The sequence below is a fragment of the Struthio camelus genome, chromosome 1 (genome assembly GCF_040807025.1).
Source record: "Struthio camelus isolate bStrCam1 chromosome 1, bStrCam1.hap1, whole genome shotgun sequence".
NCBI classification, from domain to species: Eukaryota; Metazoa; Chordata; class Aves; order Struthioniformes; family Struthionidae; genus Struthio; species Struthio camelus.
In genome coordinates this window covers 35,189,961-35,334,139 of record NC_090942.1, presented here as the reverse complement: position 1 = coordinate 35,334,139, position 144,179 = coordinate 35,189,961, and the positions used below count along the sequence as shown (strand labels likewise).

The 144,179-nt window shown below is 40.7% G+C and overlaps 1 protein-coding gene and 2 long non-coding RNA genes across 8 annotated transcripts in view; 2 read left to right on the top strand and 1 right to left on the bottom strand.

Moving 5' to 3' along the window:
* Positions 1–8,298, top strand: part of LOC104153324 (uncharacterized) — a 41,593-nt gene extending 33,295 nt beyond the window's left edge. For all 3 annotated transcript variants that reach the window (XR_011139466.1, XR_011139463.1, XR_011139465.1), the window contains one exon: positions 1–8,298. This exon is cut by the window's left edge. This is a non-coding gene — a long non-coding RNA (uncharacterized lncRNA).
* A 47,196-nt stretch (positions 8,299–55,494) lies between these two features.
* Positions 55,495–59,081, top strand: LOC138066237 (uncharacterized). Of its 2 annotated transcripts, none has more exons than XR_011139468.1 (4): positions 55,495–55,576; positions 55,708–55,815; positions 55,927–55,974; positions 56,744–59,081. It is a non-coding gene; the product is annotated as an uncharacterized lncRNA (long non-coding RNA). The 2 variants fall into 2 exon arrangements; XR_011139470.1 differs by having other exon boundaries at positions 55,495–55,616.
* A 1,217-nt stretch (positions 59,082–60,298) lies between these two features.
* On the bottom strand, positions 60,299–141,211 carry ANO6 (anoctamin 6). Of its 3 annotated transcripts, XM_068933858.1 has the most exons (21): positions 141,043–141,166; positions 140,537–140,722; positions 108,020–108,096; positions 98,375–98,503; positions 88,806–88,871; positions 86,796–87,074; positions 86,316–86,429; positions 84,263–84,378; positions 83,687–83,821; positions 82,261–82,366; positions 80,974–81,034; positions 77,792–77,937; positions 76,505–76,582; positions 74,760–74,988; positions 73,721–73,890; positions 73,017–73,114; positions 71,317–71,447; positions 70,241–70,446; positions 65,866–66,065; positions 65,301–65,406; positions 60,299–64,323 (listed from the first exon to the last, which is right to left on the bottom strand). In XM_068933858.1, exons 2-21 carry the CDS (start codon positions 140,634–140,636, stop codon positions 64,117–64,119), a joined length of 2,754 nt encoding a protein of 917 aa, XP_068789959.1. In that variant the 5' UTR covers positions 140,637–140,722; positions 141,043–141,166; the 3' UTR covers positions 60,299–64,116. The 3 variants fall into 3 exon arrangements, with proteins under 3 accessions (XP_068789959.1, XP_068789968.1, XP_068789975.1); XM_068933867.1 differs by lacking the exon at positions 140,537–140,722 and having other exon boundaries at positions 141,043–141,201; XM_068933874.1 differs by lacking the exons at positions 108,020–108,096; positions 140,537–140,722 and having other exon boundaries at positions 141,043–141,211.
* Positions 141,212–144,179: the final 2,968 nt, after the last annotated feature.

Sequence of the window (144,179 nt, the reverse complement as noted above, 5' to 3'; positions counted from 1 at the left end):
GTCAAATAACAGTCGGTGGCAGAGCTTAGAATTTAGATGTCCTAATTAAAAAAATCTTGTGGTATAAATACATTAATGAAATGCACCCTGAGAAATGTTTGCGTTTAAGATGGCTCCAATTTTAAACTATTAGTTCGTTTCTTTTAATTACTGTATTTCATATAAGTCATGTCAAAATGTGAAGAACTCTTTCTCAGTTATATGATCGTTTCTTATAGGTGTTTAGTTCTTGTTTCTTTTTTTAATTCACAATTATTTGAGCATGATTAGATTAGAAAGTGTAACAGTCACAGAACAGAGAACATGTCTAGTAAGATTTCTGTCATATTGGACTCTGAAAATTACACATAAACCGAATGAATGAGTACATCAGTTATTTCTGTGATATATGACTTCATTAAAAACAAGAGGAAGTGCACAGTCAAACTGAAAGTAGCACTTGAATCTTTTAACCAGAGCAGCCAGTCTATTTAAATTAAAATCATTAAAATAAAAATTTTAAAATAAATATCATTCCTCTTCCTAAGATTTTTATCCTTGATCTTTTCTTATTAAACCTTTATTTTTCCAGCAGCAAGTTACATTTGCTATGTTATCAACGATAATAACAGAAAATCAATTATTTTGTAACTTTCATTTGTTTGATATCCTTCTCTACTATCTCACTATTTTTATTTAAATTCTGTCTTTTCCGTTCCATATGTTAAAACTGTAAAGTCAGGTTGCCAAATATTGTGGATTTTGATGGGAGAAGTCCTTCACCTTACAGCTAAAGAGATTTTTCGTTATTGTGCTCCCTCTGCTGGATAGTATCTATTAATTTTTTATTCCCTGAGCTGCACTAGTGTCAATGTTCTATAAACAAAGCAATCATGCTGTCTTAATGAAAGAGGTATAAAAAGTGGGAATGCCTCATTTTGGTCTCAGATGACATGAAAGGTGACAGTTGTAGGCTAGGAAAAATCCTGGTATCTAGCGGCTAAGAGCAATCAAAACCCCATTGTGAACATTTGAAGAACAACTATCTGTTGAACAAAAAACAGATGGACGCTAAATAACCTTCTTTCATTTGTGTAACTTAGAGAGGGTGATGTTGATTCTCATGGTCTGGTAAGTACTACGGTATCCTCAGATGTCCACATAATGTTATTAGAGTCTCAATCTTAGTAGGGCGGTGCTCATAACTCATTTTATCCTTTGTTGAATCTTACAAAGTCACTGCTCACAGCGTTTGCTCAATGGAGAAAGCAAACAATATTCTCGTTCTCAGTGCAAACCTCATGGCAAGGCAGGCAAACGTCAGTCTTGTCCCTTCTCCACTGCGGCGACACAAAGAAGAGAAACAGCAGTACTCCAATTTTCTTTCTAGAGGTAATTTTGATCTTTCGCTTTGTGTCCTTCCATTTTTCGTGGTGCTTTGGGCTTACTCTCCTGCTTGCTTTTCTCCCACTGCTTTCACTCAGTGAACTCGGCTCCCTTTTGCCTTCTTTCTGTCCCTTCCCATGGGGACGTGGCTGTGGTAGGTGCACCTATTGTAACTGCTCAGCTCCGACAGCTCTCCCCAGGTGCCCTCACTGCAGTGCCACCCAGCTCTCCTTTATGCCCTGGGTCCAGCAGCATCCCTGCCGTTCTCTCTGCGTTGACTGACCTGATCAATTATGTGAAGAGGGGATGGGAATCAAATGTCCACCTCAGTTTCTCTGCAGGTGATCTGCCTATCTGAACTGCTGCTTCTGATTTTGCGCTGTGGTTTTGTCAGGGAAGCTGGATCTGTGCTATGTTACCTTTGTATTTCCCTGAAATTAAATATGATATTACAGGTTTCATTGCGTATCAATGAAATTAAGCTGGGATTTATTCTCAACTTCAGTTTGCTTGCACTGATAAATTAACACTCCAGTATTTCAATATAGATCACACTGCAGTATATTGCTGAAAATAAATAGGAAATTACCAGTTATAGGGGACAATAACTTCTTTATAAAAATGGCAACTATTTGATTACTGCGTTAAGGAGGAGACTCATTTTTGGAAAAAACATTAAAGATATATTCTAGTTAAGAAAGTTTTTCTGTGGTCATAAAATAATATCCAAAGTCTTTGGTTTTCCCAAACAGTCCTAAAGTAATCTGCAGGATTATCTTTTCTAAGAATAGCTCTAATAAATAAAAACTACTTCTATGTGCGTGTACATTTTCCTTTCCAAAGAAGTTGCTTTTTCAAACCCTTTCTAAGAGAACAAAACAGTTAAAAGAATAAACATCACATTTCTAAAACCTTCATTTTTTCCTGTTCAGATGGAAAGTTAGATGTTTAATACATTTGGCTTTTGTTAAAATAATAAAAGCATGTGCCATCACAGAAATATTCTGTCTGCATTTATTTGGGCCCAAGCAAAACCAGCGTAGCCGTTTGCAGAACTACTTGGCCTAGGATTAATCGTTTCAGCAGACCAAAGTCGGAGCGGTGACTGCCCTGCTGCTGGCGTGGCTGGGGCTGGACACCCTGTCGGGGGCGGAGGGCTGCTTCGCTTGGGGGGCTGCAGGGAAGGACTTCTGCCAGGGGGGCTTCTCTGTGGAGGAGCTTCGAGGATCATTTTGAAGGCCATTTGCCTCAGATGTTGGGGCCTATGGAGTTGTAGCGACCAAAACGCTTACCAGCGCTTGTCTTGGCAAGAAGACACACCATATTGGGAACATTGTGGAACTAATCTAAAGGCTCTGGAAGTCAAGGAAGAGATTCATCTTTTCTTTCATGTGCTTTGAGTTAAAACTTAGATGAAGTTCGCATAATTTTAGTCATACGGATTGAATTATTTTCTAAAGTTGTAAATGTTAGTTTATTTGCTGGTTTCTTTATTCCAAGCTCTCAGTTTTCCTTGATTTCATGAAAAGCAGTGATATGAAATGGAAAAAAGAATTTATTTTTATAAAATGAGTGAAAAGTACCCTTCATGAAATGTACCCATTACTGCAATTTTTCTAATTTTTTTCTGAAGAATGGCTGGAATTACCTTATGTTGGCATTGCTGTATAATACTAATTCAAATGCAAATTCATAGGTTGATCAAGCCTTTTCTCCAAATATGTTATCAATTCTTGGGAAAAATTCTGGAAATTTTGAAGTTGATATGGATAAAGGAAGCTATTGTAGTTCTCAGTCAGTTCCAATCATTCTTTATTGCTTTCTGGTCACACAACGGATTTAATAGAAAAAATAATTTGTAAAATAACTTATTATATTTAAGAGAAGAAGAATTGGGCTTTGCCCAAAGCCCTCCCTCAGATCCCAGTATTTTCCAGAGAATATTTTTTTATATGATGGCAAAATTTCTTTTCCCTCCCATTCCTTTTAACATCAGACTTTTTCTTTCAGAAAAAAAATAGAGTAGGATATGTGGGGAGTGAGAAAGAATAAATCTACAAATGAAACAGACAAAAGATGCTATTTCAAATGAATATATTTCTGGTAGAGGGAGGGAAACAGACAAAAAAAAAGATGGGAAAAGATCTATGGATTACGCTGATGTGATAACAGCTGTTATTACAGTATCTAGCGTTTTGAATTAAATGTTGATAGAAATAAATGAATAAATGACTGAGTAAACTGAGCTGTGTGTTCTGCCTTCCTAAGGCTTTTTTTCAGCATCTTCAGCATCAACACCCTTTTATACAATTAATAGTATTAAATAACTGCATCAGCTGACAGGGAATAAGAAAGTTCCTATGGCAACTAAAAATAAGCACAGGAGGAAAAATGCAGCGAATGATATAGCGACAACATAAAAGGTGAATGTATGCAGATAACAGAACGGAAAAAATACACAGAAATCTTACCTGTAAACATATACATTTCAGTAGCTTTCACTGTTAGTTCTTTTGTTTGTTTTGTTGTTTTTGCAACAAAACAAGAATCCAGTAACTTGGTAACAGCTTCCACTTGCCAGTATCTCCAATTGTTTTGCGAGATAGACTCCAGGTTTACAGCCTGTGAGTGCCGGGACAGAACCCCACAGCTTTAGGAATGCAAATGCATCCTCCCCCTGCCTCCCGATTCTTACACCATTGAGAAAAACTACAGCTTTTGGGTACTTCAGATCTTGTGAAGGTCTGACACTTTCTCTCAAGGATACTATTTGGTACCTGCATCTGAACTGCTCAAGAGAAGTTTTTTATAGGAATAGAAGTGCAGAGTGTCTGGAAGAAATGTAATTTCTGGAAGAAATAAAACTTTAAATCTTGTAGATACTACTTAAACATGAAACTGTGTTTATCTAAAGCTATACCAAGTTCGAGAAGATGTAGATGATAAAATCCCTGTTGGAGAGGATGCCTGAATCTACAGCTGCACTGGTAAAGCTGCAGCTGGGCCATGTGTGAACTGCTCCTTTCATCTCAGTAGGAGAACTAGTTTTGAAGACAATTTAATTGTTGAAATTCCTGGATTATCTGCTTTTCCTGTCTATCTGATCTTCCTGTCTTCATCTCCCTCATAAAAAGCAAAACCCTGAATCCCCAGACCTCTGCAGGGCGGAGAGTGCTGAACTGTCTTCCCTTTGCTCTCTGGGCTCTAAAGTTTCAGTTGCCCCTGAAGACGCTACCAGCCCCCCTGCCGCAATACGATTATGGTCATAAGATGCCTCCGTGGACACAAAATAATTTCTCTGGGAGGAGATGTTGTCATTTTCACAGAACAACCTCTTCTGTTGGCCAGTGCTACGTCTCCACGAGGCGACTTTGCCCGCGTAGCTCTGCTCAGCAGGTAGACAGACCCCCCCATCAGGGGCCTGGCCTTCTCAGGAAACTTGGTTTCTGAGTAGGAGAGCATTCATCACTGTGAACAGCAACAACATTGAATTTCTATCCTGTTAAGTGATAAAAATGATCTTATGATGTAGAACTATGAGTTAACTGGCGCACGCACCTTCATACCAGAATTACAGACTTACTCGAAAGATGGCATGGAAGCATGCTAAAACAGGACCAAAATCAAGGCTTGGAAGCAGTGTTATCAGGCTGCACTGATGCCCACAGAGACTTTTAGCTTTACTCAGGACTGTTATAATTTCTGATTTTTTATGTGTTTGTGCTCATTGTTGATCCAAGTTTTGAATCCACTACTGCAGCTGTAAAAAGCATCTAACTGTTCCTTCTGTCCCTGGATCCTTCAGCTCTTTTGAAGTAGCTGGTGCATTTTCTCTCTCTTAAACTCATTTTATCTCCTATAGGTTGTAATGAATGAGCTTTGTACAGTTACTAAGGCAGCTCCCTTGTTCCAAAGGAAACTGAATTTTCAGTCCTAAGAATATATGGCTGAGAGGATCTCCTGGGGCAAGAAGCTCACTTCTCAGTTACGGTGGGCAACTATATCTTCCATAAAATTCCTTGTAATGTGTACCTATATTTTTACCCTTACCACTGTTGTGCCATGCTTATATGATAGCGTATCACAGATGTAACCCATCATTATGTGATTCATGCTGCAAGTCAATGCATGTAATCACTGGCATGTGAAATAATGAATAAATATCAAGCACTGATACTATTATAGCTTACTCTGCAGTTTGGTTATATACAGACAGGAATAAACAATACCCTGCCCCTCTGTGGAGGATACATGTGCTATCTGCAAGTAACCACATGCACAACTCTACAGAAATTTAGGAACTGATCATTAGGTAGTCCACAGCAAAACATCAGAAACTAGGTGGTATAGTCAGTCAAAGGGAACTACTTTCTTAAACTGGCTAACAAGAACAAGCATAAACATATTATATTTTGTGCTGACATAATTGACAAAGCAAAGAAATTAGCTGTTTTCTGATTGAGTAAAGGTGTATACAACACATACATACTCTAGCAGACGAATGGTTCTGAAATTATCTAAACGGGGATGTCACTGCAAAGAGAAATTGCACATTATATTCTGCAGAAATTCAGGGAATGGCAGTTGAGTGTTGGCAATTACCTCTCAATTCATAACAAACTCATTCTTAGTCTTGTCTTTGCTAACAAAGCACTGGAAGCCAGGAGAGCAGCTTACGCTCATAATGGCTGTAGATCCTGCATTACAGAGCATTTGGTTTCTGTGCCTTGAGTTCCTGGTAGCAGTGTCACGCAGGTACAGCCAGAAGCATGAAGCAAAACGTATGGCACAACTGGTGCCATCCTTACCTTATGTCAGAGAGTCTGCTGTTTTTTTTAACAGCCAAGGGAGCTTGTTGACCAGTTCCCCAATACTGCTCTAGAGCTAGATAATTACAGTGATTACAATGATTAGATTGCAATGCAATTTTTCTTACTCTGACTGTGAAACGGTGTGGCTCATCCCGCCTTCTGGTCATGGTAGATGGCAGATTTACAGTCTGTATGAGTGGTGCAGCAGGAGTAATCCATTTTTTCCCCCACAATTAGGATATATTCTTCAGCTTGTGAGAACTAGCAAGACAGTAAGACAGACAGCACATTTGATATGATCAACTAACTTGTCTAAGTCATTCTTAACAGATTTTATTTACTCTCTCATATTCAATAACCTTCTCTGATAACTGAATTGAAAAAAAAAGACCAATGACCAATGATAAGCAAACAGAGCACCAGTGACCTAGTAATTTTTGTTCCTGGGTCAATAGGTATTCTTGATTTGATGAAGAATTTTAAGACATGGATTAAGAAAGAAACAGAAATACAGGGAACTAAATATATAGTTTGAATGTCTGTGCTAAACATGGTCTCGAAGAAGATATTGGAATTAAAAGTTTAAGAAAAACAATTTTTTAATATAAACTTTTTTTTTAGAAAATGTTTGTCATTGTTATCTCTTAAAAGAAAAAGAGTTTAGTTATAACACAGAGTGAGTTAAGGTATTGTGTATAGCACAAGGGAGACCTGTACCAAAGCCTGCTTTTAACGGCTCAGCATGACTGCTGAAACGCTGACTGTTCAAGATGCCAAATTGTAGAGGGACTTACAGATTTAAAAAATATCTGGAGAGCACAGAAAACTGTTTTCATATGAAAATGCTTTGAACAATACAAATTCTCAAAGAATTCCAGAAGTCTTGTTTGCAGAAGGGATAAATAAAGGTCATTCTTCTCTCCTATGACGTTTGTAACTTTTTGCTCATATAAAATCCAGCCCCATTGAATCTGAACTTTTGACAAAATATTTGGTTTACCCACTCTGATACAGAGATTTGCGCTCTAGCAATAATGACACCTGAATACTTTCTTCCCTTACTGCTGATGTCTTCTTCCTTACACTATTTCAGCAAGTGCAACTCAGCACTGAGGTTGGTTGGTCCAATGCTGGCCACTAGTCAGACCCAGAAGCTGACAGGGGCAAGGTGTTAATTATCACTATTTCAGAAAATGCAGTTGTTGAAACTATGTTTCTTGTAGAACTGAGGAGACAGTGGCACTCGCAGCAGGGCAGAGGTGTATAAATTAGGTAACCCATGCTGATCAAGTATGTAGACAAACTTGCAGAAGAAAACACTTTTCAGCTGGAGTTAGAAAGCCAAAGAAAACAAATACCTTTGCTATTAATATGTAGCGTTATTTTTTTTTCCTTCCTAGAGTGACTAGAATTCTACTAAGAACTTAACGTATAACAGATCTTTTTTAACATATTACTTCAGGATTATGCTTAACAATTCTCTTTAGTTCACTGATAAATATGTCAATGAATGCATATAGAGTAGAATTACATTAGTTGGTTGGTATAGTATCTTGCAACAATATACTTTACAGTAATGTGGTAGGGGCTCAGAAAAGGAAACTTAAGAAACAAAAGAAAATTGGAAAGTGTAAAACAAGTGAGTCTATCTCTGAATGGGAAATTTCTCAGAAACTGAAAGAAGTTCTCGAATCAGTGGGCCAAATGCTCTGTTGGCATAGCTGCTTGATTTCTGTTGGAAATAACTTTTCTAATTAAAAACAAATGTAAAATTTAACATGTAGCTGTTTCTCAGCTAGTTTAGAGCTTTCTTTTTCATGTGCTTATTCTTAAGGGATGCAAAATGTTCTTGTCTTCCACTGAAATGAAAATGAAATTGTTTAGTACCTTGCGGGACTGAGCCTTCAGTAAGTAATCCAGGCCGACTGCACGTTCTTGGGGCCTCAGGCATTGCAGTAGTACAGTCTACTGAGTAACTTGCTATACTTAATAAATATAGCAATCTCTTTGAAAACTAATTGCATATATTTAACCTGAAAATAATCAAAAAGAATTTATTTTATTAGCAAATTCAAAATAGTAATTCACTGACACTTCAAAATTTAGAGTGCGTTTCTTGCCATCGACCTGTACATAATTTGGTTTCTTTTTCAGCATATTTCTGTTTCTTCAGTAAATGTTACCTGGAAGAGGAGGCGAAAGATGCGATTGCTCTAATGCAATCAATTATGATGAGAAATTTAATATCTAAAAAGTTCTTTGAAGATCTTGGAAAAAAAAAAGTGATGTAAAAATGTAGTGTGATGGTTAAGGCTCATTTTCTATTTTAAAGTCAGAAATACACTGTAGCCTAATTTGCTTCATGATAATAATTGTCTGTTAACCCTGCTGGCAAGGCCAAACTATACTACAGTTTTTGAGATAACCAGGTTATCTTGCACATGCCGCTTAAAATCCGCATAGTAGAAGGGTTTATGAAGTGCATAAGGCATTGTCCGGAGCCCAGTGTAGTGCATGAATATCATCCACATGGCACAGAACTTATTTAGAACTTTATGGTAATGGATGATAAGGAAAATTTTCAAAGAGTCTGACAGAAGTGTATGAAATCTTCTTATCTCAAGTCACAGGATTAATTTCTCAAGTGTGGGTTTCAGATCCCTGTTCTAAGAACAGGCCTTCAAGGACAGACACGTTGGGGTGCATAGTGTCCTAGGAATCTTCTGATTACTTGGAACTCAAGACAGGTAAAGTTATCAGAAACCTCCTTTTTGTTGAAGGCTGTGGTGGCAAGAAGGATGAAATTCTTCAAGGCTTGTATCCAGAATCAATTATTGACAGTTTGAGCTGAGGAGAAGGCAGGATCTGAGCCTCCAATGGTGTCAGCTTGCTGAGTAAGAGTGATGGACTAGAGGAGAGGAACTGGAAAGCTTTCAGCAAAGTAGTTTGGTCCCTTGTATGGGACAAGTTCGTTGGGCTACATCTGTGCTGCTAAACAAAACGAGACCAGAGAGACCCCTGGGCCCTGCGGCCATGGGACACAGGCTGCCCATGTCCATCCTGCAAAGCCTTTGGCCCTGGGTCTCTCCTGAACTCCATGCGTTATCCCGACAGTCTTAACCCAAAGCTGTTCTGCATTCGCTTTTTTGAGGTCAAAGTGTCTGAAATGATGTGAGGGCTGCGCCGCAGCCTATTAGAGAAGTGATTCTGTAGTGTGAGGCTGAAGGTATGTCTCGTGTCCCCTGGGCTGTGGCATGGGGCATGGGGGGGAGGCCTGAGGGGGCAAAACCTGCTGATACAGCTTTGGGGGGGCTGTGCAGGGTGGAGGCAGAGCTTACCTTGTCCCTGCTCTCTGCTGAGAATTGTCCTAGGCACATGCTGGCCTCCAAAAGGTGCATTTCTTGGAAGAGGACTAACTGGCACCGGCCAAAACTACTCTGGAAAACACTGGAACAATTAAATAGTATGGATCATCTCATGTCATCTTATTTACCAGGCTAGACAAACCAAAGTGACGACCTAAAGAGAGGCATAGCATGAGCTTCTTTCTGTCGTCACCCTGCCTTCATGGAGCATGTGATTAAGGAGAAAGACTGGGCTGTGAAGTTGCATCAAAGAGGGATTTGCACTGTTTGTCGTTGGATTTTTTTCCAGCCCTAAAGCACATCAACCCCAGAAAGTTGTCAGGAAAAAATTAAAAATAAGTCACTGCTGTCATCCCAAGTTTTGTTTACATTTCTTTACATTAAAGTCCTGATTTCAGTAGGAGTTGTGAAGTTGATCTTGTTCTTGTCTCTTCTAGGTTTCAAGAGTAAATGCATGATGTTTACATATTGTAAAATCATATAGTCTAAATGACGTTCTTTACTCGGGAAAGTATATGAGCATTTAAAGCCGTAAATTTATAGTTTTCAGCATAGCCATCCTGCATTTTGCTATTATTTGCAGATGTTCACATTATGTGTTGAAAGAAATGTTAAAAAAAACACAAAGCTTTGAAATTCAAGCAGTTAACTTTAATTCTGGTATTTCTTGATTTTAACCTGTACAATTTTAACTTGCTTCCTTTGGGTTTGTGCGTTGTGATCAGTCTTTAATTATGAGAACATAGCCGATCTTCTGTCCTTGCTGATGGACCTCCTCTGCTGACACTCTTTAAAGTCAGATGCCTAGCACAGAAATGTGCTTCATATAGATGGTCCATGAATTAATTCAATATTTGATTTTATCCTTACGTTCAGTGAGTGTCCAATGCCTTATTTATTTCACATTGTGCAAGCCTGCTCTAATGCAGAGTTATTTATTTCCTTATGACCATTTCTTCCATTTTCATCATTAGACTATCTGAACACTTCAAAAAGAGTATTGAACTTATTGTTCACAGTGCAGCCTCATTGATGTGAGTGTGAGTGCTCAGCAATCCTGCAGGACAAATGCTTGGTCTTGATTCAAGAACCTAGAAAATGAAGAAAGCCTAAGAGCTGAAAATCTGGGAAGTTTTGTTAAGTGACCCGCCCAGCCTAACATCGCAGCTCTGTTAGTCAGTGGCAGAATTCAGTTCTCCAGGGCAGCATTCAGCTGTCTTAACTTTGAAATCAATCTTTATTTCCCTGCAGTTCTTTTTCTCGAGTATTATGTGCATTCCACCTGGAGTTAGATAGGAAATTGTTTTCTAGTGCCTTGATCATTTTCAGGATTTTAGTAATGGGCTTCACAATAGGCCACTTGCTGAAAACCTTCAAGGATTTCCATGGGAAAAACAGAGAAGCTCAGACCAGCTTATGGCACTGCGTCGTTTGCCTTCTGAAGCTGGACCTCTGTTGTGCTTGTGAATTCCCTACTAATGCATCCATCAGTAAAGAGTAATAGTTTGGTGGGGGGAGGTGGTTTTGTGAGGTTAGCTACTTAAATTGTCTTGAAAGGAGGTTGATTTCTCCCTCCTTGCCTTTTGTGCCCGCATGGGGTGGTTAGATCTGCCCAGCCATCTTCTGTAACCTCAGTCTTGCCTTCGTCTGGGGTTCCCACGTCAGCGCATCTGGGAACAGCAATTACAGGAAACGCCTTGCTTTAGCCTCTTTTTTCCTAGGGTCAGAAAGAAAATATGCTTGGCATGGACAGAATCCTTGGAAATACTTTTTATCAACCTCTGCCATGCATATGCAATCAGATATTTTTCTCAATAATTTATAACTTGGCTACATTTGAGCTTTATACTCCTCCACACACGTAGATGCACAACAAAAGGCATATCCATCACACACGGACTATACAATGCCGAATTTCCCTTCCTTGCCTCACGTCATCATCCTGCCAGAGATTATTGACAAAACTGTTGTAGTGATCACTGGTACGATTGGCAAATAATGTATTTTCTGCTGACTTTATTATTGGAAACAACTGGACAGTTTATGCTGACGTTCTTTTGGAAACCAGGCGTGGAAAATTTCAGCCCCAACAGTTAAATTCTGGAAGAGTTATGAATGACTGAAATGAAGAGTTTCTAATGGGAAGTGTTTGGCAGCATTGACTGCAAAAAGCCTTAACCATTCAGTTTGTAATTGCTTTTCTCAATTTGGAAGTGCAGCTCACCTCCACCCTTAATTCCCCCAAGAGTCCCAGTCCTGGTGTGACCTGGGAATTTTTATCTTTTGAAATGAAACGTGGAGATAAAGAGGTTGAACAGCTTTAGTTTGTCGCATGTGTACAAAACCCACACAACTGAAAACATATACAGAAACATATGGTAATAAAACAAGTATAAGTGCATTTTATGTACAATGTACATAGTGAATGTTATGAAATCTTTCAGCTTATTTATATCTCTTGAATGAATGGGAATAGCAAATAAAGTTATTTTTCTTACTTCTCCATCATATGTAACTGGTATAGTTGACAACTTCTAGTTATAGAATCAGTGTAAGGTATTTACAGTAAAACACAGTTGTTTGTTTGGTTTTTTTAATTATGTGAGTCTGATGTGAGAAAGATGCAGACTGTAATATCATATTAACATCAGCCCTATCCTCAAATAAAATTATGTTAGGGCAAATAATTTATAGAAAGAGTATAGGAGGAGTATTAGGTAATTATGGTACAAATGCTGTTTCTTTGGCTCTGTTCAAAGAAATCCCACGTGCAACAATACCACAACTTATTTTATAAGCTTCTAATTCTGGTAGAATGTGTTAAAAAACCCAAAGGGCCCAGTCTTTTGAAGTGTTTCTTCAGCTTCAGGTAAAGACAATACTTTGTAGAATCAGTCCAGGAAATCTTTTAACAGCATGAGGTTAAAAATGTACGTATTTTTGCATCTTTGGGAATTGTCAGTCATTTTGTACCTGTTTATTTCACAGTCAGATTCCAATTACAACCTGCTGTTAGGAAACCTGGCAATAGAAGCTGGAAAATACGGCATGGAAGACATTATTGTATACTGAGGTATTATCAGAATAGTTGTTGTGTGTATTTGGGAGGGAGTGGGGGAAAGCGGCAGCAAATAGATCTTTTCCTTTGCACTTTGTAGGGATGACCCAGTGAACTCCTTGTGACTGAGAAGATTGCACCAGTATGTTGCAGAAAACAGATTTTTTGCTATGAGCACATTCGTGCTTTGACTATATGCGTTATGGTAAAATAAAAAAGTCAGTTTGTTATGATAACACGGAATTGACTGGACATGACAAACCTACAACAGTCCACGTCCTGGGGGATGTTTTACTAACTAGCAACCCCAAATCAAGTGATAACAAGGTTCTTATGACAGGATGCAAAAAAGTAACTTGCATGTTAAAAAAAAATCTCCTTTCTTTCTCTTTTTCTCCTTCTGTTCCCATTTTTAAGCCTTTTAGAGGACTTTTCACTGCATTTCAGTAATCTTTGTCTTTAAGAATTCAAACAACTTTTTTAGCCCAAAAGAGCAACTTTTAAGGTAGCTATTTTTCATAGCAAGACCACTCCAAATAGCAACAGATTACCTAGAATTTATAATGTAATATTCTTTCTCTGAGTCATCATAATGAATCCACAGGAGTTTATTATCACTTATGTTCAGCCCCAACACATTATCTAAATGATATTAAGTAGCTTGTGTATCTGGATGTTAAAGTCTTAAAAATGTTAGCTGCTCCTCTGATTCAGAACTTGAATGGACAAAATGGTCCTTATAATGAGTATTTGTTTATGAAAAGAGTGATAAAAATCTTAGGCGAGACATTTAAAAAAACTTAGGACAGTAAAAGCACACTGAAAAATTGTAAAATCCAAATACATTTCAAGTTGTGTTGGAGCACCTATGACAGTACTGACTCCGGTCTGCTCAGATTCGCGCACTCCTTGTTAACACCGCGGCCTCACCCGCAGAAGAAGGAGAAATGGGCTGAAGGCCTGGACCAGTGTTTGAAGGTGGTGGGGTGCCCACCCCTTCTGCTCGTCCCACTGCCTTCATAAAACCCAACAGCCCTGAGACTGCACTCCATCTTCTGCGTTTTCACCTGCAGAGCTGACGGGCAGCTAGCTGTCTACAGCTCTTGCTGCACCAAGCTAAATAAAAGATACGCGCTCCCTCACCATCACTAATGTTCAGTCACTGAGCATTTTGCTTCCTTCTGTAGTAGTCTAAGCAGCTGCCTCTGTTGTCATGTCCTTTATTGCTTGAGATAATAAGAGCTGGTGTTGAAGGATTATTGCTACTGTGACTATCCATGTATCTATAACTACATTACTGGGGTCTGGTGCATAATATCATATACTCAGGATGACGTATCACTGGATATGTTCCAGATTGGTGGACATTAGCACATATGATCAAAAGGTTTTTCCAAGATTGCACTCAAGACAGAGCAAATAAATTGCTCAGATTTTACGTTGGTGTTTGCCAACTTTAAAAAGCCATCCTTTTTTCTTTAAATTGGGATTTGATTAAATTTGATTTAAAATTAGTATACTTTGCTATAAAAATATTATTTAAATTTTAAGCAGTGATAGCCAATTATAAGGCCTATATTTACTATGATTAGTAAAATAAAAAAATATGCTACAGGAATGAGCTTTTCTCAGATATTCATGAGTTGAAAAGTGCTTTTTTTTTCAATGGGAAAAGCATCTTCTGTATCACTATGATCAACCTGAGTGAAATCATTTTATTCTGATACTATATATTGCTTTGTATAAGTCTTTACAATGGAACAAGTGCTTTTTCTTGTTTAACTTATGAGAATTTTCTGTTTCTTCTGTACAGAAGACTTTTTCCTGAAGTACTTTTGGTGGAAGTTTTAGCAGTGACATGCAAACAGTGTATTTTCTTCACTTGGGTTACTTCACCTAGAGCTGAGAAAATGAGTTGAAACAGCAGAAAAAAATTCTTTATCTTTCAATTTATGAACAAAACCCCAAATGGACAAGAACAACATCAGCTGAATCTGAAATCTAAAAAATATCTGGTCATGTTTACAAAGATATTCTTCTATGGGTGGATGCAGGAAAGTGCTTTTCAGAAGTACCTAGGCATCTTATTCCTGCTCCTTTCAATGGAAAGGAAGCAGCTGGCCTCCTGCAGTATTTCTGAATTCCCAGAAGGTAAATAACTGCATTATTAGGCACCAAATACCTTTGAAAATCAGGCCCATGATGACCAGGAACAATCTGTCAGTTCACTAACTCCAATTAATATTGTACAGTAAATAATTCTGAAAGAAAGCATAGTTTAACAACTTAACATTTTCCCTATGTAGATAGCAGATAAAAGATCATTTTGTTTACCAGAGGGAACAATTTTAACAAGCAATTTTTGTGCCTTTTTAAAATTCTAGTTCATCTGAACAGTGGTCAAAAATAGTCCAAGACAAAAATTATCACAAAAAAACATGTCCATCACTACTTTCTGACTTAAATATATAAAACCCAAGAATCTCAATAAAGATACAAGGAATGGTCAGAAAAAAAAAATGGGATAGCTATTATAAAAATACTAAATCGAGAATAAATCTTGCAAATGATCATATCAACCAATCAGGAAATTTGTTCAGGAAATAAATAACTACCGAGTCTAACATAACTGTGCCCTTAGGCAGAGGGAGTTCAGCCTTTGGGGTGTTACAGAAAGCAGAACAAGCAGCATTTTGAGCCCGGAGGTGCATGGACCAAGTCAGTAGGCAACGGCAAACCCAGCATAGTTTCTAAGCTCCTGCTCCTTCCCACCATGTGGCCTCTATCCTGCACCCAGTGGCCAGGGAAGGGCTGAATCACAGATTTTACGATGCGAGTAGGAGGGGCAGAGCTCACATTTTCAGTAAAAACATGCTGCAATAAGTGACCTGTAGCACAGCAAGGTGGAGGTGAGGGTTTCGGGGTCTTCCTCGTCTTTTATGCTGCACCATTTTTTAAAGGGACAGTGTGGAAAGGAGTTGATATTCTGCCTGAGCGCCCGAAAGGCTGTAAAGGATTATTCTCATCACCACATCAAGCCCTGATTTCACTCAGTCTTAAAATCTACCTTTATGCCTCTTTCCCTTTATTAACTCTGCTCCACTTTGAAAAAAAAGATGACTTGCTCTCTTGATTTTAGTAAGTTCTTGCTCTGTCATAGCACAGGCTGTTTCGCCCCCTATGCAAAACTGCTTCCATTAATGTAACATAATTTGTATATAGATAACCTATAGTATCTACAGGCCTGTTAAATACTGGGCCAGTTTTCACTTTTTAGCTTCAAAATGGAAATTTTTTTGGTAAACACACATGGATTTTTTTTTCAGTAATTTATTCTCAGTAGCATCTCTTTTAAGGGCACAGAAAAGAAAATGAGTTCAGTAAAAATCAACAGACATTTACTGTTTGGAAAAATGCTCTCTCCTTATTGCTCATAAGGAACCATTTCAAATGACAAATCACTATTCGCTAAGTCAGTTACGAACAGACAACCTACTGGACTCCTTCCAAGAAACACTGAGACATGCACCAAAATATCAGAGTGTGATGACTTTTGTTATGCATTCCAATTAATCTGAAAACAATTGAGACAATAAAGATCCCATCCTGCTAATTTTTACTGACATAAAACTCAATATTATTTATAGAATTGGTTGTCCTCTGTTTACCTGATTAAACTATGGACTAATCAGGCATTGCTCTTCTAGAAATAGTTTTTGAGTATGGTAATTTACCATCTCTTAAAGTTTTCTTTATTTGTCAAAATGCAAGTGCATATTTTAATTCATGTCAATATTTTAAACTTATGTCTGTTTTAGAACAAATGACTTAATTGAAGAATTTCCAAAAATAACCTTTTTTAATGAATGTGTATTGAAAATTTATAATCCTTGCTTGAACGGAAGTTCAACTTTTGATATTCCCAAGGTGTCTTGTTTTGACCGCAGCCATTTTCCAGTAAGCATAAGCAATACTTTTAAGGTGAAAAGGATTTTGAGAATGGACTCATCTTCACCTTTCACATTGCTTTGAGGGGGAAAGAATGTCTGCAGTTGCAGGCTTGTGCCTGTCATTCTGACTGTCATTCTATATTATCAACTAACCTAGACATCCTTCTTTGTCTTAAAACATAGTAATTTGTCTATCTCCATTATTTGTTTCAAAACTTGCTTCCTTCTTTCTGAGTTTTTTTGATAGAGATTCATTTTTGCATGTCTATATTTCTCCATAAAGGGAAAAGCATTGGAATGAATCTTAAAATGTAAGACGTTAAAAACAGGAGGACTAGCTTTGCTGTAGTGAATCAAATAGTCTTACGGAGCACACTGTAAAAAAACCTTTAGCTTTCACAAAGGAGTGGGAAGTTAAAAGAAAGCAATTCCATCATAGCTTCCTAGACAGACAACCTATTTTGTGAATGGATTGAAGAGATTTCTACTGCAGAAGCAGGGCTGTGGGAGTTGAAGCCCTGTAAGTGCCTTGCTGGCCAACAGAGTCCCCTGCCAAGGCTCGAGGGGTCCTGGGGTACCAAGAAGGGCTTTTTTTTTTTACTTCCCTTACTTCCTTCCTTGGACAACAAGCTATGTTTGTAGATTAATTAAAGAGATAATGATTGATCCATGCAGGAGGTGAACTTACATGGATGCAGAGTCCTGAGTTTCTTTCCTACTCTAGCTACTTTATTGGTCTCCAGTTTGATTTGCGTTGCGAGGGGGCACCCCTGCTTTGCCCTCAGTTTTTTGTCTCTGAATGCTGTGTTCTGAATGCTGGGCAAGTCAGGTCATTTCCTTCGTTTATCAAAAAGGTGTTCTAGGAATCAGGCGTCCCATTTTTTTTTAAGACTTTGGGCAGACCACCATGTGTCATTGTACTATTCAAAGTTTCAAAATAGCGCCAATACCAGTTTCCTGTATGTCTTTGCTTTATGTATTAGTGAGCTTAAATTATATTTTTCACACGGTGACACTTTAGATGATTCTTTAACCTTTTGTTGTTGTTGTTGTTGCTAACTTAAGCATTATCAAAGCAGAGGTGGCATGTTAGAGACAGAATTAGGAGCTCCTGCTCTCCTGCCTGTGTGGGATGAGTGTAATATTTTATTAGACCACAAATGGTTCTTCCCAATTAGGGTGGATCAGAAGATGCAGACTTGCGTGAAAGTAGAAGACACTGTGGCCACATGATGGCCCTGATTTTGTGTCTGAGTTCTTCCTTAACAACTAGTATCTGCACATAGAAGACCATTGAAGACAATGAGGTTTTACTGCTGTGGGCCAGTTTGCAGGAGCAGGCCTAAGAGTTCTTCTCGGGAGAGGGGAAGGATACTGTGCTCACCTTCTCTTAATCTCACAGCTTCCCGAACACTAAATTCATTATGTTTGTAATCATCTCTTTCTTCAACTGGTTAAGTCTTCCCTTCTCCTGACCTCTTTCTTCCCTCTTGGCCCGTTCCTCATGGGCACCGTGCTCCTCCATTCACTGCTTAATTACTGCACTGCACTTTGTGTTCCTGACTTTGAAGATGCTACTTTTTGCTTTGTCATTTTCTGGTAATGCAAATAATCCTCTTCCTTTAAAGGTATTTATATTTCGTGATCTTGTTTCCCCTGAGCCTTCTCTTTGGCAGACCATGGAAACTGAGTTTGTTCCGTCTAACCTAACTAACTAGATACCTTTTAATTTTTTTCATGTGTGTGTGTTTTCTGTAGTTTCACTGCACTTTCAGCCTGTGGGGAGTAGAGAGGATCTGACCTGAGGTCACAGTGCACTTACCCAGCTAAAGCATTCTGTAGCCCGTATTACTTTTATAAAATAATAGCATGCAATCAAATCATCCCTCATGAACTTTTTCTCCAACTCTTAACATGAAGCAAACTATAAAGGAAAAAGAATATCCATTAACCTATCAACAACTTTTCAGTTGAAAACCTGTGTCCAATCTAAAACCAATATGGCTATGATTCATCAGGCATACTGAGACTCGAATATTAGGAATTTTTTTGGGCTGAGCTTTATCTAAACTACCCTGGCTGAATACATGGCTCTAATGAAGTTAGTCATGGCTTAACACTGGCATGAAAGCTGATTTAAGACCTTTGTCTTTCATATGTAAATCTGTTATTCCTGATGTAAGGTAGGTGAAAAGTCTTGTGACTAGCTGTGGTGAGGCTACATTAGGGAACATAACAATGCTGCAAGTACTGCAGCTCCCTCAGGTCATGGATCCTTTCAGCAAGGAATTGTGTAACAATTTACAGAATGACTTAATTGAAAAAGATAAGGATGAACACTAATCAGAAAATTTATAGCAGTTTCTGATGTACAAAGCTACTGCCAGCAAGTGCCAATGCCTCAGCTGGTTTTCTTCCATCATGTTGTCTATATTATTTATTTTTAGACCTGACGATTTAATCAGTGCCATGTGGGCTACAGGATCTGTGTACCTGGCACTCATGCAGGACTGGAATTGCAGCTTGTACGAGTCTCATGGCAGTGGCTACCATTATGTGCCCTGTGCACTGCTGGACATATTATCTAGTTTTATTAGAAGTTATTTGTTAAAGGAAGATCTCTTGAATCTTCCAACATTTTAAATCTCTCTTGGTCCAAGATATCTCATATTTGCTAGTCATGTCTCCAAAAGAAAGAATAAAACCTCTGTAGAAAGATAACCTCACATTATCTAGTGAGTATCTCTGGTAAGAAAAAAAAAGTAAATTTAAAGCAATTACTTTTCTAGAATCCTTGTTGATCTCGGCATACTTTTGCTACAACACCTTCTATTTTTATTTTAATATAGTAAGTGATAATTGTATCCCTTGGGTACTTCTTGACTGATGCCTAAAACACATCTAAAGTTGCTTTCATATTACTATGAAAAACTGTTTGAAATGAGAGGCTACAAGCACTTTAATATCAGGAGCACAAAAGGAGCCATGAATAAACCTCTATCTTTTTAAAAAGCTAAGTGACGCTGAGTTTTATTAGATACCGAAGATAATTGGATTGGTGTCCAAAATACCATAGCCCCATTTCATTGCATTAAAAAGCAAAGGAAAAAATATAAAAATTATGGATTTTATGTATTTAGAAATCTCATACAGCACAGATCATAATACTGGTCTTGGTAGTGTACAAAAGATCTATCCTGTGGTGCAGAAAAGGAAGTGATACAGAATTTCCCCAAAACTCACTTAATAATGCTTAATAACTTCAGCTGGATTAGAATCTCTCCCTAAGAAAGTTGCTTTCTCCTGCAGTTACCATCAAGGAAGACCAAACCAAGTAATATAATTAAAATTACTTTGTGCTTTCTAGCACAATATTACCATGTTTGGGCATTTGTAGACTTGTCCATAAGAGGTAAGCAGTGTGAATCCTGTCTAGCACTTGGATGAGACACCACCTGGAAATCCTACAGACTATTAGTACAATACAAGAAGTCATGGCTAGGCATTCGACAAGCAGGAAGCCACAGAAAATAAACAAACATCAAAAGAGCTGAGGTGACAGGGAGGGAAAAGGTGAAGGGAACACAGTGGGCAAATTCATGTCTGTAAAATGATCCTTTTCCAAGTTTGGATCTCATTTCAGAAACTCGTGCCACAGTACAGACTGTCCGCAAGCGTCCCGCAGGCTTTGTGCAATCTGCTGTATGGGGATGAACTGCGTTCACTGTGAGGAAGGTACTGTAAAGTACAGGTAGCAGTAATCGCCTTAAGTCTTTCTCTTCTAAAATGCAAGAAACTGAGCAGAGCTGTAATTTTCTTTATATGCTAGCCTAAATAAATTCAGATTTTCTATGGAAAAATGTACAGTAGCTTCTCCTTATTTATAAGACCCCCATGGATCCAAAGACAATGGGATTAAATTCCACAGCAAAAGTCTTTTAATGTCAAGACAATTTATTAAGACATCTTGCAATATTCTTCCTTCCTATCCTCCCTCTGGCCCAAAAAGAGTCACATACAAGCAAAGTTCACGGTTAAATATATTTGCTGTCATGACATTTGTTAATGATTTTCTGCCATTCTTCTCTTTGAAGATAGCTTTTTGTTAAGATTTCTGTAAAGCCTGGCTGCACTTAGTAAGCCTAGTCTTCTGGTGTTCAGGAGATGACTTTAGTGTCACTAAGCTGGGCAGCTCTGTCAAACCATACCCAGCAGTGTGGAAAAGTGAAGAGCTGCGGGTCTGGGGGGGCTGCAATGGAGAAGAACAGAGGATCGCAGCTCTACAAAACACTTCTCCAGGCTATCTGGGGACAAAATGCTTGTTCATGCTGCCCACGGAAGAGCAGAACAGAGGTCCTTGAGCTTTTGCCTCAACAAGACAAAAAGTCCATGCAGAAGGAGGATTCGCAGGGTTACTGGCTCAGGCCTGTGGGGAGCAGGTTGTATTTTCGCTGCAGTGCTGAGCCACTGGGGACCACTTCCAGGCTGTGCACGGGCTTGCACGCGACCAGGCACAGGGATGCTGTCCCGCGCTGCCCTGTGGTCCTGGCTTGGGGAGCATCATGCCTGCAGGGAGAAAACTTAATGGTCCCAAACCATTATATTAAAAAAAACGAATCTAAAACACGATTAAAATTTGAAATGCAATTTCACAGCAAGCATTAGTTCTTGGTGCACTGAATGATCAGGAAATTCTTGTGTCCTTGCAGCTTATTTCTTATGCAAGTAGATGCAGACTTCCATGTATCTGATTTCATCAAATTGCTTGGTGTAACAGGAAATCATCATCAAAAGTGAACCTAGTCACAAACCTCATGAATTCAAAGAACAATGTTAACAATCTGCATCAGTGATGCAACAGCCCATTATCTGTTTGCCAAATAATTATGTTTTAGAAACTAATCCCATGCACACGGCAGTAAGACTATGAAAGGAAGAAAGTATAGCAAGTACTGTACGAAATGTGTGCTGCACTGCCTTCTGAGAAGTGGGAAACAATGTAAAGAGAACACACTATTTTGCATACTGTGAATTCCAGTTCTTAAAGGCTGTCTGATAAAAACATGTTGTTAGTTGCCCTATAAAGAATGGGAAATGGGCAGCTGAAATAAATGAAATGAACAATAGTCTAAAAGGTAATTGCTGTTATTTTCATATAATTCAAGCAGATCAGCATGACAGGAAAAGGAATTTACTCTCAGCCTATGAATAACCTATGGCTGACATGGTTCTGTATTGGAGGGAAATGTGTACAGAAGTTGAAACATAACATATGTATGCATTTCTTCCAGGGTGAGTTTTGCCAACTCACTAAGGACAGCATAGCTCGCGAGCTCGAGCAGGGAAAGCTCTCACTGGAGAAGTATCCTTCCCCTGCACAGGGCACAGGACCCTCGCCAGAGCTGGAAAGTCAGCACACACTCCCAATCTGTATTAACAAAAGTTCTGCAGTCCCAAAGGCCTCCTGAAAAGGGTCTTTATGGTAGGTAGTCCCTGATTATGTGTCTTCCTGCGGAACTGGAAAAGCCAACAATAGTTGCAAGGGGTGTCTACAAGCAGCAGGTTCACACTGCTGGAGCAGTATTCAGTGCTGGGCCTGGAGCTTCAATTGCTGGATCTCTGCCTTGTCTTACAAAAGCAGAGGACAGTGCCTCCTACCTAAGCCAGTGGACTTCAGCAACAGGGACCACTACTGTACCTGGACACAGCAATTCAACTTGATATTGGCAGTACTACATAGCAAGGCTTCAAGATTGCTAGCTCAAAAGTTAGGACAGTAAAAGTAATCACCATTCAGACAAAGATACACATCAAAATATGTTACCTTGAAAAACTACAGTGATTAGTCTAAAGTCAGGAGGACAGAAAAAAATAATGAAATCCATGCCACTGAGGGAAAGGAGGTGTTGTCACTATTAGCGTAGAATCATAATTTCATAGAATCACAGGATAATTCAGGCTGAAAGAGACCTCAGGAGGTTTCTAGTCCAACCTCCTGTTCAAAGCATGGTCACCTCTGAGGTCAGACCAGGTTGTTCAGGGCTTTACCCAGTTGGATCTTGAAAACCTGCAAGAATGGAGACTGCACAACCTCGCTGGGACACCTGCTCCACTACCTGACTGTTCACATAGGAAAAAAGTATTTCTTTATATTGAATGTGAATCTCTCTTGTTTCAATTAGTACCCATTGTCTCTCGTTCTGCCACCATCTACCACTGAAGAGCCTGGCTCTGTCTTTTTGCTAATATCTCTGTTGATACAGGCAGGCTCCTGCTAGGTCCCCTCAGAAACTGCCTTTTCTCAGGCTGAACAAGCTCCAGTCTCTCAGCCTCTCCTTCAGGTCAAGTGCTCCAGCCCCTGACTATCGTGGTAGCCCTCCACTGAACTCGTTTCCATTTCTCAGAATCCCAGAATGGTTGAGGTTGGAAGGGACCTCAGCAGATCATCTAGTCCAACCCCCCTGCTCAAGCAGGGACCTCTAGAGCACATTGCCCAGGATCGCATGCGGACGGGTTTTGAATATCTCCAGCGAAGGAGACTCCACTACCTCTCTGGGCAACCTGTTCCAGTGCTCTGTCACCCTCACAGTGAAGAAGTTTTTCCTCAGGTTTAAGGTGGAACTTCCTGTGTTTCAGTTTCTGCCCGTTGCCTCTTGTCCTGTCACTGGGCACCACGGAGAAGAGACTGGCCTCATCCTCTTGACACTCCCCCTTCAGATACTTGTACACGTTTATGAGATCGCCTCTCAATCTTCTCTTCTCCAGGCTGAACAGGCCCAGCTCTTGCAGTCTTTCTTCATAGGAGAGGTGCTCCAGCCCTCTAATCATCTTGGTAGCCCTCTGCTGGACTCGCTCCAGGAGCTCCATGTCTCTCTTGTACTGGGGAGCCCAGAACTGGACACAGGACTCCAGGTGAGGCCTGCCCAGGGCTGAGGAGAGGGGCAGGATCACCTCCCTCCACCTGCTGGCAACACTCTGCCTCATGCACCCCAGGAGACCATGGGCCTTCTTGGCCACAAGGGCACATTGCTGCCTCATGCTTCACTTGTTGCCCACCAGCACTCCCAGGGCCTTCTTGGCAGAGCTGCTTTCCAGCAGGTCAACCCCCAGCCTGTACTGGTGCCTGGGGTTATTTCTCCCTCGGTGCAGGACCCTGCACTTGCCTCTTCTTGAACTTCAGGAGGTTCCTCTCCGCCCAACTCTCCAGCCTGTCCAGGTCCCTCTGGATGGCAGCACAGCCTTCTGGTGTGTCAGCCACTCCCCTCAGTTTTGTATCATCAGCAAACTTGCTGAGAGTGCAGTCTGTCCCTTCCTCCAGGTCATTGATGAATAAGTTCAACAAGACGGGACCCAGGACTGACCCCTGGGGGACACCGCTAGCTACAGGCCTCCAACTAGACTCTGTGCCACTGACCACAACCCTCTGAGCTCTGCCATTCAGCCAGTTCTCAATCCAACTCACTGTCCTCTCATCCAACCCACACTTCCTGAGTTTACCTACAAGGATGTGATGGGAGACAGTGTCAAAAGCCTCGCTGAAGTTCAGGTAGACAGCATCCACTGCTCTCTCTTTATCTATCCAGCCAGTTGTCCCATCAGAGAAGGCTCTCAGGTTGGTCAAGCATGATTCCCCTTTGGTGAATGCATGCTGACTACTCCTGATCACCTTCTTGTCCTTCAGATGCTTAGTGAGGACCTCCAGGATGAGCTGTTCCATCACCTTTCCAGGGATGGAGGGGAGGCTGACAGGCCTGTAATTTCCTGGCTCCTCCTTGTGGCCCTTTTGGAAGACTGGGGTGACAATGGCTTTCTTCCAGTCCTCAGGCACCTCTCCTGTTCTCCAGGACCTTTCCAAGGTGATGGAGAGTGGCCTAGCGATAACATCCGCCAGCTCCCTCAGCACTCGTGGGTGCATCCCATCGGGGCCCATGGATTTGTGGATGTCAAGTTTGGACAACAGATCTCTAACCTGATCCTCCTCGGCCAAGGGAGAGTCTTCCTTTCTCCAGCCTTCCTCTCTTGTCCCCAGGGTCTGGGAGTCCTGAGGGCTGGCCTTAGCAGTGAAGACTGAAGCAAAGAAGGCATTCAGCAACTCTGGCTTCTCTGTATCCTTTGTCACCAGGGCACCCACCCCATTCAACAGCGGGCCCACGTTTTCCCTAGTCTTCCTGAGACTTTTGGAGCTCCACGATCTCTGAGAAACCCTGTCTATCTCTTGCTCATTTTCTCAGATGCTATGCAGCCTACTGACTTCCTCCCGTTAACTCCTTTACCTGGCCAACAGCACACCCTCTGCAGGAGGGCTGACTATCAGCCCAGGCCTCACGGAGAGGTCCCAGGCACTCCCTGCAGCCTGACGGCTGTACAGCTGCATGTGTTGTCAGAGAGTCTATCTGGGTTGAAGATTCAGACACAGGTGGTGTAGCACCTCCAACAGCCACTGGGCAATGTGCTCTGCAAGCGTGTCATGACCATACCTGGGGAAGCACACACTACTACAAGAAATGGCAGTGCCTTCCGGCACCCTTCTGCACAGACTGTTGCCTCTATTCACTGCACTCTGGGAGCTGTGCTCAAGGCCTGGCTCCTATATAGGCCTCTGCTAAGCAGTGACTCACAGGGTGTTTGGCCTACCCTAACCAAGGGCCACCTGGATCAAAGGCCCCGCCTCTCTCTCTGATCAGGGGCAAGCAAGAGAGCTCATTATCAGCAGACACACCTAGCTAGAACTTCCCAGGAGAAGTTTATTGATGTCTTTCTTTTATTGTGGGACCGTAACTGGACACCATATCTAGATGTGGTCTAGCAAGTGCTGAGAAATGGGAGATAATCATATCCCACGTTCTCCTGACTGTACCCCTGCTAATGCAGCCCAGGACGCTGTGGGCTTTCCTTGAGGCCAGGGTGCTCTACCTGCTCACGCTCAGCTCCTTGCCTCTGGGGCCCCCAGAGCCTTTTCTGCAGAGCTGCTCCCCAGCTGTTCATCCCCAGGCTGTGCTGCTGAAGGAGGCTATTCTTTCCCAGGGGCAGCACTATGCTTTTCCTCTTGCATTTCACAAAGTTACTGTTGGCCCATTCCTCCAGCCTATCTAGGTCCACCTGGATGGCAACTCTGCCGTCCTGCATAGCAAGTGATCCCCTCAGTTTAGTTTCATCAGCAAACTCGATGAGAGTGCCCTTCATCACCTCCTCCAGGTCATTGATAAAGATATTACAAAGGACATTTTTTACCAGGTAGAGTACAACCCACTAACCACTATTCTCCAAGCTCAAACACCCAATCAGTTTTTTGACCCATCTGGTTGTACATCCATCCAGATCGTAATGTCCTAACTTGAATATGAGAATACTGCAGGAGATGGTGTCGAAAGCCTTGATGAAGTCAAGGTAAATGACATTCACTGCTCTTACCTCATCTACAAATCATAAAAAGCATGGTCACATGTGATTTACCCTTGGTAAAACCATGCTGACTGTTTTCCTTTATGTGCCAATAAATGTGCCCCAAGAGGACTTGCTCCATGATTTCCCCAGGGACCAACATGAGGCTGACAGGTCTGAAGTTCTCTGGGTTGACCTTTTTGCTTTTTTGAAGACAGGTAAAACTTTTGATGTGCCCCAGCTCTTGGGGACCCCCAATGGTCTCCCTGACCTCCCAAGGACTAGCCTTGCAAGGATGTCTGAAAGTTCTTTCAGCACTCTTGGATGCAGCTGATTTGGTCTCAGGGACATCATGGGTCAAGCTTGTGCAAGTTATCCCTGCTGACTCGATCCTTGCCCCCGCTGGCTGTTCTCCCTCTTGAACCCTGGGAGACCTTGTCAGTGAAGACTGAGGCAAAGAAGGCACCGAGCACCTCTCCTTTATCTGTGTCCACTGTCACAGTTGACCTATCTCATTCATCAACAGGCCCTTGTTTTCCTTGTTTAGCCTTTTGTCATTGATGTAATGCCTGAAGCTCTTCTTGCTGTCCTTGACATCCCTTGTAAGTCTCAATTCCAGCTGAGCTTTGGCTTTCCTGATATCATTGCCTGGGCAATGTTTCCTTTGTAGCCTGTCCCTGCTTTCTCCTCCTGTATACTGCCTTTTTGCACTGGAGCTCTGCCATGAGTTTCCTGCTTAGCCAAGCTGGTCTCCTGATATGTCCACCTGTCTTCCTGAATATTAAGATGGACCATTCTTGCATTTGGAGGATGCTGTCCTTAAAGGCTTGCCAGCTTTCCTGAGTTCCTTTACCCTTTCAGAGCTGCTCCACAGGATCTCATCTACCAATTAAACCCGGAATAAGCCCCAGTTTACTCACCTGGAGCCCAGGGTCTGTGCTCTGCTGCGCTCCTTCCTCACTCTGCTTGGGATCTTGAACCCCGCTGTTGTGCAGTCACTGTGGCCAAGGCTGCCACTGACTCTCATGCCCCCAACCAGTTCTTCCTTGTCAGTGAACAGCAGATCCTGGAAAGCATCACTGTGGATGGCCCACCCAGTACCTGTATCAAGAAGTTACCCCTTACTGCATGGCAAAACATCAAAAATAGGGATTGAACTGATAAAATACAAGAATGGTTTACAAATTAGCATTCAATAAACCATTCTTTATACTTCAAGCCATCTCTGAGTTTGACCACAAGCCTGTTCTATAAATATATGGGGAAGAAAGAAAAAAGAAACTTTTTACTTTCTTTAAAAGGAAGTAAAATGTGAGGGCTAGAGGAACAGAGCACTTTAAACTCTAGCTTATTGTACGCGATTTATAGCTAATGGAAGGTCAGAAAGAACCCAGAAAGATCCATTTATTGTATTCTGGAATATCAGAACAAACAAATTAGGTCAAATCAAGTCTGTCACATAAGGCTGAATTTTACAGTGACTAATAAAGGATGCCTATGGTTCTAGTATTAGAAAGAGGACAGGTTAAGGATGGTCTGTCTGGACCAGCGGTTAGTGATTTTGGACTGATGGCTGCAGATTGCACCTAGACCATTGTGCTAAATAGTCCTGATGATGCCATCCTTTACAAACTCATCTGATTTCTTTTGCAGTTCATTTATAGCTTTGGCATCCTCTAACATTAAATTACACGATCAAATTATGTGTTATGTGGGAAGTATACTTCCTTTTGATTGTTTCCAACATACTGTCTAGTAACATCACTGGCTGTCCCCTAGTTCCTGTGTAATGGAAAACAATGAATGATAATTCCCTATTCATCTTCTTTCTAGCATACATGGTTCTCATAGACCTCCATCAAAGCAGTTCTCAGGACTTTTCTTTCCTTCTGAAGTTTCTTCACGATACATTTCATATGCCTATCTGTCCTTTATCCCCTTCCCATGTGTCTTCCCCACAAACAAGGGTATGAGAACTGTTTACAAGACAGTCCACAGATCTGGCAGACTCTGAAGCAAAACGCAATCTCTAGCCAAAGTCTGTGTTTTGGAAAACAGATTTCTTTAGTAAGTACAGTTTTATTTTTATGTTATTATCTCCATTTGCTAAATGCTGTTAACTAGCACTTTACAACAGTTATATTTCATCAGCTGGAAAGAAAGGAGGGAGTCTGATGCTGCTTTTGGAAATGAGACTGGGGGAAATGTCAGGATTTGCGTTAAGCTTTAAATATCCAGAGGGCTCTCTGTAACCCATGTCAAGGTGACTGTCCTGTGGAGGTCATCCCTGCAACTCAGCAGTTCGGGTGGGAGGCTCTGGAGGAGGAAATGAAAGTTTGGGGGTGAGAGGCAGCAAGGGCATGCTGAAAGGGAAGGTCTCGCTGCTTGTATATTCCGCCAGCCCTGCTCACCCCTGCTAGCCTGGGCATCAGAAAACTCCTGGTCTGCTTAACCCTAGGGCAAAATGCACGCTGGCATTTGCCATGACAGGGCATCATACTGCAGCAATACTGTGCTCTGCCATCAGGAACTGGATTTGTGCCCTTCATGCCTCAGCCTTTGGCCTCAGCATGCAACATGAGGCAGGGAGCAGGGCCTTCACCCTACTGGGGTCAGACTGTGACGTTTCCTCTGAGTTAGGTCTCCTGCACAGCATAAGTGTGACATAAAATATTATCCTTGATCTTTGTCAATGGAATTTTAAGCATGTTTCCGTACCAGCCTTAGGAGCAGTACTCTTACAAATGAGTGCCAGGAAATTATTTCTTACTGTTAAAGGCGGAGTTTCAGCCCAGAGCAGATGACATAGGTGAAGAAGTAGCATGTCACAGACCAAACTTCTTCTGTATTGGTGTGTGAGGCTTTACACTTTGATACGTGGCAGAGTACCTCCTTTCCAATTTTTCCTTTATGGAGCTGTTCAAACTACAGTTTACCTTCTGTTAGCAAACCAGGACCACTAATATTTTTTGCTTCTAGGGAAATGGCTTGCTTCAGAAGTAACTCTGCTCATTCGGTTCAGATCCATACTTGTTGCCCTTACCAAATGAACTACTTCCCCTGTCTCTCCTCCTCTCTCCTGCAAACACAAAATCCACCAACCAAAGACATTGTTTTAAATACAGCTGGCATAGCCATGTCTTTTCTCTTCCTTCTGGTGGTCCGTAATGCCAGTCAGGAGTAAAATAGAAAGGGAAAACAGAAAAGGGCTATTGTTTATTTTCTTGGTGAAGTATGACTTTAATCTAGGTTTTGGAAGATCTAGAGATGTTTCCTCATGTCCATCACATTTTATATCTAATGAAATTTGTCCTCAGTTGTGAATTTGAGTGGAAGTCTTGGCTGCTGGGTATGCACTTGCAGTTTGTGAATCGAGAGAACTGTTGGGGAACTTGCCCAGAGTCAGCATCTGAACGTTCGGATTAAAAAAATCACACATTTAAGTTTAAACTTTTTTCAAAGTAACTTAGTAAAGTAAGCTAACGCTCATCTTTTCTCTGCCATGAGTAAAGCCTTTTGTCTTCTAGCAGCTCAGTTGCTATAACACCATGTAGATATATAGCTTTTTTTCCTAATTATTTTCAGATCACAGTAAAAGGAGTAGCCTGAAGGTACTTTTCAAAGTTGATGAGAATTTCCTCTGGCAGTAGTGTCAATATTCTGGATACTTTTCACTTTCCTTTGGTTTAGCTATTTAGCACATTTGTTTCAGTTTTATTTAGTACCATAGTGTGCTAGACTTTCTTCTCTTATCTATCCAGATTTCTCTGCTATTAGCTGCAGGCCTTGCTATGTGTAAAGTTGAAAGGAGAAAAGCATAAAGGATGAGTTTTACCAATGCAGACAACATAAAGGAGATAATAATGGCATTTACCTATGACTTTCTTCAGTAAAATCTCTTACAGAGCATACTGAAAATATGCAGACAGGCAAGCTGTGTAGGGTTTGTGTGAATGCTCTGGAAAATACTTCTGACTAGCTCCTCAGCTCATTCAAGCTGGCATTGGGGTATAGAGTACACTTTAAAATGATTTCAGTTATGTGCACCAAAGTCATGTTTACCTCAACTTTAAACAAAGTTTAAAGATGAGTGAAGATCACAAGCTCTTCTCGGCAAGAGACCATTTATTTCTGCTCGAGTGACAGAAGTGTCAAACGTGGTTAAAGCATGACACAGCTGTATGCTTTTCAGCAGATAAACTGAAGATACCACTTCAGAAACGCTTCCAGCATACGTGCAGTAGCTCAGTCTGTTTGACACTCTAGGTAGAGATAATAGAGAAAAACTCCAGAATTTTTCAGGAAAAAAAAAGTCCCTATTACTTCCGGGGGATTCATGTGGAAAAGATTAGAAATTCTGGGGAAAAGATTTAAACTAAATTTTTTTGTGAAACTTTAAATTGCAAAGTTAACAGTGAAAGAATTTTTAAAGAAATATTTAAAATGCCCCTTGCGTAGCCAGTATTTCAGATGCCAATACTTCATTTCAGAACTTATCAGTAAGTAGTTACAATTCCCATGTATCATGAGCACATTTAGCTCTTAGTCTTATGTGATGCTATTTTAACTACACTGTAATGAATGCTTATAGGAATACCATGTGTATTTTGAAACTTTTTCTCTATAAGCATATGTTTCTTCCATATTTGTATTATAACTTAAGGTCTTTATTTACATTCTGTTTCAGAACCCAACAGATTATCTTATTTTTTATGATTCAAGAATATTGATGATTTCTGTTTTCAAAATTTTTATTTTAGAATAAGATCAATCAAATTATTTAACTCATATGTCTTAGTTTGTACATCCTCATTTCTAATACTAACTTAAAAAATCATTAATCAGAAGTAAATAATGTACACATTTCTTTCATATATTATCTAATTATACTTACTTTACTTTATACTATCCAAATTGAATGTGTTACCTTTTTTGTTCTTCAAGACACACATAGCATTTAGTTTCAACTTCATTTAGTTTTAGTTAGCAAGTAACTATTAAAAATATTATTTCTTCCCTCTTCTATCTTTTGAGTAGAGTTTTTCTCTCAAAAGACATCCAGCTATTTTCCCATGTGTAACTGTAGATGGACCTCTGTTACTGGAGAAATAGGAAAAGCTGTGATGTTCTCCTTTATTGGCTATCTTGGTGGACATATTGTATTTTTATAGGACTTGTAGGAAATGTGGGTATAGTTTAATAAGAAACATTCAGTTTAGGATTTAGAATTTCAGTTAGACCTTGAAAAGAGTTTGAGAAAACTACAGTACTTCATCAAAGTGCTTGAAGATCTTATTTCCTAAAGCTTGAGGGGAAAAAAATCAATATTTTATTAAATAAGCTGTTAAACATAAAGGTTTAGATCATCCAGCATGAGTTTTGAATAAGGATGCAGAGATGTCATGCTTTAGGTCCTCACGGAGCGGCCGGACAAATTCCCATCTACATGCTGGAACGTTTCAATGTCAGCCACAGTGGTGGGACCTAGGGACAACGGAGGTGGACGTGGCCTGGGCACCTGCTGCAGCTGCCCTCGTCTCTCCTGCCCCCACAACGAACACCAACACATGTAGGGGGACGTCTATGAGGAATATTGAGCATGTGCCTCTTCCCAGCAAGACAGATGACTGCCTCTGCTTTTCTCCAAAGTCTGTGGAGTTTGTGGTTTAAACACTGTTTAACCCCAAATCAGTACTGGCTTGTTGATTGTAGTGTCAGCTCTTTTATTTCTCTTTAAGCAGCATAGAATATTGTTTTCTGCATTTCTAAACAGTTAATAATGTTGCAATTCCTGGAAAAACTTCTGCCTTTTTTTTTCCTGCACTGGGCTGCTGTGTATCCATTGTGAAGGACACAGAGGAAGATTTATATATTTTTTAATTTTTCTTCTGCCATTTCTCATAGTCTTATCTCCATGCTTGGAAATTCTCCAAGACAGAAACTGGAAATTCACAATTTTCTGTTGCACATTATTGGATTTGCAGTTTGGCAGCTCTTAAGAATCGATCTTTGATCAGTAAGTTAGACATGTTCCCAAATGCCTGTATTCAGACAATTTTAAGATATTGTATAGTTACATAGTGCGTATTATATACCAAGTATAAATATATATAATTCAATCTTGAAAGGTTTTTCTGAGGTCATTTGTTCGAAAAACTCACAGTTCTAATGAATCTGTTAGATCTCCTACTTTATACCACAGTGCTTCAATGCTTCCTGTCCTCTGTCACAATTTTCCCTTTCATTGTGTATGAATAGGACCTTTTTAAACTTTGTCAGTTAAGTGAAGCCCCAGGAGATTGCTCACTGGCCTTATGCTAGAGAAAACTCTTGGTAATCAAACTAAAGTGACAGAATATACTTTCCTGTGATTCACTGTTGACATCCTGGTGAATATGCTGTCTTTCTACTTAGACACTATGCTGTCAGAGGATTAAGAAAGGTTTAAGAAACCAAAAGTTGATTTGAATTGTTTGCCATTGTTCAGGCGGTTTCGTCAAGCTTTATGTTTCCCTGAGCTCTCCAAACCCCTCATGGCCTACACCACCTCTCGGCAGTTCCCTGCTGCCCCAGCAGCATGGTCCCTCGAACTGGATGGACCCACTTTTGGCTTTTTGTTCATTCTTTCATCTGAAGTTTCTCTTCAAGACTTCCCTTCAAGAGTCATCTTCTGCTGTTCCCACCCGTTGCTGCCAGGGAGCTGGCTGCAGTGCAGTACAGTGTTTCACTAGTTTCCCTACCTTAAGTTCAGACCAATGGTGTTGTCAAAATATCTGTAATAATAAGGCAGTTCTGAGACTTGGAATTTTTCATCCTTCCATTTAAGTTGGGAGAATTACAACAAACCGTAACTGTGTGCCCTGTTCATCAACTTCATGCCATTCATGATTTTATTGACTTTAGACATCTCTTTTCCACATCAATGTGTCCTGTCAATTTAATCTTTCCCCATTTAGAAGGTGTTCCAGTCTTTGGACCATCCTCCTTGTCCTTCTCCTATACCTTTACCTTTTCTGCTATGATTTGTGAAGTGGTGGGACCAGAACAGTCCACAGTAAGAGAGGAAAATGCCCCACCGTCTATACAATGGAATCATTCATTTATGTTTTGTTTTCATATCTCTTCACTAGTCATTTCACCAAACCATGTGCCTTTCTGATTGCTGTTGAATAGTGAACCAAGGTTTTCATAGACCTATCAGCAGTGACTCTTAGTTCTCTTTTCTGAATGGTAATAGCCAATTTAAAATTCATTAAATTATATATGGATAGTTAAGGTTGTTTCCCTCCATATTCATTATTTTACATTTATAGACATTGAATTTCATTTCCTATTTTACTGCCTACATTCTCAGAGCAGGTTCATCAGACTAAATGTAGATAAACGGAGTCTGAGCTAGTCACTATGTGTTCCCTTTATAGTCAGCAGAGAGAAAGAGGCATTTCTAGGCTTGTGAGTCATCAAATTCTAATGTAGATTATCTAAAACAGATCAGAGGAATCAAGCCTTAAAAGTGCCTGTTTCTCTCCACCGAGTACAAAAGGAGCCTCCAGCGACTCTCAGCTTCTCCAACAGCTGTGCTGTAGATGTCCATAGTTAGGTAAGATGAATCCCATGTGTCATATTGTGATATGTTTCTGTGACGCTTTGCAGCCAGCTCCTGTTTATATCCCCCTAAACTATTTTGTATCATCAACGAACTCTGCCACGCTGCTATTCCCTCTTCTCCAGATGATTTATGGGTAAATGGAGCACATATAGCTCCATGCAGATGCTGGTGGGACTCCACTGGAAATCTCCCTTTACTTTGAAAAATGATTTTTTATCTCTACCCTTTTTTTTTTTGACTGGCTATGAGAGCTGTATTAATTTAAAAACCTTTGGGAAGGACCCTTGTCAAAACCTTCTTGGAAGCAGAAGTACACTGCATCAACAACATCACCACTATCTATATTCTCACTGACTCCTTCAAAGGAGTTTAATGGATTTACAAGGCAAGATTTTCTCCCTACAGAAGCCATAATAATATTTTCCTATTGTATCATATTTATCTATATGTCTCTTAGTTCTATGCTTTATTACAAATTTCCCAGTTTACCTGGAATAAAGTCAGAATTGCTTGCCTGTAGATCTCTGCACCCTTTCTAATTTTCTTCTCCAAAACTGGGATCACATTTGCCTTTTCTTTCCCTTAGCACCTTTTAAATGGGAAGTTGTCCACTACAGTTAGCAGTTCTTTGACGACCCTGGAAAAATACTATATGGTCCTGCCAATTCATCTCTACCTCTTTTATTGATCTGTCCTAAATCTGCTACTAAATTTGAGACATTCCCTCTATTTTCTTCTCACGAGGAAAGCCCGTGATGTGGGAATCTTCCAGATACCCTTTTTAGTGAATCCTATGTCTGTTCAGCTTTTCTCGTTTTGAAAGTCCCCTAGGCCTTATCGATTATCTGGCAAGCTTCCTGCTTCCGGTGTGTTTGAGGAAGGTTTGGCTAACGTTAGCCAGTTTTTATACCTTTAGCCAGTTGTCTCTCAAAATGTTTTTCTGACCAGCCTCCTTATGGTTTTACTTTTAACTTACCAGAGCTTATTCTTTACCAGCCTCCTAGCAGTTTGTCCTGTATGTTGTTTATATTGAGCAAATAGTTTTCTTTCTTTTTTGTATAATAAAAGATATTCTGTTTATAACAATATTCTGTTTATAACAGATTAGATTAAGTGAACCAATGACCTACATTAGACAGTTATTCTTCCCTGATTATTATGGAGAAGGGATAGTTCACCCATTTCTGCTCACAAATCTATACTTTCAGTAATGAAAATAATTTCCATTAGTCAGAAATGGCTGCGTGCATGCAGCACATATATTTGTGCTCTGATAGTATTCCTTTCTATGCCATTTTTAGAATGTTCTCTGTTCCATGAAAAAAAAAAAAAGTACCTTCCATTTTTAAATTAATTGAGTTAATACTGTTCTCACAAGAGAGGAACTTCCTCGGAGGAAGGTCAATAACACAATTAGCAAGACATAATTAAGAAAGTGGTGCTGAAGAAACATGTTGCAGGCCAAATGCTTCCCTCAGTAGCAGTGGTAGAACTGTGGGGCTGTAGATGATGTGTGTGTATCCCTGATATTAAAGACAGCAAGGTCCAGGCGGGTAGGGAGGCAGGGTCTGTCCACTGGCTTGGCTTGCAGAAAAGTGAATTAGAACAGAATTTGGCCAAGAAGTCTTTCAGGGCTGAATATAAGGCATTTGAAGCTGAACACATATTACAGTTTAGTTTTATAAGCATTTGATTTTTTAACTACTTTGTTTCACAGGTGTGCACAAAAGACATAAATTATGTTCCACTTTGTTTCAAAAGTTAGTTTTTCATCATATGTTCATTTATAATATTCAGTATTTTCAACTTGTACTTTGATATTTATTTGCAGATATGAAACTGCCTGGAGCCTGAAGTAGTATATAGCCTACTAATGCAGTGCACATTATCAAATTTTTGATCTTAATGGACACTCTAATATTTGTGAGTTTTTTGTAGAGGAAATCAGAAGTAATTTGACATAGTAGCCATATTTGAAAGTTTGGACCTTTGTTAGCAGCAGATCATAAAGGGAAAAAAATCAACAGTTATCTAGTAAATTATTGGTGATGAATTTTCCTACCTATATTAAATGTCACAGTAACAGAAGAACTGCCATTTTTTAACTGACTGCTAGTCTGATGAGTCCATTACCATGTCTTGCACAGTGGCCAGTACCATATGTTTCAAAGAAAGGTTCGACAAATCCTGTGAAAAACATTACGTAGTAACTCACCCACAGGAATCGTTCTTCTTAACTTCTGGCAGTTGATGCCTGATTTATGCCCTCAAGCATGGCAACAAAAATCCCAAATGGTCTCACATGTCTTCTCCCACAATGACCCCATTGAGTAACTACAAGACTATAGACCAACATCTGGATTCCACCCGCATGCTGTGTTTTTGTTTTGTTTTTTAAAGAAGAGTTAATGGCATTCCAGGTATTTACTTGCTAGCTTCAGAAAATGAAAGCCTGTATTTATCTGTATAACAGATACTGGAAAAGGAGTGGAAAAGGGAACTAACTTCCCCACGCTGTTCTACAAGGACAGTTTAACCATAGCCTTAACAGAGCGAATGAAGTCTATATTACCTCCTCACTTCAGCTTCTCAGACTCCAGCCCCTCTTCCCTCAGCCCAGAGCACAATAAGTTTTAATAATACAACTACCTTCTCACTGCTAACTGGATTAAGAAGAACAATTGCACATACAGGAATGTTACCTGCCAATTGCTAAGCGCTATTATCTTTCAGTCACTACTATGCTGAATCATTTCCATTAACTTGTTAAATTCTTCAGGGATTTTTTTATTGCTCATGACCTTTTTTCCTGAGGTGATTCAATTCTTCCCTTGGTATTTAATACCGGTAGCAATGTGAAGTCTAACAATTTGGTCATGCAGGGTGCATCTTTAGGTGTTTGAATACTCTAAGCATGGCGTTCCTGATGATCTTGGACTAACATGTGATTCCAGATTTTTTTTAGTGGCCTGTGATTGCTTCTATAAATACATGTTTGGGCATGGGTTGAATTCATTTGGCAACACTACTTAGGCATGGATGACTGATGGACCATTACAAGTCATTGACTATGGAGGAGGTTAATCAGACAAATGTTCTCATTAACCTGAATCTGATTCTCTTCTATATTATTGAAAGCCACATCATTTTCATTTGCACTGTGAAGTTAAGGAATGAGTTATCTTAATATAAAGCATGTTTATATGCATATTAAGTATGTATGTGTGTGCATGCGTGTAGTTGCTAAGAGAGCTTTTACAAAATGAGTTTCATATTCTGCAAAAGCATTTTATAGTGCTCTGCAATTAGAAAAAAAAGTACATGTAAATGAACAGAATACTGCTCATTTCTAGAGCACATACGCATGAACATACATTTCAGAGACTTTTTTCTTCAGTTGATGACCTTGATGACTCTTCTCCTTTCCTATAATTTTTGTTTCCTGTGTTCCTGATTTTTTTTTATTCTGCCTATTTTTTCTTCATTGTTTCATGTTGATGTTTCATTGTTCTTTGGCTGTTTCCCTGCTTAAAATGCATGATTTTCCATTCCCTTCAGTGGTGGCCCTCATATTATTTTGTCTTGCCTCTTTTCAGTCTCACATACGACCTTAATTAATAACCTCACAGATGGCACACTCTTGTCTCCTAGTAGTATATTTGTATTTTTTAAATAGGTCTGTTCATTGTGAGCTTTATTTCTCAGACCGCCAGGTAAAGCCATATTTATTTATTTTATCTGGCAAACGTGCCAGTATTCTATGGTGAGCAGTATGTAGATAGCAAGCCAACTCATTTCTTTAGTCATCGAAAAATTACATAGGTGTTTGTATAATTCAGAATTATTAGTGGCAGTGGGCTACACATATGCCTCCATTTGCATGTGGGGGAGGGAACAAGACTAAATGAGTCTAAGATGTCCTCTTTCTTTGCAGTCTCTGAAGTCCCCCATAAGATTCATGTTGTAGGGAGAGCCAGAAGCAGCAGTTTCTCTAGCATATCCTACATGCATATGGGGACGTTAGATCACTATTTAAATACTTAAAATCTTTTTTCTGCTGCTATCTGTCCCTGGCAGGATATTAAGTGTCTAGTTACCTATGTTTCTTCCAGGAAAGTCCTCAGTTTCTTGAACGATAGGTTGTGAACATGACCGACACCAGCTCATTGCTGTGACTAACAACTCATTCTCAGATCTTCCCTAACCACGACTGTTTTGTTGGCTAAATAAAGGTTCTAATTTCATCTCTGGTTAATGTTTCATATCAAATACCTTAATGATCATGGCAGCAAAAACTGGGATGCAGTCTTGCTCCACTCCTACTCCAAGTGACTAGGTTAGAGAGTAATTTTCTGGCTCGCTAGCCCAGCAGACACTTGACTGTTTCATAAAAACTGGCACAATTTCACCAGGAGAAACTGAGAGAGCTCCACCCGCGTATGTTCTGGTGGCCACAAGAAGGTCTAGGTTAAAATTGCCTTGGGTAGAGAAGAGAGTGGAGTCAAGGGCCCATAGACCTGGACTGGTATCCTTGTTGCTGCTAAACAGCAAGGAAAGCAAGAAGATAACATCAGCAGCTTCCTGGATCTCAGGGAGAAGAGGCTTTCATGCACCAGCTCCTGAGTGCTGGCTACCTGAGGTGTTCCCCATGCCTTCTGGTGGTGTTTTTATACCCCATTCAGAGGCACCTAGATGGCTCCATGTATTCAATAGGGAGCCTACAAGCATAACTCAGGGCTGCGCATTTCAGCAGGTGCCAAGATCTTGTAACATTGCATGTACATTACGTGACATCCCCTGTAACAGCCAGCCTAAATTATTCTCTGGAATTTTCCGTTGACTTTACAGGAGACTAGCAAGATTATGTTCGCAGCTAAGGTTCCTAAAGTTAGTGGGATGAAGCTGGACAGACGTGCCAAAAATTCAGAACTGCAGCACTCGCTGTTGCGACATCTAAAGCCTTCTGTGCACTCATTTTCTGATGGGGAAATTCTGCCTAGGTAACTGCAGTGGAGTTTTACAATTGACTCCAATGGCCCTAGAATTCATTTAAAGAATTCTGTACAAAAGCTAGTGCTGCTACTCTAGAAGCAGGTATTAACTGTCTTTGCTCAGATAATACTGAGGGATCAAAGCCATTCCTCCTATATCTTGCTGTAACGAAAGATGGGTTTTAGCCATTCTTTAAAAGCAGTGAATCTTTTCAGTTCTTTTTCTCCTAAAAGAGAGAGAGAAATATCTCTTTCTATCAAATGTATTTCTACAGAGTTAAAATCATGTCCCTGTTTTCCCACTAAAAGCTCCTATTAATATGATAAAAAACTGGCAGGTTTGCAAGTGCTGAAAAAAAGTTCAAGGGGACAGAATTTTTGCATGGAATTGGATTTAAAGTGAGAATTCATGAATATCCCTTTCTTTCAATATGGCTGCAAATCTTACTGATATTTATGGCACGATCCTATTCAGCATCATCCAGCTGGCAATCAGCAGGTTGCTTCTGAGCAGCCCTTGCTTTCACCCCTGGCAGGGAAGGAGCACAGCCCTCTGAGCAGTAACCAAGGGTCCAGCCCACCCCAGCCCTATGGTCAGGAAGGGTGACCGTGTACCGGCAGTGGGTGATGGAGATAGGAGAGGGAGTGGGTGCTTGCCTGGTCCTGAGTAAGGCTGATGCTGTAGTTAGAGAGTTAGACTGTCTACAGGGGTTGTGAAACCTGGATCTGTTCCACAAGACTGGGTTACCCTGAACTTTTTGTTTGGTTCTTAATGAAGAGATTCCAGATTGTAGAACCCTCTTTGAGCTCATCACTAACACACATATCACTAGCTGTCTGTTTCACCTTTTGGTAGTAATTCCTCTATTAATATTGACTCTATAGATGTCTTCAAAATACAAATTGCCGTATTGTACAATACATACTAATAATAATCACCCTGAAATAGAAAATATCTGTCTGAGGGAAGCTCTTGCAGGCCTGCAGCACCTGAAGGTGCTACTGTAAGTTAGGCTGCTGAAGAGTGATTCCACCACTGTCCCCCTACGTAGCTCTGCTCAGCTCACTCCATCTGATTGTTCTTACTTCTTTTCTACAGTGTTCTTAAACAAAAGGATGAAAAGCATCCCAGGATCTGAGCAGGGCTACAATAGCTACTGTCAGCTGCCATGGGATTAAATCAAACACTGCAAGGGCTACAGGGTGGTGGGTAGGATGGACCATTCAAGATACCGGTTCAGATTGATATGGCTGATTGAAAGTCACTAAAGCCCAAGAATTTACACAAAGATAAGTCATTGTTATACTTGAATGGAGGCAGGTTGTATGGCATCAGGTTTCTTTTACGTTACAGAGTAGCTGGACAAAGGGGAATCTTGCCACACCAACAGACACCATCTAAAAGCCTGGAAATACTTCTATATATAGAGAGATGGAGGGACCACAGCTGCTTAATTCAGAAAGCAGACAAAAAAGTAAGTGTATGAATAGAGTGAATATGGAGTGGTAGAGGCAGAAAATAATAAATGTTATAGAAAATCAAGGCCTCTTATTTATTCTTGTGCATAATACAAAAATAAGGGAATATTAAATGAAGGTGAAAAGCAACATATCCTGAATGGTATATTGTTAATTTCTGGTATTGACTGATGCATCAAAATGAAGGATTTAGTGAAGTAAAAATAAGGAAATATCTTTGAATAGAGAATGAGAACATTTGAACGCTGTTTGACAGCACTGTATCATACACGCTGTAGGGACAAAATGCAGGCCCCCAATTATTTGGTAGTAGGTTTTTCATCACTGCATTTAGGAGTGAGCAAATCAGAAGTCTGAGATAGCCAGATCTTTTCTCTGGTCAGGTGTTGCAAACCTGTACAAAAGGGTTTAGTCATGATTTTACTAAAATGTTCAGCATAGCTTGTACATAGGTATCCTTCCAGCTGAACTGTGTCTGACATTATTTCAGTTTCACCCGCTATGGACAACCCATTTTCAGCAACAGCTATTTTTCACAGCCTAAGCAGTATGAAAGAAACTGAATTTGGCTGGAAACTTAACTGAAGGGGAGTACGTTCATTCTTGAGGTTACTCCATTGACCTTGCTGGAGTTGCTCCAGAGTTCAGGTTAGCCTTGACCTGTTTTTCTGCAGTTTGTAAGTTGTGCCGCTGGAGAACGGCTTCTGCTTCTGCTATTCCATCCATCTTTGTTCAAAGTAATAACACAAGAATTAAAGAGGGTTCAGGAAAGGGTGACAAACATGATTGGAGCAGAGGAAAACTCTCATATCAAGGGAGATTGATAAGGTTGGAGTTGTTTCCTTTAAAAATGAGACAAATAAAAAGGAGACATAAAAAAGGAGACAAAATAATAAGCAGTCTAGAAGGGCTCATGCATGCACTGCTTGCGATTCTCTAAAGGAGCTTTGGAGGTCCAAGACAACGCAATCAAATTAACCTCATGATACATGCCTCTCTCTCCTCATGCTGACCACACAGGTTTGTTTCTCCCTTGTACCACCTTTACATTTTGGGGTACAAAAGGCGGAAAACCATTAGTATAGAGAAGGCAGGGCAGGAACAGCAGTTGTCCTACCCATGAATATAGGGATGGTCACAGAAAGTGGAAGGACACAAATTCCAAGCCAGCCAGTGGAAAATGAGATATTTTTCCACATAATACACAAACGTACAATGGCAGTCATCACCACGGAGGCAAGAAATGAATAATACTTGAAGAGGCAGTACTTTGTAACCAGAGTCTCCTGAGTTACAAGAGTTGCTGGATGCTGGATGCAGCTCTTCAGGGTGAGGAGGGGAGAGGAGGAGGCTGCACAGCTGTTTCTCCATCGTGTGAGCCAGACGGGGCAGCCCACAGGGTGGTGGTGATCAGAGAGCTACTGCTCTCCCAGCCGGTTCCAGTAAATCTATTCCTGGTTATTGCTAACGGATATGTTAGCATGTTTTCAACAGCTTGTAGCAATTGGGGCTGAGGAGGAGTCCTAACGTGGCACATCGCACCACCCCTGCTTAATGCAGAGGAACCCCATAACACCCAACATTGTCCTGGTGCCCGCAGTCGGGGGCAGGGGTGGACACAGTGGGATGGCCCCTGCAGCTCCTGCGCTCTGTGGCTCCATATGGCTACCCTGGCTCCCTCATTAGTACTTTCTCTCCCGGTAGGGAAATAGCTCCTAGCCTGAATCCAAAAAAACAGCAATGCGTTGTCTGGAAGGGAAGCTTTTGCAAATCATTTTGTTTTAGAGAGGGTTCTATATTTTTAGAATGAGTCTTCCTGTGCTCTTTTGAACTCCATCTTTTCTTCGTTACATCTCTGGCCATCCATCTCAATGGCAGAGAAAGCCATGAGGTACATTCTCCAGTCAGTTAAGGGCTACACTAGCACTAAGTTCATCACGGTTTGAAAGCCATAAAAGGAAATAAGCTAAAGTGACATGATATGTCTCGAACTGATCTAGCAGCTTGTTGCTTTCAGAAAACGAAGGTGTACTCTGCATCCTGCCATTCCCTTCTGCCTTCCTCTGGTGTTTGCCTTGGGCTCTGTTGAGCTTATTTGACTCACTGCGTGGGCAAAACACCATCATGGCAAAAAAAAAGGAATGGTAATCTGCTGGGATGGCAACTAGAACTGGCTGGCTGTAGGTGCAGCAAGTGACCATTGGGTGCTACTTTCACCCGCCAGATACCCAGCTTCATTTTTTACCTTCTGCCTGAGATAATTTCACAGAATCACGGAATCGTTTAGGTTGGAAGGGACCTCAGCAGATCATCTAGTCCAACCCCCCTGCTCAAGCAGGGTCCTCTAGAGCACATTGCCCAGGATCGCATGCGGACGGGTTTTGAATATCTCCAGCGAAGGAGACTCCACTACCTCTCTGGGCAACCTGTTCCAGTGCTCTGTCACCCTCACTGGAAAGAAGTTTTTCCTCAGGTTTAGGATGGAACTTCCTGTGGTTCAGTTTCTGCCCATTGCCTCTTGTCCTGTCACTGGGCACCACGGAGAAGAGACTGGCCCCATCTTCTCAACACCCCCCCTTCAGATACTTGTGGACATTGATGAGATCGCCTCTCAATCTTCTCTTGTCCAGACTGAACAGGCCCAGCTCTTTCAGCCTTTCTTCATAGCAGAGATGCTCTAGTGCCCTCATCATCTTTGTAGCCCTCCGCTGGACTCTCTCCAGTAGTGCCCTGTCTCTCTTGTACTGGGGAGCCCAGAACTGGACACAGGACTCCAGGTGAGGCCTCCCCAGGGCTGAGTAGAGGGGCAGGATCACCTCCAATCTATCTCCAAATCTATCTATCTTCCACATACCTGTCTTCCATGTATCTGTCTTCTGCAAGTGCTCTGCTAAGCAGGCAGGTGATGAAACACTATGAGATGCATGCAGCTTTCCCAGTTGAAATTTGTCCAGTTTCGTCATTGCAGCTTGCATCGGTCCCAAAAGAGCACGTACAACGCAGAGCTGGCTGACTGCAGCCCACTGGCTAGGGCACTCACCTTGGCTGATAGAGGCCTAGGGTGACTGTGACTTGGATAACTCATTTATTGATTAAGAATCTCATGCTAAATGGGCACTGCTTTCGTTCCAAGAACTGTGCTAGGACTCACTCTTTTATCGTTAGACAAGGAGTATCCTGCTTCATACAATATGATTATAACACTCTGCTGGAAAACTGGAGACCTGGGTGTAGCTGCTTTCGTTGCTGAAGGAAAAGCTCACTTCCCTTAACTGCCTCTCGCTTACCAGGAAGGTGTGTAATCACCCAGCAGAGGCTGCGTCAGTGCGTGGGAGCATGCCTCACTCGTCCTGCTGAGCTCGAGATTCCCCAGGCTGGAGGGAGAAAGCGCAAGAGGGAATGGTTAAGGCGCTTCCCCGGGAAAGAAGAGGTTTGGGTAGCTAAGGTTTCAGACACACCAGCAGGCTGCATGATTCAAGCAGTTATCCTGCATCATCTGAGCCACCATAACTAACCTAGCGTGCGTATTTAACCAGTGGTCAGTATGAAGAACAGTATCTTATAAAGGGATGAAAGTGGGTCAGAGCAAACACATTTTATCAGAAATTTGCAGCAGGCCAGCAGCATACAGTTACCACAGTTCAACTGGTATTTGGTAACCTTGTGGGCGACGGTAAGATATCACGAGCCCAAGTCCTAAAAACATGCCACCTCATGCTGCTGTATTTTATGTGAAATAAGCACAGCAAGACTCTCTCGAACGGGCTATGGTGGCTTATGGTGGTGTACTTTCCCAGGGAATTCAATTTACTTTCAATTTCTATGGATTTCCTATTTTTTTGCAGCAGGGCTGTGACAGGAGGGGTGGCGCGTGCCACCTCCAGGCCCTGGGGCCAGGAGGTAGCTCACTGGATATGGAGATTTGCAGCCGGTCAAGGCTCAGAAAGCAGTAAAAATGCCCCTGTGGCATCTGGGGTGGACACTCCAGCTATTACCTTGCCGTACAGCAGTCGCCCTCAGGGAGGGCTCTGGGCAGCAACAGGGCAATCTGGTAAATGAGAAGGTCCAAAGGGTAGGTGCCACCTTGGCTCCGCCTCGCAGGGGCCCAGCATGGGACGGCGGCGGAGCTTTCTCGCTTGCCACTGGCCTTCAGTTTAAGCTGGGAGGTCTGATTCTGCGGGTAGTTTTTCTTTATAACGTCTCCTTTTGCCTTAGAGAGTCTTTGAATTTCATAAGTTTGTTCTTGTCTTAGTAGGAAGGGATTTACATAGATAATTCCTGTTAACAGCTGCTAATGGGAAATTTATTCTAAAATCTCTTGTGTGTTGAAGCACTGTTTAGTTTTTAAAAGCAAACCCAAATTTATAAGCACTCAGAGGAAGGAAAACTACCAAACTAGCCCCTGCACTGCCTAGCTGAGGTTACTGGTTAGCTTTTAAAAATTATATCTGGCTTAAGTATGCAGCATGGAGCCCTAGCCACAGAGCTTATCACTTCAAACAAAATATCAGCAACCTCCCCAAAAATGAACAGCTTGTAGGTGTATAAGGGACTCCCTGTTTTCCTCCTGCAGAGCGTCTTTATTTTTAATATCAAAAAGCTCTGCTGCAAAGACTCCCCAGCTCTCTCAGCCTGGCTCTGGTGCGGTGTGAGGCTTGCAGGTGAGCTCCTTGCACAAACTGGGACATTTTCCTGAAGTTCAAAGAGAAGCAGCTGGAGCTGGATGGGAACGTGTTTCCCGGCGTTATTTTTTTAATTCCCTTTACTATGTTTTTTACTATTTATTCGATTTTTTTTCCTCACTTTTCTGATCCAATTAATGTCATTTCGCTGGAAGTGGTTTGCGCAGTGGTTCAGTGGGATTTGGGGAGAGATGTCAGTAATGTCATTTCGCTGGAAGTGGTTTGCGCAGTGGTTCAGTGGGATTTGGGGAGAGATGCCAGTTGTAAAGTAGGAGCTGGGATGGTTTTTATCCACTAGCCCTCTGTGACGACTTCCCTGTGTGTTCTCTGAGGCCCTTGTGCATCCCAGCTGGGTTTAGGCGACTTCATGTAAGGAATTTAGGCAGTCATACCTATCCCAGTTTGCGGGGGTGGGGGGATGATGTGTTTTGGGATGCTTATCTGAAAAACTAGCATCTATGTGGAAACAAATAATAGTAAAATAGAAGACTATGTAAAGGAAACACATCATTTGAATATCCAAACAAAAATAGCTGGTTGCATGTAAGATGACCTTTCTAGTGAATGAGTGCAGGAAAGCTTATTTAGGCCCCAAATATCAATTTACCAGTTCTCTAAATTTTGATATATATGAGGAAGTGAAATATCATTTGCAAAGTCAAGTGTAGCAGTAATAGCGCCATGCAACAACTATAATATTTTTTGAGGCAGACTTTCAAAATATAGCCTTGTGTATGTATATATATGTATATTTAATCTGTAATTAAGAATTTATCATCCTAACCTTTGGCTCTTATCTATTAGGTAGTTACCTTCCATGTTTGTTCAACTGCAGTATAAAATAACTTGCTTTTAGGCTGAGCAAAACTGTTTCAAGTGATCTTGAGCAGGAAAATGATAGAAAACATGGCATAATCCTCTTCATATCTTATAGGATTTTCCCAACTCGAAAGACTCTTAAGCCACCCTTCAGAATATGGATGCAAAGGTTAATGTATAGAGATATGTGGCAAATTATTTTCATAATAGCATTAGAAAACTGCCCTGCCTTGCCGGAACTGAGGAATGACAGTTATTTAACACTCTTGTGAAACCAGCCAATCTCTAGAAATGAATCCAGCCAAAACAAAAGAATGAAGAGAGGTATAACAATATGTATTTGTATTTTATTAACATTCAAAGCAGTTTGCCTTTTCATGTTAATGGGCTTTTAGTGAGTTTGCATGGGAGAATGTTCTGTTTAAAGAAAGAAGGAGCAGCTGATAGGTTAAATATAGAAAAAATAATTTAATATAACTCATGCAGCATGGCAGCATATTGCAATGTATAATGTAACTTGTGCTGCCTCAGCTGGGGAATACTCTTGTCTTTAACTGTACTGCAGTACTGCAGTACTCAGCTGAAAGGCTGTTACTAATAACTGTTTAATAAGTTCACTAATTGCCCCCCATTTTCAGGACATGCTGCATTTTACAACCAGACCCTGTTGATCCTGCAGTTAGGATGACGTCCTAACTGCATATATCCAAATGGGCAGAATGAAAGCTGCTTAAATAACTTCATTATTGCCTTTGTGAATGCTTGTCTGTGCAACTGTAAGACTACCTTCTTGGAGCTTTTCGGACTACGAGACTGCTGCGACTGCTGCAGTGCGGGTAGACTGTTGCGCCTGCTTGCTAGCAATAGTAGCAGGGAGGCCCTTGGCGTTGAATATTTTCCTTGCTTACTCTGTGCAACCAAGAGCAAAATCTGGGCTGCTGTCATTAGCACCGGGTTATTCTGGAAAGTGTTGATGGTTGACAGCAGGTTTGCCTCTGATGTATAGGCAGTTTTGAACTTTATTAAAGCTGCTTTTCACTTGAGCTAAAGGGAAGAAGAAATGAGATGAGGTGAGGGCTAAATTCACTAAGACACATAGGTGAAAAGGGAGCACCTAAAATCAGAAGTGCAATAGATAAACAGATGAGCACAGGAAAAACAATTTAGTTGCGGCTTGGCTCCTGTTCACCCTGTCTATTGCAAATGCAGTGAAACGCCATCCTGCACCTTTAAATGAGCAGCTGGCTGGTGTGTGACTTGCGGGCTTTGAGTTACGCAAAGAGGAATTGCTCGCCCAAACCATCAGACAGGTGAATTGTATTGCATTTAGCCAGTAAAAGGTGGATATTGGAGGAAACAGCCCATTAAATTACCATTTACTAGTCCTGGGGAGATGTTTCAGAAGAAATGTATCACAAAGGTGGAAGAGAACAGCCCAGTCTCTTATCGTTCCTGATTTTCAATTTGGAAAAAGGATGGCAGCGCTTGCAAAAATCAGAATACATCCCTGTAAAATCCTTGTAAAATCTTCTTATTCATTAGTACATAGACCGTACAGGTGTGCTACACATATCACTTTATTATATACAAATGACACCTTGGCTGCGGTAGTGGCTTTTTCCACAACTGAACCTCAGAAAAGCATACTGGTAAGTGGGTTTAAACCCAAAGCAAAGCCTGCCTTCACGTCAGGACAGCCTGCAGCAACGGAGAGCGCTTGTGCTCTCGGCCACCCCCATCTGCAAGCCCAAGGGCTGGGCTGTCGCTGACACGACACGCTGCATGGTACAGCCGTGGGCGGACAAGCTGAACACCTTTGCTTTTCTGCAGGCTTAGTGAGTTAAATGAGCTCAGGGAAGACTCCAGGAGCCCCCGGCCGCTGCCAGGGGGCGGCTGCGGCTGCTGGGCCAGGAGCAGCGGGGTCCGAAGGTGAGCGGCCCGGGTGCTGCCGGCTCGGCAGAGGTCTCCCACGGCTAGTCCTCATGGCCTCCTGTTTCAGAGCATCCTTCATAGTGCGAGCGGATGCTGGTGTTTCCAGACTGATGGCATCAGTAATATGAGAATACCTGTGAAACCTTCCATTTCTTACAGCCAAAGTGTCTGTACAGTGCAATTTTTACATGCTATCATTAAAAAAAAAAATCTTCTGAAATGATTACTGAAAATAAGCTCTTGGAAGCAGTTAATTTCCCCATGATAATCACTTCCAGCATATTTATACAGGAGAAACTTTGGAGCAAGGGAAAACCTTGCAACTTTGCAATGGCAGTTTAAAGCCAGGAATCCAGACATGTTTTGGCAAACCTGCAGCGCTGAGCCTAGTGGTATAGCTAGCCACTGCAGTGGTGTTAGCTCGTTACCTGGCTGTCAAAAATTAAGACCTAATTTGGATTCTGTCCGCCCGGGGGACTCAGCCTCAGGCCGGGTCTTCCGGATGAATTTCACAGCTGTGGAGCTGATGGTTATTGCAGGTGAAAGTCTTGGGGGGGGGGGGGTCCAGGTCTCTCTGGACTTCACCAGCAATTCCATCTTTTCCAGGGAAAAAAAGGGTGTTTTCTTTGTGCCATTTCTTCCTCTCTCTTCCACTCTGCTCCACCGGGTGCATTTCTGCTGAAGGTTTCCCCTTTGATGAATTGTTTGGGGCTTCTTTTTTTTTTTGGAAGAAAAAGAGGTGTTGTTGAAAAATTCCCAGTCAGCTGTATGCAGGATGGTTTAAAGGCTTCCCAGAGCGCTCATCCTGCTAGCGGTAGAGCATGTGGTTAGAAAATGGGCTTGCAGACCCCGCCGCCCAGGAGCGCGACGTGCCCTCAGCCACAGCTCAGCAGCAGCTTTACAGGCAGCGCGAACGCCGCAGCGCAGGGGAGGGGAAACCAAAACGGGGGCGCCCGCGGCGGGCATCGGCGCCTCTCGTCCTGCCGGGGAAAACGGGCGGTTTCCAAGGATGTGGCCGACGGCAGGAGGCCGGGAGTTGGGGCTCTGGTCTTGTAGGCGGTCCCGTGTTGGCTGTAAGCTGGCGATGAGTTCGGAGGGCGATTTTAATTGCAGGATGGGAGCTTTTTGTGCAAAGGGGAGGGGAAAAAAAAAAGTATAAGATTGTCTTAGGATGGCCAGTACCTCACGGAGAAAAAGACACCATGCTCCTGCTCTGCTTTCCCTCGCTTTCAAATGAGCGGGGTCGGGCCAGAAGCCCTTGCCGGCACACGCACACCTTCCTGCCGCCGCAGGGGGCTTAGCGCCGGCCTCGCGAGGCCGCTCGCCGCACTCACTCTAGTGTTATTAAACTTAATCTGGTCCTACCATGAATGAAGTAGTTTTAAAAGCAAACCCAGGCTCTAAAAAGCGCTGCAACCTTGTGCTTCGCTCAGTGCAGTTATCTCACGCCCCATTTCGTTCCCAACTTACAAAAGGCCCCGGTAAGAAATGTCAAGCAAACAGCAGAAAATATCACGGAAGTCTGTAAAGGTAGCAAGCACTCAAGTTTCTGGAACAATAGCAAGGTTATTTTTCTACAGTGTTTTTTTCCTCATTTATAATCCTGAAAATGTGTTTAGCCACATCTGGTACACAGTGAAGATACAGATCCCAAAGCACTTGGATGTCTTCAGCACAAAGTTATCTAAACACTGAAGTTTACAGGTGTGAATCTCAAAAGCCTGTAAGCAGCTTTCTTACTGATTCCTACAAAGCTGATGGTACTTTTCCCACCCTTTATATATATATATATTTATATATATGTATACACATACATGCATATATATGTGTGCATGTGTGTGTGTGTGTGTGTGTGTGTGTGCGCGTGTGTGAAAAATAAAGTACTGCATAGGCTCTCCTCAAACCTCACAGCAAGAATAAAACCTCAAAACACTTCTCGGCAGATAGAAAGCCCAGAAAATCAGCTTAAAGGGAAATGAAAACAGTCTTAAAATAGAGTCTCTTTGACACTTACAACCCTCAGTCCTAGCCGGTATACCATCATTCACACTATAAATGATCTCAAACCGTACGTTAACATCACTAATGAGAAAGAGTCACATAAAATCTGTATTTTTACTATAGATTTCAGTCACATCGTGTGATAAAGCTATGAAGAGCCACACTTTGGGGGTCACCCGGTGTATATTATAGATTTATATTCATTTTAGCAGCAATACTTTAGTCTTAGAACTTTCTAGAATTATATCAATTTTTCACTTCTCACTGTAAGAAAGATCTGTAAATGAATATATAGAAATCAATTAGCTGATTAATCTGAATCGAATCTTTCCATGCAAAATATATGAGTTTTTTGTTTTCTATTAAAACACACAAGCCCTTGCAAAAAGATGCTTGGCTAAAGGAGGGAGTTTCTGGTGCTGGCTGGGAGGCAGAGGAGGAGGAGGAGGAGGGCGGTGAGGGGCAGGGGAGGACCTTTCCTCGCTCCCCTCCGCTGCGGTGGGGAGTGTCTGGGTGCACCTCTGGGTGCTCAAAGCCTTGATTCAAACCGGAGCCTGGCGGGCTCCAAACCTCACTGGAGGAGGCCCAAAAAATTGCGCAGGGGCTATTTGGGATAGGGGTGGAGTTGGGAAGGAGTGTCTGAATATCTTTTGATGAAATCATTTTAGCGAAATTACTCACTGGCATGAGGACCTCAATCTGCTTTCCCCCAATCCCAGGCGAAAATCCTTTACTCCTATTCCAGACTTCTAAATCTGCATGTGAAAAACTTTCCAAGATCTTGGATTTGTCTAGTTATGGAATCTAAAACACTCTGGCATCATAAAAATTCTCTGGAGGAGGAAAATGTTCCCTATTCAGCTCTATTAAAAAAAAGCTGTTTTTTTTTTCTTTTTTCACTTGAGCTTAAAGGTAGCTGAGAGATTGATAATTCATTCCTGAAAGTTGCCTTTTCACAGAGTAATTGATGTACAAATGTTAGGAGATTAAACAAGCTGGTCTTGCTGTATTGGAAAGCGCTGCAGACAGCAGGCACTGTAAATAGACTGAAAAGAAAAAAATGCTGGGAAATGCCTGCCATGAAATTAATTATGTGTTTAAATAGGAGGAACTGATTTCTGTAATACCAAGAGTGCTTTTTAATCTTCCAGAGTGGTTCAGAGATTCAGTCCTCAAGTGGGAGAAGTCCTAGAGGGCAGGTCTAATGTGTCAGTAAGCAAAGAACACGAACCAGAGAATAAGAAGGCAATATCTGTTTTATAAATACATAGAGACAGCTCCACTCTGTAATATATTCATTGTGCAGCAGTAAAAGCACTTTGGCCCCGTGTCTTGAAGAATATTCAAGTTTTATGGGTATTCCAGTACGTTGCACATCCTGATTTGTGTTACTGCACACTTGACATATTTTTTGGGTTTGTAATTGCTTGGGGGTTCATCTCTTTACATTTAAATAAGCCCAGGCCAGATTTTCAAGGGGTGTCAAAATGTTTGGCTACATATAAGTCAGTGGAGCCACATTTCCTCACATCAGCTAAGGATTCAGTCCTGTATGTTTAAAAATAGACTAATGAGGGAAGGACCCGTCTACCTACTGCGAGGCTTTTGTGACCTACTTCTGCAGCCCTCCTCCTCGCTGTTCGGGAAGATCGTGGGTTTTTGCTTCTTAATCTCCTTGGTCTCCCCTAGATCGCTCACAAAAGCAGATTCCACCAGAGAAAGAGACAGCTGCTTCTGCATATATTAATAATACGCAGCTCCATAAATGATTAATAAAAGATACCACTGACTTTGAGTTACGATGTAGTAATTCACACTTAGCTGTTTAGACGGCTCTCGGCCTCCATCCTGGTGTTGCACAATGCACCCGGGATAAATTATTAGCCTGTAATTCACACTGTTGTTTCTAATTGCTTAAATTTAGTGCTGGGTACATCAGAATGGATCGTACAGGTGACCATGGCATGCCACTGAGACTTTGCACGCCGCTTGAATGGTCAAAGTCAAAAGAGTCCATTTTTCAAATTGGTTAATGATACAACTCTGGAAATGCTGTCAGCTGTAGACTGTAAGGGCTCAGTCCTTCTGCGGGCTGGGGATACGGAGCTGATCCAAAGAGGCGTTTAAACTTGTGATCATGTTTAAACACATGTGCAGGCATTTTGCTGGATCCTGTGAAGTGCCTAGCACACAGTGAGCTCCTGACCCCACCGCTGCGGTGACGGACGCTCGCTCTAAGGGGAGTGACCAGCCTTTCTGCTGGGCCACCCCCGTTGTTCTTGTGACATTTGTGTGTTTTCCTGAGACCTGCCCTCCAAAGGGAATGCCTCATTTCTGAGAAACTTTGCAAAGATGCGATTGTGTTTTTGAAAAAAAAAGGCTAATAAGCTGAAGGCTCAATAGATTAAATTGCCTGTGTGTGATAGACTGGAGCTGAACTACAACCTCATCCGGTCACATGCTGACAAGTGAGGTAGTGCCTCTTTGCCTCCAGGTGTGGTTGACTGACCACATTCCGATGTGGATTAAAATGGACCAGATGGATCACACCTGAAAAGTGCCTGTTTTTTCTCTGTTACTTACCAAGGGATCCCAGGGTCACTTGCTCAGATATCAATGTCTATGCTCCAGAGGTCTAAAACTTGGGGAGGTGAGGCCAGCCTTTAACTCCCCAGTTTTCCCATCCTCTATCACCTGGTGCTGGTGTGACTGTACCTAGGAGATGTTGTATATGTTCTCTTCTTATCATAGGTAATTAAAAGGCCAAAGTCATCATTAACTTTCTACTCATCAAATAATATTCGGTGTTCTCAAGTCAAAGTTAAAAGTGACTCTGCTGCATCGATGTGGAGGAGCTTGTAGGGGAGTAAAGTCCAAACAGAAAACCTGTTCCTGGTGATAGTCTACAAATGGGAGGTGGAAAATCAAGCTGAGCTTTCCTAGGTGGATGGATAAACCCCAGAGTGTTTAGCTTTGCAATGGCTTTGAGAGGCGAAGCTGAGCTCCTCTTCAGAGGAGAAAAGGGAGCCTCAGGAAAGCGCCTGGTGCCTTTGTGCTGGTTGAGGAAAGCGAGAGTGAAACAAACCTTCCAGGGGAAACAATGCTAATAGAGTCATCGCTTTGGCACATGAGCCCTGCTGCAAAGAAAGTCTGTTAATCCCCTCTATAGTCTCTCTATTTATACCCTTAGGCTGCACATAAACTGGCCAAGTACATGAACAAAAGCTGACTAGAAATATCTCCTGTGACTGTTGTTCTCATCAGCTATTATCCTCTTTATTAAGGATCAGGCTAAGAACAACCTCTGTTAAGGATAATGTTCTACAGAGAAATGTGATTATCATGCTGATTTAGGTGAAACTTGGCCCTCTGGCTTGCCTCTCCTTCTGCCCTCACTGCCCATTTTTTCTCATTGTGCTTTTAAGTAGTTGCACTATCTGCCGGGCTCAAGGAATGCCCAAAAGGCAAGGGGCGGGCACAAAACACGAGCAGCGTGCCAGCATCTGCAGCATGGCTCAGGGAGGCAGCATCATGTTTGGTCCATGTTCGGTTTGGCTTCCACATGCACCAAGATATGTATTAGTCTGGAAGAAAAGTTTGTTTTCCCAGCCATTAGTTTAAGACATTTAGTAACATAATTTTTACAAGAGAAGTGAAAAACAAAAACCTCAAAAACCTTGGACTACATATTTCTGTGTTACTTTGGAGAGAAGGTCCTTAACGATTGAAGGCTAAGGCATACAACTGTTTACCACTCACCAGATCATTGGTGTGTTTTGTTGTGAAACAACTGTTTTTCTCTAGTTATGATTAGTTTAGAAATGCATGTAAATGGTGTTTTGTTTATATTTTTAATATAGCTTCAGGTCATTAATAATTGGGATTATCTTCCCTGTTCAGAAAGTTGAGTGCAGCTTTTCTCTCACGAAAACAAAAATCCAGGCCAATGTCCTGTTCCAGCATGGCTTAATAGCGCTGTAACCTTTTGACCTGGAAGGCAGCACAGTCCCGTTTTCTTTGCGTCTATTAAATCCAAAACTATCCGTGGCATTAACTGACACTTGGAGAAGAGGAAAGCAAAGATAGCTTTTTGGCTGTTCTGCAAAATACATTTCCAGAGACTCTTGGAGAACTTTGCCCTTCATGGAAATGCCCCATTGATTAGGAAGTTGCTTTAGAAATGCAGAGCGCAAATAACTGCTGTGTTTCTGCTAGAAAAAAAAGTGTATGTGTCGGGGGGTGGGCCTTAATACTTGGCTATACTGACCATGAGATATTCTCTTCGGAAAGCTATTTGTCTGTATCAAGAAAGCAGTGATGTACCTTAAACTGCTGTAGTTGGAGTTGCCAAATAGATTTGATTAGTCTTAGCTCAGCTTTAACAGTTTTACAAACTGCAACCATATGTAATGTTTTTCACTCAAACATTGGAAACATGGCTCAGGACAAATGATTCGGTAACCTGGATTTAAGGAGTTGCATGAACTGAGTGCTTAAGATTCTTGAGACGTATATAACTTCTTCAAACTATGTGGATGCAAATTTCTAACCCTTCCAGTACTGAATAATCCAAAAAGCCTATACACTGGGCACTCTGACCTTTCAAGTCAAAATCCTATTTAAGGCTAGACAACAGTTATAAGTGAAGCAAGTTCATGGAGTGATGCATTAATTTGTGGAATTTTGTACTTGTTGAATTATGAGTTTGATTTGTGAAATGAAAGCAAACTAATCATGGTTAATTATGGATGGACCAAATGGGGATGTTTGCATTTAGAGAATATTGAATGTATTGAAACTCCTGTCACAGTGGAAAGAGAAAGCAAACAAGGTGCATGAGCTGAAAACCAGTAAGTGTTTAGGCTTATGGCTAAGGCTGGCGGGGCCTAATGTGGGATTGAGATTTGGTGGTGGTGGATTTTTATGCATGTGCTGCTGCTTTGGGATGTCATGAGAGCCCACCAGCGTGGGGCCGAGGAGATGAGCTGCCCTGGTGCCATTGTGGCTACCAGATACAAGCTGCAAATATAGGTGGCCTCTTGCTTAGCAAGACGAGGTGAAAACCAGAAACACCAGGAGCAAGCAAAGATTCAGAAATTTTTGCCAAGTCTAACCCATTCTGGGATTTGGAAGTGGGTGAAATGTGTGGTCCTGATTTTTTTAAAAACAAGACAAATTAAAATATGCTTATTAGGTCATGTGTACAAATCTGACAATCCTGAATCTGAAGAGGGGACAAGAAATCCACTTCAGGGTTAAAGCGAGCTTTCAACTGTGCTTGTCTGGCAATCTCCTGAATGGAGACGATGGAGGTCGGTATTGCCCCTCGTGCTGAAGACTGTCTCTTTGGGTTCACTTGTCTGAGCCCACAGTCTATCCCTTGCCCTCCAGAACAGCAATTATTCTTTAGGAGGAGTCAGTGATGTCCATGGCTGGGAGCTACAGTAACAAAAATGGAAGGAGAACCACTGGAAATAGCCGCCTAGTAATTGTAAGATTTTCTTTCTTTATTAAAAAAGTCTATTTAAATATTTAGCAGATTTTTCTTAGCTTGAGCATTTAGCTTGAACTGAAGGGGGAAACTGAGAAATGGAAGCACTGACCCTGGGCCGATTGTTTGCCAGTGGGGAGGAGGAAAGCCTTGTTAGCACCTCTCCGTAAAGCCCTTCCCAGACCTGAAGCCTCGCTCCTTAGCGGATGCCCAGACCGTGGTAGTGCTCAGTTTCCTCTGGGGACCTGAATCTTGCCCCTTTTCCCTCTCCTCCTGGTCCCACCGGGGCGCTTCGAAGGTGCATGCTCCCAAGTGAAGACATCGCATGTGGCTCTGCTCCAGCTCTAGCAAAGACAGGGTTTAATATTTATCTTTGTTTGCCCAATGATAAATGTAGTATTTAATCTGAGCTCTGTTAAATTTAATACTGATAAATCCACCACTTTCTTAATGTATGTTTGCGTTTTGCCTTGTCAGTCCGTTATGTATTGGTGTCGCACAGAAGTGATGCATGGGCTTGTAAACACACAGATAAACAAAAGCGATAACGTCTTCCTTCCAGAGAGAAAAAGCACAGGCAAGGCAGGACACATCTCGGCGAGGCAGCGGCGTTGCGAGAGCTGCGGCTCGTCCTGGGTGAGGGTGAGGATGGCTTGCACCGTGCTGCTGCTGCAACGGGAAGGTCTGGCCAGTGGGAGTCAGTTGGACTCACTGATCCAGAACAAAATTGAGGAGGTAAAAAAGTGTGTACTTTCCTGCTTTCTTCACAACAGGCCTGATGGATGCCGTGATCTGTGGCTCAGCTCAGTTTAAACTGTGGGCTGCTGCTCTACAGCACGTCTGTTGTCTGCGTCGCCCTGTTGCTTGGAAGAATTTGAGAGGTAGGGTTGCATTTTATATCTGACTGATTTTCAGCTGTACAATGTCATATACATACAATGGGCCTAATTCTGATATCTGTCTGGTTTGCAACGGTATCTCCTTATCCCCAGGACACTGAGCGGAGCCTGCGTGAAGAAGTATCTACTTACAGAACAAAGGTACATTAATAATTTTAATAAGATCTTACGCAATCACGAAAAACAACCCCCAATTCACTATCTCGGTTCAGTCCTCAAAAATGCCTGCAGCTGGTCCACTTGATTTGAGAAGGCAGAATTATGGGACAAAAATTAGCGAATAACTTACAAACTCATATAAGGCTAAAACGGGGTGTAAGGAACAGACGGATTTGTATTCTCAGGCCCATCCATATGTCGTGTACAGTCACGAGAAAAAGTGGCAGCACAGCTCCCATATGTGCTGCAGATCTCACTTAACTGCTTTCCACCTTGGGCATCCTTCTTGTAGTGAGGTCCCCGTGTTTGGTTTCGTTCGTACTGCGCGTGAGACCGCAGTGAGCCGTGTACCGCTTCTGCGGCTCTGGGACTGCTAAGGGCCGTCGGAGAGCCAGCGCAGCCCTTGTCTTTGATTTAGTAGCAAAACCTGTTTTCATTACTTGGTCTCAAGTCCCCAGGACAGCCCAAATCCTCCAGCACTGAGGCTTTTAATAAGACATTGTTTATTCTGCTGTGCTGTCAATAAGATGTCATTACTTTAGCTGCAAGATAAGAAAGGCTTTGTTAATGGCTCCTCTTGGGGGATGGTGACATTTTTTTTTCCTCATAGATCATTGGGGAAAAAATATGGGGGCAGACTGGCAGGGAAAGAAATCTGCTCAGGTTATTTTTCTGGATTTATGCCTCTTGGTTAAAGCTTTAAGTTACAAAGAGCACAAAAGTAGCATTTTATTTATTTGTCTATTTGCAGCGGCGTGTGGGAACAGCGACACATTACGCAATGTGTTTTCCTGCGTGTACCTGTTTAAGAGAAGGAAAAGCTACATCAGCGTCTCTAAAGGAAAGTTGTTGTGCGCTGCAATAGGTCGACAACCTGCCGCTAATCCGGAAGTACCGCGCTCCAGGAGAGGCAAAGCCGTGTTTGCCTTTCCCAGGTCGAAATAAGCAGTTACTAATTAACAGCAGATACGGACAGAATTTTTCAGCTGCGGCTTTGCAATAGGTGTCAGCGCTGTAAAGCCGGGGCTCGGCGACAGACAAGGGAGCAGCTCTCCCCCTCACCCCGCGACCTCTGCCTCTTCCCAAAACCTCCTGCAAAAAAATCCCCTTTGCCGTCCCTTGTGTCCGAACGGCGCAACGGACCGCTGCCAGCTACAGCCGCCGAACTTCCACCGCCTCCGGTTGCTGTCAGACACCGGCTTATGTTTTGCACTGGTTGACTCGGCAAAAACTGTGCCATATTTTTTTTTCAAACCTACATTTAGAAATAGAGTTCAGGGCCCAGTTCTGCCAATTTTGCCCAATCTAATACGATTTTCCATGCCGTTAAAGGCAGAGAACAGCCAGAGGGCTTGCCTAAACCTGCCAGTATGCCTGGATTAGGGTGCAGGGTGAGCTCCAGGCTCAAGAGCTCTCCCCAAACAGGGCTATTCAGCAGCCCAAGAGCAGGTGCCCAGACAAGCCCTGAGACTGAGACCTCTTGAAGGCGCAGCAGGGCCCCTCGGTGGCGCTGTCAGCTCGGACAGCCGGGGAATTCTCCTTGTGTTTAACTCCGTAAAAAAATACTATGGCGTAAGAACATACTTGGCTGTGTTTTGGTAGATTTTGTGGGTCAGGGAGGTGAAGCAAAGCAAGATTTGCCCCTCTTTGGCTGGGGTTATGCAGTTGCAGCCAAAGGCGGCTATTGCCGCTCCCTGCCCGGCTTCCTGCCGGCACAATCCTGCCGGTTGCGCTGGTACAGCTGCCACGCGGCTCCCCGCTCCGCACGCAGCTGCGCAAACAGACACGGTGGCGCGAGGCTGCCCAAGGGTGGCTGGGAGGAGGTGGAGGGGCCGGGCCTGCTTAGGCTAGCGCTGCCACCTGCATATTTTCAGGAGACAAATAACCTTAAGCCCTGGCTCACCCCGTGGTGGCCAGGCTGCTTCACAAGCCGTAAAGGCCAAGAACCCGGCAAACCCTGAACGTCATCGAGCCTCGGTGGTGTGGATGGACATGCAAGCTGCACGCTGTTTGTCGCTACTTGTCCCTGACTTTCCAGCCTCCAGCAGGGAACAGAGTAAAAGCAAACAAAGCTCTTGCAGCAGCTCGGTCGTAGGGGCTCACACGTACTTCTTTTGGCTCAGAGCAGCTGGACTGGTTCAGAGAATGACTGAGCGAATGAGCACAATGCGGCTGTAACAGGAGCTTGGTTCCCGGGAGCTGACCTGGGTCCCGGAGACCGGGGAGGTAACGCGAGAGCCGGCAGGTGGCTGCGGCCACGGCAGCGGCAGCGCCTGTTTATTGGCCGTGTCCGCTCGGGAGGCTTACAAGGGTGCTGAATGGGTTTTTTAAAAACAAAAGACTGTATTCACAGTTATCACAGTTGACTGCAAGTTCCCTAATCTTGTACAGTTTAGCAATTTGAGTCTGATCTCTATTTTTTCTATAAGCTCTCGCTGTTTTGGTGGCCAGGCCTGTGCTCGCTGCACCATGGGACTTGGCGAGATATTGCCCAGGGTTTGTGTGTTGTGTGCTTTCTCTTTCACGTCAGCGTTCAGGAGATTGACATATCCTATGTGTTTATACAGAATGATACATCTTGATACAACTGGATGGAAGACTTTCTTCTTTACTGGAAAAGAGCATCTTGCATTATGAGACATCACGAGTTACGTTCTTCATACTTGGCAGAGCACACATGCACACGCATATGTGTGTGTATGTATGTGTGTGTGTTGGAAAGATGATACAGGATATGTGTTCACACATACACTTCTGTAACCCTGAGATTAGCATTGCTTTTAAAGGATAATTGTGTCAGAGAATGTAATAACCATTGCAGAAAAAACTTGTAAAAGGTTCTTGTTTTGATGCACTTCCAGCTTGTAAATAAAACCCTATTTCTTCAAACTTCCTGAAAAGAATGCAATACTATTATCAGGCTATTAAGATTTATTTTTTTCTTTTGAGGCAAATATTGCCCCCAAGCATGTGGAATTTACGCATACCCCTCTTTTCAATGCTTTGTGTACCTGTTACTTATCCATGGTTGAGGTCCATACAAATGCAAATAAAAATAAAGCTTGCAGCCACCAGCCCTGCTTCCCTGTATAAGAAATGCCCATTTATTTACTGGATTGGAAACAACAGGTTGGCATAACAAAGAAAAATACAGACTTGGTGTAAATGGTGATACTTTCTTAGGGACACCTTTGCTGAACTCTCCTATGAGGTACAGGCAGAGTAAAATGAATGGGTGGGGTGTACCACAGGTGACGCAAGGTAGCTTGCTTTGATCTGGCACAGACTGGTCATCCAAAAAAAGAGCAATTCTTCCACTTTGGCAGAAAGAATTAAAAATAAGCAGGCAACAACAGAAGAAGTAATATGCTACTTTGGTTATTTGTATATTGACTAGTAAAATATTAAAACCTGTTCTAAGAGGGGTTTTAAAGATACGAGTTAATAAGGATTTAAAATCACATCCTGCTTCATACAGATGTGGCCTATACTATATCCTCCTACTTGCAGGAAAACAACTCCTGTTATCATCATGAAGTTGTAGTTATTCTCACTCCAACTAAAGCCAAATCAATGCGAGCGTGTCACTGCAGGAAGTCTCTCTGCAAAGGCAGTAGTATAGATTCGATCCTGGCACTTTTTTAACACATAGACCTAAGCAAGTGGAAAACGTAGAGCAAGTGGTGACATTATCTCTCTGCTGGTAAAACTACCATAGAGTTACACTTAAAACAAATCTTGGGAATCCCAGAGGAATAAAGCCAATGCAAAGAAGGTCTCTGCTTAAAATGCCTTTCAAATCTCCCTTTTCTCTAAGCCTTGGAAAGGGGATTCCTCAAAGTAGAGAGGAAGAATCAGAGTAGAAATGGAAGAGAATTGATGACTGTTTGGATGGGTGCTAGGGCAAGACAGAGAGAGTGATAAATGGAGTGAGATTTGAAAACAGATTTGGTTGCTTTCTGCCAGTCATCACTTTTAAGTCAAAATGAAGCCCTTAACCTTCCCCAGTGGAGGACAGGCACACAATATGTGCTTGCTGATTGGGCTGTGTTCCTTGAGAAGGAACACAAAAGCTAGACTGCCTGGAGGTGGGAGCATCTTACAGACTGGATCCGGATCAAGAAATAAATCATGACTCTGAAATATAATGCAGGCCTTATCATGATAGGAGTGGAAGGGTATAAAAATCTAAACTGTTTATTTGTAGGAGAATGTAACGCTCCCTCTTGTCTTTGTCATTGACTTGGTGTTGAAAGGAATGAGTTCTATCGAGAGGATACAGAAAAGAAACAGAAGAGGAGATAAATTTGAGTAACAGTAACACAGTTTAATGGCAAAAAACTGAAAAAGAGGAGGAATACTGAAATTAGACAGTCCCGATATAAAAATTTACATGTGGCATTTGGCAGCAGCAGTATCATTCATCTAAAAACAAACAATGCTAATCAACATCAAATGTATTATTACTTTAAAATAAACTTTATTTAATGACAATAAATATAAAAAAAATTCAGAAACTAATAGCAAACATTCTTAGAAGAAAATACAAACCATACATTCTTACATGCTGATTTTTATCAACATACACAATCTAAAACAGTGGCAATGATGTTCTGTAATTTACGTTGCTCTTATCTTACTCTAAGGCAATGAAACAATGACTAGCCCTAATTCACTCTTGACTTAACAGACATGTACACATACATGTTTGGCCCACATATGAAGTCTAAAACGTGTAAAACTGATTCATATTTTCAAACAAATGTTAATTTTCCCTTCAGGCAGATTTTTAAATGTTCTTAAAGTGACCTAGTAGCAAAAAAAAAGTTACAAATATTCTTATGTTGGCTTCTGCCCCCCAAGCATTTTATCCTGATGAACCTGAGGAGAACTCACTGTGTACAAGCAGTGCACATCTTAGCAGATGGAGGTAGAGCCTACATAAATTGCACAGTTTAAGAGATCAAACTGCTAAAAATGCAGTCACGAGGCACTCTGGTAGTTTTCCTCTTCTCTCTCTCTCATTCTGTGAATAACACTGGGCCTATGGCAAAATGAACTGAGTCCCTGATATAATGCTTTCTGAAACTAAAGGTTACAGTTACATTAGCAACTAACATGGCATATCAGAATCAAATCATTAGAGCAAAAAGTTGATGTTAAAGAGCTGATGGCCACTCAGTAGTCACTGCTCTCTTCAGACTAGCTCTAGTTTAGACCTGCGGACTAAATGCCTGTTGACTGTCAGAGACAATTATAAGCACATCTGAAATGTATCTTCTGGTCTAGTTTCAGCTGAAAGGAACGCGTTCCTGTGCTCTAACACCAGGCTGTGATGTGAACCATGGCCCAGCAAGTGCAGCAAGCGGGATAAGTGGAAGGCTAGTTTCAAAAACACGCTCTGGATCTGAACAAAAATGCTAATGCAGACACACACCTAAAGATGACTAGGTTTTTATTACAGGAGGATCCCAGTTCACACAGATTCGTGCTTTGGTGATGTAGCAATTTTTTAAATCACTATTTTAAAGTTAAGAACATAAATTGTCCATGACCAACACCCTCTTCAGGACATGCTGCCAAGTGATGTAGAAAGAGACAAAGAGAGAGGCTGTAGGAACCAAAAAAGGTGCAGAAAATCAGGCGCTCCTTAAAATCAGTCTTAAGCTTTGTCACTGTTCACAGTGTGACCCCAAGCAAGGCACTTAATTCCTTTGTTTCCTAGTCTCTTTACCTGTTAAAGAGAGCACTAAGTGTTTCTTTAAGACCAAAGAATTACCTGAGATGGTCCATTCTCTGCTGTTGTTGTTAGGGTTTTTTTTTTTTTTTTTTGCCTTTATCATACTATACCTGCTGGCCTGCCCCAGCCCTTCACACTGCACCTGAAAGGACATGTAAGGCACTTTGGCATTGTGATCACTGATAGGAAAATGAAATCTCTTAGCTGAATACTACTGCAGCAGGAGAAGTGGCAGTACAAAGCTAAAATCAAATGCTCCAAGTTTGCATGGAGCTGACTGGACTTTCTAGCATAACTCATTTTGCACAAGAAAATCCTGATGGCTTAAATAGAATTGTTCCATGAGATGGTCTTTCTGACAACATTTTGTTTTAAAAAGAAGTTTGGCATTTTGTTCTGAAAAGGTCAAATCAGTACTGAGGTGATATACTTTGATAAGAAATTACGTCCTGTTTAGAAAGTTAGGAGTGTTTGTCTGTCCATCTGCCAAATTTATATTTGATTCTTGGGAATTTTAAAGTCTTGTGATTCTCACTGGAAACCAAAACAACTGGCAAAGAGTAAAATTTTCTGTGAAAAGAAGAGCTGGTTCTAGCACTGCTCTGGTTGACAATCATTTACAGTCAGTCTATGTTGGTTTTTTATTTTGCCTCTAAGATAAGCTTTCTCCTGAACCTATGAGTTTCTTTTTTTTCATCTTACATCCTTAGTTTCATTTTTGAACCTAGATTTCCTCTCATGTTCTTCCATGTAATTGCTTTGCAAAGCCTTGCTGAATGAGAGCTTGTGTATCATGAATACAGAGAGAACTCTTGCCATGTGCTACCTATTCAGGTCTGAACATCATTTCAAAGGACAGGCTTAAGGCACACAGCATTATTTTAAACTTTTTCTAAAATTCAAATGTTTGATTCCTTCTGATTACTGAGGGAATAAAATACACCTTATCAATGCTACTTAGTTTCTGCAAACTTCATAATATGCAAATAGCTATATGAATAATCTGCCTAGGAATTCTGTATATGAGTTACATTTAAGAGTACAAAATTACAAACCCTTCAGTAATCACCAGGTTTACAGAATACAGACACACTTTTCTTTTTTTAACAAGATTTCTGTTTTCAGAATTTGTAGGAATTGGTCCCTTAGAACCACTAGAAGACAAACAAGTTAATAATCTGGAAGATCACTGCTGTATACTCAAAGTTGAGCTCTATATACATGCTTAATCTGGAATGCACAAAATCACCAAGCAGTTATGCAGCCTAATTTGAAGATGACCAATGGCTCAGCAAATTTATCTGCCTCTCTAGCCCCCTCCTAGTTATGTGAAGTTTCATAACACAGTTAAGGCATGTTAAATTGTTTATTTCAATCTGCAGTTTCAATAGATTCATGGTCATGTCCAAATTCAATTCATCATATGATATTGTACCACGACAGGTCCAGCTGCGTGTCCTTTGCACGGTGAAATCTACCAGGGAAGTGAATGGTGCCTCTTGTGTGGGAGAAATGCAAAAGAGAGCCCTCTACAAATATTGATTTAGTACATGGAAAGAATTTTAACACTTACTACTGTTACAGGTTAGAGACCTTCATGTCTACACTCATTCAGAACAGAACGGCCAAGTGAACTAATGAAACTACATTGACTAGGGAAAGACAAAATGCCCGATTTTCTACTTGCTCAGTGCTGTAAAGTCATTTTGTTGGCATTGATTTCAAAGACAATTCTCCTGTTCACACAGAGATTGATGAACAGGATGGGCTTCCAGTCTTGCTGCTTCTTGTGATCCAAGTCCATGATTAATTGAAATATCTTGCTATCCATTTAAGTTCCAGTTTGCATATCTAATTCAGTGCAGAACACAACAGCGCTTAGTGTATCAATTGCAATAGCTTAGCAACATGATTTTGAGTTGTATTTTCCTTCTCTTTCCTTCATATTTTGGCTTTTCCTCTTCACTTTATACTTGGTGTTTACACGTGTGATCAAAACTCTTCGGCGTTAGTCTTACAGAAAACAATTCTGGTTCTTCAAGTTTTAGTCTAGTTGAACAACAGATCAAATAGCCAATGCCTAAATGAAGTGGAAAGCACTCTATGCATTTCAAAATTAATCTGCATCTTCTTATGCTGATAAATAATATTTATCATTTTATGTTAGAAAAGTATGTCACACTAAAGCTGTTTAAAAAACTTGTTAATTCTTCACTGAGTCTCAGTGGTTGTATTTGCCTATGGGAAACAGGGAAATGTGCAGGGTATTGTTGCAAGAAACAGTGTTTAATAATGGAAATTAATCCAAAGAGTTTGATTAGCTGTGGCGAACATGTGGACAAGTATAAGCTGGCTAAATACTTTTATTCCAGATAAAAAAGTACTTATTCAGCTTTAGGTCGGAAAGGGCTATCCACTCCTTTGAAAATTTTGTCGGCTATCTTCCCCATGTTTTTTTTCACAACCTTGAGATCATTCTCATGCAAGAGTTTCTGTGTTAGGTATCTCTCTCGTTTGACCTTGCTCTTGGTCTTTTCTGATACATCTGGTATTGCATATGAAATAATAAACTTCACAAAGTATATGACATGCTGGGGAAGGTGAAAATGAAAAAACGTCAGTCAGCATGAAAAGGACATTATTATTATTACAGATGAAATGTCACATTATCTCTTAAGACTCAAAGTCTGTTTTTGTACCAGTATCTAGCTATTATAGTAGAACAGTATTTTAAAAAGCAGCAATGACTAATGAATAGAATAATTGCAAGAATTAATGGAATAGACTAATATGCAAGAATTTCTAATTTTCTAATCCTGATTTTAACGCTGACTTCTCTGCTTGATTTGGGAGAACCCTAGTACTTAGTGCTTTCCTTTTCCCTCACATTATGGGAGTATGTTTTCTACATACAGTTTCTTCTAAAACTGTTTCAGGTTTGTTCAAATGACCCCGGGTCTACAGACATTCTCTGCTATCAGAACTCTGCTCTAAAAATTTAGGTGTTTCTGATGACTTCAGTAACCCCTGGATTAGGTCCTAAATACATTTGATAATTCAGTATTTACCTAGTATTCCTCTCCCTTGACCTTGGACTGACTCCTCTCTTTCCATAAGCCCAGACTCCAGCTGCACAGAAAGGAGTAATTGCTTTTTAACCAAAGAGGCTCATCTAAAGACTCACTTCTCTCAGTGATTGTCTTTACACAGTTCACTCTGTCAGTGCACATGTATTATGCATGTCTGTTTGTGAGGCTGTGCACAAACTTCCCCTAAGAACACGTAAAAATACTTTTGGTATGACTCTATTTCTGATACTCAAAATCATTTTACAATTCTTGAGCAAAAAAGTTGCAAATATGTGAGGCAATCCTCAGCTCATGTCATGACTTCAAACACTTTTTTTTCTAACAATGCTACACTTAATTTACACCTCCTGAGATCCTGTCCCTGCTAGCTGACATTGCTAACTAAAAGCTCGGACAGAGCTTTTAGGTCTGCCTGGACAGAATGTCTTTGAAGGATTTCCTGAATGAAGAGGAATCTAAATAAAACTCCATACACTTACCTCCATGACAATGATGAAAGCCAGCTTGGCTGCAATGACATGCCAGTAATATATGTTATGCTCATACTGATGCTGGTGACCAGGAGGGTAGCGGAAATCACGGTATCTGAAGGCAAAGTAGGAAAGTCAGGAACTACTTTTGGGAATTTCTGCAGTAATGCACTATGGCCAGAGGATGGAGCAAGACACGTCCCTGCTTAACGCATGCTGGAACTGTTAGCTGCATCTAACTTCAGTGATGGGTAAACTTTTTATCTGCAGAATGAGCTATATTTGGCTCAAATGCCTTTTATTGCCACTGCGTTAAAAATGGCTTAAATCACTTTTAAAGTGTTTTTTTGAAGACTGTATCAATTATGGGGAAAACAAAATTAAGTAAATATTTTCTGACTAACACAGACTTATGGGCAAAGACTGCTACTCAGTTCTGCCATTCAAATTACGCTGCCTTTTACTGTGTTTTAACATTTCTTATTGGCTACTTTAACAAAATTAGGTTATTTGGATAGTACTGAATGGTATTTATTGCTCTTATCATTAGAAAAAATGGTTATTCCACACTTGCCTGCATGTCGTTTGGTTCACAAACAAAGGGGGAAATGGCTTGCTTTCACTCTTGAAGTCGGATATATTGAAGATAGAGAGTGTATTGTTTATATAGCCTTTCATAGTGTAACTGCTGTGATTCCCGTAAGGAGGGACTGAAAAGGACCAGTAATAAACCAGACGAGGAATCATGTCAGATGTAAAAGCAATTATCATGGCCTGCATTTCAGAAAAAGAAGACAAAAGCAGAGAACCATTTAAGAAACAAGCCTTAATATGCAAAGCTTTTCCATACTATTTCAAAATTTCCCATAAATAGAAAAATAGAAATATATGCTTTTCCAGTCAGTGATTCCCTCTGTAAATGAGCATACTCAGAGGCATAAAACAGTCTCTTTCTGGAATGTGCACTCTGTATAGCTTTTAAATTACACTACCTCTGATGGATGCCTTTAAAAAGTTGCACCGTAATAAGCTTTCTTCCTCATGAACATGCTATGCAGGTCAGCAACCAAACTCAGCTTATGCTACTGTAAGGTAACCTTCAGCAAACATGCTGGCTATCAGATGTACTTGTGATATGCTTAGGGAAATCCTGCCTGATGAATCTTATGGAAAATGATAGAAGAGTTCTCTAGTAATAGTAAACCAATTTTCACCAGGAATCCTGAAGTTTGAGTAAAAGAATAAGATAAATTATATGTAAATATAGCTGATTCATCTCTGACTCTAGAAACATTCCACTCTTTCTGAGGTGAGAGCCAGCCCAAATTCATCTTGGCAGCTGCTGCCTCATAAGTTTCAGTGTCAGTACATGTGGAAACTGTTCTTGATGCCAAGAACATTTTTCTATCATCTCAGTAGCACTGCATAGGGCTGTTCTACATACGACATGACCACTTGTTGTTATCTTGCTCCCAAGAGAGTCCCTGTCCTACTCACTCTGCTTGTCACAAACTAGGTAGGAAATCCAGTCGGTGGTTTTACTGTGATAAGTCTTTTTTAAACTCACGAACAGCCCAAAACATCCTATTCTGGAGGACAAGCTAATTATATTTAATCCACTATCCTCCTTGGCTATTGCATATTTGGAAGACTTCCCTGTGGGGAAGGCTTTCCACTGGTAAGATCTGCAGCTGAGCGCCTAGCAAGAGGCTGCCCAGCCAATTCAGCTCCACAGGCTTCTTTAGCACCTAGCATCTAGGACTTAGTGATTATTTGTACTCCATGGCTCCAAGAGCAGTATTTTGTCCTATGGCAAAAAAATACTTCAAAATGTGAACGGAAAGAACCAATACAGAGAAATGGAAGAGAAAGATGTGAAGCGCGGAGCTGATGGGATGACAGAGAGGGAGGGAGAGATATATAAAAAGGGGCAAAAAAGCCATAGGATAGGTGTGGGACAGAGGAAGGGGCGAAGTTAAGAATCAGTAATGGGATGTACAAGAACTTAAGAGTTGGTGATTATCTGCATTTTATCCCCAGTCATGCCAGCCTGCAATTCCTGCAGGCTATATTCCCTTATGTTCATGGGATGAGGCAAAAATTGTCCACACTGGTGCACCATTTCCAGCAGGAGAGCCCCAACCTGAAGAGGTATTTGTAAGGGCTGTAAAAAAGGGGAGGGGAGAGAGGATAAAGGGTGAAGAAATCTGCAGACACCTCTCTGCTGTTCCTCAAACAACACTTTGGTAGCAGTGTCAGCCTAAATAGCTACCATCCCTCCTGCCTTTTACCCACAGCCATTCACTTATGCCCTGTGCTGGCTCAAGTGTTCATGCAGCTGTGCAGGGGATCAGATCATGGCACCGATCTGGCTGGGAAACTTGGCTGGATCTCTTCCCCAGTCTGGTTCACCATGCTTTTGTAAAAGTGCTTGTGCCAGCACAAACCAAGAGAGATCAGCAAGGGGAAAAGAAAGAAAGGAAGGGGGAAAGATGTTGAAAAGGGGGCAAGACACACTCCTCCTCAAGTAGCACTGCTGCCAAATGTTGAACAATACTCTAACGTCTTATCTTTCAAGTTGGCTTACTTTGAAGTACCTGACAAGCAAAATCCTAGGTACTATAAGACAGAAGTTGCAGAAACAATGCTTAAGCATGAGACTGTGGTCTAAAATCTTCATCTGGCTCCACAGAAGATTGTTAGGTTTCAGTTCAATTGAGAGAACATTAATTCGGCTGGTGAGAAAGAAAAGAGAGGCAGCCTAAGGCTACAATAAACATGTTTAAAATTTTCAAGGATAAGTACTTGAATAAGGATTTTTTTTGTAGTGTACCTTGGCTTAATTGAAATGTAGGTGGCACGCACTTTTGAAAACTGTTTTTAAGCATTACACATCAGTGTGCAATGAAGTTAAAAGTGTGTGTTGCTTATATTTACATGCAGAGTAGGTGGTTTTGGCTGAAAAGAAACATACGCTCTTACCGTGTCTTGCAGTTGCAAGGAAAATATGTCACACTTAAATTACTCTATTTTTAACTTAAGTAAAAGAACAAAAAGTTTTAGTTAATTATAATTTCCGACTGTTCATTAGCACATAAAGTTTTACATCCAGGCAGATCACAAATTAACCAATATCAACTAAACAGTAAGGCAAAAACAAAACCCTCTCCCTTTGAACCAAATGAGTTTGCTGCTTTTTCTATGTATTGTTTAAAAAAGAGGCTGGAATACAGTATTTACACAACTTAACAGTTGTTCTTACTGGATTTTTTGCAAGGCCCCGGATCTCTCATAAGCATAACTCTGAACTCTGTCTCCTTCTCCCTCTTTCGGAATGATCTCCAGATGTGCTCCAGAGAGGTACAAAGGCAGAAATGCGAAAGCTAATTCTACAGCATCCTTTTAAAGGAAAAACTCCTGAATTGTGGGCTGCATTTTAGAATCCAGTACAGAAGTACAAACAAATAGAGCATTCTCTCCTTCCCAACCTATATCCAGCGCAGTTTTTCATGTATACTATAACAAATTAAAATTAATCTTCAGATCCAAAACAGATGCTCTGGCACCATGCAATAGCAGGTCCAGTGCCTGAGTGGCAAGTCTCAAAACTGATAGTTTAAGGCAAAAGTTACTAGCAACCTAGCAGGTGTTACAAAGATAATATACCAAGGGGAAGAGGATACAAGATATAAAGGTGTAATTGCTAATCAGCTGTAACAGTTACAAAGAGAACAACAGATACAGTTTCTGTGTACTAAGAAAAGAATCAATCATCAAGTATAAGGCAGGGATGGTAAAGCAAAGACAGCCTATAGTAGATCCTGGATACCAAACAAGAAAAAAAACATATTTAAAGGTAAAGAAAGAAAACATGACCATCTCTCATCCTGTGCATCCTTTATGCTAATAACGTCACTGATGTTACTGGCAAATGCACTACATTTATACCAAGATTAACTGTATCTAGCATGTGAGATCTCCAAAAAAGGCTGCACTAGAAGAAACATGCCTGCTGTAAACAGTCATACAAACATGGGGATGGAGTTCTTGTCAGGGACAGAGAGAGACTAAAACCAAGATGTAAAACTACTTTTCCAAATCAAGAAATCCATGTGTTCAGAGATGTCACCTGAGGGGTGTAAGTATGTAATCATGTAGGGAGGAATATGAGTTTGGAGTCGGTTAGTCTTCTTAAAGTTGTAAATCTCCAGTTAGCCTCAGCTGGGCTGTCAATGGATAGTGATAGATAACCTGAAACTACTGTTGGGTCGTTATTCTGCAGAATCCAAAGCAGGGGCATAAATACCCTCCTAACAGAGAAGCCTACACATGTCAGAGTCACCTTTAGGCCACCAAAGCAACTTTAACTCTGCCCTGAATGTCACTGAAACTATGACTCAGCATACATTGTATTTTTAATACATAGGAAAGAAGTTGAACTGCTGCTTTGAATGCAAAGTTGCTTAAAGCCAAACTTAACTAAGAAGACATGACCATAATAATTGTAACAATTAGAAAAAACTACCATTAATAACTTAGCTTAATTACAACTTTTTTTTAAAATTCATGCATTTACTTGTAGACTCTCCAAATATCTCTCTCTATTATGTGCTATAATTTTAGAAAAGATACTCTTTAGTCTTCATTTGTAACACAGATTTTTCTGAAGACTCTGGTAATTCTAAATAACATTTCTTTTATTTAGATATAATGTTTTAGACAGTAACTATGTTCTGTTTCCAAAACATCCGAAAAGTAAGTAAGAGCCTAATTCACAGGGGCTAAAGTTTTAAGGGACTTAAGATCATAATTTATTTAGGACAGCTTAAGTGCTTCACCTGTAGTCACTTTGGCATGATACGCACTGACACACATGGCATTCCCATGTTTGGATGTAACACTTGCAGTGAAGGTATTTTATCTTTTGGAATTGCTGACACAGTACTTACATTGGTAACCACAGCCAAAATGGCTATTCCTTGCATGATTGGCTGCCATGCTCCTATGTCTTGTGCTTTCTGTGGAACTATGCGTCTGAACTGGGTTGTCATCTTCCACGCATCCAATCGGATTTCCAACATATTGTTAATAAGAGCCAGAAGAGGAGCCAGTGGGAACGATGCCACAAACAGAGTGACAAATCCAAACTGTATAACTGTCAAAGGGAGACGTTACACATGTTGATGAGGTTTTAATTTAATGGAGATAAGCAGATATGAAAATATATACATTAAACTATGAGAAAGGGCAACAAGAATGAGTGGTTAAGTTCCTAGCAAATCTTATGTTCAGACAATCTATGTTGTGAGGACATATGAGCAGAACACAGTAACGTTTGGAAAGATAGTGAAAGGTACTGAGAATGAAAAGACTGAAAAAAACTGCCAGATGGAGGGATAGGAAAATGTGAAAAGCTAGAACTCATCAGAAGGAACTCTTCCGAGTATTTAAATATCCATTTCTTTCTTATGGTTTTTCATCATTTAGACTTGAAAATTTAATGACTATCTCAGTGCTATGTTGGAAAGCCTAAACCAAGAATCAGGTGCTCACACTGCAACAAGTGTGCTTACAATTCTATTATAGAATGGCTAGTGGCAACGACACTGAGTTTTGCCAGCTCCCTAGAAAAGAGCAACAAGTAAGTGCCTGTAAATCTCCAACAGCCTGACAGAGGAATCTGCTGCTGCAGTATTAGATGGTTTAGAAGATGGTAGTGTTCTGGCTTCTAGATACGTTTTCCAAATGATGGGGTAAAAGAAGCAAGAATACAACCCCTTGTACAATGACTTGCTGTGTCTTTTAGTTACAAATTGAGTTGAGGCTTAGTTGCTTAATAAAAGCTAGCCAAACTAACTAGCAGAGCTGTCTATAATGGCTCATCAAAACTTGTCTTAGATTGCTAAAACATTCTTGTCTCCTCTGTCTATAAACCTATTAAGCATTGCTTGTATGAGTATTTTCTTTAAAGCAAGCTTGTATCCAGTACAGATTGTAGAATAAGCAGAATTAAACTGCTACTTACCCATTTCAAGGTACTCATAAAACAATCCAAGTTTTCCAATGGGCTGCAGGTGGTAGTCATGTTCCCAGCGTGGAACAATTTTTTCTGATCTAGCAGCTGCACAATATCTTCCGATTAGATTCTTAACCCAACTATCAGTCAGGGAGAAAAAGACCACTAACATTGGTAAAATAACCTTAAAAGTTCAGTAAATGAAAAAGATCTGACTGTTGTGCCATTACAGTTTTGAACAGTGGCTTTTGAGTTCTTGAATTAATGAAAACTTCCTTCAAACATGAGTATGATTTTCTGTTGCTTTATCCTGAATGCAGTTATTTATAACCATAAATAAGGGTGCAAAAGGACAGCATATTGGAATGGCAGTAATTTATACTCATGTTGTACAGGTGCGTGACCACATACAGTTTAAGAAAATCAAATCAAATGTAGGCCTGTGGTGAGAAAGATTAATTCCTTCCGATCTGAAAGGCTTGCATGAGAATTTAAGAAAACACATGAATTGGGTGTAGCTATTTCCCGCAGTCAAAGAATCACATTCAAATAGAAAAAAAAAGGGGTGAGGGGAGAAATGTCCATCAAAAAAGACAAGACTAAAATGCTTCTACTCGTAGTTACAGAAATGTAGCATGAGAGATTAGTCAAGAACTAGATCCGGAAGTGATACTTCGCATTTCAGCACCTAAATGTTATTTGCCATCTCAGGAAGGCAATTCTGAATGCCAGTTAGGTGAATGTATTTCTTGTACGCAGAATGGGGGGAGTCAGTTGTCTATGGCTGATGCAAGAATGCTAAGTTCTGGGAAGCCTCCTCCAGCTAATGGATGTTGACTAGAGGGAGAGGTTCACAGTTCTCTCCTGTAACCAGTTGCGTATACAGAGTATTTGGGTGTGCAGGAACTCGTATCTCAGCAAAGAACCCGAGCCTCAATGCTCTACAGTATCTGGGACACACCTTGAAGTGGGGTCACTGTCAGCAAAGGGGCATAATTCATGGGCTCAGAAGAACCGCAGCCGGAGGGAATGTGATGTTGTTGCCTGGTGTTTAGGTCGTTCAGCAGGGGGTAAGCAAACTGGGAGATCTCTCCTCCATGTGATAACTAGTCACTGATCAGCATAAAATAAAGAAAAAGTCCTGGGAGTAGGAACAGAGTACTGGCTAGTATCTTCATCTAAACTACATGGAGGGTATTCATTGTTAGCACTTTCCTTATTGCTTACAAGAAAACAAGATCTTCCTGAGATCTGCATCACTAAAAGAGAATATATGGGGACTATGAATGTCAATATTATTGTAAAACTAAATGAGTTAAATAAGTAAATTATGCATGATTTTAAAAAGGCCAATGTATAACAAGTCATTCCATTTGGTATTAAGCAACAGTATTTAGTTCAACATTTTCAGAGTTTTTATTGCCTTATGTTTTAAGTATCCAGCCTGAAACACATTGAGCCTGATTTGCAGAGGAGGGAAGCGCTTCTGTTTAGAACCAAAATCAATGGAACGACAGAGACAGGAGCTCAGAACTATCAGACTGCAGATATCCAAATTGTCTAAAAAGGCCCTGAAAGACTGGTCTTATTCTTTTGGAATACAACATGCTCCTATCAGATTTAATGACCTAATGCCTGCATACATTAAGCAAAAGCAGCATCTCACCCTTCAAATATGAAAAGGAGAATACTTAATAATGTGAACTTACGGAAGAAGCACTTCTTGAATGTTATTCCAGATTGCTTTACCTCCTACTATGATGGCAAGCTGAGTTGTGAGTTCAAGGAGACATCCACCTGGATCACACTAAAGGTTGGGAGAGACAGGAAACCTGGAAGCTGGGGAACTTTTCAGGCATGACAGGAGCATTTAAAGTAATGAATTCCTGGTATATTATGATAACATTTCTTTAAGCAATACAAGAAGACTACTTAGGCAAACCTTTTTAATAATTTACACAAAAGCCAATTCCAGGCCATAAATGATTGCCATGCAAGCTGACAGGACACCACTAAAGGACTGAAATACTAGGCAAAGTTACGTAGCTTTGTACTGTACTGTCATCAAACAAGGAACACTCAGCAGAACAGGGAGGCTTTGCAAGAGGAGAACTGATATTGATGATGTTCTCCCATTCCCCTCTATGCTATTTACAGATGGTTGGGCCATGGGAAAGTAAGATTGTCTGGGTCTTCAAAATACATTTCTTAATCCAACTGGTCTCGTGTAAATCCCATTTTTGCTAGGGGCTGCTATATAAGGCATGTGGCCTGGGAGGTAGTCACTTTTTGAACCCTTACATTAGATATGTACAACTATATTATACATTTGCATTACACCCTCATAACTACAGCAGAAGACCTGAACTAATGTCTCCTGATTTTAAAAACAAATACTTTGACACATTCTTACCTCCTCATTGCGATACTTTCCTAGCCAATAAACTGGATTTCCAGGGTAACCTACAAATTTACCCTTAAAGAAGGCTATGTAGAAGCATGAAGAGTAGTAGTTGACAAACTGGAATAAGAACATCTTTGTGGTCAGACTGTTTTCATAATCGGTCTGTGTCCTCGGAAGCTCTGTAATTAAAAAAAAAGAATTTTTTTAAAACCCCCAACCTACAAGTGACCTATAAGCTGCTTTGGAGCCTCAGCCAGAAAAGTATGTGTATGCCTTGTATTCCTTAATATGCTTGAAAGCATTATAAATTAGATTGTACAAAATGTGCATGTATACTGCAGCCATTATGCTAATTTTAAAACTATACGGGTTATAAAAAGGAAAGAACTTATTCTTTGACACTAAAGAAAAAGAGCAAGCAGAAATTCTGATAACTCAGGGGAAAAAAAATCTCTCAAATCCAGCACACTCAGGAAAGAAGTAAATGTAACACTTTGAACCGATGAAAATGAAACAATATTAAAACACCACACTACTTTATACATCTGAAGTAAAATAGCTACTTTAATGTTGATAGCCTGGATATAAAGAATAATAATATTTGTGACTGTTTATCTATTTAATAACAAGGGGATAGTATCTAACTTTGGAACAATGATCTTATTTCATTTATTTACAAGAAAATAGCTATTCTCCCATAAACAAAAGCTAATGTAATTGAATGTGTTATGTGTTACTGATCATAAAGCTTGGTTATTACAGTAATTCTCTTTGCTTTGCCTGCTTCACAAGCACAAAACTGTAAACAATTGATTTTTCATGCTGGCTATACAAGGAGTTTTCAGGCAAAGAGCTGAATATCATATTTCTTTGGTACTGGGAAAATCTGTATTTGAAAAATTCTAGATGGCATCACATGATTTGGTTGGAAAACTCTGAAGTATGTGGTACAGGTATTCATTTATTGGAATTCTTATTATACGTGTAAATGCTATTTTTTCTTACTATTTTACATAAGGTTTCTGTTTGAGGTACAACAGAGGCATACCAAAGTCAGTAATCATGATTGCCACTTTCTCATAGATGATGTTCAGAGTCATAATGACTATAAAGCTGATGATTGAAGCAGTTATTGAAGTAGCTGTTTGTGGAGTTAGGTACTTGCGAATTGCGGATTGCGTCCCAGTAATGTGCTGTGACAATGTTGCAGAAAACACCAGGAAAACTGAGAGTCTGTAGACAATGACTCCAATAACGGAAGCAATAATCAAAAGAATCTGCCAAGAGAATATAAGAAATGTGTTAATGTTGAGCCATTGGCTTTGGGAAAGGCAGCGAATTTGAAACACATTTCACAACAGACCAAAGGAAATAGATCATGGGCCTTTTATTCCATCACATGAGTGCAAAAGGATGCTCAAATAAGATAGAAGGCAGTAAATTTAGAATCCATAAAAGTATTTTTTGTGCAGCATAGTCAATCTGTAGAAAAGAAAAGAGATGGTCTGTTTTATGATTAATAACAAGGTTTGCAGCTATGCTAGCTAAGATAATGAGATGGGTAAACAGGTCTTATGCCTCAAGGCATGTGATGTATCCGGTAGTTAGGAAGGAATCTCCCTCTTTTGACACTGGGCTATTGGCAGGATGACAAATGTACTAGCAGGTCTGCACTGATGATGAAGGCTGTATCTTCTCTTTCACGTGATAATATTACAGAATATGGGCCCCTCAAAGAAATGGGCAAGTTTTAAGCCAAATCATGTGATCTGCAAGAGTTGTAATAATGTTCCACGCATCCCATTTTGCTTGTCATCTTTGCTTCTCTTTCTGATTTTATTTGTTGCTAGTGTTTAGCTATTGTTCAGATTAAATTTCTCAGGGCCAGGATTTTTTTTTTCTTTTTTTTTTACTGTCTCTGTAAACTGCCATGAATTCACCACCCTCCACACACTATGCATAGTAATGCTATGCACACTATGCTCTTCCCTTCAGCCTGAAGTTCTGATTAGTTCAATACAGCAGCCAGCCAGTACTCTTTTGGTTGTGCTTCAGACGCTTAACTTCAAACCCCTCCCGGGCTGCCAGCTACCACTCTATCTCACTTCTGTCATTGTCTCCTATTATCTAGGATGAGTTCTTTTCCAGCTCCTGTTTGTGCTACAGGCTAGGAGAACATGCCGCTTAGTAAAACACTGAGCTTTTCAAGGTTTCTCTGGGCCTGCTCACCATGTTACATATTGTTTCATGGATGACTGGACTTCTTTCAAGTTTTAGTTTTAATTAAAACAGCAGCACTGGAAGATTAAAGAGCTCCCAGCTTTGCTCTTTTAAGTGAAACAAAAGACCTGAAAGATGCCCAGTAGTGTGAGACACAATATTGAACCAAATGGCTGGCACAAGTAGGAGAGAAACTAGCAGTGAGGAGAGCGTGTAAAAAAAAATCTGTCCCCTACTCCTCCTAGAAGCAAAGGCATCGATCTTAAAATAATGAGGGAGAAGCTAATGAACTACATTTTCGAGCGTTGCTTACAGGCTACAGCTACAGGATATTTTGCTACCTATTTTCTATAGACTAGCGTCTCCCTTGTGTATTGTAATGAGTATCTGGTGACTGTGACTACCTTGTCCATGTGGATGCTGACTTTATGGGCTTGGATTAAGCATCAGATTGAAATCCAGCTAAACCCATTCCTTTCCTTTGTTATCTTTAGTAAAGTTCAGGAGAAGCTTTTTTAGACATCTACTAGAGAACTGAATTCATAAGGTGAAAGAATAAGAGGAGAACTTTACCCAGAATAAGACTGCACTTGTACAAAAAGTCATACGCATGCATTTGCCACAGGCAGTGTATGGCACATGTTCTTCTTGCTGCAAAAGATTTAGAAAGAGATTAAGCCTGCATCCAGTCTTTTTTTTCATATTTTTTGTGTGTGATCCAAGTAACACGTTATGAGACTGAGAGCAACTCCCTGCTTCTGTTTCCTTTCCTGCTTTGTCATCCTGGAAACTCACATTGATCCATGATTTTAAAAAATTATTCCCTGATTCAGGGTGTCTTTTTTGGTGCCCGTTCTAAGATAAAAATGATTTCCAGAGAGGCTGAGTGTCCTCATCTCTTAGTGACTTCACTTATGATAGGGTGCACAGTCCTTTGGAATGGACTCATCCTTCTTGGCTGGCCATGGCGTCCAAGATGGCCTTGGCTTTCACATCCCATCAGTAAAAATTAGCAGGCACTAAAATTCTGGGACTTAGCCTCTGCATTTCTTAGTTTACCCCCTTGGGACAACTGGGACAAATCTCCCTGGAAAAATGCCTCCCTCTATTTCGACAGTACCAGATATAGGATAGTTTCAACTATGCCAGTTAATTTTGAAACTTTTCAAGTGGCCTCTAATAAACACTAGTATCATGTGGATGGAATGTGGATGCAATGCAAATGATCAAATAAATGCTAGAGTTAACACAGAATAATAAAAAAGTGAAGCTGAGCTGGAGTGCGCCACAGAAGCTAAAGCTACACAAAAGTGTATAATAAACAGAGATCTAAACTAAGATCCTCATAAATATGAATCCTCTTTCATTGAAATGAGGATTATCCCTGTCCCTGTGAGTTTGCTGTTATTAATCATAATTGCATCCACATGCACTTGGCAACAGTACCTATTTATACATCTTTCAAACAGAAACGCCTTTGGTTAAAAAAAAAAGTCTTGGCATTATGTTTAATGCAACATCTTTTCCTCCCTTTCACCTTGTTTTTCTGATGCATTCTTAGGCAAAGATAGCACATGCTCTGTGATCTTGGCTTCTGGAAGTAACACAGAATAATTACTTGGTGGATTTAGTAAGGTAGAGCTAGTCTCCTAAGTCAGGTACGATGCCTGGTTTTGTTCACTTATGCCAGAGGAGCCTCAAGGAGCCTCCAAGAAGTTCAATATTTTCAGGACAGCTTTTCAGCTCTCTTTGAAGCACGGTTGATTTAAACAAATCCAATGCAAATTCACAATTTTTACAGTGTCCTTTCAAAACATGTCTATTGCAGTAGCTATGACCAGTTATCAAAATATTCCTTACCTGTGTGATTTCATTCATTACTACACGAGTGCATCGTGCTTCGTATTCTGGGCGAATTTGTTCTTCCTGCTCTAAGTATTCAACTGTGTCCCATTCGTACTCCAGTTCTGCCTGCCTTCGCTTCCAAAACTCCAAAAACAAGGTAACTATACAAAAGATAAAGTCAGCACTATTGTCTGAGTGTCAGATATTGCTTGATCCCCTGCGCTACGTGGCTCACTAGTTTAAGGCTAGAGTATGAACAGTTTAGATTTTACGTTACAGACTGTTTTTGAAAAAGTTAATCATGGGATGCATAAGAAAGCAATTTGTTTGGATGGTTAAAGATAAAATGCTGGAGAGTGCAGTATGTCTAGAAAACAAAAACTCTGCATGTTGAAAATTGCCACAGGAGAAGCTCATGTGTAGAGCTGCTTAAACACAGCTGTTTTTCCTCCTCTGCTAGCATTAATCTGAAGGGACTGCAGCTCTTTTTCCATGGCATGGTGCAGGGGCTAAGAAACCCTGGTTTCTGGGCTAGGCCAGCAGTTTCCCTGGGTTGTGCTCCTAGAACTGAGAGCACTAGGAAACCAGGTGTGCAGATGCCTGAGTGATGCTGGATAGACATCAATCCAGTCAAACTCATTAGCTTGGCCTGGTACATGACACAGGTAGACCTGGCAGCAGAGGTACTGATATACGCACCTGAGAAGACTGGCAGAAGCTGAGGACCGTGGTGTCAGTACTATGTTCCCCAGTGTGCTGTGACGCTTTACTGCTGAAGTTAGTGCACCTACAGATTAAATGAGTGGTGTGGCTCTGCAGGACTGCCTCCAGGAGGAGTTAGTATCTCTTCACTGCACTCCCCATTACTCCCATCATCTGGGAGTAATTGACTCTGAAAGCGGCTTTTTTATTAGTTCAGCCCCTCATCCTGAATGATGGAACATTGATGGCATGCATTTACAGGTCCAAATATTAAAGTTTATTTCCAAAATCAGGTGTGGTCAACAAATCCCAAACCAAAGCATTTAAAAACCAGAAAACACCATGGGCTGTGAGGTGACCTTGGCATCTGTATATAGGCAAAACCTCAGGAAATCCTTCTGCTCCGGTTCCAGAGTCTCTTTCACAGGCATTTCTCTGCTGCTTCATGCTGGGAAACACAAACACCATTCCAAGCAGCGGGCCAGAGGATCACAACTGCCTCTGCCTGCAGAGCAAGGAGATTAGGCTCTTGCATGAACCTCTAACTGCTGGTTGGGGCCCCAGCACAAATCACAGGAAACAGTATTATACTGATCTGTTCCCAGAGCCTTTTGCAGCTGGGAGTCCTAAAGTGCAGGGCCTCCTTCTGTGATAGCCTCTACGCTAACAGCAGAAGAAGGGCACATAACATTCGGACAGCCCCATGACACAGAAAACCGCTCCTGCTAGCTAAAACAACCTAGCAGCTGTATTGCATCTTTCAGAATAGGGAAGGAGATGCTGCTGCATTTAACATTCTCCTTTTATTTTGAAAAGCCTTTTTTTTTTAGCAGAGGAAAACAAATGAAGTTCCAGAATCAGGAGATTCAAGTGCTAATTTCATCTCACATAGGAATTGCAGTGCTCCCTTCAGCATGTCTCTCAACCTTGCCACCCAGATATGGCCTAGGCAGCTCTGCCTCCTAAGCTGTGTTATCAAAGACTGCAAAATAAATCCCTCTACTAGAGAAATTTCTTTGTTTAACTGATCTTGTGTGGGGAGGGGATCCAGAGATGGCAGCAAGTGAAGTGGAAGCTGCTTCTTGTCCAGGAGCTCTGCTAATCTAGCCATGCCATCACAGCAGCATTGGCAGAGGCTCTGATCTAGAGCGTTAATTCCTGAGGAAAAATTCACAGATATTTTATAATGCTTCAAAATATTTGAAGGGAATATAGAAAAAAAACATAATTAGTAAGTCTACAAAAGTATTAGAGCTGGATGAAAATTACAGTTGAAATTGTACCAGGATCACGGGTCATTTGGATTCAGTACAATTTTGACTGAAGTAGTGAAATACAATTCACCTCTTTATATACTGGACTTATGATGAGGTTACTAATAGACCTTGCAGCCATCGCTATAACTATGCAGTTTAACTTTGCAAATAATCCTCTTGGAATCGTTCTTCAAAACAGGAAACACCATTTTTAATTAAAAAGCAAATTACAAAAAAATTAACTATTCAGATGACAGAAAAAGATTACATTAGAAGACTACATTACAAGCTGTCCTAATTTTTTTAGAGAATTTCCTGCTGGTATGTTGATTTTAGTATATATTTTGAAAGAACCTTTTAGAAATTATATCTTTCATCTAATAATTCTTTAAAGATATAGGTACTTTAAAGCATGTTAAGTCATTATAGGAAGATCAAAATACAATGTGTTTTACAAAAAAAAGTAATTTAAATACTCTTAGCCTACATGCAAACTCAAAATTTTGTATCAGTTATTTTCTCTACAGTATCCTGTATACAGACCTAACATACAACTTATTTTTGGAAATTTCTGGATGAGACAGTGCAATAAAAGCCATTTAACAAAGTTCCTAATACGAACAAATGAAACTGTTTCTGCAAAAATAAACTTTGCATAATCCCTTGAATCCAGTTCTAAGTGGTTTCACCCAGAGGAAATATCCTGGTTTCATATACATTTTTCTTCTACAAGACATCTCTAGTGCTTGCAATTACTGCATTTTTACCAAATCAGTTTCTTAAATGAAGACAGGAGCAAAAGATTACTGGAAAATATAATAAATGACTGTATTTTTCCACTGCCTTGCACAGTCACACAGCTGTTAGTAGGCACAAACAACTCCAAGACTCTCTGGAGCAAAACAGCTCCTTTGCCAGAGATACTTAAGTGTGTGGATCCTGCTGGATGAACATGAGGAAGCTCTAATCACTTCTCTCTTACTTTTCTCCAAGTCGGATGAAACTGAAGAGCAACATTCTCACCTGTTCCTTTAAGTTCTACATTTTTTGTTTTCTTATGATGCTAAAAAGAGTTTACTGTGAATGCATATGTTTCCTACTATTGCTACTATTCTACTATTCTACTATTGCTGACTATTAGAAAATGAAGTAGTTGTAAATTTGTCCATGTTTTCTTGGCTGATGCTTTAGGCTTGGCCAAAATTAGATGACAAACCGCAGTTGTTGAAATTGACTTACCCCATATTCCCATAAATACTGCAAACACCAATGTTCCAAAGCTATCAAATATACAGAGTTTCTGGAAAAAATTGAAAAGAAAAAAAGTCTTAAAATAAGTCCCAGCTTAAACTGACCAAGAATAGAAGTTTCTTACTGAACATCTTGAGTTTTAGCTCTCTTGTAGTTTAATAAACACTCTTTACTGATAGTGTTCCCCCAATTTCACTCTGTGTACCTTTCAGTAAATTATGGAAATTAACTGCAAAAACTGGCATCAACTGTATAAGGCAAATATGCAGAAAAAGGATAGTAAAACAGTATAGCACCAAAATTCCTTCCATCCGTTGCATAGGAAGAGGAAAAACTAGCGCTTCTAGTCTTGGAACTCGGTACTCGACAGTTACATATTTTTAATACAGCCACAAAAAGGCAATGAACACATCTGGTTCTCATGAGTCAGATGACAACAAATCAAGCTATTTAGTAAGAACATATTTTGATGAGATAGCTCTGTGATCACAATTTGCATTTTCTTTCCACCATATCCTTTTCCCTATATTCTCTTTTTTTCCTACCCTTTATCTTAAGTGGGCTGAAGTAATATAATTCATTAAAGCTGGGCAAAATATTTTTCATGAATAGCTGAAAAATTGCAATTTTGGAGTGACTGAATCTATGGAAAGGAATGACCAAAGGCTAACATCAGCCTAGTGAGGCAAGTTAATGGAGAAAGACAGATAGGTTCTGCTAGACAGGAATTCAGAGCAGGAACCCAGCACGCCTTCTGTCATGGCTAACATCAGCCTCCCCATGTATCTACCTTCTTCTTGACAACTCAGGCCAAATTCAAGGTACAGATTCAGCTAATTTGTTTGGGGAGGGAGGCACGAGAGCTCAGAAATATTAAAACTTTTAAAAATGTTTCTTAAGTAAAATTGTTTAACTTTCAATCAAGACTTTCGTAACTGAACTTTTTTCAAAAAGGAAAGAAGTACCCCAAAATGAAGACAAAATATTTCATTTTGGATCAAACAAAATTTCTGTTTAGCCCAGTATCAAATATTTGGGGGCAATCTGAAATAAAAAAAACCTCTTTTTCTTTTAATTTTAGATCAAAGTGAAGCAATTATTATTAGTGCTGTTTTTACTTTTCAACCTTCAGCCCTTGAACCAAAAAGCCCAACTATTTTCACAGTTTTACAGTAGGACACTACTGGAGGAACAACACTGTTTTATACGTAGTAGGTACTAAACAAAGTGCAAGTGAAGTTCAATAGCAGGTCTATAAGCTGTAAATTTAGTTACCTTGGACGATTCACAAGTGATGGTGAGGTTCCAGTAGGTACATACTTTATCACATTGAGGACACATTATGATATTACCTCCTATGTTGGGATCACATACTTCTTGGCTAAAAAGAAAACTAGTCAGTCACTCACCAACACTAACCCCTGAAGTCCTTTTTCACATGTGAAGACAGTGCAATAATCTCAAGGAACTGAGAAACAATTTACCAGTGATCTACTCTCAAGAATTTTCCCCACTCCCTCAACACTCCCCATTTCCATTCTTATCCCTCATCTCAAAAATGGATGACATGGAGGGAAAATAATTTCTGCCCATATACTTCATAGTAATTCTCAAAACTGCTTGCACTAAAAATAAAACAGCTCTTCCAAGGTCTTAGTTCATCTGGCACTCCTCAACAGGAAACCCACACCTGCATGCTCACACCAGCTACAACAGCAGGTCCCAGGGGAAGGGAGAGGAACACTGCCTACCAGAATGCAGAACAGCAGCAGATCTAAAACAGCTACATAGTCTCTGTGGTCTTCTAAAGAGGATCAACATGGAAAGGGAGGGCTAGTAGGGTGATAAGAGGTATGGCAAAACTGTCTCCTAAGAGAAGGCAAAACAGTTGGGCTTATTTAACCCAGCACAGTAGAGGTTGAAAGGTGATGTACTTGCTGTCTATAAATACATCAGCTAGGTAAACACTAGGAAGAAAGATGAATTATTTATCTGAAAGATAATTCTGGCATCAGACTAAATGGCTATAAATTGGTCATGAATCAGCTTGGGTCCAGCCAACACAGGAGTGGAGCTCTGGAACAGCCCTTCATCATGTTTAATAAGGATAAACACCCTTCTGGAAGGGGACTTTAAAACGTGATAGCCTGTAGAGAACATTGCTCAATGACTCAGGTGTTTTTAATTTGAATTCTGTCATGCTCTAATAAGGGAATCCGTGTCATGACTTTGCCAGTTTCTCTTTCCAACATATCCTGGGCAGCTGGAGCCCACTATGCTGTTGCTCTTCATGTTCACTTCTCTTGAACTACAGAAAACCAAGTTTGGTGGTTTTATCAGGCTCTCTGGATACATCCCTTCAGGTTACGATACTGAAAAGGATGTGTTACACCAATTTGTACTGAAAGCTGATTTTCGCTCTTTTCTTTGTTTTTCTACACTAGGTGTGGTGAACTTAGCGCAAAGGATGAAGAAAATGATTAAACAGCAAACTCTTAAATGTCTATTATTGTAATGGTTCCTGGATATTTATTACTCTTTTATCCCATATGTTATGCCTTTACCTTCAAATTAATGACTGTTGTTGTTCTCAGGCTCTTTCATTTTGCCTCTGACTTTATTATGCAATGTCTTGCAAACTCTGTACATTAGGGGACTGATCAAAATTGAGTGCAATATTAAAGTAGGCATGACCAGATACCTCCATGTGCAGTTGTCCTTTGTCAGACATCCATACAGAAAACAGCCAACTCCTACAACTGCAGCCACGATCAGCATATTAGTGTAAAACCCCAGCCAAGCAAAATAGATTCCAATTTTCTCTCCATAATATTTCCTGTGGAGGGGAAAGGTTTCTTTTGAAATGCACATACATTCACATTTCTGTTTCAAATGGCTCTTCATTTCACACATTTTGCACCAGCCCTCATTGTCATATTCCTCTGGTTTGAGCTTAGGATTGCAGAAATGTTACTGCTGATTATTTCTAGGTACTGCTATTGCCACTTTTATGCTTGTATGAGAGGATAGGAACAGAAAAAAAAAGAAAGGAAAAAGAGAGGAAGATGATTCTTTGCAACGAAAAATTTTAACTGATTGCCTTTTCATGAATCGGTTTGTCATAAAATCAAGCTCAAAGGATGCTCCCATGCATGGTCTGATATGGGTGTACATATCTGCCCTTGGAATTGAGCTGTGTCTCTCATATCCTCAAAACCAGACCTGTTATGTAAGTTCCTAGGTTCCTCTGCATTAGTCCAGCCCTAGTTACACCAACCTGATAAAATCCAAGGGCTGCAGTTTGAAAATGTTTTTAGGGTGAGCCCATTCTTTGTAGAGAAGATATCGTTCACTTGGACAGTCAGGATCAGTTGACAGGTGCCTGAAACTAGACTGCAAAAGAAAAAAAGAGCAAGAAAATGCAAGAAAGAGCATGGGAAGAAGATAAATTAATCTAACCAGCATAGATCAACTGTCATCTCCCCAGACCCTAAGTCACGAAACCGTGGAATAGCCTTTTTACCCAGTCTCACTGCAAGCCAGAGAAAGGAGCAGGAGGGCAACTCTGAAAGCGTGTCAGGATTCAGGGCAGAAGGTTGTCAGAAAGGCAATGAATACTAAAGCGAGCACTTAATTTAACGTATGTGAGCCAAAAATAATAGACACTAATCATACACTTAAATCTAAGTACATGTCAGTGCCTTGACACTTAAGAATAGAAATAGAAAAGGATCCATTCTAACTAAAGAACAGGACTAAATTAAAATGGATTTTAAGTAGCTGTAACACGCAAAAATGCTTTGCTTCAGGACTATATTGTACTGGAATGAAGAGTGGAAAGTCTGGAGGATAAATACAGGGCTTCTAGTCTCTGTTTTAAATTTAAGAGAGCTCACATTGAGATAATGCATGTGTTTTTTACTAGGTTGTTTGAAAACCTATTTCAATAAAACCTATTTTATTTGATGGAATTTTCCATTCTCAATCTGTGGTGCAACAAGACAAGTGACATCTGTAGAAATCTACTGGCTCTTCTTGATTTTCAGAGAAGGGGTGATAAAGATTTTTAATTGTATGAAGAGACAGTCGTTAATTATCAGGCATACTGAGTTCAAATTCCCCGTGCCATGACAGAAATAGCCTGCAAGGCAGGTTTTAAATCTTTAAAAGAAAACCGCTTACCCACTTATAACAGACAGTCATGAATTTTATTTATTCTGTCCTGTAAAGCTTGGGGTTACTCACAAGAAGCATAATTTGTCTTGATTCTGACTTAAACATTTTATTGAAATCTTTGGAGGCCTCCTGAATATTTTAAGTAGTAGAGTCCAAATATCTCAAGTAGTTACCCATTTTCTTAATCTCCCATTTTCTTAATCATTTTTCAACAGAACACACCTTAGATACAAAACAGTGGTTTTGATGGGGTTGAAGGTGTGCGGGTGTAGATATAATACAGAAAATCAGATCACAGTCTCTGCTTACTGTATCCCATTTGCAGCCTCACCCTGGGTTTTTTCCTTAGTCAAATACTCTGAAATCTGTTTTTTTTTTCTTCTTCATTTTCTTTTTCTGTGCTATTACTAGCCTTTATACGGAAAACAATTCTAATATAGTTTTCTTCCTTAAATGATATAACTTAAAAATAAAAAGATTATCTCAGAAATGTAACTACAAAAGCTGCATTTTATTATTTTAAGGTTCAATTCGCCCCTGTTAAGTATATTTCCATATGACTCTGACATCATCTGCTAAAGTGTTGTACTGGCCCTACAGAGCCTTCCTGCAAAAGAGTTTTACTGCAGATAGATACTGCGACAATGTTTGGAAACTTTGAAAACGTATCTCATTCTGTAAGACTGTAACACAGCCTAAAATGAGATTTGCATTCTACACCTCTATTGAAAATTTTGATAATTGATAGGAATTTTAATACTGAAAATTTGAATACTAATAAAAGGAACTATGCTAAAACTCTGATTTAGAAATTATGACAGAGTGTGTCATGGGAACTACTACTACTCAGGTACCCTCAGTTTCCTCTACTGGCCAGGCACTTTACTGAACTACATCTCCCAGGGAATACAAGATTAACATCTCCTAAATGAAATACATTGTTTTTCAGTTGTGGAGCATCCTTTTTTTGACAAAGATCTACATTTTCTTGAAAAAAACAAATGCGTTTGGGGAAAAAAATCTCCTTGCCTAAGCAGGCAAGGAGAAGGACAACCAATAGTGCTTGTATCTTCCGCTCTAAAAAAACACACACGTTCTCTTAAGCTCCATACATCTACTTCTAATTAGATAACTATTATAAGCACTGGACTTACATCATGAAGGGGAAAAGCTGCTTTGTAGATTCCAGCATCCAGTAATTTGTTAATGCCAAACTTTTTCACATTGTTTTTAGTTGCATATTCCACACGGGATAGGATAAAATGAACCTGAAACACACAAAATGCTTTGTGTCTCTTGCAACCTGCAAGTAATCATACAGAACGATATCTGTTTCAACATATAATTGAGTTAGAAAAGGGCTAGCCGTGTAGGCAAAATTATATGGTACAAGGCGTATGAACCACTCAAATCTTCCCTTTAAATCTGAGCTTGTATTCAGGTGGAATGATAGGATAAAGTTATGGAATGCCTTCCTTCTAGATTGTCCAGTCTGTTTCACAAATGGCACAGAACTATTGCCTCCCAAATATTTCTAATATTTCAGTATGCTTTCATAAAGGTAATTGCACTGATCTAATTATAATAACCTTTTCTTTCTAAGATTAAAGGCTAGAAATATTCTATGTACTTACAATTCGGCTTCTAGTTGCAGGATTGAAAAATGTATCTTTGTCTTGAATATAAAAGTTGGACAAATGTTCCTTTTCAAAAGGGGCAGTGAAAAACTCCTGCTCGGGTTTAATGATATTTTCATCCACTCTGAACAGTCTACTAAACCAGTTGAAAGCTGAATCTCGGGTTTTCAGGTCATTGGGCTGCAGAGGCAATTTGATGTGCATAACCTCAGCATATGTGCACAGCACTTCCCAAGGTGCATGCACTTTTACAAAAATAAGTTTTTCATCCAAAACCTAAAATGAGAGAATATTAAAAATAAATATGTGTAAGAAAATGAAAGTAAAGCATTTTTCATAACACTTTTTAAACTACATAGATTTCTTTTTCTCTTTAAAGCTCAGATGACCCATTGAAGGCTGCATTCTTTGTCCATCTTAGTAAGTATATCATTAGCTTCTGTAAAGGTACTGACATAAGGTGAAAACACTCAGGAGAGAATAGTATGAAAAAAAAAGACTGCTAAATGTTTCTTTACTGCTAACATCTCTGCAGACTACTTTAGAAAGCAAGTTAAGTTTAACAAAGCTTACCCTTTATGGATTAATTAGGAGCATATCTAGACTGGCTGGCCAAACTGTGGCTTTGGAGCTGTAAGCGACTCTCCCCAGCAGTTCAAGTACCACTCCAGGGTTATGTTACTTGACAGAAGCCTGCAGTGGATGATTCTGGGTAATCTGAATTCCCAGTTTTGCATGGAGAATAGGGAGAGAGAAAGGGAACGATGTGCAGTCTCAGCCACATGAAATCTGTCAGATATTGCTCATATAAACTTAAGAAATTTCCAGTTTCAAAAGCTTTTCAGTCATAAGCACTACAGAATTATTGAAAACTGAAAAATGTAAGTATAGCAACAGTTCCATGTTAGACTTCCAGCTTTGTTATGAATCTGAGATATATTCCTGAGCCAGTGAGCTGCATAATGTAATTTCATGTGGCTGAGGCTCACAGATTCAGGGAGTCAATGGGAGAAGGAGATCTACAGCTGCTATGCAGGCTAGAGACAGCAGCTCCAGCTCTCAGGGTTCTCTCTACATGCTGCTGCTAGATTGCGCATACAGCTGGGAACAAATGTGCCCAGTGCTGTCTTTCTCGGTAGTCTTTGCCGGTTTCCCTTTCATTTGTTATGAATCTGAAGAGCCAGACTGCATCCTTGGATGTGCAATGAGAGCTCTCACTGCAGAAATCTAATAAATGTTGTGAGGTCATGGATTCCAAGTCCAATCCGGGAGAAAGGGGCAAAATGACTCTTGTTCCAGAGCCCATTAAATTACCGAATAATAACAAATATACACTGGAACAGATTGTCTTGTACATCTCCCAGGAGACCCAGCCCTAAAGCTGCAGTCCTGCAGGAAAGGAAGGAAAAGTGGCTTTATGCCATTTTTGTTCTGCCTGGATTCTGAACTACTGTGGGGGCTGAATAACCCTCAGGGCAAGAGTCTGCGGCTCCAGCAGCTGTTGTACACTATAATAGCTCTCTTGAACTTCCTGCAGGCTACATTGTAGCTCCAGATATACCAAGCACGATGGTTACAACTACTTCCACTGTGCCAGGCCTTGTGAGGAGCTGGGTCACTTACGGGAGCCCTGCTGTGTTCTTTCGGTAGGGGAATTGTGCCCTTGACACCCACTGGCTTCCTAGATAGCAAGATGTAGGGAGAGAATCTGTCCTCAGAATGTAGCCAGTAATTTTTTATTATCTTCCAGGTGCTGAGAGCAAACATGAACTATTTAATCTTCCTACTCTACATGTTTCATTTTGTAGAGCAAGAAAGAGACACAAAGTTTAAAGAATCTTGCATGAGATCACAAGAGACCCTGACAGAAAAAAGGTGAGCCTTCCCAGTTACCCTATATCGAGAGCCGAAAAAAGTTACAGTACATTCATACATCCTGTTTCCTTACTCAAATAGGGCCAGCTACTCTCAGACAAAGCAGCCCCGCACAAAGAAAACAGTACTCACCGATCTTGTGGCTTCTAGTTGCAAGCCATTATTTATCAGATTGGACTCATAAACCTGTCTCTTCCTCTGTTAAAAGGGATTGAAAATTATAAAACATCTTTTCCAATATGCATTTCACAAACATGTATGCATAGAAGAATGGAATTGCTTCCAAAAATGAAGACTCATTAAGTCATTATCTATATAGCCCACTTGACAGCTGCTGTGGCAGTGGGTACATTCTTAACTGCTGAATTTTTTTAGTTTTGTCCAACAAGCAAGAATGTCCTCAAATGCCACTGTGGAGGAGACTTCACCCTCTTAGATTACAATTACAAGATGGGGGGAGGGGGGCTCATAAACAGTTCAGTTCATGGCACATTACGGAGGCAAAAGTGAGGCGCAAATTTTGGCTTTGTGACAACTATACTTGAAACTTGTGATCTTCTCCTTTAGCCACTAACAGAACCTCTGAGGGCAGCCTCCTCCTTCCCGTTAATCTGCCCTTTAGAAAATACTCTTCATCTCAAGGACTTTCCATGAAAATCAATACCGACTTTCCTTCCCACATCTTGTAACTGTATTCTTCTTTGATAGTAATCATATGAGTTTACAAAATGATTCAAACTGTAATATCCCTATACATTTTAGTCCATGGCTGTGCACCCCAAAGGAAGCTGACAGCTGTAGCACTTGCAGGATCAGTGGTGCTGTTCTAGGAGCACTCAGTGTCCCCAGAAGAGCATAACAAGTTTCCCCTGAGAAAGATGTAATTCACAGATCATTTTAATTTCACTTCACAGTACCAGGCAGCTCTAGGCAGTTAGTCACTTACAAAAAATTGGAAATGTCTTTGTGAGCCTCAATTTCCTTTTCTCTTACCATCTCCACACACATAACTCCTCCTCCCAAAAATCACACACAAGCAGACCTTCTCCCCCAAAACACCAAGTATAGAACTCTATAAGGGATTTTAAAGAAATTTTGAAAATTAATGTGAAGTAGTCCAGCTTAAAAGCTACTTGCATGAGTTCTTGCATGCTCCTTGCATTACCCCAATGAGCTATTTGTTCATCTAAGTCAAGGGTGGCTGGCCCTCCCAGGCCTCAGGATTGTGTATCAAAATATTAGTACGGACAAGAGGAGGCACCTGTAGGCAGCCAGGGCACGGAGGAGGCTTCTGTGAGTAGTTTGCCAGGAGAAGATAACAACTCAGTGGGAACTCCTGCTTTATCGCTGAACACAGCTAGGCTGCATGCAGCACTGTTCTCGAGGTGACTTGGTGATACTACTTTCTTATTGACAGACATGCCATTGGACAATTTTTCTAGTTGTTTATATTCTCCTGTGCTTAAGAGATTCTGAGCTTACCACTACAGGAACTTTGATTTTTTAAAATAAGAGTGTGCTAATGGTTTCTGTAGCTCAGTTCTCTATAGTCAGAAAAACCTCTGTACTTCAACTAAAATGGACCAAACTCAATGATTTTAGTAGAAAGTCAATTAATGATCCTTTAGATAAAGTCTTAGGAACTTTGATAGGAACACAAAAACTGGCCTGCAGGGTAAGACCTAAGGTCCACCCACTGAGTAGCCTGTCTCTGCAGGGGCAAATATAAGAGGCTTCAGCAAAAGGGTCAGAAATCCTCAAGAATTGTTTCTCCACATAATTTTGACCCAGATTTAACACTGATGGAAGCCCCTGAGGTAGAAAAAAAGAAAATTCTTCCCAAACTCTAACAACTGTTGGAATTAATAATTATGATAAATCATATAAACACCCCATTCTTTTTATACTATTAGTTCACAATTGCTGCATCTGCATGCAGTCATGGTCAAAATGGACTAATCTCATATTTTGGTAAAAGGTATTTCTTTTATCTATTTTGTCTTTCCTGCCTTTTTATTCCAGTAAATATTATCCTCCTCTTGGGACAGGAACATGGAGAGCCAAATCTTTCTGTCTGTTTTCTTCTGTCATCTACACTTATCACTCCTTATTCCTCTCTTAAAAATAAAAAACAAAACAAAAAAAACCACTCAATCCCAGTCTTTGAAAGCACTCTTCATAAAAGAATCTCGCCATGTCTTATTAATCCACTTGTTCACTGGTGACAGTATAACAGTTTTTATATTTTTCTTCATTGTGTATGTGCATATATATTTGTATATATATATATATATTTGTGTGTCTATATATATAATATACAGTTACAATATATTGTATATAAAATACCTCCTAATAACTAGTGGCCCTTTCTTTGATTGCAGCTGTACCATGAAGAGACTTAATCTTAGCCGTTTCCAGCAAAATCCAAGTCTTTTCCTTGTCCTAACAGTGCTAACTTAGAAAGAGTGAATGAGTTTTTTCCTTGCAGCAATATTTTTCCTTGTGTTTGTCAAAATCTCATGGGTAATAGTGCTCCCATTCACCCTCAAAGCTAAAGCTTCATAGTCATCTTGGCTCCTGAGTGACCTACATAACCATCTCCCCCACAATTTTTGCTACATCATAACTGACTCCGCTTACCATATCATTAATAAATGTTCTAAACAGCACAGGAGGCTTTTTTACTTCACTATTAACTCTTTTGCCATGCCAAAAATTATTAATTCAATCCTACCTTTTTGCATCTTCTGTGTTCATATGGTTCTCTGAAAGATGAATCATACTGACTCATGAAAACATTTCACCTAGTCCTGCTGTGTTTCAGAAAATAAAAAAGGCACAAGGCCAAATACCTCTTTCATTTCTTCCTAAATAGTGCAAAAATAGATACAGGGTGATTCTCAGTTATATATACGTTCAATACTTTTTTTTAATCTTACCATTCAGATTGCTTCAATAATTTATTATGGCAAGGAGTTCACCAGATTAATTTTGCCCTCAAAATCTTAGAGGAATGTTGACACTATAAAGTTTCCCATAATGCATTAATGCAAGTAGTGAGAATCAAAGCCCCTGGGACCTTTGCTAATTAGGGATTTTCCTATTTTATATGAATGATTGAATTATGTGTAAGATGATCTATGGAGCAGCTAGACTTTTACCTAGAGGAGTCTATAGTGGTTTTGCGTTGACTGGGGAATATAGCATAAAGATATGATAGCTTATTAGCTTGAAATACAGAAACTGTTCCAAGTTTATTTCAATATCCGGCATTTTGCTAGGCTACCTGCAAAGTTAAGTTGTAGTAATAATGTAAACATGGTAATGTTGCTAAAGTAAAACTGACATAGATTTTAATGACTGAACGGCTAGCCAATAGTATAAGATAGTATGAGATACATAATCAAATACAATCTTAAGAAAGTGAAACTACAGTATAGATAAGAAATATTAAAGGCATGTAGAAGGGTTAACTCTTGGGAGCTGCTTTTTCACCATACGGCTTTCAATAGCCGATCGTTGTCTTGCCAAGCTGAGTAGGCTAACAAGACTGTGATATACTGATAGAAGAACGTTAACTCATATCTTTGTTTGGTTTCTTTGGGCAAAGAGAAAAGTTCCCCATAAAAATTTCCGTGTGGCTTCAGGGGAATAATCCTAACAGAGAGAGGAGTGTTTGAATAGCCCTGCCTCATCTGAGAGTCAATAGATAAATCACAGTCAGTCAGAGAGAGAATACTAGACCCACAGACTCCCCCACAAACATCACTTAAAAGGAACGGAGAGGAGCACTTTCAATATTGGTTGTGAACTCTGAGCTTCTTAGGTGGTATTGGAGGATTTTCTGGAAGCCCAAGCTGTCAGCATCAAGCAACTGATTGACTGAGAAGCTCTGCTTCTGTTGTCGTATTTTTAATATACGCTTCTTTCCTTTATGTTTGAAGATAATCATAAAAATGTGAAGCAGAATATGCTAGGAAGATTCTGAAACAAAAAAGTAAATGCAAAGACCTCCATATATATATATTTTGAGATACTCTGATGTTACACCAGCATAGTGATTTTTTTAAACCCGATTCACGACTACACAAAATCGGCAAAATTGCAGTCTACCTCTACCCTCAATAGTGACTTTTAAACACTGTGTTTGGAAAGACCCATTTCTGATCCCATGAATACATGCCTTAAATTTAGATAATTCCATCCGCCTGTCTGTCTGTCCTTCCATCCTCCCTTCCTTCTATCTGTTAGGCAAACAAGTAGGAGCGGGGTTTGGGGTTACTTCAGGAAAAGAATTTATTTTGATCTGTTCCTGCTTCAAAACCAATCCATCCTGCAGAGCTCAGAGCAGGTGTGGTTGCCCTCCTCCCAGTTTCAAAGGTCTAGTTCATCTTTGTTATTAAACTTCCTGGGTAGGTCAGCTGGGCACACCACTAGCATATACAGCCTGTCATCCTCTATTGTGTCAAATTACAGCATAAAATGGCACAGAGGTATTCCTTCTGTAAACCCAAATATTGTTCTTTCTCTGCAGGTGTGACACATTCTAAACAATGGGAGAAGTCCAGCTAGTTTGTTAAAAGTTATTCAAGCTTTTTGTTTGCTGGCTATCTACACTAAACAAGTCTAGAAGTAAAAACTGTTCATTGTTTGCTTGTGAAGACAACTTCTCTGGCCTTGCTGAAGTTCTCTGTAAAATTGTACTTTAAAAAATGTATATAAAATTTTCTGGGAACTCTAGTTTTTAGTTTCATTTTAAAACTATAAATTTCTGCAAAGTACCTTACTTAATGGCTAGAAATGAAGGTTCTGCTCAAATTCCTACCAAAATTATTGACAGTCTGTCAGTTTATTTCTATTGCAGGGAAGCAGATGGACTAGAATGACATTATGCACTGATTTATTCTGAATTTATCCTTGTGCTGTTGACCCGTTAGCTTTCAAGAATGAGGTGCTTGAGGACTCCAACAAATAAAACCGGCATTTTGGAGCATATTATGAAAGACTGATGATACTTAATTTCTATCCTGACAATAACCTATCCCGACAAATGGAGTACTATAAGTTATGAGGTTGAAAAGCATGCTCTGGGCAGGAACCTGAATTTCAGACAACAGCTACACACCTGTTCTGGAATTTGTTTGCAAGGTACTGCACATCACAATTTCTGGAATCTGTTCCTGACACAGTTTGATTTTTGTTAGTGATTGCAAAATTGATTGTCTAACAACTTCAAGAGATTTGGAATTCAAACTGAGTTGCATATGTGAACCTTATCTGCTAAATTTTGAGTCTGTAAATTATGTTAGAAACTTTTGTGAGGATGTGATTTCAGCCCGTTGGCTCTGGCTCCTTTAAACCAGATTTCTGAAGCGTATGGAAATGAGGGTAGCACAACAGCAACAAAAATGTTCAAGTGCTTCAGAAACCCAGGTTTTTGTTCCTTCTTTCTGAATTAACCACATATTTTTAGATATTTTATTTCATTCTTTCCTCTGAGGCATTTGTTCAAGGATGCTAATTAATACAAACTAACATTGGGCCATTTTCTCAGTTATGCTCATGCAATCCTATTGAATAAGGACAGAAAGCCATTTAAATTAAATATAATGATGGTCCTAGGACCGGATAGTTCTTTTGCTGCAGGAAAATATATGGACCTGTGCCTCATTTTTCTGAATCTAGTAAATTGGATAGCTAGCTTGAGGTCTAATTTTCAAATCATCCCCATTGATATGGGGACTCCTTCACTCTCAGTATATCATGTAAAAGGATGGCCAAGTGCAGCACCCAAAACTTTTCGCTTCTGATGCCCACTAACAACTTAAATTCTGCCCTAACCTACATGCCATGCAAGCGGGTGCGGTAGAGCGCAAGTCAGAGAGAATCTGTTCCAGTGACTACATTTCAGGGTTCCTATATTTCACAGAGCTGTGAAATTGCTCCTGGCCAATATGAAATCAATGGAGACTTTGCTGTTGACCTCAGTGAGGTGAGGATTTCACCCTAAGAGACCAGATTTCACTGGATCTGTTACCCTTTAATGAGCTGGAGTTCGAAAGTTCTGTGAACAATAAACCTCTGGATAATAGCTCTATAAAACTGTCATGGGAGTCAAAGAAAGAGTAGTATGAGCAAGGAAGCTTTTCAGTCTTCACCTTGAATTACACAAGATACTGCTTATGAAATTTCGCATTTTCAGCTCATCATTGATCAGAGACAGACAATTAAGTGTTCAGTACTTAAAGTTGATCGTAAATGACAATATTCCTCAGGGTGGTACTTTGTATATCATCACAAGAGCAGAAGTCCATTTGCACCAGAAGAACATATAACCAAATAAACAATAACGTCAGTAAATACAAGGTATCAAAAAGATATTATGCCAGTACTGGTCAAATCTTTATGTATCTTGGGCAGCATCATCTCCATACCTCTCTGGGAATTTTGATAAGCCAAAATGTTAATTCTATCACTACATCGTCTATATATTAGTATTTTCCCAGGCTGAAATACTGCACTATAAATGTCACCTTCCTTTCCACCTGAGGCATATGGTATATGTGTTTTGTTTCTTCTCTTCAAATACTCTATTCACATTTATTTTTTGGTTTTTCTCAGTCTCTCTCCTTTCACTTCTAATATGAGTGTTAGGCAGGTCCCAAGGCAGAATCCTGCACCTTGCTTTGAAGGAAGTTCAGGAAGAAAGATGTTAGCAATGCTGTCAATGTCTGTGCAGAATTTGCTTAGGGAATGAAGATTTGCAGCACACACAGCTTCCTTAAGCTGCACAGTAGTTGATCTCAGTGAGATCATCCCTCTCTGTCTTCAAGGTGATTAAAGTGCTTGTGTGCTTGAGCTGACCTGCACCTATCCCATCCTCGAATGGTAGAAAACCTGCATATACTCAAGTCTTTAGGAGGCTGGTCCTTGAATAATAGATAAAAGAAGTGCATTTCTAAATTGATGAAGTCTGTATGTGAAGTATTAGGAGGAGAAAGTCAGTATTTCTGAACAGGAGTCTGGGTATGACTGGGTGACTTATTTCAGCTCATGTCACAGCACAAAAGACTCATTGAACAAAATCCTTTCTTCGCTGCTCTCTTCTCCTTCCTTCCTCTTTCAGTGTCCTCTTAGTACCTTCCCCTCTGTTTCATGAACAGCCTTAGATTTTTTCATTAGTTCTCCAGTGTCACCATACTTGTATCCATTGCTCTTGTCCTTGAAGATCTTCCATAGCTCTGCAACTTCTTCATCCTAGTTTCTATGTTTTCTACTGCTTTTTCAACATTCTAAGTGTTCTCAGTATCAAAATTCCTGCCCATACCTTCCACAGGACTCCTATGGTTTCAGATTCTCCTTGTTCGTGGAAATCCTGGCTCTGGAAACTGCTATTAAGTCACTACAGTCAGCTTTCTTCTGACACATCTATGTCACCCCTTAGGATCTCATAGACTGGTAATGGCAGAGTTGCTAGGTAATTGAAAATAGTCTTTGGTTTAACAGAAAGATAAATAAATACACAGATAGAAAAAAAAACTGCTCATACTGAAAGGCATGATCATAAAAAGACTAATCTCCACTTTGGATACATGTCGGCTGCATCTCAGGCTTATAGGAGCATAGGGCAATTCAGGCTAGAAAGGGTCTCAGGAGACCTCTAGTCCAACCTCCTGCTCAAAGCAGGGTTAGATCAAGTTGCTTAGGGCTTCAAAATCCAGTCCGGGCTTGAAAACCTCCAGTGATGGAGACAGCACAGCATCTCTGGGCAACCTGTTCCAATGTCTGACTGTCCTTATGGGGAAAAAGTTTCTCCTTATATCCAGTCTGAACCTCCTGTTTCAGTTTATGCCTATTGTCTTTTGTTCTCCTGCCATGCACCACTAGGAAGAATCTGGGTTCATCTTCCTGGTTACCTCCTTGTTATCTGGGGGGCTGCAGCTGCGTACCCCTGAATCCTTCTCTTCTCCAGGCTGAACAAAGCCAGCTCACTCAGCTCTCTTCACAGGGCAAGTGCTCCAGTACCGCAACGATTATAGTGGCCCTTCGCTGAACTTGCTTTAGTTTATCAACAGTTTTCTTGCTTTGGGGGCCCAAAACTGGGCATATCTAGATGCTGTCTAATGAGTGCTGCATAAAGGAGAATAATCACATCCCTCAATCTACTGGCTGTGCCCCTGTTCCTGCAGCCCAGGATGCTGTGGGCACTCTTTACTGCCAGGGTACACTGCTGGTCCACCAGGGCCTTTTCTGCAGAGCTGCTTCCCAGCCAGTCATTCTTCACCTTATCTGGTTGTCAGTCTAATATACTACGTTATATATGTTAGTCTATGTGTTAATCTAATATACCTAATGCTTATGTTTGCTACATGTAGGTAGACTGTTTCCCCTTCTTCAGTACCCAAATAGACTCAATTTGGCTGAGAATCTTTGCAGGACTGAGGCCTTGGAAAGTAACCTCCTCTTTTGAAAGCACATTGCAGAATATCCACAATCTGCTGGTCTAATCATTCATAGTTTAGTTCTGGCTGATGTCCTAACATTAATGCTGCACTAAAAATACTAACGCATTGCTCACATTTAATTTCCATCACTATTTGGAAAAGACACTAATTATATTTTCAAATACATTTGGGCAATAGCCAAATATTACAAATACAAATGTAAACTGGTAACTGAAAAAGAATTGTTTCCAAAGGGGCAGCTTTGTGTTTCTAATTACCTCTCAATTCATTTTCATTGCTGATCCTGTGATCATGTGTAATGTAACATCCACCCACTGCAGGACTCTCTTAAACCCTACTAATGATGTTCCTTATGGCTGTGCCAATGCCAATGACAACACTGTGTAATGAGTATCAACCAACTTAGCTACAGGCCTTTTTACTCCTATTCTTCCACTCCTAATGGCAAATCATTATTTGTATATAAGTTACTTTCACTGACTTCTCTGTCCTTGCCTGTCTCCACCAGAGGCTGCTGGAACACGAGAACTGCTGAATCACAGGAAGGAAGTGGGTGGGAGAGCACAGATTCCAAGGAGACTGCAATCCAGCTGCTCTCTCTCAGGCACTTCACAATCGAAATAGCTCAGTGACAGAGCTGAGCTTGCTCTCCCGGCTTTAGTTGCATTATGGATGAAACCCACTGTGAGACCTACTAAAATAATTCCAAAATAATCTCCAATTGTTGTTGTTCATTGCGTTTAAGAAGCACTGAGCAGTCACTGGCTTGAGTTAGAAATTTTTTGCAAGGTCGCTAGGGAGGGCCAAGCTGTTGAAATGGCAAGGGAAAAAGTGGTACTTGGAGAAGTTCTGCTGGCAGATCAACCTAGAGTTATCCGCCACGAAGGACTTGGGCACTTTAGTGGGCAGGATGTCAGCGGCTATATCCAGAACAGTGACCTGGAGCACTCCACTTAGCTCCCTCCTTTTATAAGATCCCCTAAATACCCTTATTTCTGAACTCCAGCAGGGGCCTAATTCAATTACTGTAGTTACAAAAGATTGCCCTAGCCTGAAGATATTGGTGCTTGATTCTAACGAGGATCTTGAAACCAGCATTTTTTGGCTTGCATCTGCTGAAGCGTTCCATCCTGCAAGCATGTTCTGAGGACACCTAACGCACGCTGACAGACAGCGCTCATTCTGTGCATTGCTCTAGCAGACAGCAAATGATTTAGATTTGTATTAACCGCTTACCTTTTGCTTTCTACGATCGCTCCTCTTGTGAGTCATTTTTTTGCTTTCATCTTCATATACCAAAACAAAGTCAATTCTTCGCTGCCCATCGCTGAAGAACAAGGAGTCTGGCTTATTATCAAAATCAGCCTGGAAAGCAGGTAGAATAGGTTAATATGAAGAACTTTACTAGCTAGCTCTTTACTTGCTTCCTGTAACATAATATTTCAGCAACAGGGAAATTCAACAGCTATGGGCACATATAACAAGAAGCCTAAAGTGACAACAAAATTAGCACTAAACTTGTGTTCTACGACTGGAACAAAACATATTCAGAGAAGTTTGGCAGGTCTCTGCGTGACATAAGGACAACAGAACTTTGACCTAATTTTATTTTTTTTAAATGGCATATTATTTTTTGGCAATGGGAGGAGCATTAGGATATAGTACCATTACTGAATAAGGCATCTGTCAAGTAATTTGCATGCTGTCATGAGTACAGTGTTAGATGTTCTGTCTACAAGATATTTTATCTCCTGATGGGAGCTTCAGAATTTGTGCCTTCCCATCTGTCCCATTACCTGCCAGAAGTTTAAGCATCTCAACAATTAAAAAAGAAAAAAAGTAGTAGTTTTATGCACACCAATTTCTGAAAACATCAGTGCCCAGAGAATTAAGAACAGGGCCAGGCTGCAGATGAACTCTCAAAATGGAACACATCATATGTGGATTTATTTCTTTTTATTAGCAACCAAAGAACATTGTTACATGCCATGCATCCATCATGTAATAATATATGCCAAAATCAAGAAGATTATTATATTCATAAGCCACTACCTAGTCCGTGGAGGAAAGCAGGATAGATTGACAATTCCACTAATAACATCTTGAAGTGTTATTTCATGTGTGTGACAATATAGACATATTGATGGTGAGGGAATCTGAATGCTCGAGTAATGATTCTGTAGTTTCTTGGAATATTCTGTGGGCACTATCACATGTAGCGACCCCTCCTTTTAGTTAATATTTAAATTGTAGTGTTATCAGGATTGTCATGTTATGTAATGGCACTAGTGCCAAACCCTAAGATACTTGGCCAGACCCATACATGTTGTTAATAAGGGTACTGCCACTAAAGTTAGTGGATAACAAATAACTGAAAGAGGACTCAGCATTGTATTAGAGAAGATAAGTTCTCAAAAGATAGCAAGACTTCCACAGAGAAATGCCTTGTGGCACACAGAAATGTCTGGCACCTTGACTTCCAGATGGCTGGACATGCAGAACGGCCTCGGGCGGACTCAGACCAGGCAAAATAACCCAGAGTAATCTCCAGGACATACTGTGCCTTTGTGTTCATGGAAAAGGTTTCCAGGTTTCATAGCTCTGAAATTTCCCTGTCAGCACAGACCCAACTTCATGAGTGACATGAGGACTTCAACATGAGGTTGAGCGTAGTTTTGGGAATCTGGGATGTCTGGTTCACAGGAAGGTGCATGGAAATATGGTTATGAGATCAGAGACTCCCTAATTGCAGTCTGAAATGGTTATTCTTCAATAACTGTGATAAAACTGATATGAATGTCAGCTTTCAGTCAGGAGCACCCCAGTCCTTGGGAGCTTATAGTACTTTGGAATAACCTGTGTCTGTTCCAAAACAAATTGCCTCTAGAAGTTTTATCCCAAACCCCACCCTGTAACCTATTTTGCTATTGTTTGTTGGCTGAGTCAAAACCATTGATTAGGATGTACCTTCCTCTGATTATGCTGAAAATTCCATATTTTAAATTAACTCAGGGGAGCTTAAACTCATTATTTTTTACTTGGTATGCGCAAGGGCTATGACCAGTTGAAAAAAGGTTCTGCCAACTGAGTTGCTTACACAGTCTGAACAGATTCTTGGTTAGACTGGTTTTCCTTGGAATCCCACTGTCTGAAGGTGCTTCAGCTTGTCCCTCTGCTGAGACATTCATGACAAATCTGACAGCAAATGGCTGCTGATATATTTATACATGCACATTACATATAAAGATATACTGACGTATGGCCGATATACAGATACATCATAGGGTAGTCACACAACCCGGGCTAGGATTCAGAAACTGTACCTAAGCAGAGTCACCAAATCAACATACGACTGCACACTATAAAGTTCTAGGAAAAATGCTTTAAACTTTCAGATGTCATCACCAGAGCACAACAATGGCACTGAGTATCCCTGTCACCCAAAGGCAACCACAGATGTGAATTCCTAAATTCCTAAGAACTAGAGTCATGCTCAGTGTAGAGTGGATAACTCTGTCAGAATCAGTTTCTATCTACTGTTCTACTCCACTAGTATTTCTATTTAAAAAACCTTGAGAAATGATAAAATGATTAACTCGGTCCAGTATTTACAGATAATTCAGATAATCCACCAGTAATTACAGATAATTCAGACTAACAGGATACTTAAGACACTTAGCTCTCACATGGACACCCGTATATGTCTTCACCTGTGAGCTGAGTCCCACTCTTGGTTATCTGAGTGTGAGCGCTATGTCCCGTGCTTAGGAGGCACACTCAGGGAAAGTGTGACTTCCAGAAAGCACTGTAAAGCACAAAGATACTAACTTCCCTGACTGCAGCACAGAGCTGATGCCTCTCCCCAGCTCCCGGGTTGCATTCAGGGCTGGTCAGTAGGTGAATCAGCTGTGTTTATAACATGGATACTTGTGCCTCAGGAAAACTTGTGGCACTACATCAGGAATATGCTAAGTCTGGGCACCACTCTGGTGGAATGTGATATGAATCAGGTTAATGACAGAAGTCTGACATAAACTGGTAAAACAGTCACTATTTTGCTCCTCTTACTTTCGTTTTGCAGACAAAATGGCACTGTGCCGTAATGACAGACTGGAGAGAGATTTAATGCTGAGGCCTCACCACCAACAACGAGCAGTAGCCACTCTCTGGAGACTGCATGGGAGGTACTGCAGCAGCAGCAAAAGAGAGTGAGGAGAGAGCTGAAGCCAGCCTTGTCCTTCCCTGACACAGAGCACAACCCCCACAGCCACTGCTCTCCTCTGGGACTCCAGCAGTCTCTGTCCCTGGCTAAAATCACTCTGTGTTGCAATGCTGGAAACCCAGACACCAAACCTTGTGATCGTGAATAAAGAGAAGTGTTACCACTGCATAAACCAGAAGGGAGTCTAAAGAGAAGATAGTTTAGTTGTGAAACTCTAGCACTTGAAAGCCTGAAAGTTGTAATAGCTTTAAGGATTTTTTCTTACAGTTTTTAGCTATTTTGTCTACAGGACCTATGCACAGCATAGAAAGGAAATTAATGGTAATTAGACAAGAAACCTAATATTAAGCTTTTCCTAATCTGCAATTGCATGACTTCACTATCTAAATAATTTTCCTTTAAATGTATTCTCCTTTAAGCTTATAAAAACAGTGTGTAACTTTGTGATAACTGGCATTAATAGACAGCCAATAACATTGCAAGTATGCGGTGACTGCCCATTAGTCAGCATTCTGTTTCATTAATTAATTTATGCATGTGTTTATACACGAGTATATGCATATTACCACGTTCATACACCTTCATATACTTATGGAACCATGCACATATATAATACAGCTGAAAGATTAATCAATTTTACTTAACTGTATGACTCCAGCTATGCAGAAGCTCACACTTATGAGGCCAATTTCTTAAATGTAATCTTTATTGTTTGTAATTATTAGGGCAAGGTCAGTAGGCACTTTATATATCAATAAAATGACAAAAGAATTGACTCATTAACTTAAGACATCAAGGTCAAGACCCACACAAATCAATTGTAATGTAACTTTGAATGTTGCTCTATTAAAATGTGAGAAGTAAAACATAAAGGGAATGTAATAGCTAAGGTTCCAACAGCCACATTAACTTAGATGTGTGGTGTATCTTATAATCCCTATTGGATATTTGTAATGAAAAATCATATATATTCAACATAATTAGCAGGAGAGAACAGGACTGGAAACCAAAAAGATGCGTTGTACACTGGAGTTAATAATTCTTTTGAGATATTGTGGTTTTTTAAGTATATAATAATTATTTGGCAATATTACAATTATTATTATCACAGAAATGCACACAAGTGTGTGCACGTACACACACTTAGCTGCATTATTAACATAAGGAATCTAAAGGAATGGAGGGTCAAGACTGTGGATAAAATTTTCTGAAATTTTACACTTAACAGTACGTCTATATGAGCTAGCCTGGAAGTAGCACAGACGTGTTTGTGTGGGTGAATCTCTGTGTTTTACTTCGGATTGGGAGGCATTTTTGAAGTGAATCTCCCTAGTGTCTCCAATGTTCGTGCTTTGGTTTGCACTGCAGAACGGTCTCAGAGCCCACGAGCTGCATTCCTGTTGGATGAAACTAAACTGGAAGATGCTCTCCTGGAGTGCACCCAGCGCAGTTCAGCCTCAAATGGATACTTACTCCAAGGAATGAGACTGGAGGTAGTCTGAAGTAACAAAAAGTCCAGAAACCCGTATAACGCAAACATCAGGTTCTCAGCATCGACTGTATTGTTTTACAGATCCACTCCTAAGGTCCTCACAGCCGGCTAATGTAGACATAATTAGTAGGACTCTGCCAGATCTGAGAAGCAAGGCGGGGAAGTATTGCATTGATGCAATTATACTGCTTCTGATACTTGAGCTCACTGAAGGTCTCTGTGCAGCCCTGAACAGCCCTCTGCCATGCACACAAACCCCTGCTCAATCACCTTCTTTTAATCCTCCCTGACTCTGGCCTCCAGTGCCTAACTTGAACACTCTGGTAAATGAATAAGGAGCTTCCCGTGTTCTTTCCTAATCCAGCACAAGCAATGATCAGTAAATAGCATCTGCTCTCCCAACACCCTGGACCGAGTGGCAATTTGATCAGGGACAAGTAGGAAATGAGGATGAGCTTGTCCCTCTAAACAGTGATGTAAAGGCTGAGGTAACTGGTTTGGCAGTGTTGCCAAATAAGCAAGAAAAACACAGTAGTAGTACTGACCCTCAGCCCCTCAGTACTGACGTCGGAGCTTCTCAGGAAGGACACTGCTGTGTATTCTTTTCCAGGTATATGCTATAATGAGGTATCTCAGCATCTAAGGGGAGTAGCTGTGTCTTATTCCTGAGACAGTTCCTGTAGTCATGGCTACATGTAATCTCTGCAGCAGAAATTGAAAGGAGACCCCTCTAACCAAAAAATCCCTTCAGCAATAGTAATGCCCTATTCCAGGGCAGAAAAACTGGTTGTAACTGTTTGTAACTCGCGTTACAAAGAAACCTGTCTTCACTTATCCAGGTTTCTCAGGGCATTATAACGTTAAAATACAGTGGGGACAATGATGAAAGGGCAGCACGGAGACAAGAATGAAGAAAAACACGTGCAAAGGAATTGCAGTTCTATTTTGTTTACTATACCCTGAACAAGCATAGTATTGTTAAGATGACTTTTTTAAAATAACAAGAGATCTACCTGGAAGGACAGAAGTGCTTTATTTTGTCCACATGAGCTTTTGATGTGATTGTCAACAGTGTCAAATGTAATCATTACGGGAGGGATAAACTACTTGTCTGCAACCTCATATAGTTTTCAGGTAGCTCAGAACAGCTTCCTGCAGCACGCCAGAGATCAAGTCAGGGCTGGGAAACAAGAGAGCAGAGAACTGCCTGTGCAACATTCCCTCTGCTGACAGGTACCTGCAAAAAAGCCTAATGTCAGCACTGAGTCAGTCTTGGAAGGAACCGCCATTTCCTTCAGGCTGCACTTCTTCAGTTCTGGGCATCAGCAGGTAAATAATTTCAAAGTAGATGTCTTAGGAGCATAGTTATTTCTTGCTACAGGCCTTCTCTTCAACTTTAATAATTTAAAAGAAATAAATGATATTACAAGGATATCATGAAACATAATTTTGTAAAGTGCTTTGAGATCATCTAGTGAAAACATTACCAAAAAGTAAAGCTTTATTATCACAGCTATATAAAAAGATCCTTTATTACTTTATATTCAGACTGACCAAAATACACAACAACTTTTCTGACATTAAGACCAATGAAGTATTTACTTCTAGAAGATGTAAACTTATTTGCATACCACAAGAAGCTAACGTTGGCGTGTTTATAGGGCAATAAAACTGTTATTCATTTAACATTTTCCCTTGTGACTCATATTTGCTAATAACAACAGAGGACTATTTTAGTTCTGTTTTTAGCAACAGGGACATTATTAGCAAGCATGAATCAAAATACGTCTTTTTCAGTACCTCAACATGCAAAGAGAGACACTTTTGGTATCTAGTAAATGGAAATAAACTGATATTAAAGGTTTTTTTACAGAGCAGAAAAATACAGGGCTTCATTACAGTCATATATTTCTGTCAGCACAAAACAGTTGGTAACTGGCCAGACATTGGGATGCCTTGTCCCCGGTGCTAACTTTAGGTTAGACACCCACTTGACTTCCTGTTTTAGTTTGTGTGTAACTGTTGGTTGCACAAGGAATTCCAGTTACTCTTGATTAGAGAGAAACCAAATATACTTACTTTTAAATAAAGGTGAAGATAACGCTCCACTGAAAATCTGCTTTTCAGCACCTCTCATCCTTTTCCAGATGCACAAGCTGGAAAATTCACCCTTTCAGAATTTTCTGAAGCCTTCTCAGTACAGAAATTGTATTTGAGGGGCAGCACTAATACACAAGCTGTAGTTATTGGCAAAGATCTCCCCTGCATATGCTGAATCTCAAAACATGGTTTACATCCGAATCCAAACTACCTACCTATAAAGCAACTAGGAAGGCAAAATGCTTACCTGAGACCTAGAAAATGCTTACATTAAAATTGTACATGCAGTTTTGTCTTCCTTGTATATACTGCTTATGAGATAAGATTTAATTGCACAACCTTATGCTGTATTTCCACGTGCCTTGTAATAATTAGCGATCACTCTTTATTATCTTCTTCATTCAATATCTTTTTTTTGTTACACTGCATCTAAATAGCCCAGCTCCCTAAAATACTGATTTCCTTCTGACCACTTCTATGGAATTCTCTTCATATTCTACAAACGTTAATAAATTTAACTTCACAAAGCCCCCAGAAGGGAAAGTAGCTGTATAATCCCAATTTTACCAGTGATCACATGAAGCATCTATAGATAAATGCCCAAAACTGTTGAGTGTTTCCTAAATTTGGCATTCTAGCTTGAGACATCTAGAGACTTTTTTTCCTTCCAGTGTGCTTAGCAATTCTGTCTCTTCAAAGAGCATTACACTTACTTTTAGGTCTATTTGTGACTATTTTGTGCTAATGCAAACAAAGCCACAGATGCTCCCCTTTGACACTCAGGAAATAAGTCATGGGTGTAGTGACTTAAGAAACCTCTCAGAAATCTTATAGCCACAGCAGGGATGAAATCCTCCCATCTAGGACAGCATGCAGTTTTGCTAGTCCTAAGACCATTCGTTCTTTTCCTATAATTACCTCCCACATTTACACCTTGCTGAAGTACTACATACAAAATCTTTCCTCATAGAATTTGGATTTTTGTGCAGATTAATGTCTAATTAATGCTGAATGAGGCAGGGATCTTGTGGCAAACATAGCATGTGATCTTATAATTGGAAACAGCATCATAATAAGGATGGGGCAATTTTTATTAGTCAATAGTTTATTCACAGTTTTGGCTACTCCAGGACAACTTGCAAAATCAAATCAAATGCAAAGAATACTTTTAGCTGGAAAGCATAATCTAAGTTTAGATAACAGGCACAGTACTCCCCTCCTCATTTTCCATTTCTAGTTACACCTGAATGGATTAGCTCTCATGTTATCCATTTCACAGACAGACTTGATTGATAGAACTTAATTTTATTCAATCTTTCTGGTCCCTCAGACCCACTGAAACTGTCCAGCAGCAGACATGGACAGGAAGGAGGACCTGGCATGGAGGGAGCAGTACAGAAAAGATGCTGCTAAAACTGACCAGAAATTACAACTGTTGGTAAACACTAGCAACCAAAAATAAAAATTGATTTTGAAGGTTAATTTTCAGTAGGAATAAAAATAAATTCTACAAGACTGCTCAGAGAAGAATGCTCTAACCACAAGGTATATGACATTCTAGCCATTACTATTTCACTTCACACAAATACATTTTAAAAAAATGTCACTGAACCACAAAGAGAGTCTAAGGATTTTTGTAACACCCTAGTCATGACACTCAGTTGGGAAATAGGAGGTCTTGATTTTACTTCATGCTCCAAAAATGTTTAAATATTTTTCCAGAAACTGAAGCAGCGTCAAATGGAGAACATCATGCCAAAATATTCTAAGGTAAGGTCAGCTAAGGCTGGGATATTCAGCTCGCAGAAGAAATTTCTCTTCCTGGTAGTTGGGATATTTGTTTCCTACAACAGAGGAGGGAACTAAACCGACACGACCCTTAACTATGAAAAGTACTTTGCCAGCTAAGCTACTAGAGCAGCTCCCATAAGGCCCTGGTACCCCTTGGTGTAGTTAAAATGTAATCTACCTCTTCATTCCCACTGCTTTTGAAACAACACATCTTCCTGCAGAAATTCTTTGGCTTTTTCTTTAATGATTCTGTTTCTAACTTCAGTTTACTGTGAATCAGAATAGCTTTCAGTTTGGTGACCAAGCCAAGAAATAAATTACTTGCACAGCTCCTGTCATAATATCCGTATACAAGACAGGACAGGCTTGATTCAGACCCCTGAATTTGCATCTTTTAATTTTTTGGCTCTGTTCTTGTATGATAAGCTTTCCTAGCTATATGAAGAAAACAACAAATTTCCATATAAACAGAGAAATCCACAGGACTTGGACCTCCACACTCACAACACAGACTTCCCTTATGAGAGCTAAAAGGATAAGTGGTATCTAGTAGCTAGTAGACAGAGATGACAGAAACACACAGGCAAACCCACTTAGTGGGTTTCAGCTATTTGGTTACTGCTGCTGATAGCTTAAATTTCAATATTTTGGACAAGGCTGACCGGGATCCTCGCCCAGCTCTCATTTCTTGGTGCAACATTACAGCAATTTCTTGAATAGACTCCTGTGCTTGAAAACCATCAAGAAGCTCGTGAGTACTCAAAACTAATAGCTCCAACAAGCAATGCCTGACACGGCTGAATCTGCTTCTTCAAGCTTTGTCCTCCTGTAAGACTGACCTGCTTACAGAGGTAGCTGGAATACATAGACTGTCTATGCACACCTAAAGCCAATGAATTCACACATCAGCCAACTAATACTTGAATGTCCACGAATCTATAAGGTACGGGTGTTCACATGTAGGCTGTGTTCATATATTGTATCCTTACATATACACACACAATTCCTATACATGCATACTCATATAAGCATATATACAGTGGAAGTGTATGTGTGTGTATCAGTTTATATATGTTTGTAACAAATCTAGTGACCTGACACTTTCAATCAAATTCAGGGAAGTGGAGACATAGCACTCCAGATTTAATCACATAAATGAGCTGCACACACCGCAAATGCAAAGAGAATGCTGTTCTTTTGGAATAGCTACCTATTGTTGCATAACTGTACTAGGAAAAATTCTAGGTAGTCATAGTTAAAGTAAAAAAGTACCCACCCATTCTGGAGTATGAAGGTTTTGCTGATCTGGCACAGTTCCATAAGTGGGAATTATCACCTGGTTCAATTCCAAGACTAAAAATAAACACACAGAATTAAAACATTTTAACATTTTATGTGATAAGATTTTTAAATAATGGTTTGAGGATATGCCATTTTATTGCACTTGTTTAGTGCTTCAGCAAAAGAATGTGTCTCAAGCTTCAGTTACAGTCAACAGGTGGCAAGAGAGCAAAGCCTACATTTCACCAGGGTGACAAGCTTGGAAATCCTACCAAAAAGCTATAGTGATACAAAACATCCCATTGTCAGCATGTGCCGTTTAGTGTTTCAGAAAACTTCATCTGCAGTCTAGCGGTAGTTAGCGTTAGCTTTCAATGAATAAGGGTACTTGGACTGGCTTCAGCTGCACAAATAACCCTGGCTCATGCTGACTCTACCTGTCAGGCAAGAACAGAACCAGGAAATCCTATAGGAATCCTGGAATGGGTGTGATATAGACAGTGATGCAGTAACATTCACTGCATAATAGGAATGATTTTCGTGTAACCTAATATCACATCTAGAAGCTCAATGTGTATTAGCGTCCCAGTGACTTCTCATCCATTTCCCCAGAGTGATTCTCCCTAAAAAAAAAAAAACTGCAAACTGACTTTCTTTCCTGCAAATATAGTATAAAATAAAAGTGACCTTGTGAAGTATGCTACTCTGATACCATTACCTAGCACAGCTGTCTAACAGATTCCTATATATTGGGAAAACTGGCCATCAGATCAAGCACTGGATAATATTTAAATTCATCCTTATAGCCACTGGAAATGAGTTACCAAAAGGGTTACAATTGCTGCAGAGCACTAGTTTTAGTCCCTTAACAAATGTCTTTGAGTCTTAAGAAAAGGACAGACAACAACCTGAGGCTGAAGACAAGCAGGTGAAGAGAAAAGCTGCTTTCCACCCATGCATAGCAGGTAGATAGGCTCCATGTGCTATTTTTAGACCCTTAATACAGAAAAGTGTTTTAGGTAAGTCTTTCTGGCATTGAGGAAAGGATCATGGGTATAAGGGGTGCCTGCATGCCAGTGCCACCTGGAAAGTATGGCTCAACTTATCAAAGATACTCTTTAATCAAATAGACAATACTCTTAGAAGGATAGTTAAATGCCTGTAATATACATTGGTAGGACCAACATCACTGATATGCCCAAACTTTTTTTTGGCTTAAAAGCTCCATTGATATGTGGCCAGATTCTCAAGAATTACAAGGAGGCCTTGCTTCACTATGATGCTTACTTATGCCAGTTGAAGAGCTGTCAAAACACTTGGAGATAGAGCACAATAAAATTTCTCTCTACAAATCAGCAGAATCATGGTTTCTAACCTGCTAAATTCCCTGGCTTAAATACTATGTCATACAGTTTGGTAGGGACTTTGTTCCAGATGCTGAACTATCAGTTTCCAGATCTCTACTGGGGTGATGGTATATTCCCCAGGGAAGAGGCAAAAACAACTCCATGAATTTTTCCATCAACATAGCTTCAGAAACAGCTGAGTCATAACCTGCATGTTGGCCCAGCTGGATAATCAAAGTCAGTGAAATCTCAAAACATTAAAATCTTTAGAAACATTTGCCAATATTCCAAAAAAAAAAAAAAAAAAAGAGTAGGAAAGCGTGGACTAGTGCAGCATACAAATATCACATGCTGAATCCATAATATACAGATTTACAAAATACGGGTATATGTCAGTAGCTAGTATAAGATTGCCATATTTGGACATCATTATATTTTAATGGGCTCATTTCAGACTAGTGTGAGAAGGGCAAATATATATCCCTGATGTCAGTGTAATTGGCCTGACCTTACACTCCCTAGGGCATTCTTTATTCTTTGTCTGGATACAGAGTGCTTCTGAAAACCCACAGAGGAGGGAATGTTACTGTCCACATATAATGGGCGGGGTGAAGCTCTGAAATAAAAACTTCTGCTCTGAAACTCTGTATGTCATTACATGTAGCAAATAGATGCAGTAAGCAGAAGCTGCGGACAAGAAGACTTATGCCAGCCACTGAGCTGAAGAACAAGAATCCTGCGTTAAAACAGCCTCCTCATTAAGTACTCACTATGTGTAATCACACAGCACTCAACAGTGCTGCTTAGAAATCCCTTCAGCCAAAACTGAAGAGAGGGGGAAAGCAGGGCATTCACAGTAGGAAGGACAACTCCTATTCTCCCAAATCCTGATGATGTGAGGCTAGCTAGGAATACCCTCTGGAGAAATACACATATATGAGTACAATTTGCCTCTGCCTCAGTGTCTCTTGCCATCTTGTCTTCCTCATGATAGAGTAAGTGTCATGAATATTTTACTGTTTCACCATTTATCCTCTTAACGCTTTTTCACTTGAAATATTGCCTAATACAATCCCTGAAGCTTTGGTACAATGAAAGGACTCATGCAGAAGGGACCTGCCACTCTCACTTATTCTGGGACATTAGCCCAGAACTTCTCTCTTCCAAATTAAATACAGTGCCTTTACACTACCTGAATGTGTATGTAGGTCAGATTTGTTCTAGTAGTGCTTTGCTAGAATAGCTATGCCAGTTTGGGTAGTTAACGCTTTTAGCCGGAAGAGATCATTCCAATCTCATAGAGAGATAGAAATGGTACCTGCAACAACTCAGCTTTGCCAAAATAACCTGCATCCACACAAGGCTTTTTCCTATCCCCAAAATCATCTTATTTACTTCTCGCACCTCTCCTCCAGTGTTACAGTAAGACCAGTTTGAAACAGAGAGGGCAAGAAAGAAAACTGCAGCAGAAAGTTTTGGGTTGGACATCAGAAAATTTTCTGATAGTAAAATACACTACCTGGGGAGGCTGTCAGATCTTCAACACCAGCGTTTCTTCTGTATAGATTAAATGAACATTATGAAACTATTTATGCCAAGCTGAACCCAGCACGAACTTTAGGAGGGTAGCCTAGATGAGCTGTTGAGGTCCTTTCCAGACCTAGCTTCCTCCGAGTGTAAGACTGGCCTTAGTGTTCTCAGCAGTTACGGCCAAAAAAGATCACTGCACTGAGACTTTATTTTAAAATAATATTTTTGCTCATCTATTTCTTCTTCAGAAGCATTTTCAATCCTGTTAATGTTTGGGAGGGAGCACATGAAAAGTAGACGCTTATGTTTTAATCACTCAGCCAAGTAAGCCAAAGAAGGTATGAGGGAGTAAAGAAATTTGCTAGCTTTGTGCTGGCATGTTCTGATTTTAAGTAAGTGACTGATACATCAAGCTCTATCTTCAAGCAATCCTGGTAACATATGCTTTTGTCGGAACATTTGATCCAATTTGTTTGAATTGCAATTGCATATTTTAAGTTAGTGGATGGTGATAGCAGCTGGTTTTTCTCTAGTCCTTACAAAATGTGCTGTATGTTGTATAAACTGTGAGTACTAAATCCGTGCATGCTACTTTACAAGGATATCTCAGTGGGATCTGAACCCCACTGGAACCTAGAAGCATGCTCTGGAGAAATAAGACTAGGCCCAGATTTTATACCCCAGTTCCTGAAAGATAAAACTGGGAAGGCACTGCACAGAACAGCTGGGACCAGTAACTTATTTTATGGACCTCTTGCATTGTGCAGATTCTCAGGTGCTGAAGCATTCTACATTCTAAGGCAGCGCAGCCCTAGAAACTGCTTTCATTCAATACCTACTTTATAATAATTCAGGTTAAGATAAGGAGTGAGTTCAAGACATAACAGCCAGAGCTAATTTATGTCAGGTAGGCTGTTACATAAGGCACAATCTTTTCCCAGCTGCCCACAGACTGTTTTGCAATCCAGGATACTGAACTGCACAGTCAATGTTTCACATCTTACCCCTAAAATGCCTACACATGAGTATTAATAAGTCTACGTTAATCCCATGCTTCTCCTTTATAACCTATGTACCTCCCATATCTTGGACTCGGCCAAGAGACTTAAATCTCATTGTTGATTTTACCAGTGGTTTGCTTTATGACCCTAGGAAAGGTTTAGTTTTCTCACAGGTTTGCCAACGTCTCTTGCTAGATTGAGAAAAGCTCCTAAAATTCCTTGAGAGCCAATGTAAAGCGTCTAGTCTTTGCATTAGTTAATTGATGTTGACTGCGAGTGGTTTTGGATGTTCAATGATCTTCCCATTGAATAATTCAATTTTACAGGCTTTCATGAACATTATTACTAGCAATTTCTACCTATTGCTATGGCAGAGGTGAGAGGAAGTGGCACAATGATAGATACAAAAGCTACTCTTCCTTCGGAATAAATACACAGGAGAATTAAACCTTTCCTTGGAGTCTGAATAATAAAATAATAGGAGCAACTGCCTAAAGTACAGGCAAAGCGAATGAAACAGTTTTTCTGGGACTGTTCAATCAAAAAGGCTGAGATTGGGGAAAAGTAGTAAAAAAAAAAAAAAAAGAGAGAAAGATGCTGCCCCAAAAAACATTAATGAGAAGAAAACCACAAAGATATTGGATAAGCTGATACTCGAAAAGGCCACTCAGCTTGGCTCTGTAAGCAAAGACATTGCCAAATATGCTTGAAGATGCCAAACTTACTGTGCTAAAGAAATCCTTGGCTATCTTCAATTTTTCATCAATAATCAAAGGTGCAAAAGGGCAGTAGCATTCTTTCAGCTTGTAAATTACATAAATAAGTCAAACTAATAGACACAGAATTATTCTGAGAAGCAAAAAAGGTTTTTACAACACCAAACGTACTCTGGTACTTCATTTCCCTCAACAGCCCTGTAAGGCATTGCAAAGGACAAGATCTCAGCCCTGTCAGGGAATAAGGTATCTCACGAGTAATCATGAAGGTAAAGCCAAGAAATGATGTCTAGAATCCCCCAGAGTCCTCAGGCATTGCTGTCTTGTAATAAACGTCATATCACCTCTCACTTTCCTCAGAGTATTTTGTGAGTGAGAGTATCAATAGTCTGTCCCAGAAGTTTTAAAAAGTATAAATCCCAAATCCTTTTCTTACAAGGGAAAAATAAATTCATGGAACATTGTGCTCTCCTAAGCATAATACCAATGTGCCCAAGAATATTTGTTTAGCCTCTGCATGCTGCTTACAGTCTGTCCTCTGTACACAAGAAAGTTTAGAGTGTGGTTACAAGAAACAAGTAAGCCAGAACGCAGTGCGAGGGCACATCAACTAATCTGCACTAACTGGCTGCATGCACAATGTTATCCCAAGGCAAAGGTGAGCAGAGAGCATATGAGAACATGCATTTACCAAAGGGGAACAGAAAGGTATGCTTAACAGATGATATGCTTCAAACCCACACTCTACCTTAGCTCACAGTACCGCCTTCATGTAGCCATGCCTTAGACAGCAATGTTCAGCGTTTCACTTCATATAAAAATGTAAAAGTGTAAGCACTCAATTAGACACAATTAAGTCTTTTAGGCCTAAATAGGTTCTGAAGAAAATTCATATAATAATAAAATAATCCACCGACTGGAAGATATCAGGAAATATTTACATGTAATTCCTATCTGAATTGACACTTCCCCAGAATGTTTATATGACAGCAATGTCACCACATGAGAACAGAAAAAAAGCTTATCAGTGAAGTCTAACTGTCCTAATGAAACTAATGAAAATTAAATTCAAAGATCAGATCCGGTTTTCCACCAAGAGATTCAGACTACTAGGTAGAGTCAGATTCTCCCTGTCTGTTGGGATAAATGACAAGATCCAAAGACTGCAGGCTTTGCCAGTATACTGCTTACTAAGTAGAGCTGCTTCTGCATAGCACATGTCTGTAGGAAAATGGACAAACTGAACAGAGCTGATCTGCATCACACAGCTCCTTAAGAAAAGGACAAGTGGTGGTAGTGTCTCCTCACCTCAGCACTCACAGTCATGACAGCAGCAGACCGGTTTTATGACACCGTCACTTCTGCATAGGTAACTGAGAGACAAACAAGCAAAAAGCACCACAGAATCACAGAATCACAGAATGGCCAAGGTTGGAAGGGACCTCAGCAGATCATCTAGTCCAACCCCCCTGCTCAAGCAGGGACCTCTAGAGCATATTGCCCAGGATCGCATCCGAGCAGGTTTTGAATATCTCCAGCGAAGGAGACTCCGCTACCTCTCCGGGCAACCTGTTCCAGTGCTCTGTGACCCTCACTGGAAAGAAGTTTTTCCTCAGGTTCAGGTGGAACTTCCTGTGTTTCAGTTTGTGCCCGTTGCCTCTCGTCCTGTCGCTGGGCACCATGGAGAAGAGACTGGCCTCATCCTCTCGACATCCTCCCATCAGATACTTGCACACATTGATCAGATCCCCTCTCACTCTTCTCTTCTCCAGGCTGAACAGGCCCAGCTCTTTCAGCCTTTCTTCATAGCAGAGATGCTCCAGTCCCCCCATCATCTTTGTAGCCCTCCGCTGGACTCTCTCCAGCAGTACCACCTCTGAAGTACTCAGAAACCATAAGAAGGGATACAGTAAAATATTGGATATAAACTGAGTCCTGAAAGGAGTAAAAACTACTCTGAACCCCATCATCTAATCAAGTCAAATTACTCTGACCTTATTTCATCAAAAAGAACAGACTGTTACTTTGCGGGATAAGACTAATGTTTCAGAGCCTTTCCTCTTCTCAAAAGGGATGATCATTGACACATCCAAGACAGTATCGTGTGAGGAAATGGCAACCACTATCTATATCAAAACAGTGGAAATATTAATACTGAGGGGAGAGTACGATTAATAGGTGGGTAAGTCTGAAGAGCTGGAGTAGTCCCTGATAACCAATTGCGACAGGAAGTAAAGCAACTATCCTTAGAAGGATTTTATGTAGGTGTCAGCTTTCTTAAGAAGTACAGGCCTCTGTCTCTTGGTTCAAAAATTCTGTTCTGACTTTTGGGGAGAGAAGGTGGTGACAGATTTATGCCATCTTGTTTTAAATACCCTGGAACATCACAAAGATGCAGGACAGACACTACAAAGGAGTTTCTCTACTGAGGAAAGATTTTGCTTTCCCACATCTTTACACTTCCCCAGAAAGGTGAAGCTATCATTATAAACATTACAATGAGCTCAGGGGCTATGAACAAAGAAAGATGTGAATATACACTAGTTAGAGTAGAAAACAACTCCTTTCCTTCCTGTTCTTTTATTTATATCAGATTTTAATACATTTTCTCTAAATTAATCTAAAAACTGTTATTAAACTCTCAGAACTGATCACAATCTATTTTAAGGGCTAATCCTAGCACAATTTATTTTAATTCTTTCAATTAAATGTGATAAATATTCAAGCTATACAACTTGCTGAAATTTTAAATGGAGTAAAACCATTGCACAAGCAAAATTTTTCAGGAAATAGAAACTGTCGAACCAATATGCAGGTTTTTGACAGCCACAATCTCTTTTATTGGGGAAGAATATTTCTTTACTGTAGTTTATTCCCTACGTTCGTTGAATGTATAGGAGTTCTTTCAGATCTAGAAACTAACTGGGAGTTGAAAAAGCAGGAATGTTTATTTTCCTTTTTGAATGTATGAATCAAATAAAGAATGAGACAATGCGATCCACCTAAAATAGCATTAACCTCTTCCATGTACTTGCCTTGTAAATACCTCAGTTTTAAACATAAAATATTCCTGAGGGACTTGATTCTTACATATCAAGTCACACAAAAAGTAGTTTCATTAAATCACAAAACCAATTTTAACCAAAAAACCCACAAATTTTCCTTAGTTGGGCAGATATTTAAATCTAAATTCTCTCTCCTCTCAGAGTAGCAAATAAGCACAAACAGTAAAGAAAAGAATGCCTTAGCTTATCCTTCCAAAATGTACGTGTGATCTTTTCACCTTACTCCTTGCTAGGTACTGACATTATTATCAGGATCTTTTCCATTGTTAGGGTTCTGTTTGGGTTGAAAAGACTTTTGCAGGCTAGTTTATTTCCAGGCTACAGTTATTCTTCCATTCAAATATATGTCCCGCCATTATGATCACAGATTATATTTCACCTAATTCCACCAAAATACTATAAGCTTGCACTTAGTAGCATCCACTCTTTTAAATGTAGTTATTTTATTGAAGTGTTTAAATTACTTGCTCTGTTTTGTATCTGTAGGTCTTATCTGAAGAATACAATCTACTAAAACCCATGTTCTTCACTTTGTGAGAAGTTACGTGTTTAAAGTGAAATTGAATTACTTTTATGACACAATACAGTATAATACAGCACAGTATAATACAATACAGACAATACTTCATGACCTATTACTTATAGTTAATAAGAGATCTATATAGCTGCCTTCAGTGTGAAAGTCTTGTTCTCTTCTTAGAGTCCCCTAAAGTCTTACAGTACATGAGAAAACAGAAGACTAGTAGTAATGCTAAAATGGCTTTTCAAGCTGTCAATAAATTGCGTCTTTGCGTAGTCACGCAGAACAGATCTGCAGATATTCTCAAACCCAAACCTAATCTATGCCACCTAATAAGAAAAGCACTGATTTTAATTTCAGATGTACAAGCACACTCAATATGAAGCTATACAGATACTACTGAATCAGAAAGGAAGCGAAATGGCTGTCTTGGAAGATGATTCTTTTTTGTTTGAAAGACTGTTCTTTCCATTAAGTTATCTTTTCTTTTAGCTGTGCAAACAAAGTATTGGGAACATACAGTATGACATTCAATAAGAAATACTCTTTCATGACTAACCCTAAACAGAAGGAAAGTTCAGTTGGTAATATAGTATAAAGAATATTGCCAATCTAACAGCCCGTTTCCTGAAGCCGCTAGCTCAGTGTCAAAGTAGCTCTTAAGAAAAAGAGTAAGTAATTAGGGGACAATTATCAAATAACAAGATAGACTTAGCGGAAGTTATTCTGTTGATAGCACTGTCTAAACACTTAAGAGGCATTGGGTTAGGAGGTTTACAGGCTCAGTAACCAAACTGTCACACAGTTCTTACATGTCCAGAGCTCAAACAGACGAAAGATCACTTTCCACTGAAAGTGGGACACTTGCCCAAAACCTCTTTGTCAGAGTATGAAATACTCTGAATATGGAATATTCAGAAAATAGAATAAATATTCTGAAAATGAATAAACTGACAAATTCAAGAGGCTTCAGATTGATCTAGGCCCATAACCCGAGATTAATGCCTGAAAAGATGATCATTCACTTTTCTCCACATATATCTTCTAATAATCTACTAAGTAATTTAAATATGTTAAAATGATGTAACAAATGGTCCTCTTTAAATTTTGGACTTGATGGCTGCTTCATTTTAATTACATACTGAATCAGGTAGAAAACTGCTGTAGTGTGACTATCAAATGAGTCTTTCTCAACGTTTATTCAAACTATGTCACAGAGTAACATGCTGAAAACAGAATCTTTATTTCTTTCATTTTTTACAAGGGTGCAAATATTGTCATTCACGCTGTCCAAATAAATTATAAGTTCTTTCAGCTTCTAGAGTTAAGAAAAACAATTACTTCAATCTGTTTAAGAACACAGGAGAGAAGGGATCAGCTGAGTCAGAGTCCAGCACCTGCTTACAGACGATTCTGATCTTTAGTTTTGTTAGCAGCTTCAGAAAAAAAAAAAACAACTTTACTTAAAATAATTAATTTAAGGTTGAAAAAGTGATCAGGAAGAACAGGCTGGTGTTTCTTCTCTTGTAATGAATAAAATCCAGGTGGCAGAGAATGAGATACACTAATTCTAAAAACCCAAAGGATATTAGGACAGACTTGCAGAAGGTATTAGGCACGCAAAGTTACAGATAAATTCCTGCTGAGGTATTCAAAAGTGTCCAAGCACGCTGACAGTTTTTAAGCAAAATTATATCAAACACCCACCAAACACAACATGTGGTCCTTAGTGACCAGAACCAATCTATCAATTTCATTAACTACAGTTTATATTTCCCTTGTTTATTAAATTATTTTAAATGCAAAACGTGTTTTATAGATGCACTTTCTTCTTATATATACAGCTTACTTAATTCAACTAATAAACATTTTTGAACGTTTTTTTTTCTCCGTGGTTAACTGAATTCCAGTTACCAACCAAATGTATCTTAAAATGAACTCAGAGTAAATCGTTATTATCTAGCAAACAAGAAATAATCATTCAATAATAAATTTAAAATCTGAGTAAATGTACATTGAATTGTATGTCTCCTTAAATGAATGTGTGTCTACGGGATTAAAGAAATGACGTAGGCACACAATACAGGATTTGGGAGTAATCAAACCATCCAGGCCCAGAACTACAAACCAAAACCACAGGTGTGCAGCTGTGGGTTCACAGGAGCCTCCTAAATAACTGTAATGCCTTGCAGGCATTGCCCCCTGTGAGTCACCAGGGTCCAGGCTGGGTGTGCCATATTGTGCCCTCTCAGTTGCAACATCATTATCAAACAGAATGCAACGGTTTTACTGTCTTAGTCGCTACACCAATCAACAAGAAAAACCTCTTTCTCTTGGAAAAGCCTTCTAAATATAAATTCAAAACAAGATTAAAACTGGATACAGGTTGCCTACTTGTTATGGCCCGAGTGAAACTGAAGTAAATTAAATTACTAACTTTAACCATTCCACTTTGCTCTACATGGCAGAATCTGGTTTTCATGGATTTTTACAAAAAGACAAAATTATAGCCAAATGTGTCAACGGATCAGTAAGGTTCCAAATTCAAAATCACACACATCAAGATACTTCTGTCTCAAGACTGCCTGTCATTATTGATACTTATTTTAATGGAGACAAAGGAAAGGGAATGGTCATGGTCTTCTCATTCCAGAAATGGTTCTTACTACATGAAAGGTAAACGGTGCGCAACAATAGTACTTGATCTATCACAGGAGATGCTAGCGGATTTTAAAGCAAAGGATACAACGTTGCATTATAAAGCCCAGATTATTACTCTTTTTCTTCAGAACCACACCCACTTTTGTACTCAAGGTGGGTCTGCTCTGAGGATGACTCCAGGTCTGGTCAACGAGGAGGAATTGTCTGTCTAGAGCCTTACCTCGTTTTTCCAAGAAGATGGAGAGGATATAGAGACTGTAGGAAGACTGAAAGGAAGAAGGACTGTGAAAGGTTGACAAAGAATTTGAGAACAGCCTTGGAGAAATGGTGTCTGCCCCAGCTTCTGCAGATAATTCACACGTGATGCTTGAGCAAGCTACTTAAAAAAGTTTGCCTAGCTTGCCATGGCAAAGTTTTCAAGATAACTCCTCAGGGTGTTACAACTGAAAAACTCAGCACTTTTACAGTAGGGTAGTGGTCAGTTACGGGTGGTAAGTTGGCTGGAGAAGTATGGAGCAGTACTCGGAACACCAAGATATGGAAATGTTCTTATTTCAGAAAAATTAATCCTAAAGCATTTGTGATTAGTGAGCACTCTGACAACTTTGCATGGAGCAGAGTGTTTATCAGCCATAAAAGCAGGATGGTGTTAATACTTGATTGTATGGAGGCATTTGAAAATTAATTCTTTTCTGGCGGACCTGCAGTAGATGTGTGGTGTTGCTGCTGGTGGTACTGAGGCTCTGCGTGCAGCACCTGGCCTTTGCAGATCCCATTTAGAGACGTTTTACGGTCGTATCACCTCAGTGATACACTCGCATCCCTTGTGGATATAGCATTCAGATATGGTAAGAGTGTCATAAAAACACAAAGTAAATTAATAAAAATGTATGTTGTGTAAAGTTTGGTTAATCAAGTTACACAAGGCTTGGAGCCATGCTTTTAAAGAGGAAGATAAAACGAAATCTTCAATTACTACCAGTTTACTGAATGAGGTAATGGACTCAGAGGAAAAAAAGAACAGTATGATTCTGTAATTAAATCCCAGCATCATGCATGCAAACAAATGGGAGGAAAATTGAAGTTGCCTGGGCAGTGTTAATTCTGACATTGCCCAAGTTCTAAGTGCTTGACATTGCAACCTGAATGTTAACTTTCTTTATATGTAATATATAATTATCAACAGCCAATTAAGGATGCTATGGCTCTTGTTGGTAACTGGTAATATTTACATTTAAATATGGAGAAAGATTACTGCTGGCTATATGGTATTATTTAATTATGCAGTGAGTTTAGAAATGAAATTATATCTGAAGCACTGGAGAGATTCCCTTGAGCAGAAGTGATGGAACAACTATTACTGCAATTTGGCATGAAAAAACTTTGCTGAAAGTCTAGGATTTCACCTAATCAGACAATTTGATTAGTGCTCCATGTGTAGGAGCACTCTGCACTGCTGATGAGTAATTTTAAAGTGCATTGTAAGAAAAGTAATCTTAGTAACTACGGACACTTTTCCTTAGCAACTTGCACATCAAATTGATTAAGATTTAAAAATCAGTATAGGATAATCTAATTGGTGGAAATTCAGTATCATGATGGAAAAGCAGTGTGTGTTTTAGCTTATTGTGATCACTATCAATAAAAAGTTCTGGATGCTGATAACAACTCAATTCATGATGCCCAGCAACTACAGCTAGGCAAGTTCTGACAGCTAAATAGCTGTTTGTGGCTTTGAAGACACCAAGGGATCTAAATTACTTTCCGTGGAAAGAGGCAACAACACGAAGGATGCACTTGTGCACACAGCTTTCTAGTAATGTTGATGTGGGTAGCCTGATAGGAAAATAAGTTCTCGCTGCATGGCTTTGAAAAGTCCACGGTATAGCAAAAGAAAAATAAACATATGCCTATTAAAACACCAACTCCAGAAATCTATATACAAACACATTTGGAAAATATGAAGGCAGTAAGAGCAAACTCCGGAGTCATCACAAACATTGTCCCCAGACTTTGAGAACCTGTAGGTTGAGGAAGGATCAAAACAGTCATTACAGTTCTTTTACAAGGCAAGGATGGCAAAATTAAGTGGATTCCTTTGAAGAGAGAATGGCACACCGAAGATCCTGGTAATCTCATTTCAGTCACTGGTAAAGAGTCAACAGCTTTAGCTGAAATGTGAATGCATAGATCAGACATTGCACCTCTACAGCACCAAGACTTGAGATTAGGCAGGGCTGAGAACGCTACAAGCTGTCCAAGCTAATGTCACCTTCAGGCTGCACCTTTGACTGCAGTCATCTGCAAATCGGCTTGTGAGCCTGATTAGTGTTTTGTCCTATCTAGCAGAAGTAAGAAGGAAATTCATTACTTGCCTGTGGTCATTTAGCTTGCAGGTCTTAGCACCAGCTCCTGGCCCTTGCTCCCGGACAGCCTGCCTCCTCTCACACCTCAGCTTTACGTTATAAAGAAGCCTCTGGCCTACAGTCTGCCTTCTGTCCATGTTCTTGCTCTGCCTTTTGGCTATAAGGCTGTTCACTAGTTTTGTACAAGGTCAGTGCTTAATCACAGAGCCAAAGAATAACAAGGGCACATAAGAACACAAGAACGTTCTTATGGGTCATCTCAATGGTCCACATAGCCAGTCCCCCGTCCCCAAAAGCAAATGGTGCCCTAGGTCAAAATAACCATTCATGTTCCAAGTGCCAGATGAGGGCAAGGAGATAGTGAAACATCCACAGTATATACTCAGAGAGAAGCAGCATTTTAAATGATCTGACGTTCTTTTATCCCTGAATTGCTCTCAACACCTTTTGAACCCACAGTTGCTTCTTATGCATTTGGATAGTGGGAAGAGCAAAGACCAGTAAGTTCTGCTTTCCCTCCACTCCATTAGGTGGGGCTGGCACAGTAGAAATACAATCTTCTCAAATGTAATGGGCTTACATATGTGCACATAAGATAGTGAGCGCTTTGTGAGTGCTCTGAATAAAATCAATGGCCAAGACAGCTTAGAGGTAAATGCTACATTCATTTGCTGCTGTTTGCTAAAAACATGTTGAATATCTAGATATAATGTCACCTAAAGATTTATACTTATAAACAACACATATAGTAGGATCATCCCCTGGGAAATGTCATACTTCAGGTTTCAGTATGGTGACCTGTCCCGCTTGTGATTATGTGGTTCCAAGCTGGGACAGTGAACGCAGCTTTAGACCCAGTAAAATTAGCAAATGACACTGTGGCATAAAGTTAGAGGAGTCTACAAAAGGCACAAGGCATAACTGGTGCACCTTCCTAGAAGATTAGCCATCCCCGAGTGAGAAAGGTCAAGACAGGAACTCATATGGAAAGAATGTAGGTGAATATAAAAGCATTTGATTGGCAGGTAGCATACAAATATGGACAATATGTATTTTGATAGTTTATTTCAGGAGGAAAGAACTCAGGAGTACACAATAATGATACTGATGAAAAATGACTGCCTTTCAATCTTAGATACTATTCAGCTATAACAAAACCAAATAACAGAAAAAATAGAGAGAAAAAAAGCCAAACAGAAATCCTCTTGTTTTCCTACTGTCTCAGCTGAACCACAGTGTAATTCCGTAGAATTAAAAACAGCCCCACAAAAGAGGAAATGCAAGCTCTGCTTTGGAATGCATGGAAAGACATTTTCCTTTGGTATCTAAAAGTCCTGCTAAACGGTTTTACAATGTTATGAACATATTAGATAGCAGTAACATAGAAACAATCATAGGGCTTATGTGGGGCTTGCTCATTTCATTCAACCTTATGGAGATTTCCAAAAAATTATAACTAGCGCTGAGAGGCCCAGCCACACGCTTCTTCACAAAATCAGTTCTACTGGGATTCTAATCCATTTGTTTAAAACTGTGGAAATGAGAAGATATAGAAAAAACCCACAGTTCTCAGCTGAAAAAGCAAAGCAGCCTCTGCAGAGCTGTTTTTCATTTAAGTTTAGGTAAGATTACTTGTAGATCTCATTACGGCAGTAAGGAAAAAGCATGCAGGACAGGCTCTTAGGAGGCTAGTCATAATCCCTTGACGTGGGCCCTGTTGAGTTTTGTTTTATTTTTAAGAGGTGACCACAGCAGTTTTACTGCAGATTCTGTTTGTGTGTGCGTGCGTGTGTGGGGGTGTGTGTATGTGCGTGTGTATAGGGGAATAAAAATGACCACCTGAAATGTGTGAATCCATCTCAGACTCTAAGGCAAGAAGGTACCAACAAGGTCATCCAATCTGACCTCTATAATATAAGCCAGAGGATTTTACCTCCTGCCTCTTGTGTCAACTCCAGTTGCTTCTGGCTGAAGGAGAAGAAACTTCATAGTTCCAAAGATTTCAATGAATTGCAGAGTGACAGAAGAGCAAGAAAGAGATCTCTTGAAGCTGACAGTAAATTAGGATCCAGTAAATCCATCAAGGAAATCTTCTGTTTACATGTTATGCTAAGTATATAATTAACAAATAAAGAGCTTGACATATGGATATATTCATAAACCACAGAACAATTACACAAGCTTTGAGATAGACACTGCAAGCAAACTTATGCAAGCAGAAGAATCCAAAGACAAATTAATATCCCTTTACTCTATGCTGTTTTTCAGGCCTAACTCTATTTATAAAGTAGAACTCACAGTGACATTACACTTATAACTCTAAGTTTACAATGTAAACTCCATTTGGAGGGATTTAGCATTCAGCCATTCTACCAGGTTATTAGTTTTCTTGGAAGTAACAGGTTGATGGAGATGTTGCATTATACAAATCAACCTCATAAATATTCTGTTGCAGCAGTGAAAACATTAGATTCTGCTCTCTTTTCACACTGCAGAAGAACCTGCCTAACCCCTACCCAGGAACATGGGAGGTAGAATGGAGAAGGAGGAGAAGAGGGCTTAAGGAGGGAGTAGAGTACCTAGAGAACAACCACTTTTAATCTTTGCCTTAGGAACAGATGGTGACTCATAGCAGACACCAAAAAGAGACAGCAAGTAGGTGATAGTGTTAGTTGTGCCAGTCCCTCTTCAATGCAATCATGTACCGAGGAGACTTAGAGGGGTCTCTGCCAGGCAGAGTGCCTCTGGCAGCCTTAACTCTGAGCTGTGCCTGCAAGGCAGGATCTAGCCCTTAATGAAAAACAAAAATATCACACACATGAGGACTACTTGAGGAGGGAGCGCTAAATTCCAAGCTGCATTTTTACAACTGAAATGTTTATGCTTCAAACAAATAATGCTTTGATTTCAACAGCAATGTACATTCTATAAAGCAGGAATATAAATGTGGGGTTTAAACTTTTAGATGGGACTTGCCTTGCTTGAGTCTTCTCACTGCCCTATATCAAGGTGACAAGTTAGAGGAGGGTCCGCAGATACAGAAAAAAATGCATTTAGAAATGTACTAGCACATTCATTTCCTTCATATTATGAAATGAAGCAAACTTCATTATGTTTGCACAAACATATTATGAAATGAAGCAGACTACTACCCTCTGCTGCTCTCAGACTACTACCCTCTGCTGCTCTTCCATGTGGGCGCTAACGACACAAAAGGCAAATTGGAAACCATCAAACAGGACTTCAGAACTCTGGGAATGGTGGTCAAGGGTCTCAGAGCCCAGGTCGTTTTCTCCTCAATCTTGCCTGTGAGGGGAAAGGATGGGAGGAGGAGTAGACGAGTTGTCCAAGTTAACAACTGGCTGCGCCGCTGGTGTTGGCAACAGGGCTTTGGTTTCTATGACCATGGGACCCTGTTTGAAGATCAACAGCTGATGGGGAGCGACGGGATCCACCTTACCAAGCGGGGCACGCGCGTCTTTGCCAACAGGTTGGCCAGCCCGGTAAGGAGGGCTTCAAACTAGGAAAGACGGGGGGAAGGGGAGTGGTATAGTGGCAGGGGAGTCAGTAAAACACCGCTCAAGTCAGGGTGCCTCCAGCGGGTGCATGCAGCCAGGGGAGACAGCATGGGACATGGCTATGGAGGATCCTCTTGCACCTCTCCTGGGAAGCCTGCGTGCTTGACTGGCTCTCTGAAATGCCTGTACACCAATGCATGCAGCATGGGGAATAAGCAGGAAGGGTTAGAGATCTGTGTGCGGTCGCAGGGCCGTGATCTCATTGTGGTTACAGAGACATGGTGGGATAGCTCCAATGACTGGAATGCCGTCATGGACGGCTACGTGCTTTTTAGGAAAGACAGGCCAGGACGGCGAGGTGGTGGAGTTGCCCTTTATGTGAGGGAGCAACTAGAATGTATGGAGCTCTGCCTCGGGGTGGATGAAGGGCAAGTGGAGAGCCTATGGGTAAGCATTAAAGGGCAGGCTAACATGGGTGACACGGTGGTGGGGGTTTACTACAGGCCACCTGATCAGGAGGAAGTTGTCGATGAGGCCTTCTACAGACAGCTGGAAGTAGCCTCACGATCACAGGCCCTGGTTCTCATGGGAGACCTCAACCACCCTGACATCTGCTGGGAAGACAGCACAGCCAGGCACAAACAGTCAAAGAGGTTCCTGCAGAGGATTGATGATAATTTCTTGACCCAGGCGGTGGAGACGCCAACGAGGAGAGGCGCACTGCTAGATCTTGTACTAGCAAACAAAGAAGGTCTAGTTGGAGACGTGAAGGTTGGGGGCAGCCTTGGCTGCAGTGACCATCAGATGGTGGAGTTCAGGATCCTACGAGGAGGGAGCAGGGCAACGAGTAGGATCGTAACCCTGGACTTCAGGAGAGCTAACTTGGGCCTCTTCAGGGACCTACTTGGAGGAATCCCATGGGGTAGGGCCCTCGAGGGAAGAGGGGTCCAAGAAAGCTGGTCAATATTCAAGCATCACCTCCTCCAGGCTCAAGATGGGTGCGGTCCTCTGAGCAAGAAGTCCAGCAAAGCGGGCAGGAGACCTGCATGGATGAGCAAGGAACTCCCGTCAAAACTCCAACAGAACAAGGAAGCCTACAGAATGTGGGAAAGGGGACAGGCCACTTGGGGGGAATACAGGGACGTTGTCAGAGTGTGCAGGGATGCGACAAGGAAGGCTAAGGCCCAGTTGGAATTGAATCTGGCAAGGCATAGCAAGGACAACCAGAAGGGCTTCTTCAAATACATCAATAGCAAAAGGAAGACTAGGGAGAACGTGGGCCCGCTGCTGAATGGGGTGGGTGCCCTGGCAACGAAGGATACAGAGGAGGCAGAGTTACTGAATGCTGCCTTTGCTTCAGTCTTCATTGCTAAGGCCAGCCCTCAGGACTCCCAGACCCTGGGGACAAGAGAGGAAGTCTGGGGAAAGGAAGACTCTCCCTTGGTCGAGGAGGATCAGGTTAGAGATCATTTGTGCAAACCTGACATCCACAAATCCATGGGCCCCGATGGGATGCACCCACGAGTGCTGAGGGAGCTGGCGGATGTTATCGCTAGGCCACTCTCCATCACCTTGGAAAGGTCATGGCAATCAGGAGAGGCGCCTGAGGACTGGAAGAAAGCCAATGTCACTCCAGTCTTCCAAAAGGGCCACAAGGAGGAGCCAGGGAACTCCAGGCCTGTCAGCCTCCCCTCCATCCCGGGAAAGGTGATGGAACAGCTCATCCTGGAGGTCCTCACTAAGCGTCTGGAGGACAAGAAGGTGATCAGGAGTAGTCAGCATGCATTCATCAAAGGGGAATCATGCTTGACCAACCTGAGAGCCTTCTATGATGGAATGATTGGCTGGGTAGATGAGGGCAGAGCAGTGGATGTTGTCTACCTGGACTTCAGCAAGGCTTTTGACACTGTCTCCCATCATGTCCTCCTAGGGAATCTCAGGAAGTGTGGGTTGGATGAGTGGATGGTGAGGTGGACTGAGAACTGGCTGGATGGCAGAGCTCAGAGGGTTGTGGTGAATGGCGCAGAGTCTAGTTGGAGGCCTGTAGTTAGCGGTGTCCCCCGTACACCGCTAGTCCTGGGTCCCGTCTTGTTGAACTTATTCATCAATGACCTGGAGGAAGGGACAGGGTGCACCCTCAGCAAGTTTGCTGATGATACTAAACTGGGAGGAGTGTCTGACACACCAGAAGGCTGTGCTGCCATCCAGAGGGACCTGGACAGGCTGGAGAGCTGGGCGGAGAGGAACCTCCTGAAGTTCCACAAAGGCAAGCGCAAGGTCCTGCACCTAGGGAGGAATAACCCCAGGCACCAGTACAGGCTGGGGGTTGACCTGCTGGAAAGACAGCTCTGCCGAGAAGGTCCTGGGAGTGCTGGTGGGCAACAAGTGAAGCGTGAGGCAGCAATGTGCTGTTGTGGCCAAGAAGGCCCATGGTCTCCTGGGGTGCATGAGGCAGAGTGTTGCCAGCAGGTGGAGGGAGGTGATCCTGCCCCTCTCCTCCGCCCTGGTGAGGCCTCACCTGGAGTACTGTGTCCAGTTCTGGGCTCCCCAGTACAAGAGAGACATGACCCTACTGGAGAGAGTCCAGCGGAGGGCTACAAAGATGATGGGGGGACTGGAGCATCTCTGCTATGAAGAAAGGCTGAAAGAGCTGGGCCTGTTCAGTCTGGACAAGAGAAGACTGAGAGGGGATCTGATCAATGTGTACAAGTATCTGAAGGGAGGGTGTTGAGAAGATGGGGCCAGTCTCTTCTCCATGGTGCCCAGCGACAGGACGAGAGGCAACGGGCACAAACTGAAACACAGGAAGTTCCACCTGAACCTGAGGAAAAACTTCTTTCCAGTGAGGGTGACAGAGCACTGGAACAGGTTGCCCGGAGAGGTAGCGGAGTCTCCTTCCCTAGAGATATTCAAAACCCATCTGGATGTGATCCTGGGCAATATGCTCTAGAGGTCCCTGCTTGATCAGGGAGGTTGGACTAGATCATCTCCAGAGGTCCCTTCCAACTTAAACGATTCTGTGATTCTGTGAAACAGATGTTCAGTTAAAAAAAAGGTGGAAAATTCTCCTCATACACTTTCTGAGACAAGGAGAAAAAGAGCAGAGCTGATTCCCCAGTCACACATATAATTCAACATTTCGACTTCTCTGAAAGTAAACTTTGGTCATTAGACTGCCAGCAACTTTTTAAATATCAAATACATATTTTCTCACTTTTGTAGACTTCAGTTCCCTATATTAGCACAGTTAGAATTAGAAAGCTGTCTGCTTATGTAAAAGAAAGGCTTTTTAACCTGACTTATCATCAAGCCATCATTTATGGCCTGTATTCTACACAGACAAAACCTTAGAAATTCTAAGCACTTGCCATATCAGTCCTGTAATGGACTTAGCACAGATGGGATATGTTCAAGCTGAACTCATATATGTAAGATTTCAAGGGTCACCTTCCCTCTAGCTACAGACGTTGGTTTAATTCATTTATCTAGGAAGTGGAGCAGTCCCTGAAACAGGAAATCATGGAATGACTCTCCTCCCTCACTGTTTGCTGCAGGCTGGTATGTTGCCTGTGCAGTTCAGACACTTAGGTCCCTTCTGAGTGATTTCTGTTTTGCGTGAGCCTGATCAGCTCCTATGGATTCAAACTCAGCAGTCTGAAGGCCAAGGGAATCATTGAGTCTAAGGTGACAGAATAAAAAGGTGAAGGAAATAGCAAAAGGGATGAAAAAGAACTTAAGACTCTTCCTGAAAGGAAATGGGATTGCTCTGCAGTTTATTTTTGCATGCGAGGTACTCATAAGAAAAATCCTCTTGAACAGATCACTGTGTTTGTTTAGTGAACTCTATTCAGTGAAACAAATAGAAAATCCCTCTGACACACACATTTTGTCTTATCTTAGAGTACAGGATAAACATCTACTCCCAAAAACACTTAATTATACACTCCTCCACTCAGAGGAAATAGACACAAAGATCAGGATCTACCAACTACTGGTGATAAATGGAGTACGGTTATTTAGATAGATATTCATCCTTCCATCATGAATAACTTACACTTTCAAAGATAAACCACTGGAAAAAAAAACACTCTGGACAGCAATACGCAATCCCTGAGGGCCGAGACTACATTTACACACTTAAATAACTTTATGAATGCTGACAGTTTCACTTAACTCAGAGGGATTGCTCTCATGTCTGTGTAAACAAGCCTGCAATTTGTCCCTACAGAGACTGGTGCACAGAGATTAACAGCAGCCTGCTGCTTCTGTCTAGTTGGTCTTATCTTTTAGCTCAAAAGTTTATGCTGATTTTTGAAGACCAGAGGAGCAAACTGTAGGTAATCCTGTAAACATCAGCATCCCTACCATGGACTGAGAGGACTAAGTGAAATTTTGGTAAGGTAACAGCTATTACAGGCACTAAACTACTTAGGTCATAAGGTGTCAATGTTTCTTTGTGTCTGCTTTCCCTAACAAATTGCAGATGGGTTGTTAGTGATATCTGACCTAACCCAGCTCATATTACACCATAATATCGCTGATGTTTTAAAAGGTAAAAAGGACAGAAACAAGAAGCAGCATAAGCTGTTTGTCCACTCCACCTTCCCTGTCTAGATCAAAGGGGTGCCCAGAACCTGGCCTAATAAACAGGCATTTTTCCGAACACTGATTTGCTGAAAGACTGACCTACACTTCAGCAGGGACAGCATAATTAACCCTCCAGTCAAGAGTATGATAAGCTGCTATTTTCACTTGCTCCAGGGCTGAAGTACATCATTCCACAAATGAACCTAGACTTCTGCCAGTCTCACAGTGCTTTCTTGAATGTGAAGAGGTTTTCTTCACTGCTTAAAATAATGGGTTTTTTTGTTTGGTTGTTTTTTTTACCTCAGAGCAATCAACCTAAACCAGCTGTTCTTACACAGGAAATACAAAGAAGGCAAGGCACTTTTGCTTTTGCCATGAGAGAGACTTGCCAAGATCAGTCCCAAGCATACTGGCAAGATTACTGCCCTATTACATGGAAACCCAGTGTGCCTTGCCTTCAATGTGTTTTACTGGAGGACAGTCAGTGCGCAATAGTTGCCCTGAGCTACAAACACAGCTTTTTTTAGCAGCAAAGATGAGCCCATGGTGTTTATCACCAGCATCATGCCTCCAGGCAGCTCTGGAACCTCTTTATGAGGATTTGAAATGATCAGCCAAATTATAATTGCAAATGGATGTTTGGTTAGACTTTAACTCTCATGGATCAATGAGCTATCTAATTTTGTAGTTTGAAATATGTTCTAACAATTATGCCCATTACTCTTAAATTTACAGGTCTCAAAGGAGATATATTTGCATGTCTGTAATGAGTTTCTTAGAATGTTTGCTGTAAAGTATTTCCTACACTCAACTGTTATGCTGTGTGTATACAGTAGGGTGCCAAAAAGATATTTTCAATTACTTTGACTATGAAAGTATTAAATTTGAAGTCTGACTCTATAGACTTTTATGAACCACTTGCATGTGTATGTGCACAGGCTCATGTATGTACACGTTCCCAGTGTTAGACCTAAGAGTTTAGAAGGAAACTGTATACTTTTGTTTCCTAGCCAAGAAATATTTTGTAGTTTTAGCAATTAAAAGACTCTCCAGATTTTCCTTCCACCAGCTACAGCATGCAAGACAACCAACCTCTGCATAAAACCACCTTCTTCTGTGAATGAGAGGTCTAAAAGATAGCTTCACTTTTCTGGCAAACATCAATAACCTTATAAAAACATATGGAACTCTACTTGGCTGGACTGCACTGTCCTTGAAACTTTTTCTCTTCTCATTTGGTTAGTAGAAAGGCACTTGTAAAAAAAAAAAGCCCCAAAATACAGCATTGACTCATTCTCATTTAGCCTTCAAGTCACACTGATTTCTTCACTTTTTATCTTAAATACTACATGACATGTTTTAGTCTTACCACATAATGTAGGGGTATTGGCTGAGCTGATTGGCTTAAGCACAGCCACCATTTTATAAGCTGTCCTTATGTGTAAATTCCTATGTGTCTTCTATAGACAGCAGAATAATTAAATAAGTTTAATTACTTTTCCTAGAATTTATCAGTATACACTGAGATGATGAAAGATTTAATAAAGATATTACCTTCATTAGGGACAAGTTCTGCATCCTCTACTATGAATAGCATTTACAAAAATAATCCTATTCCCACTCTAGTCAATGGCACTACTCATATGGATAATGTGCACTGTTTGACCTGATCTTTGTTCATTAGTGCCATTAAAAACTCCATTAGTCAACTTAAGAAATACACAGAGAGAACAAATAATTTTAGTAGTATTATACACAAACTAATAAATCTCTTTGGCAATGTTAGAGCCCTCTGGATCATCATCTCTGTCTTGTTTTGTTAAATGTTATTATCTCTAACTGCACTGCTAAACCTAGAGCAGTGGAAATTTCCTGCAAATAATTTATGGTAGAGTCCATTTTTTCTGCTGGATAAATTACCTACAGCTACACTGTGATTTTTACTATCCATTAAAAATATGCATGAAAATGCCTCAGATCAGTTATTCCAATCCACTACACATACAGTTCTACTACCTTATTCCCCTGCTGCATCTTATTTTCCTGATGAACTGACTTGGAAGAATCATTATTCTAGTGCTTACAAACTCCTGACCAGATAAACAGGTGAATGGTTACCTTGGTCAGTTTGACTCCTATGAATACTGTCAATTCTTTCCTTTTTTTTCTTTTTCAGTGTGTACCCAGGTCTCAATGGACACTTCCATATCCTTGCGTAGAACAACCTCTTTCCATCTCTTCGGCTCTTCTTATTTTACCAGACTCTTCAGTCAAGACCCTGCTTTGTGCTATAGAAATCTTTATGCTGCTCCAAGTTCTAGTCTTCAGCATAAACTTCAGGCTTGCTCTGATGACAGCAATAAACCTCAGCATATGCAGCAGGATTGCTACACTGACAACGTTTTATAGTGGGCTCTCATATTTTCCACCCTGATCCAGATGACATTTCCTCAGTTATGTATTTGTCCCACAAAGAATCCATAATCTCTTTCCACCCATTGAAAATTCACCAAATACATTCCCTTCTCCCACCCAAAATTCATAAGCTCTGGCACCAACACAGCACAGGAGACTCAGCACCTCTTAACAGAAGTGTTTCTTCCTCATACTCTTTTCACTCATCCTTCCCATCTCTAGCCAGTGAAGATTTCCTCATCTGGCAGAAATTTCCCAAAGCAGTAACAGTTGAGGAATTGTCCATGGTTCCTGCTGCAGCAGTGAGGGCAAGAACTGAGATCTTCGCATAGACACCCTGATGGTCAGACGCATTTCCAAAAGATCCACACAAGCCACAAGCCCACAGGACAGAAACTCTCTATAAACACTCAAGTTATCAGACATTCAACCTAGGGTGTCTGCTGCAGCAACCGTTTTCAAACAGCCATTGGACAGAAAAGAGGTGGTAACTGTTTTCTACAAGACTGGAGTAGTACTTCATTCAGATGACTGTACTGTAAGCAGTCTCCTATGCAAATATTTAATGTCCCACGGTAAATCACAGCTAAAAAATGCTGAATAACCTGACTAACCAGATTAATGGGGTTGGGGAAATCTCTCCACAAGAAACTGAAAGGAAGAAAAACTGTGAAAGAAAAAGAAAATCTGCTATTGGTGGCAGTTACTACAAAACTTTGATTTCTAGTAATGTCAAATGAGTATTGATGATTAGTGGTTTAGCTGCAAAGTATTTAATGTAAATGCTAAATTGAAGGCTTCAGTCTTATTCAGCCTTTATACAATATTTTGAAACTAAGCTGCAATTTCTGCCACATGAGGCATAAAATCAATTAAAGAAGAATGTTTGCACTCCAGCAGACTTGTAACTGCACTGCTTAAAGTTCAGTCAATTTGTGTTTTAATACATTTTTCTTAATTTTCCAATCTAGATCTGGTATTAATTAAAGATATTTATATGTGGTCTCTTCCCAAAACCATTTGGTCTTGCTGGTTCTTCCTGATAACAGGGTCTATGTTGGTCTGAATCTTACCCTCTTCCAAACACAGCATATACATTTTATTAATACGACTATTTCCATTAACAAAACCAACTAGGCTCTGCCTACTTCATATTCATTAACATTATGCCCTTCAACAGCTCAGTTGCTGCATGGGAAATGGACCACCTATACTGATAAGGTTTGGAACTGAAAGCCTTATGAAGAGAAAGCTGTCCTGATATGTATGCAGGATATGAATGGGAAAAAGGGATGGTGCGGACATTTGATGGTATTATGCGATAGAATATGTACCAGGCTCCTGACACTAATGAAAAAGTGAGCTCTCTCTTTCCCCTGCCATTGGCTACCCAGCAGTCCATCCCTGATACACAAACAACTGCTTTAGGTGAGTTATCTTCTCATAGGAGAGGTTCTAAATCATGTACGTACAAACAAGGGGCCTGAGCACACCTCTTGACTGCTTTGGGGAAGGTATCTGACATGTACAGAGCAGAGTTGGGGAGTAATTCTGAATCCTGCAGAAGAGCGGGGACTGCGCAAAGATGAAATCTGGACATCTTGAGGTGAAAGGGAGTTTCCCTAATTAGTCCTGCTGGTGCTTACAGATCTCATTGCTGAAGGAATGAGATACAGGCAATCATGCTGACTGTTCTTATCACCAAATGTGTAGTCATGAACAGGTGAAAACAACAATTACAGATAATTCTGTTAAAATAAGCAAAAGTATATTTCAGACGACTGTATAATTCCTCAGGAAGCAATCATTGTACTCATCCTATCATGAAGTTACAAACAAATGTGGGATGCTTGAGTACATGATGAAGGACATAAAAGACAAAAGATTCTCCACTCAAATGTTTGCTTTCTTAGATTTATTATTAAAAAAAATCTATAATTTGATGACATTTAGTATGACTGCCAGGTTTTAATGTCCCATGGAAAACCATGGCAATAAGAACTTGAAGGGTACTGTGCAGTGCTTTACAGCTTTGTATTCCTACCATGCTGTCACTAATACACCCCAATGAATAAGAAGGCTGAAATGCCATGAACACTAAAGTTGCCGCTGTAAAGTGTTTGTGGGGGGAATACTTCTTTGGTAGCTGAGCCAATTTATGCTGCCTTGACATGTTTCTGACATTACAGCCTAAGGCTTTCATTTCAACTTTCAGATTCATCAGACCTGAGCTCTTAACACAAAAAGTTAACAATGTACATACAGGCTTTCATGTCAGCCAATTCAGGAGAAGAACATACATACACTCTATGCAGTGGGAAAACTGTTCTGTCTACATTCACAGTGAGGTCTGGATTCCAACTAAAAACCTACAAAAAGTTACAAGTGATGTTAGGCCCATGCCTTGATGAAATGCTTTTTTAGTTTATATTAAAAATACAGAACAAATATCTGTTTAATAATATATCTATTGTATAGATCAATACTTCATATTTGTTGGAAAGGATAATGCCAGAGACATACACTAAAGCAATAATGGCAGCCCAGTAAAAGAAAGTTGACTTTTCCTATTCATTAAGTTACAGAGTTCAGCACTTCCTTGATATTTCTGTTCCCATCTTTTTTTTCTGAATACAAGAACAATAAACAATCCAAAACCCAGGAGCCATTCTTCAATGCTTCTCCTTGACATTTACACCCTATTAAATGCATTGTCTTGTTAAATACACACCTGCAGTGGCTCTATATTGTTAACACCTGCAACACCTTTTTTCAAAGGGCTTCTCATATCCAGCATAGCATGTTTAGTTTCATTACCTTTACCTAATGCTATAAAAATAAGCAACCCTTTTCTGACCTACCCCAGTTAATCCCAAGCTCAGGCTAGTGGTTTTTTATTTGACTTGTTTATTGGGGTACAGAACGTACCATCTCAATCTACGAAGCAAACAATAAAAGGGAAAAAATAGCTTTCTTCATAAGGGAAAAGCTGGAAGACATTACAAAGACTATTTAATTTATGAAAGGTAATTGTTCTTGTACAAAATCATCCTTCTATTGTTTTTTTTGTGTAGCAGAAAACACTGGCTTTAGTATCAGTTCCCCCTTGCGGCTTGCCACATGTCTAGTAGCAAACTAGACTTCAATGCCACACCACGCAACCCATCATTTTCTAGGAAATGACAAGTACCAAGAAATACTAGGCTGAGGTGATTTAAATGATAACAACTTAGATGAACTTCCCATGCATATAATAACAGGTCTTACTCATAAACCATACTTAATTAATTTTGAAAGGTCCATTTATGTTTCATCAGGCTCTTAATGCTGAGGGTGATGTACTCTCATCACTTGCTTTTTAATGGTTACTACAGTTTATAACTGACTTAATTTAATAGAACAGCATCTGTCATTTCCTATTAATGAATATTTTCTTGAAACAACATCCTCCTTTTGACTGGGCCCAAAAGAGTGTTTCAGTTCTGTGGACAGACTAGCTTATAATTAATCTTGAATATCTGATGAGTTAGTTTCTTTCAAAATGCTATTTTCATAGAATATTCCCTGCAATATATATAGTAAAATCTCAATTCTGCCATCTTCTTTCCCATATATATATATAAATATATATATACATACAAACAAAAATATAAAAAAAAATGTAAGCTACATCTGAGCAAATATTTTGTAAACCTGTCTGAAATTAGTCAAAAAGATAAGACTGTGGCTTCCACATATGCCTACTGTTTGGGACTGATTTCTGATCTCTGAACCTCACAATGCTTTTCTAAACAAAAACAATGTCTTAAGAGCTAGCATTACCAACAAGTTTTAAGGTAAGTTGTAAGGCATTACTTTCAATAACTGTGACAATATGGAACTGCTAACCAGGAGTCCTGTATCATATAACACAAGGTCAGTTGTTTCCTACATACCAATTTTAGATAACTTTTCTTTTTTTGAAAATTATAATGCTTGAAAAGTAATTTAAAATCCAGCATGTTTAATGTAATTGTTTATAGGGTGTTTTTCCTTTTAAAAGAACTTGTGGGATGCGTAAATAAAGGTAAAACTTTAAGGAATCACCTGTGACAAAATTAATCACTTGATCAATAATCAGGAGAAGATACAAAATTATTATTATTAAAGTTGTACAAATGACTCAAGTCAGTACAACAGCAGATAACAATTCAGTCCTACAGACTGCAGACTTACCTGTAAACTGAACTCACACTCTCAGCACAGTTAAGTCTGAAATGTTACATACAGGAACAAAGCATACTCTCAAAGTACAAGGTTATCATGGAGGACTAGGAATTCCCTTATGGTAGAAAAGTTTAAAAAGAGAAAAATCTTGCAAATTCTCCCGAGCTCCTGTCGAATTCTTAAAAATGTTATGATTTCCTCCAGAGTTTATGAATTATAAATAGCTACAAAACAGTAATTATATTGTAGTTAAATATTTATACTCTCATTACGTGTATTTTGATTTTTGTACTATGTGTAGTCTTATTTTTTGCAGAAAAATCATTAAATCACAATTAAAGCGACTGGCACCAGGCGTGCACAGACGTTCAAATACAGTCATACTCAGTGACAAGGCTGTTACTCTTGCGTAGTTTGGATTCAGTGAAAGAGAAATGAGTAGAAAGAGTCAGAAAGTAAGATGAAGTAAGAAGGGAGAAAGAAATGTTTGTAAACCATTATGTAACAGAGATATGACGAAGGACATGCAGGCATGAGAGGTAGTTAAAATTTTGAACAGCATTACAGGCTAGTATTTCCTTTCTGGACTGGTATATGGCTTGGTAGAATAAAATCCTTGTTTATGATGAAGATTTCCCTGTGGTCTCAATAGTAAATTAGAATAAATAAGACAGTGAGTCTACGTTCCCACTTATTTGTGCTCTTTGTCTGCTAAATGCACATATACGATAACTGGTTCACAGTTCTGCTTCAGAGAAGACCAAAAAAGAAGAGAGATCAAGCTCTAGTATACAAAGTTGTCTGTCTTCACTAGAATGGTGCAGTCAACTGAGCAAAGAATCGGGGAGTAGAAATTTTTTATTCTCAGCTCATCAGACATATCCATCCCACAGGCTTCTTCAGGACATTGGATGACTGCAATGTGCCACAGCAATTTCTATTATGATTACAAATCAGAGAAGAAAAACTTAAGAAAACCAGGTGTAACAAGAGTGGACTGGGGCAGTCCTGCATAACACTGTAGATAGAATGAAAGGAAAGGCATTGTCCTTTCAGATTTTTTTTAATCCCCTTACAAATCCTTGCATGTTAGAAAATTATCAGATCAGATCCCTGCACCAACTGCTGAGTAGACCAATTTTAAATACCCTGCAGCTGGGGAAATTACAATTAATAAATTGCAGGACAAAGTTAACAAATTTTTCAGTCAAGGAATCCTAACTACTTAGACTCTCCCTTGCCTTTAGAATACTTTTGTATGTAATTGACCATTTTACAAAATCCTGAATGCATATATTGGAACAACCTGTAGAACACTGTGAGTACACCGTACATTCAGTTTGGAGTACAGTATATGATATCAATAATATTTGCAGGGTGAAAATGAGAAGCAAGTTGAGTTAACAAAGCTAGTGAGTAGGAACAATTAGAAGCTCTGAGCAGGCAATATAATAAAATTCAGTACATGTCATGAGGAAACAAGCAGAGGAGAACAGAACAGTAAGCAAAAGTAATGAGGTGAAGAATAGCTATGCCTGTTCTTCACCATTTGTATTACAACATCACTCCTTAGGACAAGGTGCCCATTCAACAGCAGGCTGCACAAAATTGGAAGAAAAGAGGCTGGAGAAGAATGCCATCCCACAGAAGATTTTAGGCTGCGATTCCACAAATAATTTTACTTGCATAAACTAGCACTGAAAGAACCAGTCCATCCTCCTGCTTAGCCTGAATGTTTATTGCCACATCCTCCTTGCTTCCCACCATGTCACCACCTCCCATATACTGGCACAAGCAATCGTGTGCTGTGCAGTGAACCAAACTGAGGACGTACATCAGATAAAATCCAATCTGGACAGTTTGCCATGCAGAACGTTTGGTTTGGTGCAAAGGAATGGAGAGTGTGAGGCTGGGAATGGGCAAGTCAAGATAGGAAGAAGGCAGGGCTTCCCATTATAGGAGCAATTGAACTACTAGTTGGCAAAAATGTGTGTTGAACAATAGCATGAGACATTTTCGAAAGGAAGATCTGGAATCCTCATCAGCACACTATCTGAATAGCAAGACACCAAAAAGCTAAGAATATGGACATCCATTAATCGGTCACCTACAAAAGAGGTTTCAGTGATTATTACAGCAGTTTCATAACACAGGAAGACGCTGCACACTCAAGATTCAAGGGTACAAACTAGAAGTTACATTTGTGCAAAACTAAGACAACAAAGAGTTAGTAAGATGCTAACAAAATATCCCAAGGAAGACAAAAGCATTTTATGTTGAATGGCTAGTAAGTGTATATGCCTCTGATATTGTCTTCAAAAGTTAATTCTCCTGGGGAGACCACTCAGATATTCTGTAAATCCCAACACACAAGCAAACTAATTTAGATGTAGTATGAGGTTTGGCACCAGGGAAAGAAAAATTTTGCAGTTTATGGAACTGTCTAACAGTTTCTAGGCGGAAAATAATAGGTTTGGAGAATTTTAACTCCTGTGGCAACCACAGCTCAGTGTCCTTCCCACCATTGCTGCCTGGTAACTAGATATCTCAGAAACAAATTGATGTCACTAATGTAACAATCCTCTTGAAAACAGTCTGACTCCAAAATAAAAGTTGCCCATCTTGTTAAGCACTGGAAAAAAACGTTTCTTTCAACTTGCTCAAAATATTCAGTTTTGGGACGAGATATCTTCCCTTCCAAAAAAAAATCTCTGACTGAAACAATCAGTTTCAAAGCTATGTATGGCAGAGTGGTTATGGTGCTTTGCTGTGGATTTGGATTCATGAGTCCTGCTCTTTCTTTGGACTCCTGCCTAAGTTTGCTTCTAACATGAGTGGTTTGCTGCTCATCAGCTTGGATAATCAAAAGCAGCTATATGCCAATGCAAGCCAGAGCACTCCTTTTATTGCCATGACTACAAATTTTGACATGCAATAATAACGTTTTGCTGATGACCTCTGTAGGTTTGGGACTGATCTTGAATTCAACTGCAGAGTCCAAAAGAAGTCCTACGTATTTACTGAAGCAGGGATGGCTTCCCCAGTAAAAACGTAGATGCAAGTAATACAATAACACTGGAGGCAAATGGATGATCTACAAGTCTCTCAGATTAATAAATTAGCTCTCCTGTAATTATCTCTATAGCTAATCTAAAAACCTTGACATTGTTACCCATGCATTTTGCAAGGCAGAACAGCAAATGCGATAGAGTTGTACATGACAACTTATGAAACCACTACTGCTCAGTTTTCAGCCAATTTTACCACACATTGTGTTGATCTAAACTGTTGTACCCTGCAAGCAGAACACGCAGCTCACAGTTAGCTGGCTTTGGGAACTGAACCAATCCCAAATCTGATAGAGAGTCATGAGCAGGAAAAAGTTTAGTTGTTCTCTGGGGTAAAGAATGGAAAGAAAAAGGCATGTGGTGATTAATACATTGCAGTGCTGACCCACCCCTTAATCAGGGGAACAGAGTCAAACAATTCCCCTGTCTCACTTCATATGGAATTTGTCTTTGGATTATTATTATAAACCAAAGGATACTCCCACAACATCTGAAACAAAGGTTAGTGATGCTAGAGAAAAGACATTCCCTGATTTCCACAGACCTTGGGTGAGGCTCAAACTTTATACACTTTTGGACTGAGATAAATAAATAAATGAGGCAAACTGTAGTGGCCACTATTACCGACTAGTATTTAAAGGCAACAAGAGTATCAGGGAGTTAATGGCACTAGATTTTTTAACAAGTGCACATATTCAGTCCCAATATTCAAAGATTACCAAAATTCTATACTTGTCAGTAAAATTATTCACTACCTTGTGAACAATAATGAGCAGGAAGCCTATTTATTTGACAAAATTTATACATACAAATCTATCCTCTATTTGTTTGTCTAATTGACAGTTGCCTGCATTCCTTGTTTATTATATTTTAACAACTTAAACAGAAATAAAAGGCTTCAGAATAACTTGGGTATTCTAGCTGAAAATGCCTTCGAACTGTTGTAAATCACTGTCTCTTTACTGACATGAATAGATCCCTTCAGTCTGAACCATCTGAGAACTAGCCTTTTTTGACTGCTTTCTGGAAATAATTTAACAGAATCTATTCCCACAGTAAACACAAAAGTAATTGTCCTGGGCTGCTTTCTGTTGGTACGCGACTAACACGCACTCCCTTTGAACTTAAAACACGCTGGGCATTTTTTCTGCCTTTCTGGCAGACACAGCACGCATTCTTTTTTTCCCCCAGCAGAATTTCTCTTTCTATGCTTTGCTAATTTTCTCCCCTTTTTTCCGGGGGGGAAGGGTGGTGGTGATTTGTTTTCTCTTTTGCTTGGCTGTCCCACTAAGGCAGGCAGCTCTGGCAGACAGGGAGAGCAAGGGGCTGTGCCCCGAGGCGGAGGCCGGCAGCGGGGCGCCGGCGGGCCCGGGGGAGGCCGAGTGCGTGGGGCCCCGCTGTAGAAATGGCATTTTCCTCGTTTTCCAAAGCGAGGAGGCACCGCGGAGCACGGCTGCTGCGCCTGTGCTCGGCGATCGCCGGCGACACCACGGACCTCCCGCTTCATACTTACTGCGAAGTGCTTCCTCCGCGCCGTCCAACGCGCTTCTCCCCCCTCCCGAGAGGGAAGTGAACAGGCAAAAGTTTGCCGTATTTCTCTGCCCGCTAGCCATGCACCGATTGCACGAGAGGAGGAACGCGGCTCCACGGGGGAAAGCCAGCCGGCACGCCTCGCTACTACCAACGGGTCAGGCATCTTCTGCGGGGAGACCATCCGACGTGTCCCAGAAGGAGGCCCGCTAACCCCCCCCCCCCCCCCGCGCCTTCCTCCGCCCGGGGCACCCCGCCCGGCCGCAGCCGCCCCTCACGACACGGGGCCGTCGACGCGCCCGGCAGGTGACTCCCAGCACCGGCTACATCAACTCGGGAGCAACTTGGCGAGGCAGGCGGTCGCCACACCGCCCCAGCGCCCCCCCCCCCCCGGCCCGCACGCTGCCGCCCGCCGCGGCATCGCCCGCGAAATAATGACCCCCCCCCACACACCCCGCTCCGCCAGCCGCGGTCCAACTCCTCACCCACCGATCTCCCCATCGTCGTCTTCCTCCTCCTCCTCCTCCAGGTCCAGAAGCACATCCTGGTTCTCCACGTTCATCTCCCCCAAGTGGCGGCCCCCCGCCGCCCCGCACCGCGCTGCCCTCGCCCCGCAGCCGGCACGCAGCGCCCAGCCCAGCCCAGCCGGCCGCGGCGCGTGTGGGGCCGCGCGCGGCGGGGCGGGGCGGGGCGGGCCGTTGGGGCCGTTGGGGCGGCGGGGGAGGGCCGGCGGCGGTGGGGCGGGCGGGGCGGCCGCCGCCACCTTCCCGGCAGGCGCCACGGGGGCGGGAGGAAGGTGGTGGCGAGGCGGGCGGCGGCGGGAGCCCCTCGGGCTGTCGCGGGCTGCCTGTGCCGCGGCAGCGGCGAGGGGGGAAGGCGTCCGTCCCCCCTTTCCTCCCCCCCCGCGGCCGGCCTTTCCCTGCCCGAGGCACGGTGACGCCTCGGAGGCATGTGGTGGCCGCTGGGGACGGAGAGCCCGGCGTTTCACACTCTCTGATCCCCAGGGAAGTGTAAAAACAAGCAGAAACCCTTTTTCCAGAAAGTCGCGAAGTGGAGCCACCGCAGGGAGCTGCGAGGTTGGCAAGCCACATGTGTTTCCAGTGAGCGCCCAGGCTGGCGCCACTGTATGGGAGGCACGCTGCGGGCGGCGTTGTCCGTTGTCCGGGCCTTGGCCTGCGCTGGAACCGGTCAGGCTCCAGTGAAGCATTGCTGCGGTTGCGTACGGCTGCCCAGCGGTCCCAAGGAGGCCTGTGGGTCCGGGTCCTGTTGCATGGTACAGCTCCTGCCTGAAGTGATGAGTTCTAGATGTGATTAAAGACTAGAAGCACGTATAGCCTTTAGCCCTTACATCATTGTCACCTTCTAGCTTGTAATTTACCTGTAGCTGTCAGAACAGGGAGAAGACCTAGCCTTGCTTCTTTATTGATCTTGGGCAGGTAAAGGCAGAGACCATCAAAAAAACAGTACACTGTAAACGGGCGCATTTACTTACTTTATTAATAACATCCTAAATGATTAAAAGGAGAAAGGAAGAAAAACATTATATTAATCATTGTGGTCATTGTTCCCTTTTTGCAGCTGACTATATCATGGAACTCGTATTTGTGACCATATCGTATCATAAACAACGTAAGTGCTGTCTTAAAACCAATTGGACAACAATTTTTCCTAACAGGATCCATGGCATAGATTTTACAAAGATTTCTTTGGGTTTTTTTCATTTGTTCCCCTTCTGAAAAAACAGATCAGACCTCCTTAAGGTATGTCAAATTCTGTAACCGAAAGTTGAAGAACCCGTAGTCGCTAGATACTTCTAAAAATGCGTAGCCCGTGTATGTAGTAAGAGTCAGTGAGTACTGGTGAAGTTATCTGGAGAAGGTTACAGAAGTTGAAAGGGGAAGGCTCAAGGACTTGAGATAAAGAGTCCATCTCTAGAGCTTTACTGAAGTATTCAAGACAATTAACCATTTTGTAGGTGAGAGAGGTTGTCCTTATATCCATCTTAGCCAACAATTACAAAACAGAATGATTCAATGCAGAATTGTCGTTATATGCAAATTTATTGGGGGCAGAAGTACTCACAAAAGGGGAGTTGCTCAGCAATATACCTACCTACTCACGTGTATTGATCCAGGGGAAAAGTAGAGAATTCTTAAAGCTGAAAGAAATCTGAAGGACCTTTGGGGTTTGGGGAGCCCAAAAAGGAACTGGGCTGAGCTTGAATAGAAGGAAGCTATTAGAAATAATGAAAGTAAAGTGAGAAATGTTAGCTGAGAAAGACTGAGAGACTGGGTTGAAGAAATGGGCAGATCGTTTTGGGGGAAAGAAGAGAAGAACAATATACACTTCTTTTTCTGCATAAAGCATTAAATGTCCACTAAGTAATCTATTTTTTTTTCTCCAGGCTATTGCTGATAACAGTATAGCCCACAGTACCCAGGATGTTTGAAGTGTACAAACAAGAAGCAGAACCAAAGGCAGTTTGTCAGATAAGTTTGTCTTGTTTGCTGATATGGTTATGTATGTTCACAAGCAGCTTGGGGTAAGAGCCATCAAAAGGCTTAGAATTACAGTGAATCTAAAAGCCAACACTTTCTGGCAACATTAAAAATTGAGAAATTTAACTGGGGAGTTTTGAAGCAACTCTGTTCAAGAGTGAATTCATCAGAACAGGAACTTCCTCCCTCAACCTTATTGATGCAAGAAACAGTATTAGCAAGCTAGTGTTATCAGCGCCATTTGACACTGAGCATTTTTCTCCCTGTCAGGCAGATGAAGCATCACAGATCTGGACTGGAGAAGAAAAGCAGTACCATGGGGGAGGTATGCCAAATACAGGGAAATGCCACGTGGTCAGACATGTTTTTCTGTGTCCCAAGGTTGAAATAAGGGTTGCTGACCTGTGATGCAGCCAGTCTGCCTCTGAAAGGTCTCAGCATGTGCCTTCCTCATTGTTGCAACCACTTGTTAGATTGAACGAGGTTACAACGAAAGGGTGGTTTACGCAGCTCCTTGCTAGGAGCATTTAAATCAGACTGGCTCAGCTACAGACACCACAGGATCTAGCAAATGGTTGTAACTACATGTTTGTATACCTGTATTAAGTAATAATCAGAGGTCCTCCTTCTGTATGTGCCGCCCCCTGCAAAATGTGGCCCTGCTGGTGAGATCTTCTTTCATAAATAGCGGGAGGGGAGTAGGGATTGTCACAGAAAATTTACAGTTTGTTTTAGAACTGTGACATGAGATTTACAGGCTGTCTGATACCCACCGGGGGCATCATTGTTACCTTAGTTACATAGTTCCTATTTTCATATTTCATTAATGAAAATGTAGTTAAGAAGCTGCAAGGTGCATTAAAACAATAGAAAAGAGGAGCGTTTCAAAGATAGCCTCTATACACAAGATGGGCTTTTTAACTTGATGTTACTGAAAATATACGTGTAGTATCTGCCTCTTAATCCTGCTCTCACTGCAAAATTTCTCCCAGCAATTAGAGAACATGAAGATTTTGCAGGCTTCATTCAGGCCTCAGTATCTAAATGTTCAGTTTCATAGATTACTTTAGGGCAGAGCTACAGTTATCTGAAAAGACAACAGAAGTTCTGTCTCTTAAATTCCCATAA

Coding starts and splice junctions, on each gene's coding strand:
- ANO6 (XM_068933858.1), bottom strand. CDS start 140,636: ATGGCTAGCGGGCAGAGAAATACGGCAAACTTTTGCCTGTTCACTTCC. Junction 77,938..80,973: donor AGTATTTATGGGAATATGGG/GTAAGTCAATTT, acceptor TCTTTTGTATAG/TTACCTTGTTTTTGGAGTTT. Junction 73,115..73,720: donor GAAAGTATCGCAATGAGGAG/GTAAGAATGTGT, acceptor CCCAACCTTTAG/TGTGATCCAGGTGGATGTCT.